The sequence below is a fragment of the Durio zibethinus genome, chromosome 2 (genome assembly GCF_047325235.1).
Source record: "Durio zibethinus cultivar Kanyao isolate XHJ-2024 chromosome 2, ASM4732523v1, whole genome shotgun sequence".
NCBI lineage: Eukaryota > Viridiplantae > Streptophyta > Magnoliopsida > Malvales > Malvaceae > Durio > Durio zibethinus.
In genome coordinates, this window is record NC_143163.1 from 34,661,667 (window position 1) to 34,801,206 (window position 139,540).

A 139,540-nucleotide genomic window follows, 5' to 3' on the forward strand; every position below is an offset into this window, starting at 1 on the left:
TAAAGAATAAAATAATTATATATAGGGCTAGTATTAATATTTATATTGTATTTATATTATTAATATAAAAAATAATTTTATAATAATTATTAAATAAAATATCATAATTAAATATTTAAAATAATTTTTATATGGTATTGAAAAGTTAATTATCATAACTAAAAGATTAAAAATCAAAATAATATTCATATGTTTATATTAAATTAAAATAAATATAAAAAATGTGTTAAACATGTTAAATTTATACTTTATGATAAGATTAAATTAAATGTGTTTTTTATGTTGTGTCACATGTTAAACGTGTATCTGTGTAACACATTTTATCTAAATATATTTTTCGTGTCTTATACATGTTTAAACATGTTAGCACATATAAAATACAAATTATATCATGTCAAAATTAATGTAAATGCAAAAAAATATGAATTATGTTTTTTTAAAACGCAAATATGATTTTTTTTACATTGTTTTTGTGTTGTATCTAAAATTGTCAAAGTTTAGTTAGTTTTCAAGTATACATTGGCATAAAAGTGTTATTATCTTTAAACCAAAAAACCAAAAACACATTTTTACCCATGCAAAACCAGAAAATATAAAAAAGATGAACTCAATTTTTTGGAGTTTTAAGAGAAAAAATAAGTTTGTATCATACATACATGACAATATTGATTTAAGTTTTATTTGCACATATAATTAAATAAATAGATCTATAAGTACATATATTTTAAATTAAATATTATTAAACAGCACACGAGATATGAATATACGTGATTAAAGTTTTTAGTAATTAAAAATAAAAAATTCACTTTCAAAAATGAAATCGAGCTTCTCAAAAATTGATATATGAAAAACTTGGTTTCACCTATTTTTGAAATGTGAAAAGAGAAAAAAAAAAGAAAAAATAAAAAACAATAGGTGAGGGTATATTTAATATAAATAAAATATTAAAATTTAAATTTATAGTATTTTTAATAAGTATGGTGTAAACAAAATTCCCTTTGACCAAATTATGAGATGCAATAAAGGCTTGAAAAAAACCCTTCATAAAGTTATTGGTCATATAAAGTACTTTATTATTATTACTAGAATTTAACCCCCATTACGTGAGTATTGATATTTTTGTTAATTTTTTACTTTTTCTATATTTATTATTATTTTAATCTAAAAATAATAAAAAATTTTAATACACAACGAAATATTATAAAATACTAAAAATTTAAAAATTGTAAATAGAATATTTAGTATATTATGATTATTATTTTATTATTGCATTTTCATGATATATTGGGAATATGTTGATTTTTTTTTAATTATTTGATCAATTATATGATATTTTCAATTTATCTTATATTATAAGTTTTTTAAAACAAAGAAAAATAAAATCGGTACAAAAATTATAATTTAAAGAAACAATTTTGATTTTTTATGTATTTTATATTTTTATTTGTTATTATATATTTTTAAGATTTTATTTATTATAAATAATAAATGAAAACTTTTTATGTTTTGATCGTTTCTTTCATTGGCAATCAATTAAGCAGTTTAGTTTAATTGTATTTATTATTATTATTGATAATGATGGAAAAATATTTATTTCGAAAATTTAAAGGAAAAATAAAAAGAAAATGAAAAAAAAAATCTCAATTATCTCTTTATCTTTTATTTTTCTTTTCCTTTTTTAATTTTTTAATTTTTTATGAAAAATATATTTCTAAAAAATTAAAATAGAAAGTTAAAGTTAAATTTCACATACACCTCTTTATGGTATTCGACTTTCTCAATTACATTCTCTGTAAAATTTTTTTCAGTTATGACTCTGTGATTGACTTTCGTAACCGAAAGGGAGCAACGATGTCAAATTTGATCCAAATTTATATAAAATTGCAAAATACCTTCAAGCTAAACCCTTTTCTTTCATTTTAATTTCAACTTTCCCTCTCTACGTTTTTTCCTCTCCCAAAATCCTCTAAAAACCCGACGCCGACCACCAACAATTCCAAAAGTTAGCTAGTTGCCACCACCTATACCGTGCCAACGCCGTCAATCTAGCCTTCCTTTTCCTTTCCTCTTTTTTTTTTTCTTTCTTGTCATCGTCCAGACAAACGAAACCCTTTTAAAAGATCCTTCTTCTTATCGTTTACAAGCAAAGCCCCTAGAGCCAGAAGCCATGGCTTCTTTAACTTCTCTTTTTGAAACTTCAACTTCTGTCTTCTCTTCTTTCTCCAATAACAATTCTTTCAACATTAAAAGAATTCCGTAATTCAAGTTCGGCTAACTAATTAATAAATTTAGTCTTCAAAATTTTCCTCTACATTATAAAGATCCCATTCCATCATGCTTATTTACATAACATATGATTTTTGTATTTGAGATTGTAAGATTGGATCCTGATTAGTTCAATTAAGAACTTGGTATCGGACCATATATTGGCGTTCGACCTTGCAAGAATAAAGCCCGGTGGGCTATGCTTTGAAGAAGAAATTTTAAGCTCGAACAGTGCTCAAACTAAGTCAAGATATTAAAATACTAATAAAAATGATTTTTATTTAATTTTAATTTTATAATTATTAAAAATATTAAAACAATAATGTTTTATTATTTTTTTAAAAAATTTTAAATATTTAAAAAAAAAGTTTGGATCGAATAAGATGGTCAAAAATTTTGAGAGACCAAATGGCCTGACCTTATCCGGCCATGAATAGGTTTGGTTGGCGTGATCTGTGTTATTTGTAAAATATATTTGTCTCTAAATATTTAAACGTAAATTTTTAAAAAAGAATTATAAATAAAAAAGTGAAATATATTCGGAATAGTTACTCAAAATAGAAATGAAAACGTTTCAGGTTTCAACTATTAGTATGTCTCACTGAAAATGATCGTAACTGAAAAACAAAAATTTAAAATAGTTTTTAAAAATTTAAGAGTATAACATTTCGAATTTAATTTTAAGTAGGGAAGGTTTCTAACTTCTATTGTGATTAATTTTTCAAAGATTTTACATTTTTAAGTAAAAAAAAAAAAAGAATTTTAAACTGTTGCAGCCTTGAATGGTTTTTACGCCTTTTTTTAAAAAATTCTTGTAACCCCCTGCGCCAATTGGAACTCCAAAAATCAAACCGGTCTTTCTTTCCCTTCTCTGGGCCTAGAGATCTCCTTTTCCTCTCTCTAGAAATTCGATTCTGATCCAAGCACAGCCGATTTTTATTTTCCTATAGGGTTTGAAAATCAATCAATCAATCCAAGAAGGATCCCAAAACATGGTAAAAAACCCTAACTTTCTAATTTTCCAAATTTGAGAATCGCTTTCTTCTTCTTCTTTTTATTTTTTGAATCAGTAGATATTAAACGTTTTTAATGTGCTATTGGATCTCAGTCGGCACTCTTCAATTTCCATTCTTTCTTAACGGTAGTGCTATTGGGAATCTGCACCTGCACTTACTTGAAGATGCAATTTCCAGCAATCCTTGAACAGAGAACTGGGTTTACTCTCTCTCTTTGCTTTATCATTTTATTAGTAAATAGTTCTCATTACTACATTTGTATTTGATTTAAGCTTACATTTTTTGTTTCTTTTTTTTTTTTTAAATGCAAATTAAACTTTATTTTCAATTGAATGCTAGATTGTGTGCCTTGGCAGAATGGTTGTATGATTCAAGTCGTGTCGTTAGTTTCGCGGTGTTCGTATAGTTTTTATAGCTTTGTAATTTGGAATAACTACCTTTGAACTGAAAATTTTTTAGACGGGGGTGTTGGGGCGGTTGCTATTATTACCAAGTTTTTATGAAACTAGATTTCTCCTATTATTTACGCCAATCATTGCACAAAAGAAACCAATCATTGCACAAAAGAAATTAAAATAGAAATGGAACGGAGGACAAATGACGCCTGCTAGGCTTTTCGGGTCTTTGCTTTCCCCGGTCTTTTAGCGTTCAAATTTACTTCTTTTTCTACTATTCTTTTACCATTAACCCTGTTTAAAATCTTTACTTCAACTGTGAAGTTGCTGCCATGCGATCTGGAGGTCACGGACTCACGGGTTTGAGTTGCGGAAACAGCCTTTTGTGAAAATGCAAGGCATGGCTGCATATGTTACATCCAGTGGGTCCGACCCTTCTCCTGACCCTGTGCATTGCAGGAGCTTTACGCACTGGGCTGCCCTTTGACTTCTGTCTTTTTGTTATGCAGTTTTGCAAATTAAATTGAATGTTCTGGGTGGAAGCAAATATAGTCACAATTATATTATTATCAGTTTTGTTACTGCTAAAACTAAAAGTATAGTTCTCAATTTTAAGGGAGGTATTTGTGTTTTTGTTATCTTCTGTTTCTCCTCGAATAACTTGAACTTCTTGTTTTCTCTTTCTCTTTGAAGAGGTTAGATTAATTCAAGATGCAAGACTCCATTTAACCATGGCCTTCTTTGTCTTTTCTCTTTGGTATCAAAATTAGTTATTTCATTGTTTCTATTTCGAGCGTTTATAGGTGTTACTTCAGCCTCACAGTTCATTCGTAGAAAGTGTTGAGAATGGAGCTAATTTGGTATAATATACTAATTTGACAGGTTCCGAGGTTTCTTTTGGAAGGCAGCCAGAATAGGTGGGTCTCATTTTCTGCTTGGTTTACTTCTTTCTGGTGTCATTGGAATATTCATGCCTATATTTCATCCCTTGTGAATCTTCTTTGGACATATAATTCATCCATTTCACTTTTTGGGGTTAGTGATTTGTAGTGCACTAATTTGTAACGAGTGGTGGAGTGGAACCTTGAGTGATTTGCTTTGTAGGGGAGTCAAGACAAAGATTAAAAGAATATAAATTTAAAGCTTATCATCTATTAAGCCTTCAAATTAATTGATAATTAATATAGTAGTTAATGGCATGAAAAAATGCAGGATGATAATTTTTTTGATAGCAAAACGAAGCTAGAAATGAGAATAAAAATGAAACAAAAAAAAATTATATCTATCTTATTTAAATAAAGGAACTGTAGGCACTGATGCATTATATTAGGTGGTAAATTGATGGGGAAAGATTGAAATGGGGCTGATGTACAATGGTAATGGTGTAGATTTAGATTTTAAATCTCATAAAGTTGCATGTTGGATTTGAATGGTGATGATATTTTGATTTAAGGGAAAGGGACAGAAATACTGATGAAGTTGAACAACAGGCATGGGGTTTTATGTCAGGTTATTTTCATGTAAGAGTAAGGATGAGGTTATTTTCATGTAAGAGTGAGGATGTTGATTCTCCATTATTTTTTAATCATTGGCGTATTTGGTGCTGCAGTAGGTAGAAGCAACTGAATCCTTTTCCATGTGTTAGTTGTATATATCGACTGATATGTCATTGGCTCCTAGGTTACAGCTTTATTTGTTGTGAATGAACAAGATTGTTAATTAATATTAGATTTTGTTTGTTGGAAATCCATAATGAGATATCTTGTATATTTGAAGCTCCACTGCTCTCTTGTTCTATTAGTGTAATAGCCTAATGGGTTTGCAGCCTGCATTTCATTTCATGAACATATATTATGTTAATGTAGATATTTATGTGAGCTAAAATTTTCATTTGTACCTCATAATTCTTTCCATAAAACAAATATATACTTTTCTTTTCCTGACTAGAAGTAGTAAAGTTGCTTGTCATGGATTCCTTTTTCATTTTAAAATTTGTGTCTTGGAGAAGCATTAGGAATCTATTTTGGATTCAATTAGTAAATCCAATGAACAAAATGATGTGGAACTTTAGTGGAATCATTTTGGAATGTAGACAAAGGGAAAAATTTTATCAAAATTAGCTTGTTGTTACCCTTTTATTAGCAGTTCACTGCAACCCGTGGGACTAACATGTATGTTTCTTGAATCAGGTGAACGTTTAAGTCCTTGGGTAGCAGTAGGATGCTTCACAATGGGTGTGTCAATCATATTTTTCTGAGGCTCGTACAGAAGTCAGATCCATGTTTTCCACGTGGGCAAGTGTCTCTTTTTCACATGTTTAAAGGATTCTTTTGATGAAAAGAGTTTTGAAAACACTGTTGCAAGAACAATATACAAACTTATTCGAAATGTATACGATCATTCTTTGGCTGCTTATTTGTCGATTATTTTTTAGTTTGTCTTCTCATCTACCACTACCAGTGTTGGACCTAAAGCTTATGCAGTTATGGTGGATGACTGTTGCAAAACTTGATTCCTTTCATTTATATTATCAAATCTCCTAGTCTTGCTTCTTCTCCCCAACTTTTATATTTGAAACTCATTTTGTTGCTCAGTGTGGTTTCCTTTTTTTTTTTTTTTATCCATTTAAATCTGATTTTGCATATAGGTAAGTGAGTCAGACTTAAGAAAGATCATGAAGGATTGGGGTGCGAGGGAGAGAGACATGATTATGGTTGGTACCATACATAGGCATCTTACATGCTTGATGCAAACCATGGATTATAGATGCAGATAAGAAGAGAAAGACAAACCGAACTGAAATTAGGGCAGTAGGTTACTTAAAGCTGGTAGGAATACATACAAGCAATGGCATAAACAGTGAGCTGGATTGGGGTGCGAGGGAGAGAGGCATGATCATGGTTGGTACCATACATGGGCCTCTTATGTGCTCGATGCAAACCATGGAATATAGATGCAGATAAGAAGAGAAAGACAAACTGAACTGAAATTAGGGCAGTAGGTTACTTAAAGCGGATAGGAATGCATACAAGCAATGGCATAAACAGTGAGCTTATCTTTGAATCTCCTCAAAATTACTACCTTTCCACCACTCCAATGACATAATGATGGGATAATCTTCTTGATAGGTTTCTTTCCAGTACTGCTTTCTTTGATGACTGTCACTGTTTCTTCATTGTTTTCTTCGACTTCACCCCAGTGAAGTGGATAGCTCCGCAAAAACACTCTTTTATTCTTGTAATCTTGGTAGCGAAAGCTCCTAGTTCTCATCCCATCTTCCTCTCCCTCTACTCCTTTGCATTCCATACCTAAGATATGCTTAATTTGTGCCCCAGCCTGAGAATTGTCAGGCAAGTTGGCTTATATATATAGTTGGGAGAACGAGAGGCCTGAGTGTGTGAGATAGCCGTATGGGAATTGGGTGGCTGACAGGATGACCAGGACATAAAAGTAAGAAGAGATAACCTGAAAATGATGGAAAACCTTACAGTATTTGGTTTTTCCAATGCTAAGTAGGAATATATCTTCTATTATAATTTTGTAATATGCTTTTGATTTTCTGCATGCTGCCTTGGTGGGGTTTCATTTCTTTATCTTTGTGAATTAGATATTCATCATTGGTGGATTTATTTCATGAGATGTTGGAGAAATTGTAGGCCTTGAAGATTTTTCATTCAGTTTGTAAGGAAAGAGCATGATGTAGAACTTGGCACTTAGTTCAGTTGATTCAACAGTCACTTTTAAAACATGATATTTAATAAGTCTATGATTTATATTTCAGCACTTTAACTCTTTCTTTTATATTTGAATTGCGACTTGCTTTATTTTAAAAAAAAAAGAGCGTAGTGTAGCAACAGATTTGTTACCTGTGAAATTGTTCTCTTATTGGGTCCTATAATTTATTGAGTTTTTCCCCTTTTAATACTTGGAATTGGGATCAGTAGCTAGAATGAAATGATCAGTCCTGAATATATTCTGTAGCGTTTCATTTTCAAGTTCCAACAATTTAGATAGTATTTTTTGATCATGGAAAGATTTTTCATGGCTTGTTAGATAGATATATATTTAAAGTTCAAACCAAATAAATATCCTCCTGGTTGGAGACTGATTTAACCCATGACTGAAGGATGTGGGGACGATGAGTTTGTGTCAAGATCACAAAGTCTACTACCTGTTTTGTTTTGTTTTGTTATACTATCACGTTCAATGTTCATCTACATATTATTTGGATTTTGTCAATAGGCCAACCTATGAATAACAAAACTTTTCCCCAGCAATGTAAGATAGAAGACAAAAAAGGTTCATAATTTGCCTTTAATGGACTGAAAATATCCAAAGCATCCTTAGGGTAAGCTTATATCTAATTCCCCGTACGTTCAACATTGAACTGGGAATGGGTTTTTACTAACAAGCTTCGTTTCATCGTAACTTCAACATTGAACAAAATAAAATTTTTCAGTTTTTGCGATCAAATAGTTAGGTAAAACCAATACAACATGCACAAAAAGTCAATCTTTATACAACTTGAAAAATTAAAACCTAAGTTCTTTTGTAAAATGAAATACAAACTAGTATATGTAGACTATAACTTTAACAAAAGTTAATTGCCGGCATTTAATTAAATGGCAATGTGCAATCATCTGAGGGAAGGACATTTTCTGGGAAGTATGGTTTTGAAAGAAGGATAACCAACAACCCTCACTTTGCAATGCAACACTTCACCAGAAAATCCCAACGATGTGACAAATGATTATTTTGTTGCTTCACTCTAACTTTGCTAACTACCGACCACTAACTTTTGTTGTTGTATTCAAAAGTTTTGGCATATCAAAATGTGGGATTTCTGAATGTTTTGGTAGGAGAAATTCTCTACAAACAAAGTATAAGACACATATTATATATATGTATATATATTATAATCAAAGTTGAATTTGATCCTTTATCTATTGGTTTTAATGTTCTTATTTCAAATTTAATGAATTTAATCTACAATTTTTATTTCAAATTGAAAAACGAATTATCACAATGATAAAATTTTATTTTTAACTTAGATGATGTAACATTTTAATGATGGATCAATATGTTAAAAATTAAGATGAATCATCTTTTTATAAGTTAGGAGGTCCATATTAAAACAAAAATTAATTTTCTTGTACTATTGTGTAACATGTGACAACATTGCAAGTTGATCTTTCATAATGTCATAAACAAAAATGTTAAGTGATCGGAATTTAATTATCTTAAAATTGATTTTTAATAAAAATTTAAGAATAAGTTCTTATAATATAATTAGAGTAGATGGACTAAAAATGCCAAATTAAAATAATAAAAAAAATTCACAATTCAACCAAAAAAAAAAAACAAAAAAAAATATTAATAACGGCAATTAGTCCAATGTCTTAATAGCCACCGATAATTCCGAGGGGGGAAAGCGAACGATCATCGTTGGTTTCATCATGGATGTTGATGTAAGAGAGAAGGTCAACAAAATGATGTTAAGATATTAATTGTGGCCTTCGCTCGATCCAAAAAAAAAAAATTTTTTGTCGCCTTTCTCTCAAAATGAAGAAAAATTATAAAAAATTTAGATTTGAGTTTTGATACTACCCTTTATTTTTTTCATACCAGAAACCAGAAATTAAAAAAAAAAAAACCTAAAAATAGAGATAGCTGATGAATACAGGTTAAATTCCTCTGATAAACACTATAAATCTCGTTAGTGCCGCGCTTGCCACACCTACGGCCACCGGGCAGTAGCGCTCAACTAGTCTTTGACACCGAACGGAAGGAACTAATCGCAAGAAACAAAACTTTGTGAAGAATACACGTGGGATATGGAATTTGGAAGTTGAGCTCAACCTTTTTTTTTTTTTTTGTCAAACATAAGGACTTAATATTTGCAGGACTAATGCAACCACTCAAAAGAGACAAGCAAGAAAACCATAATTAGTTTCATCACTGCCCCAAAGTCGCAATCATTTAATTTCTAGTGGACCTAAGCCTTCATCATTGTAGCAAAGATTAGGTCAGCTCACAAATAGTTTAGGCTAGTTGTAAACACTTGCTTTCCTCTCTCTTCCCTTCTTTTTTGATGGCATTCTCACACTTTGCGCTTTAACCAAATCACTGAATCCAGCAGAACTTGTAGTGTTAGAATGTGTATTTACTGCAATTAGGCTAATGAGTTTGGCATTTTTCGTTCTTTGTAACTACTTTTGTTGGAATAAAGCAATGTTAAACAATACTTCAATTTTGTTTCTAAAAACTATTCAAAGCAAAGCAAAGCAAAGATACTTAAAAGAACTGCAAATATTTTTTGTTGAGCGATAAAGTTTTTATAGGCTTTACTTAATATATTCTCCCATCTAATCGATTTAAACAAATTTATTTATGTTGGATTTAGTAAATTATACGAATTACTTTCATGCAATCTTCTAGTAACTTCAAATTTAGACCAAAAAAAAGAACACATGTTATCAACCCAAATATTCATTGATAAAAGAAATGTAATTTTTTTTTGTAAGAAAATAATAAACTAAAATAAATGACTGTAAGTTATGCATTTGAGATAATTTCAACAAATAATCACTAACAAGATTCGAATTTAAGATCTCCTCGTCGAACCTGAACTAATCATTTGTCGGTAAAGAAATGCAAATTTAATCTTTCGTTTCAGGCTTTCTATATTGGTATTTGGAAAGTGGACAAAGCAAGGAAGTTTAACAACTCCAAAAGAGGAACAATGGAGCAACTCAAAAAGCAGACTTTTGTTTCTTTTCCTGCTGCAGCCTTAAAGAAAATACTTCAAGTCTTGTAAGAAAGAAAGATGTCAATCAAACAAAGATAATACACGGTATACAGAATTAATGAAGAGATATTGAATATGGACCCACGCCTGCAAGCGCCATTACTTTGCTTTCAAGACCAATCAACTCCCCAGTCCTCTCCCAACATTTTGTTTGAGTGAATTTGAGCATAAAGCTAAAGCCCATGCTCCTGTTCCTTTCTCCCCAGTCAGTTTTCTTTTCTCCTTTTTTTCCCACCATTGAAGAAAACAGGCTAGTTAAAGTGCTGTCTCATGATTGAGTAGAACAAACTGTTATTGTCAAAAAGGCATGGGCAATTGTGTTACAGTTTACAGGAACAAGGATCCTGCAGCCATGAATCTTAGTGCCCAAATTCAGTCACCCACGAAGGAGAACTTTGTCAGAAGGGAACATTCAATTGCTGAACTCGGTTCCAGGTCTCAGCCGTCACCTATGGAACAAGAAAGTAGTTTTGGACACTTGAGTATGTTTCGAACCTGGCTTTCTTGATTTATTTATCATCTTTCTTTGTTCTTATTTTAGGCTTATCTTGGTGCTTATGATTGAGCTTTGGACAGTTTGATCTAAGATATCAGATTGGTTTTGACTTCTGAGGTTCTCTTTTTTCTTTTAAGTTTGTTCTTATGTGAATCAAAATAGTCAGAGCTTTACTGAATTATGCTCTTGGGTTTATGTTAATTTTATTTCAATAAAAAAGTTTGAAATTCTATTCGGTTCTTGCTCATTTCTTTTAACAAATTCCTTTGCTAAGCCTTGATCAAATTTTGGATTGGGGATGGCACTATTTCTATTGTGATGTTTCATCTGATCGTTTCTATGATCAAGTTCGAATTTTGAGACCAGCAAAAATAGTTGATTTACTGGCAGGCTCTCCCCTTATCATGACCTTATATGTTTCGATTGTCTGTTTTCTCTCAGGAAATTAGTAATTCTGTTACTGCGTTTGTGAGACAAGAAGTCTCATAACCTAGCTCATAATTTACAAATTTAATATGACCATTTATGTGGCAAACTATAGTTGCTGCAGAAAATTTCTTCTGTAGGTTGTTCTTTTCTTTGCCCACATAAATTCTGAACTGACTTCCAACTGCTTGAGTGATGGAGAAATAAAGGATTGATTTGAAGTTGAGAATTGGAACCAAATTAACTAGTCCTCACCTACTTGTCACTTATCCCTATGCTCTTCCCAAGTGTCTCCAGCTCAAAAATTTCTTGTTTACAAAGTTAGCCAAAAATATATATTTTCCCTTCTCTTTGTTCCTCCCAGAATACTGTCTGAATCAACAAGATTAACTGAAGTAACTAGACGCCATCTTTATTCACCAACTCTAATAATGTCAGCAACCATAGAATGTTCTGCAATATTTCAGTCATAAATGGCCCTTTTATTTCATATAATTTACATTTTTTTATTATAACTGGGATATCTAATATCCTCACCACAGGCAGATTTTTCCTGGAATGAACAGTTTGAGTTTTCTCATTTTAGATTGGTTTAGAAGCAATGAGGGTGAAACTAAAGTGTTATTATAGCAAAGATGGTATAAAAACGATACTAGTGTATTCTAGATGCCTGAGTGCTCTAAGATGGTTTGTTGTGACAGTTTTGCCATGTTGTCTCCAAACATTAACGCAGTGCCGTATGATTACTGACAGTTCATGTCATCTTTAGGAAACTAGAATGATTAGGAAAATTGGTTAGCAAATAGTTGGAAGGTTCGACGGAACGCATCATGCACCTCAGACGGCATGCAATGGCAAATTCTTTGCAGGATTCAAAATGGTGGATTGTTTGCCACATAACAGTTCAGAATTAGTGCTTTCGAAAAGTAATGTCCATGTAAATTTGAACGGGCTGTGACATTTTGCATATTCTTTACCCTTTCCCATTGACTGGAAATTCAATCATATTTTGAATTTCTAATTGAAGCGTGCTTATAATTTCTATCCAGGTAAAACAGAGGAGAATTTTTTCGATTCCCAGCCTTGGTTAGAATCTGACTGTGAAGATTTCTTCAGTGTCAATGATGGTGAGAAGATGTATATGTACTGGGAATTTGTATTGCTAAGTTTCTTAACTTCTGTCAGTGTTTTTGACGAGCTTGCTTTTATCCAGATTCTACCTCTTCTTGCGGAAACAGCCCTAACCACCAGAAAAGCTTCGGGGAAAGTTCTCTACGTGATAAAAATCATTCCATGGACCATGCACAGGTTGCACTACCTGAACATTCTCCAACTGATACAAAGAAGCAGCTAATTGAGTTATTCCGTGAGAGCTTCGATGATGATGCTGTAAATAATTATCCAAGTTTAAAAGAGCAGTTGGAAGAAAAACCTACAACTTTCAACCTTCCTCCAAAGTGTACAAATCCATATGAATCTATCCCCAACTCTGTTCGCAGCAGCGAAGCAACTCCACACAGGGGATACCTCCCTAGGAAAGAAAAATCAACCCAGTCTGCGCAGTGCTGCCTTCCAAGTTCGGTGCGCAACAGGCGCTTTGGTGAGAGAAAGAAAAGTCTAAGCCCTGCCAATACTGATGGATGGTAAGCCATATATTTATTCTGTACAAATCTCTTGAGAAGTTGTACTTTTTAAGATTAGCATGGTCAAATTAACAAGCTACAATCTCAAAACCCTTTTTTGCAACTTGTCTTTTATCAGCGGCACAATTGTAGAGTGATGCATAAACTGGGCATTTTGTCCTAATGTATTATTCAATTGCTTCTTTCTTATCTTCTTATAGTGTGATACTGCTTCTGTAAAATGAGAAATCAGTAAATTTCTATATTTTCATTTGCTTGAGAATGTTGCAGTTTTGAATAATTTGTCTTTCCTAATTATATGATCGGTGTTTTACTGTAGAATTTATTATGGGTTTTTTATATTGCAGAAAAGTCAATAATATTATAAATAATCTCTAAATTATAATAAAATATTATGTGATATTTAAATTTTTAAAAAAATTTAATATGATGCTTGAATTATAAATATATTAATAAATATGATTTTTAAAGATTATTTTTTCATAATTTATTTTTATTTAAAATTAATCACATTAAAAATGAATACTGCATTAATTAATACATTTATAATTTATTTATCATATTAAAATTTAAATATTACATTAAATATTTCATTATAATACATTAGCCATTCTTAATATTAACCCTCTGACCGGTAGATGAAAATTGCCTTCTTTCATTTCAACGCATGAAATCTACAATGGCCAATGAATTCGTTATGATCAAAAAGATAGTTTTAATTCTCATCTTGCAGTTTCTCCTTTTTAATTTTTGTTTCTTCTGCTTCCATATTTCTACTGTGAAATAATGAATAGAGCACTTAATAAAAAATAAAAACAAAAAAATATTTTCTCAAACCAAAAAGCTCGCCCCTTAAATGGTTATTAAAAAGATCCAACCACCATGGCAATAATCTCTGAAACCAATCAGGTACGGTGTCTGAAATGCCAACACTTGACATTGTTTTTGGACTAATCCTGTTCTGAGTCCGGAGCCATGCTGGAAAAGCAGGTCCCAATTGGCAGTCACTGATTGCTATATCCCACAGAACCAAGTGGGGAATCTACTCGTGTCTCAAGCTGAAAGCCAAAGATTTGTTCACGGATGACAAGGATAGATAGTATAAATTTGTTAAATTCTGCAGATGAATCTCAGTTATGACTCTTGCATAACGGAATTCCCGTATAGACCCTGTCTTAACAGCAATGTTAGTTGTCCAATACTTTCAGTGATGGTCCCTCTGATCGAAAGATAAGTACAGTACTTCTAACCGTGACAAATTTTCCATGGATTTTGCAAGCGGGCCTGATAAAATGCTGTGCGAGAGATCAACCTCTTCCAAATTTCTAACGGACTCTGTAATTTCACTTTCGACGGAATTAAATGATATATCTAAAATCCTTAATTTGCAAATATTTCCCTACAAACACTTTCGGAATTGGACCAGTTACCAACGACCAAGCTTAAGTTGCTCGAGGGTACTGATATTAAAGAGCCACTGCCTCATTGAAGAATTAAATCTTTATTGTATGAGAGGTCAAGAGCCTGAAGTGATGTGAAATAAAGAGATGGAGGAAGGTCATAAAGCTGACAGCCGGACAAATCCAACTGCAACAGTGATAGCTTGTAGCCAATTTGTCGTTGCCTTACTGTCGTCCACATATCTTAAACCGAGTTATTGCTTAGAAGACAGGCCAGAGCTCTGGCCAGTTTGGATCAGATACCCAAAGACGATATGAACGCACACCAAGATCCAGATAAACCAAGTCTGATCCCTTTGTAGTTTATATCTACCTATTTACACTTGGGTTGTGGACACCCTAACAAAAAGCCCAACTCACCCATCAGTCCGGGACCAAAAACTGCCTCAGTCTCGGTCGGTCCTTCCGCCTTCGCAATTCCACAGCCTTTGAATTTTCAGTTTTTTTTTTTTTTTTTAATTTCTTTTCAAAAGGGCTTCATAAAAGAGTGAAGACCTCCGCTCTACATCGCTCCATTTCTATTGGCCCCTAATTTGAGAATGACCGGAGGCGGTCGACGAAGCGCTCGAAGCAGAACCAAATCCTCCACCGATGTCAACGAGGAAGATGAGGCTCTCTACAAAATTAAACCAAACTCCAAACTCCGCAGAGTTAAAGCTAAAGATCACGACAACGCGCTTCGGATACTCAACGCTAATCTTAAAATCATGCTAGGTTTCGTCCTCGTAGCGGCCTTAATTATCTTCTTCTTAGTTAAGCATCTCATTAATCCAGCTGAAGAAGCTCGGAGGCCTAGAGTCGTCACTCCATTTCCCGCTCCCAAAATCACGGACTTACCACAGGTTCCCCAAAAGCAAATTACTATCCATTTCTTTCTTTCTGCTTAATCTATAGTTTTAAAATGCGAATATAAATGTAAACAGATAGGATTATTTGTTTTCTTTGCATGCGTATATATGTACGTATTTGGTAATGGAGGATTGGATTTGTGGCAGTTTCAAGGAGAGCATAAAGAGACCTTATACTGGGGAACTTATCGTCCTCATGTTTATTTTGGATTTCGTGCCAGGTTCTATCATATTTTGCATTCCGTAGAACTTGATATGCTTTCGCATTCGCTTTATAATTTTGAATAGAGGAGATAAAAATCATGTGAATAATTGTATGATGATTGCTTTTTCCCTAAAAATTATTGTAATTGGAGGGAGGATGTTGATTAGCAATTGTAACTGGCAGGACTCCTCGGTCTTTAATTGCTGGGTTAATGTGGATTGTTATAAAGGATGGGAGGTACTTTATGCGACATGTTTGCCAAGATTCTGATGAGCTGAGTACATATGGTTGGACAAGTCATAATGGACGCGATTTTGGGCATCAACTTCTGGTTGACCAGGATATGACTTTGGCCACAAGTTTCTTGAAATATAAGGAAGATGGCAGTGGCTATGGAGGAGACTGGGCTGTTCGAATTAATGTGCAAAGTCAGGGGTATGTTACTTTATTTCTTATTTCAGTTTTTGTCTTGTTAATTGCATATGTTACACCTGGTGCTTTCTTTAATTGCTTTTAGAAGATAGGTTTGCCAAAGAGAAACATTTTTTCTTAGTAAGAAAGCTGCAGGCAAACCATATTGAGTTATGAAGGACCTCTTGGGACTGCCTTGTGTGACTGGCTCTTTGTATGAGCTCACTTGATCATTCGAGCTCTTCTTGGTAAAGTAAGAACATAGGGTTTGTGTTTGTTATATTTGAATTTATTGTATTGTTATCAGTTGTCAAATCCTCATGCAAAAAAGTGCAATTTTATTCTTGGAGAAATTTTGGCTATTAGAAGTAAGATAAGAGCATCCAGAGGACAATGTTGAAGTTGATTTATAATAGTCCAAGAAAAGGATTAAATAACAGAAAAAAGCATTTGTAAATGTAAAATGATAATGAAGTCTGTGGCTTAAAAATTTTAGTTGTTTGCTGATTTCAAGTTTAGGTCTAGAATTCTTTAGTTAAATTAATACATCGAGGTATATATTGCCCATATAGCTTGCCTTACTCTTGTACTTTTGGATAATGAGATTTAAGTTCATTATTTGATGAGGTTAATGGAAGGCCGGATCAACTATAGCTAGGAGGAACATTGCTCCCTTTCTACATTCCTGCATGCACTCATAATTGCATGTTTATTTTCAAGCTAGAATGACAAGGTGTGCTAAAAACATCTACAGAATGTATTTACTTGCGGGCAGAGCACAATGTTCAATTTTGAGTGTGTTCTTGGCTCACTATTCAAATTTCTTATCTAGGTGGAAAAATGAGATGCAGAAAAATGTGCACCTTTTTTTCTATTTGGCTGATGAAGATGGAAATGCTCTAAGTTTAGGTAGCGATATCTTGGACATTCATGAGAATTCTCTCCTGGCATCAGGGTTGCGAACAGACATTGGAGGTTGGCAGCTACATCTAAAATCAAAGGTAAATGGCAATCTAATGGAAGAGTTAGAAATTACCTGTCTTACTTCTCTTGGAATGAAAATTTGATGCTAAAGAGGGAAAATTAGATCATATGTTAGGAAGCTCTCTTGGCCTACCTGCCATTCATGCTACTATTTACCAAAGCAACTTAGAATCATGTTGCTTTTGCTGGTTAGCATTTAAGGAAGTGACTGACCTAAATTGCTGACCAGTATAATTTGTCTTCTGTTGCTTCAAGATCATACTTCTCACCACTGCCTAATATTTACAGAATCATGTGTGAGTTTCTTAGTTATGTTACAAATTTGAGTACCCTGGATATAAACAAAAGAAGACCTGAATTATATTAGTTAACTAGCCTGTCTTCTCTGGCTGAATCCTGTAATATTTCATGAAATTGTTAATTGACTAACCTAAATTTCCTGTCTAAAACCTCTCACCAATTGCTTGCAAGGGTTCAATATCTGGATTTTGCTCGATAAAAATACTGGACTTCAATGAATTTTTGTTTTTCCATTCTTTTTTCTCTTGGAAGTTAATACTGATCTGGAGCGAACTTTCTTATGTTTTTCTTTTGCAGGCTGATTTGGAGGTACATTATTCTGGCTTCAGGACACCTCATATCCACAATTTGTCTGATCTTGTCCAGGAAAACCTTGCATCCCAAGTATGTTAAGTTTTCATATGCATCCTATATGTCTTCAGTTGGTAGAGACTTGGACAAAGTTTTTTTTTTTTTAGTTTTTAAAGGTTCTAATTCTTGACTTCTTTTGTTTCGTTTGCCTTTTACCAGTTGCTAAGATTTAGTCAGCTGCAGCTACCTGATATCTATCAAAGTTCTTCAAACATTTTAGTTTTTCAGGTAATCTTATGTAAACAGAATGGGTACAACATGTCTTGAAACATTTTGCATTCTTGAAGTTAACTTTGGTTTGTCTTTCTGGTATACCTCATCCTTTTTTTCAATTTTTATGCAGATTTCTGGGAGGATTCCTCTGGAAACAGATATTGTCTTTGTATCTGGAACTGGTATAAATTCAAGAGTAGAAGAACGCATAAACAATCTTGCAGGTATCTCACTGACCAATCGACTAAAAGAGAAACAAAGAGAATTTGATGCCAAATTTGAGAATTGCTTTCAGCTTGCTGACAAGGTATTGAGTTTTGTTAAGTAATTTCATTCTTCATGTTCTTTGGTTCTTCACATTTTATTACTTATTTTTTGATCTCTACATCATACTCTTTCCTAAATTGTCTTACTGCCACTTTGATATCCCTTCTAGTCACTTTAGGTCATGTAGGAGAAGAAATATAATTGTTTTTTTTTTTTTTTTCATGTATCGGGTTATCAATGTGGGGAGTTGTTTAGAATATTTGGCCTTGACCACAGCTGCTTTAAATTTAAGTTAATGAATCATCTATTACGTTGTTTTTTTGCATATGTTGTTGAATAAAGAGACTCATGGTCTCATGTTAGTCATTTCTGATGCTACATTCCCTCATGCTATCTAGAAATGAAATTGTTCTGCCTTATGTATCAATCATGATAGTTTACTTGGAAAATGGACTTCTTGCTAGTTCATAGCTTTTGGCCATTATTTTGAAACTCAACAGACCAAACTAAACTATCTTATCCTCTTTTTTTTTTTTTTTATTTTATAAGTTTGATTGACATGGTGTGATGATATATTGTTTTGGCTATTAAGAGTTCACCAATACTCTGATGTTTTACCATTGCACTTGCAGCTTGATTCTAAATCCATTACTGTGGGCAAGGCTGCTATTGGAAATATGTTGGGTGGCATTGGCTACTTCTATGGCCAATCAAAAATTTCGGTTCCCAGAAATTCTGATGTGAGTGACTTGCAATTATTTATTTATTTTTTTAATTGTAATCTAAGGTCTTTTTTGGAGACATTTTACTTTTGGCTTGACCATTCTAGTCGTTATATTTCTTTGCGGCATAATTCACGTTTTGCTTTGTCCTAACTCTCTCATTCATGCCTCAAGAACGTACTTTTGATTATTGGCTATTGTTCAGTTGACTTTTCAGTTCACATTAATAATTATGCAAGAGCAATATATTCAATAAGCATCAGGGTGTAGGATTACATTGATTTCTGATTTCTTATAGGCAGTCATATTATGTCTTTCTCTGCAATGTCCTTTAACTGTAAAATTAAATTTAGTCCTATATGATGGTATATCATTCAGTTCATCTTCCTTCCGGTCTCCACTGTTCTTATTATTTGAGTAATTGTAGGGGTTTTATTATCAAAGAGAAAGGAACAACAGAGATCAGGAAAATTTAGTGATCAGATACTTGGTTCTTGCTGTTTGTTAAGTTGGTCTATGTCTGTTTCTCTGTATGTGTTTATTTGTGTGCTATTTCTCCCTTTTTACTTTTTCATTTGTGCTTAACTCTATTTAAACAAAAAAGAAAGGAAAATTTCCTAGAGCTTGTATGCATAATAAGCAGTCAGTTGTTTATCTTGTTAGACAAAGTCAAACAGTGGGCTGTTTCTCTTTCAGGTTAAAAGTCATGATGATTTTCTTCTATATTGGCCAGCTGAGCTATACACAGCTGTTCCAAGTCGACCATTCTTTCCAAGGGGATTTCTCTGGGATGAAGGTTTTCATCAACTACTAATCTGGTTAGTTGCACCTTTTTCTAAGATAAATTTCTTTTGCCACTGTCCAAACTTTGTTTCTTCAGTACCACTCAATCTATAGTTGATTAGGATGTATCATGCTTATCATGCTTGGGGCATGTGCCTGCACATATGTCCACAAATGTTGAGCAGGCGTTGGGATCTTCATATAAGCTTGGATATTGTAGGACACTGGTTAGATTTGATGAATATTGATGGCTGGATTCCTCGTGAGCAAATTTTGGGTGCTGAAGCGCTAAGGTAACTTGCAGCAAATTCAAAGTTCCAAGTTATTTCTGGCCGTATAATTCTGAGGTGTTCTATGGTTTAATTGCAGTAAGGTTCCAGCGGAATTTGTTCTACAGCATTCAAGTAATGGAAACCCACCAACACTAATTTTGGTTTTACGTGGTAAGTTGTTTTCAAATTAAATTGTGCTATAATGCTGTTGTGAGGGTGATCTAAGTCCGAGTCATGTGACAAGGAAGTATTGCTTCAGTTTCATTGCCACAATGATGCAAGTATTTGAATAATTCATGAATTTAGTAGGATTTGGTCCTAGGCTCTCTTGCAATGGTATGCTTTTCAGCCTAGTGTATAACTTGATAGTAATCTACCAATACTGGTTTAAATGACTACAGATTATTATTCTTAAAGTAAATGGGAGGCGTTTTAGTCTAACTTCTTCTGTTTATTTTCTGACAGAGGAACAATTTTGAAGGTTAAACATATGACTCTCTTATTCCTGATAGAAAGACTGCACATTTCACATATGAATATGATAAAGATTGGATCAGATCTGTGGTAGCTTGAAAAGTTGAAGTCTACTGGTCTATGCTTTTGCTTTGGAAATTTGATTATCATGCTTGGACATAGGTTGACAAACTAAATTTAGATTAGGTTCCAGAGCTGGAAAACAACCATTTGGATAAAAGTGCTAGAAGATGAACATGGATAATAAACAATTTGGTTTCTGAAAAATGTATGTTTTCTGAAGAGTTGGAGATGCCTCCCCAAATAGCAGAAATATGATAGTATCTTATGATCATACATGTGCAGGCAAAGAGAAAAAGTGCATGGAGTGATGGACATGAAATCAGACTTCTATGTTGCTTGTGTTTTCTTATTTTTCAGTAATCATAATATTTTTTTTGATATGTTATGATTGCCAGATATTTAGTAATTTGAAATCTTATTTTGCTTTCTTTAGTCTGATATTCATTATTTTTCCTGGATTAAGATTCTCTACACATAATGTGAAATGTAGTATGAAATTGTCTCCTCCAGATCTTGTTAATGGTATAAAGAAGAACAAGTTCACAGCCATTGAAAGCAATGAGATCATTACCTTCCTACGGCAGGCTTTTGTTCGGCTCGAAGCATGGTTCCAATGGTTCAATACTACCCAGTCAGGTATATTACTAGTATTTTATTTTTAGGAGGGGCTTGGCAGAAAGAATATGATGATGGCAGTGGTAATCCTTCCACTTTTATTTATTTCTCTTTTTGGGGTGGGGGAAGGTTGGGTTTCTTGATAAATGTGGTTGAAGTGTAAGTGGCACTAGAATTAATTTTCTGTCTGATAAGTTTATTTATTTGCATCGACAATGGCCTTATGATATGATGTCAAATGTAAAGCAGGCAGAACCAGACCAAACTTTCTCAGATTCTAAGATTCATACTCACAGCATTTCTCCCGTGTTGTTATGTTTATAGTCATAACTTTGCTAAAGCAACAAGTTCAGGGCAGATGACAATATGGTTGAGGTTTAAGCAATGTTATTCAAAATGTAGCTCAAATTTATACAGATATAAATGACCAAAAATTCTTAATTTTTGTCTCATATTTGCCTGTAGAATGGTGATCGTAAAATATTAACATGTAAAAACAGCAAATGTGGCTGGGCATGAGGCTCTCTTGTGTTTGTTACACAAGTAACTTTTTGGAAGCACATTCATGGAACTGATTTTTTTTGTAGAAATTATTGTTAGATATTTATCAGTGTTTAATGCCTTTGCCATGGATTCTTGGAGTAGGCATTTTGAATTGTTGAGAACTTGAGACATTGAAATTTGGCTGTTTGTAATCCATCCCATCTTTAATTCTGCTGTTATTTTTACGATCACAGGGAAGGATATTGGTAGCTATTATTGGCATGGGAGAGACAATTCAACAATTCGTGAACTAAATCCAAAGGTTCTATTTTGCAGCATTTCATAAGACATTGAGAGTCCTAAGTAAACATAACTTTTTGCTTTTTTTTGAAGCTTTTAAATGTGTAAATGATTTATATTTTTTCTCAGAACATGCCATGGTAGCTATGTTTCTTGGAAAATACATGTTTTTCTAACGGGGCTTGGGCCTGGGGTCAAAGCAACATAATTTTATCCGGACAGGATGCCACACTTTTGCCCTGAACCATTTAAAAGTAAAAAATTTTTTTGATATTTTTGAATTTGGGGCTACTGATTGGATGTTTCAGGTACAGTCGGATTCTGACCTTGTCTAATGCCTAAGGGCTTTTTGAATCCATGGTTTTGGAGACAAGTTAGCTTATCCAAGCTTTTTGTGGAGCTTTGTTTAGAACAGATGGTTTACCTTTTTCATTTAAAATTATATAAGTTTGATTTATAAAAAACATAAAAATTAAAAACAAAAAAGAAAGAAAACATGTTTACGTAAACATTTGTTGTAAATGGAATGGATTCTGCTCTCTCCAGGCACTTTCCTCTGGGCTGGATGATTACCCTCGTGCATCACACCCAACTGAAGATGAGCGTCACTTGGATCTTAGATGTTGGATGCTTCTTGCAGCAGATTGCATGGATTCCATTGCAGGATTAATTGATAAGGAAAATAAACCTGGAAAGGTAGAAATACAGTAATGAGACAAAGCATCCTTAGAAGTATCAGAATTTAACTATTAATAATATATCTTGAATTTGAATTGGTGCAGGAGTATGGTTCTACAGCTAAGCTGCTTTCAGACTTTGATACTCTGAATAAGGTTTGTCTTGTCTGAGTTGGTTCTTATTACTTTTAGATGGTTGGTAATGCACAATTCTTTAAAGTTATAATATAAAACAATTCTCTATGGTATTGTTATTCTACAGTGATTTCCTTTTTTTCTTCCTCCCATCCCATCTGTCTCTGCAAAGAGCAAAGTATTAAAGTGTGTTAGAATATTTTTCAGTGTACATGAGACAGTCCTAATTGCTCTTAGAATTCAGCTTTTTCATTTCTCACTTGTCTTGTTGTCTTACCAGATGCACTTTGACCATGCTTCTGGAGCTTACTTTGACTTTGGAAATCATACAGAAAAGGTATGCTGCTTGCATTTTGCTCTTTTTAGATAAAGTATATTTATTTGGTAATTTATTCACAAATGAATCATTCGTGTTACATGTTTTCCATTTCATCTGGCATTATATGCCGATGAGACTCAGATTTTGTGCACATACTTTTTCTACTGTTAGTGATATATTTTTGTACTTTCTGTCCAGTGTGCTCATTAGTTGATAATTTGGACAAGTCTCACGTATTTAATGCACATTCTAAACTCTATCTTAAGCAAGCAATTGTCTTTTGGTCATTGAAATTTCCTGGTCTATTATGTGCCTGTTGTCATAAATGCAGTGTCAACTTTCTGATTCAGCATGCTAAAATGTCACAACATTGTAATGTGAAGATGGATTTTTTCTGTTAAAGTATGTTGCCATTCCATTTGCTTAGATCTCAGGTTGAGAACTTGAGTTACCTTTCTTTCTTTTTTTTTTCTTTTCCATTGAAATTAGCTCTCTGCTGATACTTATTATAGGTCCATTTAAGTTGGAAAGAAGTGATGGTAGGAAATAATCATGCAAATCGAGAGCTTGTTCGGGAGGTATTGGAAAGGCCAGAGCTGAAATTGGTTCCTCATGTTGGTTATGTCAGCCTTTTCCCATTTATAGCAAGAATTATTCCACCTGTAAGTTTCCTAGATGGTCTAGTGACCAAATTAATATATTATCAGTTCTCTGGTGCTTTTGCTATGTTGTCTTTGTAAATAAGTTTAAAGCTTCCTTTGTTTTGTCTTTTTTACTTTTCATTCATCATTTTATATTTCTTATGCTTTTCCTCTTTTTCATTTTTTTCATAGAATTAAGATATTATACTTTGTTTGCACAGGAATCATGGATTCTGGAAAAGCAGCTAGACCTAATTTCAAACCGGAGCATCTTATGGACTAATTATGGACTCCGTTCGCTTGCCAAAACCAGGTAATCCTGAATATATATATATATATATATATATATATTAGTTTTTCTGTTAGCTCTAATGCTAATAAGATTACATTATCTTCCTTGTTTTATTTGCTTCAATCAATGAGTGTCTTTCTTGCACATTTTCTTGCATGCAATAGCTCCTTGTACATGAAACGCAACACACAGCATGACCCACCTTATTGGAGAGGTCCAGTTTGGGTGAACATAAACTGCATGATTCTTTCTTCGCTCCGGCATTACTCCTTAGGTAAATGATCAAAAACAGGAAATTATTCAGAAAAAAAGAAAAAAAGGAAAGTTGATAATTTTCATTTTAACTTTGGATGCCTCTGTTCCTACTGATCTATTGAGAACTTGTATGCAGAGAATGGACCGTACAGAGACAAAGCCAGAGCCATTTATGATGAGTTGAGACACAATTTAATAAGGTACCCGTTCACATCCGTTCAGTGTCCACCTTATGTTTATTACTATGCCCAACCTCAAGCGTTTTTTAAGTTCAATTGAAATCCTTTTGGTACAATGTTGCAGAAATGTAGTTGAAAACTATCACCAGACCGGGTTCTTCTGGGAACAATATGATCAGAAGCAGGGAAAGGGAAAAGGTGCACGTGTATTTTCCGGTTGGACATCGCTTGTGCTATTAATCATGGCAGAAGTTTACACTGAAATGTAGGACATTTTGATGTAACTTTTTTTGGTGGAAAAAAATAGTGATTTCGAACTGCAGTAAAGTTCTATAGAAAACAGGTAAAAAGATATGCATATTTGCAGGTTTTCCTTGCATCTATGCCAGGCATAATGTGATAATGTGAATGCTTCTTAACTCCTTTTATTGTACGCGTGTATACTGTATACTTTTTTATTACAACTGGATTGGAAGTTAGGATCCTCAGCCTTGAAGTTAGCCCTAAATAATTAATTGGTTATACCGCATACCCTATAGCAGGGTTTACTTTTATCTTGTCATGAGAGCCCAAGTAAAACCGACAATTGTATGCTTTACTTCTGATTTTTAGTTATGCATTATGTTTTCTTTAATTCAATTTACTTCTTAGAAACTCATCGAATTCAATTTTATTTGAGTTAACGGAAAAATTTAACCAACTTGAACCAAGCCAAATCATTAGATCAATTCTAAAGTTTTTATATATATATATATATATACCTCTTAAGGCTATAATTATAGAGGCGTAAATGGGTCAGACCCGGATAGCTTAGGCTAAGTTTTATCATGCCTGCCCCTTAGTGACTGAATCTCTGACCTGTTTAGGCCCATTCATATAAATACAACTATTGGCTCGGCCTAGCTATAAACTTTGAAATCTTAACTCGAGTTCCGCCTGAAGAAGGTTGGACTACCATAGGCCAGACTACGACTGATAATGTAGTAGTAATACCCTTGACACTAATTGCTTGGAATCAAAAAGATGATTCAATAAGGGATATCTATCTTATTAAGCAACGACCTCGAAGAGTCTTCAGTCAGGGTATCCACTAATTTTCTAACCCCACCCGTGGAGTCCAGCTCCTTAATCCTCTTCAGGGGGGAGAACTATTTATATTTGGATAATTATCTAATTCTCTAATGACCAAAGAAATGATCATGGTACACTTGCATCACTGAACGTTGGTGAGAACCGTCTAAACAGCAACTTTAAATTCATATCCAATCCACCAACAAAATTTTTAAAAGGGAATTGCAAAGAATCACCAGAGTTGTCGGCCCTGTAGTTCACATCTTATGTCATATCTGTGTCTTCAGCCATTATTATCTCCATATCTCTGATATCCCGCTTCAGCACGTTGCCAAGCCTTGCAATAGCCTCTGTCTGCTGTTGTAATACCTGTTTCCCAGAAAAGATCATTCATATACAAGTTGCAGATTAAGTATTTATATAAAGGAATGCAATATGCAAAAACCTTGAACACAAACATCAGATTCTGTAAAAATTTACCTGAAGATGTATCATGGTTGTTAGCTAAATCTATATTATCATTGCAAAAGAAAATATTGATAGAAATGACAGGTAACTATTCTTTCAAATAAAATATCATAAGAATGCACTTGCAATAAATTTTTTTCAAGATGTGCAATACAAAAAGCTTTAAATTGCTCAGTCATACCTCCTGCATATCAGCAAGACTCTGCTCATGTATTTTAGCTGATCCTGGAAGATAAAGAGAACCTCCAGCACCAATAGCATTAGCTTGAACACGAGAAACAGTGAGTAGATTTTGAACCCTCCTAGAAAGTTCTGCTCCAGATCCTTTCAACTGTGGTTGCATCTGGTTGTCAGTACAATCTCTTGATGACAGTATAGCAAATGCAAAATAAAAGGATCAGAGGATAGGAACACTAGCCTGTCTAGTTATTGCAGCTAACTTCTCAGCCAATTCAACTTCCCCTCTCATTAAAGGCAAGTGACATCCCTTACCCTCTAATGCTTCCACTATTCTCATCATCTTTACACCACCATACAACAAGAAAAATCAACATAAGTACACCCAAAAGATACATATATTCTTGCAGAAACCATAAAAAATTCCCCTAATACATAACAGCTAACTCCATATCCAGCCTGACCACACACCTAAGGCAGTTGTAATTACTAGCATAGAATCAAGCAGATTATCTTTTCCTTTTCCTCTTTATTTATTTTGTTGAGTTTTGGGGGGCAAAGTATCAAGGAAAAAAAAAACAGGAAGAATGGATTTTCAGCTCAACAAAATTATGTTTCTGATCAATGCCTAGGTTCATGCCAATCATTTCTAATTGGTACTAAAAATTAATCAAAATTTGTCCAACCTTTAAGAGGCGCCTTTGGAGGCTTTGCTCCTTTTGTCTCATTCTCTGGATCCACGGAAGAGTGTCAGCTTGAAAATGCCTTTGGAGCTGCAAAAATAATAGAATGTGAAAAACATACGCCAGACAGTAACCAAAAGAGACCAATAAAGAATACAGTACCATTTTTACATTGCTCTGAGTCATTAGCAATCTTTCAGCATCTGAAAGGATGACTTCATCTTGTAGCTGCCAGCAACCCAGCATTACAAAGTCAAGAGTTCAGCCAATAGAGGCCACTCACAAAATAAAATGACTAAAAAGTGAAAACGCATGGTCACTGGAAGGACCAAGCCTTGAGGCACTTTTAAGTACGCATACGATTTCAAAAGTACACATCTAATGTGTACATTAGATTGCATTCATCACGTTTTCTTCCAAACACTTGCAACAAAACCAATAACACACTAACTACACCGTCTTGCCAAAATTAGTAAAAGCTCTCCCATTTCAATTTCCTTGCATGTAAATCTATATTTACTTTATCCTTATCCAGTATCTTTCAAGGTTCCATGCCGTTTCTAAAAGCCAGAGGTACTGAAAAACAAAATTCCATCGGTTTGGAAATGCAAAAGCACAATAATACATGAGATTCTTCCCTTCAATTAGTTAAATCAGGACAAGCCCTGCTGAAATTGGCTTCATTCAATTATCAGTATCAAAATCTTATACAAATGCACACAATTGCTATTAGGATCATTTCAAATGAAGATTTTCCAGACAATAACAAAACAAAGTAACAACACAATGTAGATAAACCCCTCTCCACATCTCAAATAAAAACAATAATTACCTTCAATCGCTGTGAAAGATCCTTAAAACCCTGAACAAGCTGAGGCCAGAGTCTTTCCCGATCAGCACTCTCCATACCCTCCAGTTTTGCCATAGCTTCCGCCCACATGATCTACAAATGCAAACTATCATCCAATCTTAGTAAAAGTGGGACTCAATAAACCAAACCAAAAAAGGAGAAAATTAGCGGTAAAAAGTGCAGAAGGAAATGCTAGTTAACTTACATCTGATACACCAGTTGGCTTTGCCCTGAATTGCGGGTCTCTTACACTAAACAACAAATGCTGCATAAGAATAAACTTAACCATCAATATATCATGCCAACCACCTAAAACCCTAACGCTTTATTTGGTTGCATGGAATGAAAATGAAAATCAACAAAAAAATGATTCGAAATATTACATTTCTCGCAGTTAAAAAACCACAGGAAAGAGAAAATGTAGCTTCGGGGTAACAAAATTACAACTGTTCTTCCTCTTGATTTGAATTAAAAACAATTAAAATCTGAATTAAGCATCGGAAGAAAACGAACCTTGAAAGCGTACTTAGGGTTCCCAGGCTCCTCCTTGTAAGCGTCCACAATTGCCTAATGATGAACCAGAACACTCAATAATCAAATAATTGAAAGAGACCTAGGCTTAGGTTTTAACAATTTTAAAAGAAAGAAATTTAATTACTTGGATATCACGATCGACAAGAGAAAAAGGGAGAGGAGCGACGGGAGCCATTTGAGTTGTCAATTGAGCATTGGGGAAAGTAGTGGATGACGGAGTCTGGAACCCGAACCCACTAGAAGGTGCCGCTGCGGCTGGCTGTTGTTGCTGAAATAACGGAGTCTGTTGCTGTTGAGTTTGAGAAGAGAATGGAGTGGAGAAAAGAGAGGAGCCGCCAAAGCCCGTGGCGAAAGACGGCGTCGACGGAGTGCCAAACGCAGGCGTCAAAGACGGAGTACCAAAGGCCGGAGTCGAAGATGGAGTTCCAAACGCCGGCGTCGAAGGATTGCCGAAGGCAGGAGTGGAAGGAGTGCCAAACGCTGGCGTCGAAGAAGGAGTGCCGAAGGCAGGAGTAGAAGAAGGAGTGCCAAACGCTGGCGTTGAAGAAGGAGTGCCGAAGGCAGAAGAGGAACCTTGAGCTCCGAACATTGTTGGATTCACTTGATTTTCGAATTTGTTGAAAGCTCAAATTGTGGGCGCCATTCGAGGGTGAGGTTCAATTTGCTGCTTCGATTTTCCACTTTCCAGTTTGAAACTTTTATTATTATATTATTATGGTTAAAATTACAATTAGAGGGTGTTTGGCTGACGACTGGGAATATCAATAGTGAAGGGTGCTGTTTGGATGCATGTGCCCTGCATGTCACGTTGGTAAAAGAAAAGGTAATCTTGAACTTATAAATTATGGAGCTTCTTTCATTTAATAGGTTGGTATGTTTTTTAGGTTGTAAATAACTAAATGTCGATTGTGACAAGTGATAAATGGTCAGACCGACTCTGCACTAATGCAAGATTTTATGAGATAAATTTAGATTAAAGTAAGTTTTTTCATTTTAATGAAATAGTTAATGCAACGAAAATATTATATAATTAGGTGATAAGAATATAATAAATCTCAGAATGGCTGATTTTTGGCTTATAAATTGTAAATTTTCCCTTATTTAATAAGCATATTTTTTAGCTAAAAATGTCAACCCAAGACATATAAATTATTTATTTTATTTTATTCTATAAAGTAAGTCAAAGCCAAACGTGCCTTTGAAATCGGTTTACCATTGAGGTGCAAACGAGTTTTTGGCTAAAGAGCTTGTTTTTGCAGTAACTTAAAATTACTTGTCTATTTTTATTATTTTTTGGACATTTCAATACATCAATAATATTTTTTTTACATTAATATTAAATAATTACATTTTTAAATTACATTTTTAAACACATTTTTTCAAATTAAGTTTTTCTTAAACCATACCAATAATATTAAATTAGGTTTAAGTGACATTTGGTGTGAGTAATCTTCTAAAAATAGAGTAATTTGAAAATTTTATGTGGTAATATATTAAATTATCAAAAGTGATTCTATCATTACTTGTAGAATGATTTAAATTCAATCTAAAAAGGCGAAAAGCTTAGATGAAAAAAAAATGATCTTTCAAATTATTTTAAAATAAATTTATTCTTGAAATTGTGTCTACCCAAATATATTCTATCTTAAATTTTAATTTTTATAAGTAACCTTCTATTTTTAATAATTTTATTAAGACAATTTATATAATCGTTACATGTAAATATGTTAATAACTTTGAATTATATTCATATTTAATATCTTACAAATTTCTGTAAAACAATAAATTCTTATTTTATAAATTATTTATTTAATAAAAATTAAAATTGTTGCTTTCTTTTAAGTACTTTTATTATTAATAGTAAAATTATTTTGAATGTTTTATTTTGACAGATTTTTCTTATATAATATCAAAAATAATAATTTAAAATTAACAATAATATTATAATGTTACATTAAATATAATAATTTAAATCATTAATAATCAAATCATCATGACCAGCTCAAAAGTAATGCCAATACGTATTCATTCCACTGGACGCTCAGTGGCGTTTAGTCAAAATTTTTTATACACCCAATAGTCGTTTTCCCCTAGCAGGAACCAGCCGAATCTGTATATTCCAATCCATGCCGCTGCTAGTGTAATTTTTATTTTAACAATACTCGAGCATATAAACTAAGGGCAGGACGGAAGTCTACAGATTAAAAGAGTATTATCAACCAGGAAAATAAAATTGTAAACAGAAATCAAATTAATTAGTTCAACATCAGCAAGATAATCTAACAGAAAGTTTTGGAACCTGACAATGACATGTTCATTGTTCCCGTACAAATAAATTGCCATAAAAAACTTAATACAGTCAAATGAACTTAATGAGAAGATTCTTTGCACATGGACAGAGGCATTCTGGACTTGATGGAGATTCTTAATTATCAGACAGTGATTCTTTCAAGCTTTGATTGTCACACTGCAAAGGCACAAACCAGAAGGCTTTATATCAGAAGTCTGCCATTCTAAACCAGGGGCTGCATTTGGATCATACAAAAGGGTATGGTAACCAGGGTCTCCCTCCACTGAGAATAGTAAAAGTTTTCCATCGAATATACCGAAACGAAACCCTATATTTGTGCTCCCTGTCAACGGAACAGAAACCATCTTCCAGGAATTGTCCTCCGGGTTGAAGATTGCCAGCTTCCGCTGGTTCTTCCACTCCATGCAGAAAAGCTTCTTCTCTAGCACAGCATGGGCAGTGACCATGACACAACCATTCTTCATCTCATACCAAGTGTGCTTCTCAGGGTTGTACACATCCACAAACCTTGAGTTTCCGATAGTGAAGCTTGACCTTCCACCCAAGACATAAAGTTTTCCATTCAATCCACATGCAAAACAACCCCCGCGTGGTCGGCGTAGACTTTCAATAAGGGTCCAGTTATCAGTGTCGGGGTCATACACCTCTGCAGTGGAGAGGCACTCACCTTCAATCCCATACCCTCCAACAACATAAACAACGCCATTTACCTCTGCGCAAGCAAAATCAGAGCGAGCAACATTCAGGTCTGCTAATTTGCTCCAACTGCAATCATGAAGATGTGTTAAAACCAACAAGAATGAAACATGTTGCAATTCTTTTCACGCCTGTTAGGCAGGGCGAAGTGGAAATGGGAGGGTGTTTCTAAGAGTAACATGGAATTGGGGACCATTCATATTGTCAGCCGTGGTCAATTCACACAGATGAAGACTTTCAAATAGTTATTGAATGTCCTAACCAGTAAATAATATAACAACTTCCCAACCAACAAGCAGTTACTTGTCTATTACTAATCACAAGTTAATCTGATGATGGCCAAAAAAATTACTAGTTAATTTGATAATTGTTCAAAATGGTAGGCTAAACTATTTGAGATTCATTAAAACCAATATAACAAGAGGGGCCATTCAAGAAACCTTAATTTAAATTGATAACCTACCTTTTCATACTTTGTACATCGATATTGAAACAGTTTTTACGCCAACTCTTTTAAGTTAATAACCTACCTTTTGGCTGAAAGAAATTAAAATATTAAAAAGGATTAAACCTCTTCACTGTATCCAAAATGGTTCAGTTTTTAAAACCAGTCATAGGGAGAATTTCAAGCCTCATATTAAATGTGCAAATCAAAAACAAACCTGTTGAGGCAAGAATCATATTGGTAAACATCTGCCGAGGCGGAGGCAGTCCTGTTGATCACCGAATAGCCTGCTATGACAAGAAGCTTTCCATTAAGGACAGCTACCCCAAACCCAACTTTTGCAGGTCCAGGCATTGGTGGAAGCAGCCGACGTTTCTGTCCCAAACAATCCAAAACCTCCCAGTGGCTTTCCTTCCCTTCAGAATCCATAATTAGAACATAAAGCCACTCTTCAAGCATTCCAGCTATTCTTCGCTCTGTTAAGAATTCTTTGCTTCGAATGAATGACCTCCACCTCTTGCATACACCACCCATGGCGGGGAAGCTGGAACGAGGAACAAGAGTAAGGCAATACTTGGCCACATCATCTGAAAGCCCTGGAAGCAGTGCGCTGTCTGATTCATCAGTGGCCTGAGATGATGAATGAGGATTGCCTTTTGAATGAATCAGTATATCTTGTTTAACCGGAGAGGTGAGACACATATTGGTTTCAGTGATTCTCTTCTTTCCTCTCACAAAAAAAGGCATTTTCCAGATGATTCTTGTATTCGGTACAACAAATATATCTCCCAAAGAACGCGTTAATATTTCTAAATGCTCATCAACTAATTAAAGAAACTCATGAAATCCATCACCTATAGGGATTTTACAGCACCAAGGCATAAGCGATGTTGCAGAACGGATCACTTGAGCTGTGAATGCTGAGGATACTCTATGCTTCGTCCAGTCTGATTCAGGTTCCATGCCAGAGGCCCTGCTCTTTGGGTAGTTACTTCCTGTTGCACTATGTAAAGTTCTCTGCACGCCTCTGTACCCGTTCCTTTGCCCACACATTACCCAAATATCTAAATACAAGAGTGCAAACTATACGAAATTAGCACAAAGATAGGAAACCAAGGAAAGAATTTTATCTATGCATCATAGTCAAAGAAGTCAGAAAAATCATGCCTGTGAAGGCCATAAAATTCAGCAAGTTTTAGCCCCCAGTTACTTCCATTTTTATTGAGCCAGTAATCACCTGAACATATAAAGTAAACTGAAAAAAAGTCAAGTTAAATTGTGCCAAACCCAATTCATACAGAATAAGAAGTTAATAACGTCAATCATGACAGCAACAAGAACATTTTCTCTACAAAATACACAACTTATTTTGACCAAACTTTTATAGCAGGTAGCAGCACCCACGTACTGCTTGGAAACATCCAATGCCAATCACAAGAACAAAATAAAAAAAAATTACTAATATTGGTAAAACAAACCCTCCTCTCTATGATCCCAAACTAAACTCCAACATGTTGCCATTTATTACCACAGATGAAAAAAGCATTAGTTTATTTGCAGTGGTAGATAGACGAATGAGAAGAACAACAACTCAAAGGCCTTATTATATTCAGTTAACGTCTAAGAGCCCAGATCTCGATTTCACCTACCCTACCCACCTACCAGACAGAATGTGAAAGCCAACCAAAACTTGAAGTAAAATATTGTCTATATATGTAGGATTACTGCCTTTTTCTCTTAAATTGAAAAAAAAAAAAAAATCAACCATAGCTAAAATCATAAAATGAGTTTTTAAGCAAAAAAATCATGGAGAGATCAAATATAATTTCCTCAATCATAATAAGCATATCACAGAAATATAAAAATTAAAGAAAAGGGCAGGTCAACAAATTAGAGCAGTCAAAGACGTGGGTAATCAATAAAAAGCTTGATTGAATCCTGGACTGGTACAAGCAAAAAATTAATGAAATCCAAATTCTCTGAAAAAGAAAGGTTAGGAAAAAAACAACAAATAGCAGAGTGCTCCTCAAAGCAAAATATTAAGACACATTAGATCTGATAATGAACACTAAAACAGCTTAGACAAATGAAAAAAAAAAGATAGATAGATCTGAGATAAAGAACAGAAGAAAAAAATAGTTTAGAAGATAATGTAAAGAAAGGGTTACCTGGAAAATAGGAAATAATGTGTTTGTGTTATAAGATAAGCAGAGAAGGAAGATTGGTGCGTGTTTTTTGATGCAGATGAGCAAGGGATGAAGTTATAAATATGTATAGGCATAAATATAGCAGCAAAGATCGAACTGACAGGGCGCTATCACGTCAGTAATGAGATTCCTACCCAACCCGAGGCGGAAAGACACAGCGTTGTTATTGTGTTCCCAAACCAAAGGAATTGCTATTGTTTGCTATTTATTTGTTCAAATTAGACTAATGGGAGAAGAGACTTTTTGGGTCTAATTATTGGGGGTTTGTAATTGTTCGACGCCGATTCTTTGTTGGTTTTATTATTATTATTTTTTGGCTGAAGGATCCCACTTCGGTTAGATTTTTCATTTTTTTATCAAAATTATTTATTTTAAGGAAGTGAAATTCGCATTTCTTTTGTTCAAATATTATTTGGATGATAGTAAAATTGATTGTGATGAAATTAAAAATAATAATAATAAATATTATAATTATGATTAAAATTTTTTAATAAAAATTTTTTATTAAAATTAATATTTAAAATTAATTAATGATGTAATAAATTTAATTATATCATATAAAAAATGTGATAAAATTCAAATGAGCACTTAGTAAGAAATAAACGTACTTATAATTAAATCACGTGCTGAAAATGTTTGGACTAAAAAGAACTTGAGTGAGAAAAGATTTACGCTGGATAACATTGACATGGTAAATTTTCTAGCATATTTCACTGACTGAAGTGATTACAAACGTTTCAAATAAATGAAATGCATATATTATAGAAAAATTTATTAAGATTTATTATGTTATATATTTATATTTTAAAAACATATTAAAATATATATTAAATTTTAAGATGAGAATGAATAAATTTTAAATTTTTTATGAGATAAAAAATGAAGATAGGTAATATAAAATCCCTCATATCTTATATATATATATATATATATATTTAGTAACTAAATTTTTTATTAAATAACATAAAATTTTATTTTAGATTAGATAAAATTAATATATTTTTATTTAAAAAATTGTATAAATGTGTAAGATAAAAAAATTATGTTTTTTATTATTATTTTTTAAAAATTATGGATATAAAGATTATAAATGCGTGTTAAATACTCACAAAATAAAGATAATGATATATTTAAAATATTTATTAATTATGAGTCTATAAATAAATATAATATAAAAATTTTAAAATAAGGATGAAGAATGCACAAGTGGTGTATATTTTATTTTTATTCTATATTTCTTTCATTTCTAGTAGAATCCATAGATGGTGTTTTCATGAATATAGGAGTTTGACAAGGACGAATGATTTTCCAAGGTTTCTGTTTTGGCTGCTGGCAGGGTTCACCATATACAATATCTGTGGTATCCCAAGATAAAACAATCAAAGTCGAAGAGATTCACTTGGAGTCGGCATTCCATTCATGCCATGGACTTTTCCAGCATCTTCACTCTCTGAATGGTTAACGATTAATCCTGAGACATGGGATGTTAAATTAAATTCCTTGGCATAGAGCTTTGGATGTGCACGTTCGTGGTCGCCCCTAGTCGACAACCTAAATCCACGACGCCTTCAACAGAGCAGTTTATTTACGTGTGTGGTGTATGGCATAAGCATTGACGTAATTTCCGTTAAAATGCGTGGGCTCGTTTTGTGAGAAGATAAAAAGGTTTGTTTATCTGTACGGAGAGGGTTGGTGCCTTGTTGGAATAGTTGGTCAAGGGTGGTGGAGTCGGGTCGAAGTTGACGGCAAATGGGCGACTTGGATCTTGGTGGGACCAAAGTGGGGCCAGTTTTTGGTTATCTTGGTATTTTGAAAAGGAAATAAAGAGAGGCGTTGTCGGGCATAGTGATGGAGGCCTGGCCAGCTCTAAAATCTATAATTGGTTCAGGAATCAGGATAGCTGTGCGAGGGAATGGTGCCTTCGTGCTGAGAACAATTATAGCGTTTCCACCCACATTTGCCCTGAAGTATCCAACTTCAAATTGAAAATAAAAAATGAAAAAAAAGGACAATATACAAAGTTTATGTGCCATTCTTTTCTTTATTCCAATTTTCATATAGAAATGTCATTGCCAAGTTGCTTCTTATTTCCGTTTAATGCATCACTTCACATGCTCTCCCAAAGTGCTAAATAATTACTCCTTTCCTCTCAAAATAATTATTTTTTATTATTTTTTAGTCAAAATTATTTTATTTTGATCTTATTTTTAAAATATAATTTTTAAAAATATATTTAAAAAAATTTGAAATTCCTAGTTTATAAATCTTATTTTTAAAATTTTATTATTTTATTAAAAATAATGATCAAATTGAATTAATTTAATAAAAACAATAATTATTTGATAGAGGGAATATCATTTTTATAGAACGCTGTCATTATCTGATTTTCTCGTTTATAGGTTAAAGCCTAAACAAGAAGAAATGGGTTCAAAGACCAGAATGCTAACTGAAAGCGAGCCAATCGGGAATTAAAAAGAGTAGGTTTGGTAAGCACGTGAATGATAACACTTCAGTTTAGACCACAATTAATTCAAATCATGAATAAAAAAAATTAAATATTTACTGAATTTTTACTTTTAATAATTAAAATATAATTTTTGATAACTTCAATCATTAAAAAAAATGCCTGATAAAACCTTGCAAACAAATAATTATTTTCTCCAATTTTTTCTTGGCAGGGGAGTTTGATCTTATCTTCTAGTAATATTTTTAATTTTGGGTCAAACAGGTGCCCCTGCCCCCGTTGAATATGGTTCACAAGTTTTTTTTTTATTTGACCTCATTGTCACATCCGACGCTGATCCATCACATCAAGGATCGGAAATTTCATTTTTATTATCTAAATATTTTAATGTTCGATAATTATTTTAAATTTCGAATAATTTTAAATTAAATTAAATTAAATCTCATAAAAAAATAAATTTTTTTTATTTATAAGATTTAAAACTCAAATTTTATTTTAAAAAATTTGAACCACTTACCACTCAAATTAATAACTCATGTTTATTCTATGATATATGGCCACTAAACAAAAACCAATTGCCTGCTTACCTTTTCAACCGTATAATTTTTGACCTTTTCAACAGTGTAACATTTTGAACCTCACGTCGCTATACGAAGTTTTTCCTAGAAAGTTTATATATATATATATATATATAGTCTAATTAAAAAAAAAAAGTGAGGGGAGACTATTTCATTTTAAGATTGGGATCTGAGATAGCTATGTTGTCCAAATTTCGATTCTTATACAAGTTTATTTATTTTCATTGGTGTAACTTGGTTTTTATTGCATGATTTAATAGTAAATTTAAATTATTCGCTTATTAAATCTATAATTAAATTTAATTAATTCATATAAATACATTTAAAAATAATGATAAATTTGAATTTTGAATTTAAATATTTATAATTTCTTTTTTTATTTTTAAATTACATTTTTTTATATAAAAAATAGATAATGATTCTTAAATTATAATAAAATATTTAATATGATATTTGAATTTTAAAAATTTATAATATAATTTTTGAATTATAAATTTATTAATTAATATGATATTTAGATAATTATTATTTGTACGTCATGTATCAATTTTAAATAGTTAGGATGAATGTCACATTTATTAATAAATTTATAATTTAAATATTATATTATATATTTATAAAATTCAAATGTCATATTAAATATTTTGATATAATTTAAACATCATTTATAACATTAATCCAAAAAAAAAAGTGGCTCGCTAGATTCTTATACTCCCTCTGCATTTATCTTAGGCAACCAATAAATACAAAATCAAATTAAATACATTGGACTTTGTAGACAACTTTATCCGTAAGAACAGAGTTAAGAGTCCTTGGCGCACCAAAGGATCATTAATTCTTAGTTGACCCCAAAAATATGTTCTAATCCAGTGATTATACGTCAAGCGAGGGTTGACGCCAACGGAAGTTAAGGATTGGTTGAATTGATAATGATTAATACTTCACTCATATAAAGTCTAAATTTGATTTCCGGGGCGAGTAATTTCTTTTTATGGTTTTTCGTAACTGCCTGAGATTTATTTTTTGTCGTGGTTGGAAACTTGGACTTCAGTTGGCCGTCACTTTAAAAGCCCAAACCACCTGTACATTCCATTGCTGTAAGATTACCATTGAAGTAGCAAGAAAAGTGTCCTATCAGTTATGTTGATTATCGCTAAAGGTTCATGGTCGCGGAAAAATGTGAATGTCCAACCGATTTGAACAAACATGCTGGGCAGCAGATTCTATTTCCAAGCGCATGCTCCAAAAAACCATTGCCCAACTTATCCTAATAAAAAAGAAGCTTTAAATCATCTTCATGTTTCTGCAGCCAGCAAAACAGAAGCTTTTTTGCTCAATACCATCTACAAAGACAACAGATATTCAAATTAATTGTCCTCAGCTGCCGCAAATGGGGTCCTAGGTTCTCCAAAGCCAACAAAATTTAAGAGCCACCACAATTAAATCAAGGAAATTTAAATCACAACCAAAGAATAAAAAGAAATTCCCATCTCCGCTTCCAGTATTTGATAGCAAAGCAATTATGTAATATATTAAAGGCGTCAAGAAGGAAGGGAAAGGGATGCATAAGAAGTACTCTCTTCAACTAATTGTTTTCATAGTTCAAAAAATTAGGAGAAATCAAGTAGATTACAGTATCCATTGATGCACATAAAGGAAGAAAACATCAATTCACCCCCTAGCGAACTCTAATGATGATAAAATCAAGTTAAAACGACCCTACTTCTTGATCGCTTTCTTCTTCGAACTCACAGCCACCTGTGGCTTGGGATACTTCTCAGCTTCACTGGGATCCAACCAATTGAGTGGGTGGCGGTTGAAGAAACGCCAATTTGGAACAGTAATCAATGTGGTGAGAGTCACACCACCGGCATATAGGAGAATCATCATTTGAAACGATCCCAAAACATAACCTGCAACAAATGCAATCATCGCAAACCCCAACAGCATTATCTGCATTATCTGCTCAGCTAACTTTTGCCCTTGCCAATCCATCTACAATTAATTCAACAACATAAGCCAAACTCTAAGTAACCACAAAAACAAGCCCTAAAGTAATTAAAGAAACTATAAGTAACTAGAAGTCCATGCACGCATCCATACTCAAGCTTTATCAGAAGTATGAATATCTCCTAGAAAAACTTCTAAAGCAATAGTCTGCTTATTTTATTTCCGATTCCGCTATTATTGCAGGTATCACCATATGCAAATTTTGCTATACACATGAAACCGGATCCCCAAATTGGTTCCTTCAAGTACATTCGATGTTAAACGCTAGAGATCATTGATTGTGATTTGGGAGCGGAGATCGCTAAATCAAAACCCTAGATGCTGTTTGGTTAGCGAGCAATCAAAAGAAAATAAAAACTTAAATCCATTGAGTGGGTTTTGTTCCTTATAATCTAAGATCATGAAAATCACTCGCGATCAGAAGACAGGAAATCGAAAATCAAAAAATGATGGCTAAACATCAGGGCTGTGTTTGGTTTCAGAGACAATAAACTTTAAATCACCCTCGCCTTCACAGTGCGAATGCCCATTCCCGTTCATTTTTTTCTCAAAATTCATAAATTTCGATCAGCAAGCAATTAAAACTAATCAAAAAATTGAAGAGAATAAAAAAAAAAGAAAGAAAAATAGGAAAGAAAAGTTAAATCAATTAGAAAACCCAAAATCGAAAATTGCTATTTGCTGTCCAATGAGAGAGTAAAAAAGGTAAAACTTACCTGACGGTGAAATAAGAGAGCGAAGAGAGGGAGAGGATGTCTGAAAGTGGAAGTCGATAACAAGAACGACGAGTACGAGAAACTGAAGAAAGTTAAGTACAGGTTTTAATACATTGAGAACTGACATTATTTCATGGCCACAGGATCCAAAGCAAGACCGGATACTATAGCCGTTGGATCAAATTATCACAACTAGATGCAACTTAAAGTATGTTAGTCCGTTGGAATTTATTGGAGGTTATCCGGAGGAACTTTTTTATGAATTTGTTAAGTTTGGAGTGTAAGAATTTATTTGGATTGGTTTATAGAGGTAATGTACTAGATGAAGTCAGGAATATCTTACTGCGAAATTAAAAAAAAAATTACATTTTTTTAATGAATTTATTATATTTTATAAATAAATTTATTTGAATTGATTCAAACAGAGAATGTACCAAGTGAAATTTAAGAATACTATACGGCTAAATTTTAAAAAAAAAAGCATTTTTTTTTATTTTAAAGCTGTTTATTTTTAAGTAGTAGCTGTTGATTGTAAATGCTTGTTTTGTTGCCTTTGTCATCAAAAGAAAAAACTTTTGCTCAAGGTGTTTCGCTTAATTTAGATAAAACATATATTTCACTTATGTTCTCTAATAATTTATTTCAATTTTACTTTAATTTTAATTTTTTATTGTTTCATTTGAATCCTTAATCTTTTTAAAATGACTTAATTTTTTAAAAATGACTTCATTTTAATTTGGCAATTGGTATTTTACGTGAATATTAATAAAATAACAAAGAAGCTAAATGGAATTATTTTAAAAGATCATAGATTTAAATGAAACAATTCATAAAACAAAATCTAAAATGAAATTATAATAAAAAATTAAAGATTTTAATGAAATTTATCCAAATAATGATCATATAAATATCAAAGGAGAATTTCATTTACACCTTATTTAATTTTATATACATCTTCCTTCTATATACATCTCAAATTTGAATTTTATTTTTTTATTTCTACTAAATACACCTCACCCTTTATTTTTTATTTTCTATTCTTATCTTTTGTCTATTTTTTTCTCTTTACTTTTAATCAAAACCTTAATCATACATTTATGAACTCATTTACTTGATTATGTATGCGAATAAAATTGAAACTAATGTTCTTAACATATACAGTATAAACCTGTTCTTTCTTTTGAATTTTTAAAAAGCTAAAAACATTATTTTATATCGTGCATGCTTGGGAACTTGCCTCTTTCATTTGCACATATGATTAAAGCAGAATTGCCACATCAATAACTCTTATGTGTGCATGTATGCTAGTACGAGTTTGAACACTTTATAAAATATCGTTACTGACAATATTATCAGTAGATTGATAAATCTAATAATATTTAATTTTTTGACTGCTAGTCTTTATTGTCCAATTTGTCAGTCTATTAATAATATTTTTGTAATAGTCCAAAGATTAAAGATTTTGATTTTTTCGTTATTAAAAAATTTATAATTAAATATATATTTAAAAATTTTATGTATTTTTAGAAATGGATTTTTGAGAATATAGGATGACTTTCAGAAATTCACTTCCGAGAAAATAATATAATTCTTCAAAATAGATTATTTGAGAAGTGTGTTTTATTTTTGATAATTTATTTTTGAAATTATATTATTTTCTTAAAAATGAATTTATGAAAATATACTATAATTATAAAAAATTCATTTATGAGAAATACAAGGTAATTTTTAAGTATATATGCTATTAAAGATATTTTTATCATTTACTAAATATTAAAATTGATATTTGGCATCTGAATATTTTTGAAAAAAAAAATAGAGATGTATATAAAAAATTTGATAATGCATTTAGAACACCCAAATTCCAAGTTGTCTACCTACTTTGTTCACATTGACAGATTTATTCTTTTCATTAATAGTTTTTTAAGCCTTTTCTTCTTTCGAGAAAAATTTTTGGAATTAGAAAATTACAACTTAAAACCTTCATTTTAGAGATGAAATTAAAATATAAACCATAACCATAGATTATTAGTATTAATATTAACTTTTAAAAAGAACAAGAAGTTATAACCAAAATCATACTGAAAAAAAAAAAATCCGGAAATATTTAACATTTTCCAATGGTCCGTCTTTGAGAGCTTGAAGAGCCTTTGGAAAGTAAAAATTGGCACTCGAGAAGTATAAAAGACAAAATAGTTTCAAAAGTCTAACATCAAAACTCACAAAAAAAAAAAAAAAAGAAATAATTTTCCATTTATCCAAACATAGTTGCCAACCGCCAAGTCTCAAAGAGATTCACTGAATTGCCAACAAATAGGATTTATTCTTTTTAAACAAGATAACTTCGAATTCATTTGACAAGGCGGTGGAATTCTCTCCCACCAAATGAACCATTCGGATAACACTTTTGAACTAAGACTAGATTAAACAAAAACCTCCAAGATAAAGCTAAGATATCATTTGACTAAACACGGTTTGAATACAAAAGAAGCCATCCAATACATCACAGCAACTCATTCTATTTTGAAAAATATCAAAACTTCCTCGAAAGTAAGAAATCAAAGGCCAGAAAAAAAAAAAAAAAAAAAAAAAAAAAAAAAAAAAAAAAAAAAAAAAAAACTCCTTCACTGACTAGAATTTTCAAACTTTCACTCAAGAGGAAGCACCGCTGCGCTGAGCTTCGTACTTCTTGGACTTGCTAGCTGCCAATTGAGTTTCAGGCTGAAAGTAAAGGATGATTTTATCAATTTAAATACAAAAAACAGCACAATTTTCATTTATTAGGGAAATTTAAGTTTAATTAAATTACCTCTTTCTTGACAGGCTCTTCCTTCTCGGACAAAATTAACTCAATGTGGCATGGAGAAGACATGTAAGCTGGCAAGAAGAACAGAGAAGTATTAACATAGGAGAACCAAATAGACTCTATACAGCAACAAAGTGCATAGTTCTACTACATACGGTTGATTCTTCCATGGGCGCGGTAAGTGCGACGCCTCTGTTTCTGAGCCTGGTTTACCTGGATGTGAGAAATATAGAGCGCATCGACATCCAAACCCTTAACCTGAGAAATTTTCAAATTGTTAGGAAACAGAAGAAATAGAGCTAACAAAAACTAAAAACCAGAGTAGGCATACCTCAGCATTACTCTCAGCATTCTTCAGTAAATCTAGAATGAACTTGGCAGATTTTACAGGCCAGCGACCTTGTCCATTAGAATGCCTATTCTTTGCCTGAGCTGTACGTCCAACACCACCACAAAAGCGTCGGAAGGGTATGGCCTGCTTGTGGGCCATAACATCCTCCAAATACCTCTTAGCCTTAACCAATGGTAACTTTCTGATGGCAAAAGCTGTCTCCCTTGTGTTCTATAGAACAATAACCACGTATGAGATTCATTGATGATCACCAGCAAACCAGAAAGCACAAATGGGCAAGAAAAACCAAAAAAGGTGGGGAATATATCATGAAACTATGAAAGTAACCAACCAACATCAAAACATGCCAAAAAACGATTGAATAAAATCATCCTCATACCATAACTAATCCAAAAACTAAATTCTTTCCAATGGATTTCAAAATGTGGCATCATTAACTGAACCTTCAGTCACCAAGAAAATCCAGAGGTTCACCCAATAACAATGCAAGTAATTTTCCTGAAGTTTACGAGAGCCTCGTTCACAAAAGGCAACAAGACCCTGCTTTTTTCATCAGGTTTAAGAATCCAAATACTAGACCAAAAAAGATCTATATTAAAATAAACAACACATCCTAACAAGGTTAGTAAAATTACTTAAAAGTCCTCCATCAAGCAAAAATGAACATAGAAAAAATAAACTGAGAAGTTTTACGGCAGCCTTCAATTATTTAATCCAATTGTTAACAATGATGACATTACAAGTATACACGCTTTCAAGAAACCACTATACAATGCTAATCTACATCTAATCTTAACAATCATTTATTAGTGTCACATGATTTACTGGATCTCAACAACAATCCAATCAATACAGATAACTCTATATCAAGAAGTAAATCGAATTATATCAAGTTATGATGATAATACCTTAAAATGAACCCTGAGATCAGAGCCCCTTGCCTTGCAGGCTGCACAGAATCAACACCAAACATCATCAATTTCCAACCAAAAACTTGGGATTCGTTAAAAAAAGGAAAAGGCTAAAAAAAGGAACAAATGGGTGCTTACACTTGGTGGGATTATCGGGCTCCTTCGAATACTTCACCTGAAAAAATATTCAAAACAAAAACGAGTTTAGTTTTATATAATATCATTCAAAACAAAATCGAGTTTAGTGTTCTTCAAAAGAAAGAGGAGAGGCTTTAAAATATCAATAGAGGAAGCAATTGAAAGAAAATGAGTACCATGGCAGCTGATCTGGATGCAGCTTCTGCTGCCTAAGGTTCTTTTTTTTTTTTTTTTGGGGTCTGCCTAGCAGATGAAGTACGAGAGCGGCGAAGAGAGTTGAGCAATCTAACACTACATACTTAATCCTGGCTCTAGGGTTTTTAAGTGCCAACCTTTTTACATTTCAGGGTTTGGTTTTGGGCTTTACCATGGTTTTGGGCTATGAATTGAAAAAGAATGGTTTGGTGCTACGATCCAACCCAAACTTGGGACCATTTCCTTGGATTTGGGGCTCCGGACATTAGATTCTTCATGATTCACGGCGAATCTAACTGCGGATTCTTTTCACATGTTTTTGCGATCCATGCGTATGGTGAAAAAGAAAATGTATTTCTATCTTTTACAAGAATGGTGAAGATGGTTTCTTGATCGACCCAATATGTTATTCAACAATGGAGGCAATTGCCCAAGCAAAAGAGTAACAGTAGTATTAGTGAATTAAAATAATATTTACACAAAAAGAAAATATAGGCATCCATGGAAAGTTTAAAGATAAGGAAAATAGGGAAAACAAAACCTAAAATATCTTTTAATTAGAATCTGTTTCTCAACAAAATCGATTAACTAAAAGATTAACTGATTTCCGAAAACAAAAAAAAAACATAAAAAAATCTTAATGTGAGACAAATACAAACTAATGATACAAAAGCCGATTGTTGTTTGACCTCTCCCTGGCATTGCATGCCATGTCTGCACCTCCACCATCTTCATACTCGAAATCCCCATTCTTCTAACTTACTTTAACTGTACTTGATCTGTGACAAACTAACTCATTATACTTCTGATCTAATTCCTTGTTGGAACTTGGACTTTTACAAGTGCAAAACACAACTTTGATTTAGCTCTAAAAGACCAGAGCTGCACAATGTCGTCTATCTTGAGTCGGTTGTCCTTCACAACAGAGTTCCACGTGCTCGTCATGACATAACTTGAACTTTTTCCCGTATATTTCCACTTTTTTAAAGTCACACTAATTTCCTCCATTGATGGTTCTAACAAGCATACTTTCATGCCTTTTTCATCATCCAAATCTTCAGCCTCTGTTTTGTTGAGAAACTCATGAGTTTTGAGTTGTGAAAAAGGCATGGAGAATCGACTGGCTTGAGGGTTCACGTCAGAGTAAAAAAGTGGCTTTTGTATCACTAGAATCCAACCCGAACCACCCTTTTTTTCAACTATATGTTGTTTGAAGTTCTCAGGCAGGTCTGGTGGTGGGATTGAGCGAACAGGTTTCTCTTTCTTGCTTCTCTTCAATTTCTGCTTCAGTTCCTCCCATTCTTCATCATCTTCTTCCTTGAGTTTGCGTTTATTTTTCAGCCCAACATTCTTGTCCAAGCTCTCGCACAGGGTTTGGGTTGGAGGTTCCGGCGCATTGTACAGAAAATACTTCAAGTACCCAAAATCATGTCTTTTCTTTACTTCTCCGTATCTGAGTTTGAAGTTTGGTTTCTGCATTTTCTCTAGGCCAACTTTGGCTGCCTCTAGCAAGTAATCAAAAGCAGTCCAATTGGGATCAAGCTTTGTCTCTTTGAAGTCTTCGAGGCAGAGGAGTTCCATCTTTTTGGCAATGATCAGAACAGTATTTGCTTTCTAGTAAGGAGTAGACAGAATGCTGATGAAAGTTGTTGCGTTGAAATAAAAGAATATACGAAGCTCTACTATTAATGCAGCAAACAGGCCGAGTGGTTTCTTCGATAAACAGGGAATTAGGGGTAATCCAAATTTATCCAAGTAGAATTTAACCTTTCTTGCAATACAAGTCACAAAGAGAAAATTTAGTATAGATTTCCTAATAATCAAAATAACCGTTGCAGAAGTTGTTAAAATAAAAAAAAGAAATTAGCACATTAATTCAATTGACTGACCCAATTATTTTAACTCGTTCAAAAGAAAAAAGCCAATCAGGAAAATTAATTTACAATGTCATATTTTCGAATAATAATTGATTTTAAGATAATTATTATATTAAATTTGAGAATGGCACGTAAATAAATTTCAATTACTTTTGATTTATTCTAGATAAAGATATTTCAGATTTTATAGGGATATATAAGATAATTAAGATAAAGTATATATAGAGTATTAGTAAAAAAAAGAAAAGGGATTTGATTCAAAAATTTTATTTTTCTCCTATTCATATATGATAGATCCGCAAATAGATTTTCATCCCTTGTATGCTATTTTATGTATTTCGTATTAAAAAAAAATTGGGAATAAAAAATCTATATCAAAGAAGGGTTTAACTTTTTAGTATCTGTTCTTATTTGAATTGATACGTATATATAATATAACTTTTTTTTTATTTTTATATAATTATAAATCATCAATGAAGAATTAGTACTGAAGTCAGTTTTAAAATTAAAAAATCTTGAGTTTAAACCCAATTGTAATCCAAAAAACTAAAAAAAATATAAATCAATACTTTTTTTATATGCTACTATTTAATATAAACTAGAAAATCCCCCCTCCGTTGGAACTCACTAAGGACTTAGCTTTAATATTATATCTTTAAATAGATTTGAATTTATAAAAAAAAAAAAAAAAAGAGCTTTTTATACAAGCTTGAATGTTATTTATTTCCTTGCCTAGTTTCAGTGAGGGAACAGTTATATATGGCAATGGCATCATGAGGCTGATGTATTGTTACATTATACAGTTTAATTACTACATTCGAATGAAAATGAAATAGAAAAGTACTGAAGAACATATGACTTTAAGACTGAGGTGTTGAGTTATTTTTATGAACTGAAACTAGTGAAAGCATGACTTCGAGCGAGTATAAACACCAAAAGATATAAAAGGACAAAAAACTACAATAAGCAGTCACATCTGCCCAAGCTGGGAAAAGCCCTTTCAACCTCTTTGCTTTGCTTCATCCACCAAATTTTGGTCGAAAACCAGCATCCACCCTTAAGTCTCCAGAATTGCTAGCCTGCAATCACCAAGTAAGAATTTTGGCGTGGATCATATACATACATGAAATAGAATTGTACCTTCAACCAGAAAGTCCAATTTTCATGACTGGCTCTCGTAAGTCTGCAAACGTACGAAGGTGGTGTACCACCTTCAGCGGTTTCAAGGACTGCAAAATTTATCATTACATGAATCATGGCAACCAGACGATAAACTTCAACGCAAAAGTGAAATAAAAAGGAAAGCATTTTACTTACCTGGTAGCTTTATTGTCAGCAAATGACCAACGGCCAGTAATGTTAAAGGACTGCATATGCAACTCAAAATTCCTATTCCATTTTTTTTCCATTTCAGCTTCGTTAAAATAAATTCAACTCTCCCCGGAGTTCAACTTCACTTTAAGTAACCCTCAACCGATCAGAAATTGAATTTGAGAAATAATAGCAATGAGAATAAACTTGTAATAATAATTTAAAGCTAGTCAACAAAAATAAGTATAAGAAATGATCAAAATCCTCATCGATGATAAAGAAGTAATTTTTGACGCACTTGTCGACCGTCCATTTCATGTGCTAAGACTCGAACATGCTCGATAGCTCTAGCCTCAGGAAGCGACAGAGAGGAGCTTCCATCGCCAACGGCTCGATGAACTTCTTACGGAGTGAACCAGAAACAACATGAGACCGTACAAGATCGCCAAGCAAAAAAAGAATTTGAATCCGGAAACATCTCTGGCGTCGAACCTTAACGCCATTATCTAACAAATAAATCTGAAATCATGTAATCTAAGTTTTGAGATAGTGAGGACCCCAACTATGGCTCATAAATATAGTAAAATAATGAAACAGAGAGTCAAAATTAGGAATGTGTTGCAGAAGCTGCAGGGTTTTTCTTTTTTCAGTGGAGTTGGGACTAAGAACAGTTTACAACTGGGCAAAAAAAAAAGAAAAAAGCCAGGGAACTCCCTCCAGCGAACGTTGTTTTTGTTTGTGTTTTCGGTTCTGTTTTGTTATGTGCTTTGTGTTTTAGTTTATAGTTTAAGTGTTGAACCATTGATGGAAGTGGGGTGTTGGGTTGGGTTCGTTGGCAGTTGGCTTTTGTATTTCTTCCATTGGGCTGGATTTGTATTTGGAAAATAAAATTCAGTTTTACAACTCTTAGGCTTTTTTATTCCTAACTGCCACCAAAAAACAGTGGATGATTTTGTTATAAAAAAAAGTTAAGATTGCAATAGAAATTATAAAATCTATGGCAGCGTTTGATTTTATAAAATAGAATTATTTTATGTTTTATTTTTTTAAAAATAAAAATTATGAAAAAAAAATATTTGATAATTGAAAATGAAATAAATTTTTAAAAAATAAATTAAACTATGGAAACAAAAAATACATATTTTTAATTGTAAAAACCAAATATTTATTACTTTTTTTACAAATTGTTATATTTGAGAATTTTTAATTATTAATTAATAAATGTATATTATATTTATGATTAGATATCATTAATAATAATATCATAAAATATTTTATTTATTTATTTTTAAAAAATAATTTTTAATTTTATATATTCAATACATTTTGTAAAAACAAAAAATTAAAATTATTTTCTAAAAAATAAATAAAAATAAAAAATATTTTCCAAACCAGCCTAAATTTCCACCACACGTCATTTTAACCTCCAAAGAAATTTAAATAAAATCCTTTTGTTCTAAGCATAATTTCCATCTATTTCGAGCATAAGTTTAGTGTTTCCTAATAACTTATAACGTATAAAGTATATACTGTTTTTTTTTATTTTTGGTTTTGTTTTGGTTCGAGTATGGATTAAGGTAATTCTTTCTGTTTTGGGAAACTAACAGAAAAGACAATCAACAAAAACATCATCAGACATCAAAGCACAGTTCAAAAACAGTAAGTAAAGCAAAAGGAGATCTCTCTCTCTTTCTCTCGATCAAACAATAAGAAAAATGACTACAATGGCTGCTCATCTGGTTGCCGCCTCTGCTGCCTAAGGTTCTTTTTTTTTTTTTTGCGGGCCTGCCAAGCAGATGAAGTAAAAGAGCGGCCAATAGAGTCGAACAATCCAACACCATATACTGATTTCTGGCTCTAGGAGTTTTAACTGGCATCCTTCTCCATATAAGGGTTTGGTTTTGGGCTATGAGGAGAAAAAGAATGGTTTGGTGCTATGATCCAACCCAAACTTAGGACCGTTTCCCATTATTTTGGGCTCCGGACTTTAGATTCTTCACGATTCACGGCGAATCTAACCGCGGATTCGTTTTACATGTTCTTGCGATCCATGTGTATGTGCAAAAGAAAATATACTTGGATCTTTTGCAAGAATGGTGAAGATGGTTTCTGCATCGACCCCATATGTTCTTCAACAATGGAGGCAATTGCCCAAGCAAAAGAGTAACAGTAGTATTAGCGGATTAAAATATTGTTTACACAAAAGGAAAATATAGGCATCCACGGAAAGTTTAAAGATAGGGAAAATAGGGAAAACAAAACCTAAAATATCTTTTAATTAGAATCTGTTTCTCAACAAAATCGATTAACCAAAAGATTAACTGATTTCCGAAAACCAAAAAAAAAAAAAACATAAAAAATCTTAATGTGAGACAAATACAAACTATTGATACAAAAGCCGATTGTTGTTTGACCTCTCCCTGGCATTGCATGCCATGTCTGCACCTCCACCATCTTCATACTCGAAATCCCTATTCTTCTAACTTACTTTTAACTGTACTTGATCTGTGACTAACTAACTCATTATACTTCTGATCTAATTCCTTGTTGGAACTTGGACTTTTACAAGTGCAAAACATAACTTTGAGTTAGCTCTAAAAGACCAGAGCTGCACAATGTCATCTATCTTGAGTCGGTTGTCCTTCACAACGGAGTTCCACGTGCTCGTCATGACATAACTTGAACTTTTTCCCGTATATTTCCACTTTTTTAAAGTCACACTAATTTCCTCCATTGATGGTTCTAACAAGCATACTTTCATGCCTTTTTCATCATCCAAATCTTCAGCCTCTGTTTTGTTGAGAAACTCATGAGTTTTGAGTTGTGAAAAAGGCATGGAGAATCGACTGGCTTGAGGGTTCACGTCAGAGTAAAAAAGTGGCTTTTGTATCACTAGAATCCAACCCGAACCACCCTTTTTTTCAACTATATGTTGTTTGAAGTTCTCAGGCAGGTCTGGTGGTGGGATTGAGCGAACAGGTTTCTCTTTCTTGCTTCTCTTCAATTTCTGCTTCAGTTCCTCCCATTCTTCATCATCTTCTTCCTTGAGTTTGCGTTTATTTTTCAGCCCAACATTCTTGTCCAAGCTCTCCCACAGTGTTTGGGTTGGAGGTTCCGGCGCATTGTACAGAAAATACTTCAAGTACCCAAAATCATGTCTTTTCTTTTCTTCTCCGTATCTGAGTTTGAAGTTTGGTTTCTGCATTTTCTCTAGGCCAACTTTGGCTGCCTCTAGCAAGTAATCAAAAGCAGTCCAATTGGGATCAAGCTTTGTCTCTTCGAAGTCTTCGAGGCAGAGGAGTTCCATCTTTTTGGCAATGATCAGAACAGTATTTGCTTTCTAGTAAGGAGTAGACAGAATGCTGATGAAAGTTGTTGTGTTGAAATAAAAGAATATATGAAGCTCTACTACTAATGCAGTAAACAGGCTGAGTGGTTTCTTTGATAAACAGGGAATTAGGGGTAATCCAAATTGATCTAAGTAGAATTTAACCTTTCGTGCAATACAAGTCACAAAGAAAAAATTTAGTATAGATTTCCTAATATTCAAAATAACCGTTGCAGAAGTTGTTAAAATTAAAAAAAAAAATTAGCACATTAATCCAATTGACTGACCCAATTATCTTAACTCGTTCAAAAGAAAAAAGCCAATCAGAAAAATTAACTCACAATGTCAAATTCCCGAATAATAATTGATTTTAAGATAATTATTATATTAAATTTGAGAATGTCACATAAATAAATTTCAATTACTTTTGATTTATTCTAGATAAAGATATTTCGGACTTTACGGGGATATGTAAGGTAATTAAGATAAAGTATATATAGAGTATTAGTAAAAAAAAGAAAAGGGATTTGATTCAAAAATTTTATTTTTCTCCTATTCATGTATGATAGATCCGTAGGTAGATTTTCATCCCTTGTATGCTATTTTACGTATTTTGTATTAAAAAAAAATTGAGAATAAAAAATTTATATCAAAAAAGGGTCTAACTCTTTAGTATCTATTCTTATTTGATTTGATACGTATATATAATGTAACTCTTTTTCCTCTTCTATATAATTACAAATCATCAATGAAAAACTAGTATTGAAGTTAGTTTTAAAATTAAAAAATTTTGAGTTTAAACCCCAATTGTAATCCAAAAAACTAAAAAAAAATATAAATCAATACTTTTTTTATATGCTACTATTTAATATAAACTAGAAAATCCCCCAATCCGTTGGAACTCACTAAGGACTTAGCTTTAATATTATATCTTTAAATAGATTTGAATTTATAAATAAAAAAAAAGAGCTTTTTATACAAGCTTGAATGTTATTTATTTCCTTGCCTAGTTTCAGTGAGGGAACAGTTATATATGGCAATGGCATCATGAGGCTGATGTATTGTTACATTATACAGTTTAATTACTACATTCAAAAGAAAATGAAATAGAAAAGTACTGAAGAACATATGACTTTAAGACTGAGGAGTTGAGTTATTTTTATGAACTGAAACTTGTGAAAGAATGACTTCGAGCGAGTATAAACACTAAAAGATATAAAAGGACAAAAAACTAGAATAAGCAGTCACATCTGCCCAAGCTGGGAAAAGCCCTTGCAACCTCTTTGCTTTGCTTCATCTACCAAATTTTGGTCGAAAACCAGCATCCACCCTTAAGTCTCCAGAATTGCTAGCCTGCAATCACCAAGTAAGAATTTTGGCGTGGATCATATACATACATGAAATAGAATTGTACCTTCAACCAGAAGGTCCAATTTTCATGACTGGCTCTCGTAAGTCTGCAAACGTACGAAGGTGGTTTACCACCTTCAGCGGTTTCCAGGACTGCAAAATTTATCATTACATGAATCATGGCAGCCAGAAGATAAACTTCAACGCAAAAGTGAAATAAAAAGGAAAGCATTTTACTTACCTGGTAGCTTTATTGTCAGCAAATGACCAACGGCCAGTAATGTTAAAGGACTGCATATGCAACTCAAAATTCCTATTCCATTTTTTTTTCCATTTCAGCTTCGTTAAAATAAATTCAACTCTCCCCGGATTTCAACTTCACTTTAAGTAACCTTCAACCGATCAGAATTTGAATTTGAGAAATAATAGCAATGAGAATAAACTTGTAATAATAATTTAAAGCTAGTCAACAAAAACAAGTAGAAGAAATGATCAAAATCTCATCGATGATAAAGAAGTAATTTTTGACGCACTTGTCGACCGTCCATTTCATGTGATAAGACTCGAACATGCTCGATAGCTCTAGCCTCAGGAAGCGACAAAGAGGAGCTTCCATCGCCAACGGCTCGATGAACTTCTTACAGAGTGAACCAGAAACAACATGAGACCGTACAAGATCGCCAAGCAAAAAAAGAATTTGAATCCGGAAACATCTCTGGCGTCGAACCTTAACGCCATTATCTAACAAATAAATCTGAAATCATGTAATCTAAGTTTTGAGATAGTGAGACCCCCAACCATGGCTCATAAATATAGTAAAATAATGAAACAGAGAGTCAAAATTAGGAATGTGTTGCAGAAGCTGCAGGGTTTTTTTTTTTTTTTTTTTTTTCTTTTTTCAGTGGAGTTGGAACTAAGAACAGTTTACAACTGGGAAAAAAAAAAAGAAAAAAGCCAGGGAACTCCCTCCAGCGAACGTTGTTTTTGTTTGTGTTTTCCGTTCTGTTTTGTTTTGTGCTTTGTGTTGGAAGTGGGGTGTTGGGTTGGGTTCGTTGGTGGTGGGCTTTTATATTTCTTCCATTGGACTGGATTTGTATTTGGAAAATAAAATTCAGTTTTACAACTCTTAAGCTTTTTTATTCCTAAATACCACAAAAAAAAAGTGGATGATTTTATTATATAAAAAAAGTTAAGATTGCAATAGAAATTATAAAATGCGTTTGATTTTATAAAATAGAATTATTTTATGTTTTATTTTTTTTAAAATAAAAATTATGAAAAAAAATATATTTGATAATTGAAAATGAAATAAATTTAAAAAAAATAAATTAAACTATGGAAACAAAAAAAAACATATTTTTAATTGTAAAAACCAAATATTTATATTACTTTTTTTATATTTTACAAATTGTTATATTTGAATTTTTTTAATTATTAATTAATAAATATATATTATATTTATGATTAGATATCATTAATAATAATGTCATTAAATATTTTATTTATTTATTTTTAAAAAATAATTTTTAATTTTATATATTCAATACATTTTGTAAAAACTAAAAATTAAAATTATTTTCTAAAAAATAAATAAAAATAAAAAATATTTTCCCAAACCAGCCTAAATTTCCACCGCACGTCATTTTAACCTCCAAAGAAATTTAAATAAAATCCTTTTATTCTAAGCATAATTCCCATCTATTTCGAGCATAAGTTTTGTGTTTCCTAATAACTTATAAGGTATAAAGTATATACTGTTTTTTTTTTTTTTGCCTTTGTTTTGGTTCGAGTATGGATTAAGGTAATTCTTTCTGTCTTCGGAAACTAACAGAAAGGACAATCAACAAAAACATCATCAGACATCAAAGCACAGCTCAAAAACGGTAATTAAAGCAAAAGGAGATCTCTCTTTCTTTCTCTCGATCAAACAATAAGAAAAATGACTACAATGGCTGCTCATCTGGTTGCCGCCTCCGCTGCCTAAGGTTCTTTTTTTTTTTGCGGGCCTGCCAAGCAGATGAAGTAAAAGAGCGGCGAATAGAGTCGAACAATCCAACACCATATACTGATTCCTGGCTCTAGGAGTTTTAACTGGCATCCTTCTGCATATAAGGGTTTTGTTTTGGGCTATGAGGAGAAAAAGAATGGTTTGGTGCTATGATCCAACCCAAACTTAGGACCGTTTCCCATTATTTTGGGCTCCGGACTTTAGATTCTTCACGATTCACGGCGAATCTAACCGCGGATTCGTTTTACATGTTCTTGCGATCCATGTGTATGTGCAAAAGAAAATATACTTGGATCTTTTGCAAGAAAGGTGAAGATGGTTTCTGCATCGACCCCATATGTTCTTCAACAATGGAGGCAATTGCCCAAGCAAAAGAGTAACAGTAGTATTAGCGGATTAAAATATTGTTTACACAAAAGGAAAATATAGGCATCCATGGAAAGTTTAAAGATAGGGAAAATAGGGAAAACAAAACCTAAAATATCTTTTAATTAGAATCTGTTTCTCAACAAAATCGATTAACCAAAAGATTAACTGATTTCCGAAAACCAAAAAAAAAAAAAACATAAAAAATCTTAATGTGAGACAAATACAAACTATTGATACAAAAGCCGATTGTTGTTTGACCTCTCCCTGGCATTGCATGCCATGTCTGCACCTCCACCATCTTCATACTCGAAATCCCTATTCTTCTAACTTACTTTAACTGTACTTGATCTGTGACTAACTAACTCATTATACTTCTGATCTAATTCCTTGTTGGAACTTGGACTTTTACAAGTGCAAAATACAACTTTGAGTTAGCTCTAAAAGACCAGAGCTGCACAATGTCATCTATCTTGAGTCGGTTGTTCTTCACAACAGAGTTCCACGTGCTCGTCATGACATAACTTGAACTTTTCCCCGTATATTTCCACTTTTTTAAAGTCACAGTAATTTCCTGAATTGATGGTTCTAACAAGCTTACTTTCATGGCTTTTTCATCATCCAAATCTTCAGCCTCTGTTTTGTTGAGAAACTCATTAGTTTTTAGTTGTGAAAAAGGCATGGAGAATCGACTGGCTTGAGGGTTCACGTCAGAGTAAAAAAGTGGCTTTTGTATCACTAGAATCCAACCCGAACCACCCTTTTTTTCAACTATATGTTGTTTGAAGTTCTCAGGCAGGTCTGGTGGTGGGATTGAGCGAACAGGTTTCTCTTTCTTGCTTCTCTTCAATTTCTGCTTCAGTTCCTCCCATTCTTCATCATCTTCTTCTTTGAGTTTGCGTTTACTTTTCAGCCCAACATTCTTGTTCAAGCTCTCCCACAGGGTTTGGGTTGGAGGTTCCGGCGCATTGTACAGAAAATACTTCAAGTACCCAAAATCATGCCTTTTCTTTTCTTCTCCGTATCTGAGTTTGAAGTTTGGTTTCTGCATTTTCTCTAGGCCAACTTTGGCTGCCTCTAGCAAGTAATCAAAAGCAGTCCAATTGGGATCAAGCTTTGTCTCTTTGAAGTCTTCGAGGCAGAGGAGTTCCATCTTTTTGGCAATGATCAGAACAGTATTTGCTTTCTAGTAAGGAGTAGACAGAATGCTGATGAAAGTTGTTGTGTTGAAATAAAAGAATATATGAAGCTCTACTACTAATGCAGTAAACAGGCTGAGTGGTTTCTTTGATAAACAGGGAATTAGGGGTAATCCAAATTGATCTAAGTAGAATTTAACCTTTCTTGCAATACAAGTCACAAAGAAAAAATTTAGTATAGATTTCCTAATATTCAAAATAACCGTTGCAGAAGTTGTTAAAATTAAAAAAAAAAAATTAGCACATTAATCCAATTGACTAACCCAATTATCTTAACTCGTTCAAAAGAAAAAAGCCAATCAGGAAAATTAACTTACAATGTCAAATTCCTGAATAATAATTGATTTTAAGATAATTATTATATTAAATTTGAGAATGTCACATAAATAAATTTCAATTACTTTTGATTTATTCTAGATAAAGATACTTCGGACTTTATGGGGATATGTAAGGTAATTAAGATAAAGCATATATAGAGTATTAGTAAAAAAAAGAAAAGGGATTTGATTCAAAAATTTTATTTTTCTCCAATTCATGTATGATAGATCCGTAGGTAGATTTTCATTCTTTGTACGCTATTTTACGTATTTCGTATTAAGAATAAAAAATTTATATCAAAAAAGGGTCTAACTCTTTAGTATCTATTCTTATTTGATTTGATACGTATATATAATGTAACTCTTTTTCCTCTTCTATATAATTACAAATCATCAATGAAAAACTAGTATTGAAGTTAGTTTTAAAATTAAAAAATTTTGAGTTTAAACCCCAATTGTAATCCAAAAAACTAAAAAAAATATAAATCAATACTTTTTTTATATGCTACTATTTAATATAAACTAGAAAATCCCCCCTCCGTTGGAACTCACTAAGGACTTAGCTTTAATAGTATACCTTTAAATAGATTTGAATTTATAAATAAATAAAAAAAAGAGCTTTTTATACAAGCTTGAATGTTATTTATTTCCTTGCCTAGTTTCAGTGAGGGAACAGTTATATATGGCAATGGCATCATGAGGTTGATGTATTGTTACATTATACAGTTTAATTACTACATTCAAATGAAAATGAAATAGAAAAGTACTGAAGAACACATGACTTTTAAGACTGAGGAGTTGAGTTATTTTTATGAACTGAAACTAGTGAAAGAATGACTTCGAGCGAGTATAAACACTAAAAGATATAAAAGGACAAAAAACTAGAATAAGCAGTCACATCTGCCCAAGCTGGGAAAAGCCCTTTCAACCTCTTCGCTTTGCTTCATCTACCAAATTTTGGTCGAAAACCAGCATCCACCCTTAAGTCTCCAGAATTGCTAGCCTGCAATCACCAAGTAAGAATTTTGGCGTGGATCATATGCATACATGAAATAGAATTGTACCTTCAACCAGAAACTCCAATTTTCATGACTGGCTCTCGTAAGTCTGCAAACGTACGAAGGTGGTTTACCACCTTCAGCGGTTTCCAGGACTGCAAAATTTATCATTACATGAATCATGGCAGCCAGAAGATAAACTTCAACGCAAAAGTGAAATAAAAAGGAAAGCATTTTACTTACCTGGTAGCTTTATTGTCAGCAAATGACCAACGGCCAGTAATTTTAAGGACTGCATATGCTACCCAAAATTCCTATTCCATTTTTTTTCCATTTCAGCTTCGTTAAAATAAATTCAACTCTCCCCAGAATTCAACTTCACTTTAAGTAACCTTCAACCGATCAGAAATTGAATTTGAGAAATAATAGTAATCAGAATAAACTTGTAATAATAATTTAAAGCTAGTCAACAAAAATAAGTAGGAGAAATGATCAAAATCCTCATCGATGATAAAGAAGTAATTTTTGACGCACTTGTCGACTGTCCATTTCATGTGATAAGACTCGAACATGCTCGATAGCTCTAGCCTCAGGAAGCGACAGAGAGGAGCTTCCATCCCCAACGGCTCGATGAACTTCTTACGGAGTGAACCAGAAACAACATGAGACCGTACAAGATCTCCAAGGAAAACAAGAATTTGAGTCCGGAAACATCTCTGGCGTCGAACCTTAACGCCATTATCTAACAAATAAATCTGAAATCATGTAATCTAAGTTTTGAGATAGTGAGAACCCCAACCATGGCTCATAAATATAGTAAAATAATGAAACAAAGAGTCAAAATTAGGAATGTGTTGCAGAAGCTGCAGGGTTTTCCTTTCTTTTTTCTTTTTTTTTTCTTTTTTCAGTGGAGTTGGAACTAAGAACAGTTTACAACTGGGGAAAAAAAAAGCCAGGGAGCTCCCTCCAGCGAACGTTGTTTTTGTTTGTGTTTTCGGTTCTGTTTTGTTATGTGCTTTGTGTTTTAGTTTACAGTTTAAGTGTTGAACCAATGATGGAAGAGGGGTGTTGGGTTGGGTTCGTTGGTGGTGGGCTTTTATTTTTCTTCCATTGGGCTGGATTTGTTTTTGGAAAATAAAATTCAGTTTTACAACTCTAAGGCTTTTTTATTCCTAAATACCACAAAAGAAAAAGTGGATGATTTTATTATAAAAAAAAAGTTAAGATTGCAATAGAAATTATAAAATCTATAGCAGCGTTTGATTTTATAAAATAGAATTATTTTATGTTTTATTTTTTAAAAAATAAAAATTATGAAAAAAATATATTTGATAATTGAAAATGAAATAAATTTTAAAAAAATAAATTAAACTATGGAGACAAAAAATACATATTTTTAATTGTAAAAACCAAATATTTATATTACTTTTTTTTATATTTTACAAATGGTTATATTTGAAGTTTTTTAATTATCAATTAATAAATATATATTATATTTATGATTATATATCATTAATAATAATATCATTAAATATTTTATTTATTTTTTTAAAAATAAATTTTAATTTTATTTATTAAATAAATTTTGTAAAAAAAAAATTATTTTCTAAAAAATAAATAAAAATAAAAAATATTTTCCGAAACGAGCCTAAATTTCCACAACACGTCATTTAAACCTCCAAAGAAATTTAAATAAAATCCTTTTATTCTAAGCATAATTTCCATCTATTTCGAGCATAAGTTTAGTGTTTCCAAATAACTTAAAAGGTATAAAGTATATACTGTTGTTTTTTTTTTTTTTTGCTTCCAGTATGGATTAAGGTAATTCTTTCTGGCTTGGGAAATTAACAGAAAGGACAATCAACAAAAAGATCATCAGACATCAAAGCACAGTTCAAAAACAGTAAGTAAAGCAAAAGGAGATCTCTCTCTCTTTCTCTCGATCAAACAATATGAAAACTGACTACGATGGCGGCTAATCTGGTTGCCGCTTCTGCTACCTAAGGTTCCTTTTTTTTTTTTGCGGGCCTGCCAAGCGGATGAAGTAAAAGAGCGGCGAGTAGAGTTGAACAATCCAACATCATATACTAATTCCTGGCTCTAGGAGTTTTAACTGGCATCGTTCTACTTGTTAGCGTTTGGTTTTGGGCTATGAGTAGAAAAATAATGGTTTGGTGCTATGATCCAACCCAAACTTAGGACCATTTCCCATTATTTTGGGCTCCGGACTTTAGATTCTTCACGATTCACGGCGAATCTAACTGCGGATTCTTTTTACATGTTCTTGCGATCCATGTGTATGTGCAAAAGAAAATATATTCGGATCTTTTACAAGAACGGTGAACATGGTTTCTGGATCGACCCCATATGTTCTTCAACAATGGAGGCAATTGCCCAAGCAAAAGAGTAACAGTAGAATTAGTGGATTAAAATAATATTTACACAAACAGAAAATATAGGCATCCATGGAAAGTTTAAAGATAGGGAAAATAGGGAAAACAAAACCTAAAATATCTTTTAATTAGAATCTGTTTCTCAACAAAATCGATTAACCAAAAGATTAACTGATTTCCGAAAACCAAAAAAAAAAACATAAAAAATCTTAATGTGAGACAAATACAAACTAATGATACAAAAGCCGATTGTTGTTTGACCTCTCCCTGGCATTACATGCCATGTCTGCACCTCCACCATCTTCATACTCGAAATCCCCATTCTTCTAACTTACTTTAGCTGTACTTGATCTGTGACTAACTAACTCATTATTCTTCTGATCTAATTCCTTGTTGGAACTTGGACTTTTACGAGTGCAAAACACAACTTTGATTTAGCTCTAAAAGACCAGAGCTGCACAATGTCATCTATCTTGAGTCGGTTGTTCTTCACAACGGAGTTCCACGTGCTCGTCATGACATAACTTGAACTTTTCCCCGTATATTTCCACTTTTTTAAAGTCACAGTAATTTCCTCCATTGATGGTTCTAACAAGCTTACTTTCATGGCTTTTTCATCATCCAAATCTTCAGCCTCTGTTTTGTTGAGAAACTCATGATTTTTGAGTTGTGAAAAAGGCATGGAGAATCGACTGGCTTGAGGGTTCACGTCAGAGTAAAAAATTGGCTTTTGTATCACTAGAATCCAACCCGAACCACCCTTTTTTTCAACTATATGTTGTTTGAAGTTCTCAGGCAGGTCTGGTGGTGGGATTGAGCGGACAGGTTTCTCTTTCTTGCTTCTCTTCAATTTCAGCTTCAGTTCCTCCCATTCTTCATCATCTTCTTCTTTGAGTTTGCGTTTACTTTTCAGCCCAACATTCTTGTTCAAGCTCTCCCACAGGGTTTGGGTTGGAGGTTCCGGCGCATTGTACAGAAAATACTTCAAGTACCCAAAATCATGCCTTTTCTTTTCTTCTCCGTATCTGAGTTTGAAGTTTGGTTTCTGCATTTTCTCTAGGCCAACTTTGGCTGCCTCTAGCAAGTAATCAAAAGCAGTCCAACTGGGATCAAGCTTTGTCTCTTTGAAGTCTTCGAGGCAGAGGAGTTCCATCTTTTTGGCAATGATCAGAACAGTATTTGCTTTCTAGTAAGGAGTAGACAGAATGCTGATGAAAGCTGTTGAGTTGAAATAAAATAATATATGGAGCTCTACTACTGATGCAGTGAACAGGCTGAGTAGTTTTTTTGATAAACAGGGAATTAGGGTAATCCAAATTGATCTAAGTAGAATTTAACCTTTCTTGCAAGACAAGTCACAGATAAATTCACTACACTTTTTTAATGTTCAAAATAACCATTACAGTAGCTGTTAAAATAAAAAATAAAAAAAATTTAGCACATTAACCCAATTGTCCTAACCCGTTTAAAAGAAAAAAATCAATCAGGAAAATTAACCTACAATGCTACATTTTTGAATGCCAACTGATTTTAAGATAATTATTATATTAAATTTGAGAATGGCACATAAGTAAATTTTAATTACTATTGATTTGATTTAAATAAACATATTCCTTACTTTGTAGGGATATGTAAGGCAATTAAGATAAAGTATACATAGAGTATTAGTAAATATATATAGAATAACTATTTTTCTTCTTCGTATCTGAGTTTGAAGTTTGGTTTCTGCATTTTCTCTAGGCCAACTTTGGCTGTCTCTAGCAAGTAATAAAAAGGAGTCCAATTGGGATCAAGCTTTGTCTCTTTGAAGTCTTCAAGGCTTAGCAGTTCCATCTTTTTGGCAAAGTTCAGAACAATATTTGCTTTCTAATATGGAGTAGACAGACTACTGATGAAAGTTGTTGAGTTAAAGTAAAAGAATATATGCAGCTCTGTTTAGATAGACTACTGATGCAGTAAACAGGCTGAGTAGTTTCGTGATAAACAGGGAATTAGGGGTTATCCAAATTGATCTAAATAGAATTTAACCTTTCTTTCAAGACAAGTCACAGAGAGAAGATTCGGTATAGATTTTCTAATGTTCAAAATAACCGTTACGGAATCTGTTAAAAAGAAAAAAAAAAAAAGATTTAGCACATTAACCTCATCGACCGCCCCAATTGTCCTAAACCCGAATTGTAATCCAAAAAACTAAAAAAAAAAAAACCATATAAATAAAAGCTTTTTTCATTTGCTACTTTTTAATATAAACAAGAAAATCCCCCCTACATTGGAACTTACTAGTACTTAGCTTTAATATTATTTCTTTAAATAGATTTGAATTTATAGAAAAAAATGAGCTTCTTATACAAACCTGAATGTTATTTGTTGTCTTGCCTAGTTTCAACGAGGAAATAGTTTTGGCAATGGCATCATGCGGCTGATGTATTGTTATATTATACAGTTTAATTACTACATTCGAACGAAAGTGGAATCAACAAGTGAAGAACATATGAATTTGAAACTGAGGAGTTGAGTTTTTTTTATGAACTGAAACTAGCGAAAGAATGACTTCGAGTGAGTATAAATACTAAAAGATATAAAAGGACAAAAAACTAGAATAAGCAGTCACACCTGCCCAAGCTGGGAAAAACCACCCTTTCAACTTCTTTGCTTTCCTTCATATACCAAAATTTGGTCAAGCACCAACATCCACGCTTAAATCTCCAGAATTGCTAGCCTGCAATCCCCAAGTAAGAAGTTTGGCGTGGATCATATAAATACACGAAATAGAATTGTACCTCCAACCGGGAGGTCCAATTTTCTTGACTGGCTCTTGCAAGTCTGCAAATATACCAAGGTGGACCAGCTTCAGTGGTTACCGGCAATGCAAAATTTATCATTGCAATGAATCATGACAACCAGAGGATATACTTCAATGCAAAAGTGAAATAGAAAGGAAAACATTTTACTTACCTGGTAGCTTATTGTCATTAAATGACCAACTGGATAAAGGGCCAGTAAAGTTAAGGACTGCATCATCATGCAACCCAAAAGTCGTATTCCATTTTTTTTCCATTTCAGCTTCGGTAAAATAAATTCAACTCACCCCCCGGAGTTCAACTTCACTTTAAGTAACCTTCAAGGCTTCAACCGATCAGAATTTGAATTTAAGAAGTAATAGTAATGAGAATAAGTTGTAAACTAGTAATAATAATTTAAAGCTAGTCTACACAAACAAAAATAAGTAGAAGAAATGATCGAAATCCTCATCGACGATGAAGAGGTAATTTTTGACGCACTTGTCGACCGTCGATTTCATGTGATAAGACTTGGACATGCTCGATAGATCTGGCCTAAGGAAGCGACCGAGAGGTGCTTCCATCCCCAACGGGTCGACGAACTTCGTGCGGAGTGAACCAGGAACAACATGATACCGTACATGATCGCCAAGGAAAACAAGAATTTGAATCCGGAAACATCTCTGGCGTCGAACCTTAACTCCATTATCTAACAAATAAATCCGAAACCTTGTAATCCAAGTTTAGAGATAGAGAGACCCCCAACCATGGCTCTTATAAATATAGTAAAATAGTGAAACAGATAGTCAAACTTAGGAATGTATTGGAGAAGCTGCAGGGTTTTCCTTTTTTTTTTTTATTCTTTCCAGTGGAGTTGGAGCCAAGAACAGTTTACAGCTGGGAAAAAAAGCCAGGGAACCCCCTCCAGCGAAAGTTGTTTTTGTTTGTAATTGTATTCTCATTTCTGTTTTGTTCTGTAATTTGTGTTTTAGTTTATAGTTGAAGTGTTGAACCGTTGATTGAAGCGGGGTGTTGGGTCGGGTTCGTTGGTGGTGGGATTTTATAGTGATTGTATAACGGGTCGAGATTAAGTTTAGAATTTGTGCGATTTTAAGATCTAGGCATCTATTCATTCGATGTTTCAGATCAATATAATTATCACGATTCATATTTTTGTGAAGTATTATCCGTTCTAATATTTAATTTTACGATTTTATCCTACAAAAAGTATCTTACAAAGAAGAGATGGTGTGAACTCTTATATACGTCAGTGATCTTTTTATTATGTTCGATGTGAGATTTAGAACTCCTCTTTAGGTCCGTGACATTCTCCGAACCCGCATGACTCCTGGATTCGAACATTCACTCATCCGACATCTCATATCAACATTTCTGTCACGGTTTATATTCTTATGAGGTATTATCCGTTCTGACTTCATGATCTCACGATTTTATCTTACAAAAAATATCTCGAGGTAATGTGAAACTTTTTATACTCCAATAATCTTTTTATTATGTTTGATGTGAAATTCAAGACTCATACTTAAATTTGTGATATTTGTATTTGGTTGAATTTATATTTAGAAAATAAAATTTAATTTTACAACTCTTCGGCTCGTTTATTCTGAAGTACGCAGAAAAACATGGATGATTTATATAAAAAAAAAAAAAGAAAAAAAAAGAAAAGAAGAAGAAGAAGAAGATAAATTTGGGATTCGAGTTCTTTATTTAAAATAATTTTATTGTCATTTATGGCACTCTAGCCTCTAGCTTGACAGTATAAAGAAGAAGGTGAGAAAAAAAAATCAAGGAAAAACTAAATTTAATTTATTGATATTATCATGTTTAAAATTTAAATATTAATATTTATAATATATTTTTTATTTACAAGTTATGATTTTTTTTAATATAGTCATTGTTCTTTAGTGTATGCTTTAAAACTAAAGGCTAATATATTAATTAAATTATATATTTATATTGCTTACTCAAACATTTCTTGTGTTGCTAACTAGAATTTATAAAAAAGTTAAGATAATTTAACTGTCAATACTTAGTGCCACCGCAGCCATGCACGGCCATTTTTATTAACGTTAAATATTAAAATATTGGAGCTGCTTCTTTTCCAATCACGCCATACAAAAATGGCCCATCTAGTTCGTTCAACACTGCATCGTATAGCACTATCATGTTCTTGTTCATTCCGAAAAGCGTCACTTTCCTAACCTGATTCTCGAGTGAGTAATGCTATTTACACATTCACTTTTTCTCTTTTTATTATTATTAACACACATTTTTTGCTTCTCTTCAAATTCTAAATAAAAATATTAATTTACTAAAAAATCTAAACACCCCACACCCCTCTTTTTTTATTCATTAAAAATTTTAAACCTTTAAAAATTAAGTACTAAATCAAACCTCAACCACTCATTTGATGTTAGATAGTTTAAAATTATAAATATTTTTTTTAAAATTTTTTCATTTGATTTTGTATTTAATTTTAAAAAAATTAAAATTTTAAATTTAATGGTACAATTTGAGGAAATGATTAGAACATTTCAAAAATAAATTTTTAAAAATTATTGAAAGTTTTTAAAAATAGATATTTGAAAAATTTTTTAATATAACAAAAATTTGTTGCAATTTTCAAATAATTATAATGTTTTAAAGAAATGAATTTTTGGTAGAATTAAAAAAATTTTTAAAATAAATTTTCAATATATTAAAAGAATTTTCAAAAATTTATTTCGATAACTTATTAAAAAATGATATAAAAATAAAAAATAATTAACTAATAAATATTTAAATAACTTTTTTTATCGGTTAATTTTTTAAAATAAATTAAAAAAATTTTACGTGCAAATAGTCCCCTTTCGAGTTTCTTTTGTCTAGTAGATTTTGGAAAGTAGTACGAATTTTCTATTTTCCCAATTGGAAATAATCATGATTCATGAACCTTGTAACTGTTTTGCAACAGATAAATCATGCCACGTCCATGATTTTGATGTCCCACCTTTTAACGGTATATTTCCACTACACATGTCATTTTAACCCTCCGAAAAACTGTAAATAAAATCCATTTATTTATTTGCTAGAACTTATAAGGAATAAAGTATACGGTGTTGATTTTTTTTTTTTTTTTGGGGTTTTGTTTTGCTTGAAGTATGGATTAAGGTAAATGCTTTGTGTCTTCGGAAACTAACCGAAAGGACAATAAGGAAAAACATCATCAGACATCAAAGAACAGTTAAAAAAACAGTAAGCAAAACAAAGGGCGATCTCTTTGTCTTTCTCTCGATCGAAACTCACCTTTCAGAACAATGTACGGGAAAGCTGCAATTGGTTTAACGTTCGTGATTCTCTTCCTGATTTCGTGTTCAATCTATGTCGGAACCGTTGATCTCAGATCATACTTCTTCCCCTTACTTCAGTCATCCCCGGTTCCACGCTCCCTCTGTGCAAACGGCCGTCCTTTTCGGGTTTACATGTACGATCTTCCTAGGAAATTCCACGTCGGCATGATGGATCGTCGGGGCTCCGAGGAAGCGGCTCCCGTTACCATGGAGAATTTGCCTCCGTGGCCCCCAAATGGAGGGATAAGAAGGCAACACAGCGTGGAGTATTGGCTGATGGCCTCGCTTCTTTATCACGGCGACGGCGAAGAAGAAAGGGAGGCGGTTAGGGTTTCGGATCCCGAAACTGCGGACGCGTTTTTTGTGCCATTTTTTTCCTCGTTGAGTTTTAATACGCACGGCCATAGCATGACTGATCCTGAGACGGAGGTCGATCGCCAACTACAGGTACTGAAAATGTTAATTGCTCACTTTAAAGTTTAACCTGTTTAATTTCTATCAATTATGGTTTAACGCGTTGTTTCGCGGTTTACTAAGCTAGGAAAGGGAGCAATTAGATTGGGGAGTTGGGTTTTAGTTGTTTTGATCCTAAAACTAAATAGAATAAAGCTCAATTGGTTACTATTTTTTTTCTTCTTTAAGTTTCAATTTGAAGCACTTCCTTTACTGATATTGAATTCCAGAAAAATTGGAGAGTTTGGCTTTCTGGGAAATGAGATTAGATGTGGATAGCATTGGAAATTATAAAAGTAAGATCATGTTAATAAGTTTGGCTTTTGACTTGTTGAAGAATTAGCCAATGGTTTAGACACTAGCACTGTGGAAAGATGAAAGGTTGGATTTTTTGGAATTTATTAATGAAATATTGCTTTCAAACATGTAAACACATTATAACTTGAGTGAATCTTTTGATCACGATGCATTCGATCCTTAGCCAATGGTTCCATTATCCATGGTAATGATTACTAGAGAAAGGAGGACCTATACTTGCTTCTTGCTATTACTTGAAAGTCTGTAAAATAAATGCTAATTGTTATTTCCTCAATCTTTTTTTTTTTAAAGTAAGATTTATATGTTGTCTTTTACTATCTGCGATCAGCCAGTGGACAACAAGTAGTACCTTGCACAGGTTTCTGGAAATAAATCATCATGCTTGCCCCATTAGGATTCTGTTATACTAAAGTACTAATCTGTGAAGCATGATTTGAGAAAACTTTATTCCCCACTGCTGCGGATGAGTTTCTCTGGGTTGTAATTAATGCTTTGTGTTTTACCAGCACCGTGCACTGCTACCATTATCTGATATTTCAGTTTTCCTATGTGAATTGCTTCTCGTTTCAGGTTGAGTTACTTGAATTCTTGCAAAAATCCAAGTACTATCAAAGATCTGGAGGCAGAGACCATGTAATTCCTATGACACATCCAAATGCTTTCAGATTTCTTCGACAGCAGTTGAATGCATCTATTCTTATTGTTGTAGATTTTGGCCGCTATCCTAGAAACATGTCAAGTTTAAGCAAAGATGTGGTTTCTCCATATGTACATGTTGTGGATTCCTTCACAGATGATGACCCTTTGGACCCATATGAATCTCGAACCACACTTCTTTTTTTCAGGGGAAATACTGTCAGGAAAGATGTATGATTGCTTTTAAGACACAAATATTCCCTTCAAACCTCTGTTGAATCTGAGTAATATTACTCAACTCAAGACCATTTTCTGTTGCAGCAAGGCAAAATTCGAGTCAAACTGGCAAAGTTGTTGGCTGGTAGTGGTGATGATATTCATTACGAAAAGAGCATAGCAACTTCAACAAATATTAAAATGGTATGCTGCTTACCTAGGCCCTTGGATGTTACAATTTTCAATACAATTAAATCACAAAGTGGTAATCTTTCTTTCCAACTCTACATTTTTCTGGCAGTCAGAAAAGGACTTGCTTGTCAATACATGTTATGGTGGCTTTCTACAACCATGAGTACCAATTTTAGTTACCTTGCCTTCTATTCATACTTTCCCTTTGGATGTTTCAGACAATATTTTTGTGATGAAACTCTATTAAACAGAAGCTATTTTTCACTTTATTATGGTTACTAATCCTTTTAAACTTCTTAAAAATCTAAAACAAAGTAATCTCGTTTTCAAGCTGTAGGTAAACTTTGGAGTCAGTTTGCATTTTTCTAATAAAATTTTATGCTATACCTATACTGTCTATCTTATTTCTTTCACCTTCTTGTGTGTTAGTCTACTGAGGGGATGCGCTCGTCAAAGTTCTGTCTGCATCCTGCGGGGGATACACCTTCGTCTTGCCGACTATTTGATGCTATTGTGAGCCATTGTGTTCCTGTAATTGTCAGTGACAGAATTGAGCTTCCCTACGAGGATGAAATTGACTACATGGAATTCTCAATTTTCTTCTCTATGAAGGAGGCATTAGAACCTGGCTATTTGGTCAGTCAGTTGCGTCAATTTCCAAAGGATAGATGGGTTGAAAAATGGAAGCGGCTTAAGAATATTGCCCATCATTACGAATTCCAGTACCCTCCAAAGAAGGAAGATGCTGTCAATATGTTGTGGAGACAGGTAAAGCACAAGCTTCCGGGGGTTCAACTAGCTTTACATAGAAGTAGAAGGTTGAAAGTTCCAGATTGGTGGCGGCGGAGGAGATGATTTCAGAACCTTGTTTTATGACACTGAACATCACAATCCTTTTTTTTTTTTTTTCATTTATGGAGACCTCATTGCGGGAACAAGCAAAAGGTGCGCAGAAGTCACAAGCTAACATCATGGGCCAGCTTTACCGTCCTGATGAGTTACCGTGTGTGGTTTCAATTTTTTCCCTCCATATTTTCCAGCATTATAGTAAACGAGGTAGTCTATTAAGATTTATCCTCATTTTTTTGTCTGGCAACAGCTAATAATGTTTTTCATCATTTGGTAGTGCGGAAGTTATAGATATTGTAAAGACATAGGATTTACAATCTAGAAACATGTGAAAGGTTTTCCTGAATAGTTCTAATTTTTGCATTCAGATATTCTGTAAGGTCATTCAGTGAAGTTATCAAGCTAATTCATGTACCAGAGAAAACTTGAAACTTTTTTAACTGTGAAAAATGGTGGAATTTTTTTTTTTTTTTACAAAAAGAACTGCAGTATGAAGATAAAGAGATAAAATTACAGACGTTAAAATTTAAAATTTAAAATTATTAGATATCATCTTTTTATAATGATTGTAACAATTAATTGAGTTATATTTTAATATCACCGAAATAAACTTTTTTTTTTCCTTTAGCAAAATGCAAAAGATGTCATTATTTTCAGTTTTTTAGTGTCACTGAGACTGAGAGTTGAGACTTTAAGAAAGATTAGCATCGATTCCGCCTGGATGCAATTTCAGTAACTGGGGCTGGTGAAATATTGTTGTCACGTTGAAATTCTTGAAATCTATTTTCAACTGCTCCAATTGAGATCTTCAGTCACCCAAACGGAAGATCTCAGTTAGAAGCATTCTTGGGCTTAGCTATTTTATAAACAAAATTTCTAGAACGTTGTTTCCCCGTACGCCGTTCGGTTCATTTGATTGGATTTCAACCGTGGAAAAACTTTGGGAATGTTACCAATCCACATGTTGCTGACCATAATTAAATAGACTTCGAGTGACTTTTTAGAGCTGGTAAAGACAGCGTGAACGCATTGCTGACTTCAAGAGTTTTTTTTTTTTTTAATTATCAAGATTTAAAATTTTGTAATGTCCCTAGACCTTAAATTTTGGTCATTAAGTAGTGGTCCCCCTTTCTTTATAATGTCCCTAGACCTTAAATTTTGGTCAGGAGTTGGTGGCCTGCTACATTAATGTACATGAGAGCAAGCATCACTCTGTTGAGATTTGAATACTCCATTGGTATAGGGTGATTTGGCTTAGGTCAAAACAAATCACCTTAATTATAAAAGTGAGAATTTTTTTATCATTTTGTTAAAAGACTCTTTATTAATATAATAAATCACCCTAAGCTATGAATTTTTTTATCATGCTGCTAAAGGATAAATTAATTTTTATCCTTTAGTTTAAAACAAATGACCCTAAGCTATTTTTCTGTTATCTTCCTAGTAACACAGCGAAAAATTTATTCTTTTGAAAATAAAATATAAAAAACAAAATTATTTGAAAATTAGAATGAAATGGAATATTTGAAACTAAAATATATCAAATCAGATTTCTAAGAAATCTTTACAGGCTTGTCAGCTTTTTACATTAGCGCATGATTTGAAGACGACCTCTCTAGCAAATATCCATAATTGTAAGTCAATTGAGTAAGAATTAAAATTCTTTTGGATTTTTGAAGGTAAAACCAAGTTCTATTGATCTAAGAAAGAAAAGAAAAACTCATCAAACACAAATACCCGAAATGAAACTCCCAAATCTTCAACTCAACACACTTTTAAGTTGCCATTGCACATGGGTTTACTAGCAAACAACAACATATAGATTACAACTTAACAACAATGGTTGCTATGCAATTTTCTTATATTACATATTACAGAAAACTTCAAGTAACATTACATCAAACACCTCATGGGCTTGCACTAGTTGATTCTAATGCATTTATTAAGCACTCTTTAAATTTTAGGGCACAGTTCAATGGATTAAATCTTACGCTGAAATTTACAAACCGAGACAAAAATTTGAGGCTTCCCACCGAAAAGAAGGGCATACTTTAATAAAATGTCTTAAATGTCATCATTCAAAGCTGTTGGATTGGTTGTACCAAAAAACAATGTAGATGTAGTAATAGTCTGACATGCTTTAAAGATTCTAAAAACAAAAAAGAGGAGCATGCAGCTGTCGTGTAGAAAAAGAATCGATTCTCTAATTTCAAAGTTTCCATCAAAAGAAAATAACAATAATTGAGTCGGAAATGGTTTGCCTATAAAAGGATAAATAGAGGGTGAGAAATGTCTATCACAATCAGTGATATATAGAGTGAGTGAAAGTTGTCCTTTGGGGCTGGCTGTCGGAAGAGTTGCCAAAGCTATAAAGTTCTTAGATAACAAGCAAAGCAAAGGTAATAACTATATTCTTCTCTCTTTTTTTTTTTTTTTTACTCATTTATTTTGTAATATTTTGTCAAAATTATTGTTTTATTGGCTTGAATGTTAGTAATTTCCATTTGTGATGAAACTTTGATTGTTGGATTGGCAAATGTGTCTAAGCCGTGGATCTCATCCCTTCAGTTTAGCTTTCAAAATGGAGAGAATCTGTCGAGGATCAGATTTCTTAGCTTCAATCTGTGGAAGAAATTATTTTTTGCCACATCAACTAAAGGTGGAAGACAACTCAAAATTCCACTCTGACTCTAAATATGAAAAAGACAAAATCAAAGTTTTTTTTTTTAAAAAAATTTTAAATTAAATTAAATTTATTTATATAATCATTCATAAAATAAAAAAAAAGATATTCAACAGATCTTTAATTTTTTTTTTCTAATCTTGATTTCCTTTGTATAAAAAAAGTCTATATATATTTTTTTCAAAACCGAGCTAATGTAAAAATTTTATTACCCCAAATCTTAATTCCAAATCAAAGGTGTATAGTAAGACATGCACGCACCCTACAACCAACTTTTTTTTCTGATTTGTAGTACAAAAATGTGTATTAAAACTCATGATATACACCTCTACTATCAATTTGTACCTTAATTATCTTTATGATTCGAAGTAAGTTTATGTGGCTATCCTTTTCTTTCTTTGCATTTTTCCCCTCTACCATCCATTTTGGTTAAAATTTTCCTTACATCTTAGACTGGAAAAACACTGAAAATGACAGATAAATTGTATGCTATATGCTGATTTGATGACCTTGAGGTTGCAAAACTGTTTTCAGAAATCATTATTTCATATCACAAGGAACTATATTTCCACATTATTGGTATGTATATGTATTTCTTAATCCTTTCAAATTAGAAAGGTATAAAGAACTTTTATTTAAGAGTTCGTTTTGATATATTGACAGTAAACTTCTTTAACCCCACAAGTAAAATTAAAAATCAACAGATCCCATTTTTAAAATTTTTTTGCATGACAAAAATAAATTAGGCCAAATTCTCACATACGAGGGCGACAGCTGTAGTAGGTGGATGAAAGCAAAAGCAATAGAGCAAGTATGGGACCATCTTAATTTCCATGTTCTTTCAAGAACATGGAGTTATCAATACCCACCAAACAAACGTGGGGTACCTTGCATCTATGGTCTAAAATGGCTACTGTTTTGGAAATGTATAGCTGGCGTGACCAATGTGCACTGGAGATTCTGCTACTAGTTTTTTTCCCTTTCGTTTTATGCTAATAGTGATTTGTGGACCATATTTCATTGATTACTACAAGACACTCATATAGGAAAGCGAAATGCTAACTAAAATGAAATCATCACCTACAAATTATTTGATGGATGTGCAATTCAGTATATAGATAAAGGAAGAGCCAGTGAAGCCATATTGCAAAAGTTTTAAACCATGGCAGATTGGACCAAGAAGACCATCCTTAGAAACGATGCCCTTCTGCAGGTATTTCATATATATGACAAGTCATCTGCTTTTTTTTTTTTTTTTTTTGGGATACTTACCATATCTTTAATTTTAAACTGAACTGCTTGCTCTGTTTTTTATTTTTTATTTTTGGAGGTGCGAACAAAAAGATTAATGTATTTATTGTATTGCAGTATATCTTCCAAACAAGTGCCTATCCCAAAGAGCACGAGCAATTGAAGGAATTAAGAGAGGCCAGTGCCATGAAGTATAAAGATTTGTAAGTTGTTGATATTTTTTCCGGTGGTTTATCTATAGTAATCTTGTCAACTGTTATCAAAATTTATGGAGTCTTTCAATTGAAAAAGTTGCATAAAAAGAAATGGGGAAAAATGTTTTCTTTCTTAATTTGGTACCAATTACATATTCTTTAAATAGAAAAATGTGATATGAACTTGGTTTACCATACAGGAGTGTCATGATTGTGCCTGTTGATGAAGCACAGTTCTTATCTATGCTTCTAAAGATAATGAATGCCAAGAAGACCATGGAAATTGGAGTTTTTACTGGCTATTCCCTTCTTACTACGGCCCTTGCATTGCCTGACGATGGCAAGGTATGATTTTAATATGTTGCTGATCTTAGTGATCGCCCTGTTTTTTTTTTTTTTTGGCTTATTTTCGTTAATTTATCAGTAAAATGATCTTGTAGCTAGCTGATTTAATTTCCAAATGCAAATTGAAATTAAAAAAAAAAAAAAAAACCCTTTTGGCAGGTAATGGCAATTGATCCTGACAAAGAAGCTTACGAAACTGGATTACCATTTATCAAGAAAGCCGGAATGCAGCATAAGATTGAATTCATTCCATCTGATGCCTTTTTAGTTTTAAATGATCTTATAAAAAATGTGAGTATATATATTTCATGCTTGATATATTAAGAACTTAGACTCCACTTAGGAGCGTGGTGGGAGCATCCATCGCGTCGAAAGATGAAGCGTTTTATGGCTCCCTAATGGAACTTAATCTTTCACTCTACCGCACCATGTTAGTTAATTACTATCTATCTTGATATGATTGGAACTTTGCAGGGGGAAGAAGGGAGCTTCGATTTCATATTTGTGGATGCATATAAAAGTGATTATCTTAAATTTCATGAGCTGACGCTGAAATTGGTGAAGATCGGAGGAATTATAGCTTATGACAACACTTTATGGTATGGTTCGGTTGCACAATTAGAGAAAGAAGTGGTGGACGACCGTATTAAGATGTTAAGAAATTTTATCATCGAATTTAATAGCTTTATTGCAGCTGATCCTCGAGTTGAGTCATCGCTCCTTTCCATTGGCGATGGCCTCACTCTATGCAGGCGTCTCTATTAGTCAATATGGGACTCGTCCATGCTGGTGAAGTAGTTTGAAACACAATAAAGTAATTATTTGTATCTTGTTGTTTTAATTAGTTTGAATAATTTTTATGTTACAAAAAAAAAAAAAATGCAGAGATTGGAAAAGATTACTAAATATTTGAATTTTAATTTCAGATATATTGATTATTATCTTTTAAAAATAATTATATGAAATAATTAATTTAAATCTTGGCTAATTTAAATATTAGCAAAGCATTTTGAATTTGGGCATTTTAATGTCAATTTGCATTTGATGGCATGTGTTTGTTTACGGGGAAAAACTGCACACCCATTGGTAAATTGTAACCGGAATTTTAGATGGAAAATAGGCGCAGCTGGCAATTAGAGGTTTTTTAGGTTTATTTTGTGGCTTAAAATTGTTGACGTGGCACGTCAATTTTGCCATATGAATATTCCTTTCAACAATATATTTTTAGAGTTAATATTATGAATTATTGTTAAATAATATTAAAATATTTAATATGATATTTAAATCATTAATTTATTATTTAATTTTATATTTGAAAACATTTTTATTCATCATATATTATTATTTAAAATTAATTACATTAAAAATAAATATTTTATTTATTAACAATTTTATAATTTAAATATTATATTAATTTTTTTTAAATTTTAAATATTATAATAAATATTTTACTATAATTTGTAAGCTATTCATAACATTAACTTTTTACTTAAAAAGTCTTATCACTTTTTTTAATTAAAAATATTAATTATATTACTTAAATTACTTAAAATATTTAGGTAGTGACACAAAGCACTTTACCAAATCTCAACAATGACAAAAAAAAAAGTATAATTTTATCTAATTATCGTTAAAAAACTTTATTGTCAAATTACTATCTATATAATAAGCATATTATATTACCCAAAATCGGATTCTCTCATTGGATATGTCTTTGTGTTGTTACATTAGTATTTAGATTAGATAATTTGTATATTTGTATTATATAAATTATTAATAATTTATATATTTATATTATATTTTATTCAAAAATTATATGTTATAATTTATGTTAATACAAAAAATATATATTTTGTTTTATCAAAATCATATACGATTTTATTAAAATTTTAAATCGTGTCATTTTCATATTTTTTATATTATTTTTTAATCATATTTTTATATTATATTTTATATTATCAAGTGATAATATTCCTTTTGACTACTTTTATTAACTAAAAATGTATAAGCAGATAAATTAAATCACTTTTTCAGAGATTGACACAAATTAAGAAACTAGGACATACTTTTGTTTATCAAATACAAATAGAAAATTTTACTATCCAAGAAGATCTGATCCGAGATTCTAAACCAAAAGGAAAAGGTTTGAAAAATCTGACAAAATAAATTGTTGACTTTGAGTTACAGACGGAAATAGTTTGAAGAAAAATAAAGTAAAGTTGCACATTAAACCTTGAAAGACAACATAATTTGCTTAAAGATGAGAAACAAGAAACAACCTCTAGAAGAATAAGGTTCCACTTATAAACCGAAAATCATGTCAATACTCTAAAAAAAAAAAACCGTTTAGATTTGCAATTGAGAAAGGATTCTCAAAAGCATTATATCAAACGGTTGGTCTGCAAACTCCTACTAAAATCATTAACATCAAAGTTACCCTAAATATTCCAACCTATATCTTATAACTCAAAAACAAAACCAAACATTCCACTTTCTTAATTAAAATGTAAAGAGATATAGTTAAAGATAAGCGAAAAACAAATAATTTTACCAAATTGACATCTCAGATTAAATCAATTGTAATTACGGTGAATCTCTTCGGTCTAATGATAAGAGGAGGCACGAATTTTTTTAATGCGGTTTAAAACCATGTTACTGTATTTCTCTATTATCTTAAGAGCAAAAAATTAAATATCATCCAAAGTTAGCTAAAAGAAATAAACAGAAGTATAAAGACCGTGAGCTATGAGAAGACGTCATGCAAAAGAAGAATAAAGGAATGGATGGCCTTACAATAATCGGTAGCAGGTTCAAGCTTTTAAAGTGAGGATGACGTGACTCTCTAAATTTATGAGAATTGAAAGGTGGTTGAGGAAAACGACTGCCTTTGTATTCCCCAAACCGTATTTCAGAAAGTAGACACAATTGTTGCCAGCATAAATCAGCAAAAACAAGTAAATACTAAGAAGTTCAAATTACAAGTACATGGATCAAAGAAAGAAAATAAAAGATCAACTATAACTGCTCTATCGCAGAAAAATAAAAGGGATAATTACACTTTTAGTCCTAAATATTTAGGAGTTTTTTAATTTTAAACGTTATCAAATCTTATATTGTTGGGACATTTTCAAACAGATTTGATCAAGGAAACCTGACATGGCATTTAACGTGGATATGTTGTGCTATTGAGATATGCCTCAAGGTTCCTCTTCCTGTGTTTTCTCTTTTGAGTTTCCTTTTGTTGATTTTCGTGGGTTGGGGCACCATTTCTGACATAGGACTATCCAGCCAGAGCAAAGCATAAAACATGCTAGTACTAAACCTTTAATCTGTAATGGGGAATATTTGGCATTGCCTCTTTTGATTTTCCTTTTTACTAGTTGCTGGTAATAGGCAATTCCTTCAGTCATGCGAGCAGAGAAAGTAGTTGAGGCGGAGGGCGTTTGGTGGCGCAGCGTGGGTGACATCCATGATTCGTGTTGGCCTGTTGCGCTGCCTTTAAGGTTCAAAAAAGTCTCCTCCAAAGCTTCTTTCTTTTGATTTGTCTCCACTCAATCTCGCCATATAAAAGCCACATGGCAGTCATACCAAATCTCAAATTCAGAGCACCCCTAGATAAAGATATTACACAGTCAAGTGAACTTAGCCACCTTGCTTAACTTCCAAATACATAAAGCTTAGCTTTTGTTGTCACAGTTCTTTTTTTATTGAAAATTTCATGATTAAGACCCCTCCTGACTCGCGTTTTTTCGGCTCGTAAGAACATCCCCCTTCGGCCTTCAGTGATAAACACAGATGTGTTTGAACCAATCTCGTGAAGGAGAGTGTCCTCGGGTGAAACATCAAATTTTAGATACTATTTGATTTAATTGTTCAAAAAGTTTCGCCTACTTTACTCGGTCGACGGTCGTCACTCGGGATTGTGTTCTGAAGACGGCCTGCTTTATGGAATCTAATAAACCGCTTTGGATTTCTTGCCTTGACCAAGGAGATTCATACATTCTCTACTTGCTATAAAAGTAATCCCCTGCCTTGATTTTATTATAGACGTCCTTAATATAATAAAAAATATTAAAGATTTAATTTGAGCATAAATATTGTAAATGCTTTACAGTTGTTTGGAGTTTTTTTTTTTTTTTAATTCCTTTTCCTTATTTCTTTCGCTGCATCTCAGTCGGTTTCTCTTTTTCTCATCGATCATCTGCAATCTGATTGAAAATTGAAAAGGTATTCTTCTCGAATACCATTTTTTGTTTATTTTTTAATGTTCATATTTTGACAGGACATTACTGTAGAGGTTTTTTTTTTTTGGGGGGGGGGGGGAAATTACAGAACTAAAAAAATCATCAAATATATGTCTAAGAGAAAATATTCTTCATGCTGTCTAATACAAGGATTAAAGGAAGAATAAAAAGAACAAAGTTCACAAGAAAACTAATTACTCCAAGTTTAAAATTGAAGGCCATGCTCCCTAGCAGAAGCAGCAAGGGCTTCTATGCGTCCATGATACGGATATCCACCTCTGTCAAAGGCCACCTTTGTGATCCCTTTTTCCCAACAGGATTTTGCAATGAATTCGCCAACCCTCTTTGCCACTTCCTGAAGCCAGAAGATTGAAATATTAAGCAATTTTATCAAATTGAGGCAAAAAAAAAAAAAGGAGAGGAAGTGGAACAAACCATGAGAAAGGCATCAAAATCTAAGCAGAAGTGGGAGATTGAAATTGGGCAAATAAGAGGTCAAGGTCCACTAGGAACAGCATGAACGTAGGTGAAAAGTAAATTTACCAATGGATACAAATAGAAACAGAGGAATATTGAAAAATCAACTAACCACACAGCTTGCCTACAAATCTCATATTAATGCGAGGAGGTGGAAAGGAGAAACACATGCACCTACCGCCTTATAGACCCAAGTGAGATTCACAAGTGCATGGCGAGGCAATTTTAGGAGAAAGTGGCAAATTAAGCATGATTCAAGACAACTCCCGAAAGGGCCTAAATGTGGAACAATACTCGCCAGGAGAAGTCGAGCCTTTTTTGGTATTTCTTATGATCAAGTGGAAATAAGAAACACACACCAACAAAACATCAAAACGTGTATAACAGTTTACAAAAGCACCTGGATTCATTAAGTAAAAGAAGAACAAGGGTAATAAAAAACAGTTATAGTTATCATTCAGAATCAGACCAATGAACCAAAAAATGGATTCAATTCAGTTGACTGAACTCACAATGGTGGGACCAGATGAGTAGCGGAACTCCTCAGAAATTGGTTTCTGCATTGTTGAAGCAGAAGCAAGTGTGTGCAGCTTTGAGTCATCAATGACTTGGACATAGAGATGCTTGTTGGAGCGAAAGACACACAGTCTTGGTCTATCTGGTGTCCCTTCAACCTACAAAAGTAAGAAATCCTTGTGATAAAATAGGGTATGCTAAAATGAGGGTAAAAGCCAGTAGATTTCATTCTGAGACATTAACATCATGTTCATATATCCACCCTTTTAACAGATAAAAATTACTCTCATCTCCATCTTTTCTTCACATAAGAAGAGATTTGAATTTGGTCCTAAAGCATGTAAAAGGCATTTGAATTTTCTTAAAGAGAGAATTGGAAGTAGCTTTAAAGAGATAATCATAGGTAGTAACCTTCTTCCTAATGCGAGAATGGCGGGCATGACGGTCTTGTGTTCTGGTGTGAGCTTTGGCTTGAACATTGAAGAGGAGAGTGGGTAACGATGGGTGTGGACATTTTTCATACGGCAGCCTCATGGGAATTCCCAAAAATGAAGTCTGATTATGATTGACAACACCAGGAAACTGTAATCTCATAGTCATGGTCATAGTCGTTGCCATACCCATCCCAGATTCCTGTCTATCTGCATTTCAATTTGAAACAAAAATCAGCAGATTATTTTTCTGAAACATGAACATAACCAAAAACAAACAAACCCATTATTATTACAAGGTTTGATTCAATTTTTTTTTCTGCTAGATTCTATCTGATAAAAATATTGCACGACACCTGCAGTGGCTGTCTATTATGCATCTACAGTAATTCAAAAAATGCAATTTTCAGCCTGTTAATCATTCCCAAAATGAGCACATATTGTGTTTAATGGCCCCATTATTGCTATGAATTATGAACAGTAGGATAATAACGGTTCTACGTCATACCCAATGCTCACTATAATAAACAACATAAAGCATCAAAGACAAAATGAAAACAATTACTAAGATCTAATACTTGAAATATTGTTTACCTACTTTGAAGGAGAATACTATCCAGTAAAATTTAAATAAAAAAAGAAAATCAAAGGCACAGGTTACTATTGCCCCATTACAACAGCTGATGTGCTGGAGCTCTTGGTGTGTGTCATTGAAGACTAATTGCAAACAATTTAAAGTCAGCCTTAAGTCAATCAAAAAAATTCAAAGCAATTCAACTCAGATATTCTCGGAGAAAGAATTAAGAATGCTTAACACTAAAAAATTCCAGCATTTTCCTACATTTTCTCACCAACCAAACAGAACATTCAAAATCTGAGACTAGAAGGATCCTAAGAACCGAAAATCACATATCAAGGAATCAAAACGTATAATTCCACCACAAACCATAAAAAAACACAGAACTTCCCAAACAGTCAATCAAAAAATTCCCTTTCAATTGTCCAACGTTTTCTCGCCAACCAAACAAAAAGACTCAAATCGAAACCTCAACTCAATCTAGAACTAAAACTAAAATAAAAATAAAAACTCCAAAAAAAATTCCTCAAAAAATTTTTTTAAAAAAAGAAGAAAAATGAATTATAGCAACAAAACTGAACGCACTTTAAAACGCACCGAGAAAGTGAACCGGATGGATTTCTGGAGAGTTTCGACTGGAGAAAGAGAGAAGATAAAATGGAACCGTACAAATTGTAGAGAAGAGTGAAGAAAACCTTAGAGGGAAAAACGAAGCGAAGAGAAGAGAAGAGAAGATTGAAGCAAAGATGACGAAATTGAAGCTCTATTGGTCAGCTTTTGCCTAGCTTTTATATTTATACAACAATGAAATCATTAAAAAAAATGAAGACTTTGGTTTTTTTTCTTCCGAAATTTATCCTCTAATTTTTGTTATTACATTGAACAAATTAAAACAAACAAAAGTTGGGGATAGCTTTTATTATTATTATTATTATTATTATTATTATTATAAAACTGATTTATGCCATACCTTTGAATTGGAATGAGTTGTGTTGTGACTGTAAGAGGAGTGTGGAACTTGGACAGAAGGATAGAAGGATAAGCCTTTAACTATTGGGGAAGGAAAGGCGCTTAAAGTCATTGTACTCTTTTGCTGCGATCAGCTCACTACGTCGTCACCGAATAAGAGAATTTACTTGTTAGTATTTGGGAAGAAGTAAAAAGGTTTTATTATCAAATCATTTTTAATTATAAAAAGAATTTGTAATTTTTTTTTACATTTTAATATATGTTAATATTAGTATATGTGATCTATAGGTAAAACATTAGATATTATAACCTTGATTATAAATGCAAATGGTGAAATACAAATCTTTACTTCAAACTTCAAACTATAATTTCAAAATTTCCAGATTTACATTTTCAAAAAATTTCAAAAATTTTTAAATTTATAAATTTAAAAACTTTTAAAAACTCCAAATCTAATATCTAACTTACAAATTTAAAAACTTTTAAAAACATATTTCCATAAATCACCATTTTACAAAAAAACAAACACATATTACAAACATAAACCCATTCAATCATTCAAACATCAACTGCTTTTCATTCTATACAAGTAAGGGTCCAAAACTTAAATCAACACTTACAAACACCCAACCCAAATGTCAAACAATCATCCTTATGGGATTCTTTTATTATATAGTTATTTTATGATTTTAATATCAAAAAATAAAAAAATCATAAAAATAATTTTAAAATATAAAAAATAAGAAGTTTAAATGTTCAAAAAACAATAAGACATAATTTGAGGATATTTAAAAAAAAAAAGGGACAGAGGAAGTATCATTTATCATGACTGTCACTTTTTTTTAATTTTTTTTAAAGACATAAAAGAAAAAAATATTTTCAAAATAGAAAATAAAAAATTTAAAAGAAATATATATATATAATTATAATAGTAATTGAAAGTGAAAATTCTGAAAAATAAAAAATATCGAAACAACCAAATAAATAAACAATTATTTTTAGCCTGTACAACCATCCACAAAAAGAAAAAAAATATATTTTTTGTTTTTTTTTATCTAAATCAAATCAAAAAATGAAAAAAAATAAGATACAAAGATCACAACCCAAAGAAAACAATAAAAAGAAAGAAAAAATAAATAAAGATATCTTATGTTACGGATTTGACTGTTTTGAATCGGTGAAATGATAATATAATATAAGACAAAAGAAAGAAGTTTTCGATGATTTTTTAAGAAAGATTATTAAAAAATATATATTTACCAAACACAACTTTAATATCTAAAAACTAGTCAGAAATAAAGAGTCTATTTTTATGGACCGTAAAATTGATTTCTGAAATTGAAAATAATAGACTATAAATCGATAAAAAGAAGTGTGTTTGACTATAAATATAATTATAATGAAAAAAATTGAATATGACAGACTATTGTTTAAATAAAAATATTTATTATTATAATTGAATTTTTTTTTTCAATTTTTTTATAAAAACAGGCAACTGACTTCTAGAGATCATGAAACCACTGAATCCTTCCCCTTACAATTAGAGACAATAACTTGAAACTGTATCGCGAGATGCTATCTAAACGCATCTTGTGCAACAATTGAGACCCCCTTTTAGTCTGAATTCTATAGCATTTCGGAATCCAAAAATGGACTAAGCTTACTGAACTTCCAAAGACATAAAGGTTAGCTTTTTATTATTTATTTGTCGAAGTTTACATTTTGAAGTTAATCTTAAAATTGATAAATTAACACATTAAAAGCTAAAATAAAACCCAAAAATGGCTTACACATGAAAAAGTTGGTTCTTCATCTTAATTTGAGTTGTAAGTTAAAATCAGTTGAGTAAAAGGAAAAACTGGTTTACCAATTAGAAAGTGAAGACAAAGGCAAAAAGCCTATTACCCCCAGCCAAGCAGAAGAAAGAATCAGGGGTAGTTTTGACTTTTGATATTTAGCCCATTATCTCTCTCACTCGCATCAGAAGTATGGGGCCAGGAGAACCGGGACCCTTCCCTTTTCTCTTGTCTCTTCCTCGTTGCTTTCTCTGTTTTATGCTGTCAAAATATCATCTGAGAGTGGTATAATTAGCAGGAATCGCGTTAATAGTATTGAGAGGTGATTAAAAGGCGTTTTCTGAGATTAGAAATATGAGTAGTGTAGTTAGGACTCAAGGAAGCTGCGTGGCGATCAGCTCTCTCTCTCCTTCCTCTTCCATCAACCGTTGCCCCCACGCCTCTGCTGCTTCAGGTATATTAGTCTCTCTCTCTTTGTAATTCGATGCTCATTTTTTAATTGAAAAAAATATATATTTCAGCGGTTCTTACTTCTTAATCCCTTTCTGCAAAGGTGTAGATTATAGAATTGTTGGTTTCATTTTTTGTAGGATTTATGTTTCTGAGGTAGAACTGAAATTTAAAAAGAAAAAAGAAAAAATGATAATGAAGAATATTTTTTCAATAGAGAAGATAAGCACTATCTCAACGAATCTGGTGTTTCGATGGTGGACATGGATTCTGTGATTTCATTCAATTCAAGTCCACACAGACATAAAAAAAAAAAAAACTTTTCTGATTATTCTCCATTTGGCGTGAGAGAAATGGGATCAATTTCAGCAATGATTTTAGAGAATTTGAGTTTAACCATTAGAATCTTCACTCATGGATCTCTCTTGACTCATTATGCCGGATTTGAAGCAATTTAGGGTTTCTGTTAGCGGTCCAACCATCTTAACTTAGTTCCATCATTATCCGTCATTTCAACGTGACCCCTACAATGAACGGTCCATGATTAGACTAGACTTCTCCTCATCAAACACATTAAAATGTCACCCCCACTTGAATAAACCCCCTCTCCTACGGAAATCATAAATCTGATGATTAGTTTTGACGAATCCAAGAATACTTCATGCTGGATTTTTTTTTTCTTTTGTAACAAAATTTTAGATTTTGTGTACTCACAAGATAGGCCACTTTTCATGTACCTGATTTTGGTACGACGCTGACCGTCTGATGTGAAGTTTGGTTCAATCTTTGCAACTACGATAAAGAAGTCTTATCTTTAATAATCCTCTTTTTTCTGTTCTAATGTTTGCTTAGAATTTACTCTATTCACTTTCCGTTGAAGATTCCCTCACGCGTGCTCGTAGAGCGTGTGCTGAGATTCCGACCACTTTGGATCAAGTGCTCACATGAGAGACGATACGTGTTCCATGTGGTCGGGGAAGCGGTCCCACAGTGACAGTCATACGAGTGTCTAAATTCTAGACCAACCCCTACCCCATTGTTTTAGCTTTTCATTCTTTGAGTTTGTCGGGTGATGGCGACAGTACAATAGGCTTAAATCAACCAACTTTCTACACTGCCACACGCAAAAATATTAAATGTTGGGCTTTGTCATATCGATTACAAGTTTAGGAGCGCGTGCACGAGAACCTCGTCTCTTGGGTGAGGGTGACCCTGTCCGTTAATGGGAGTAGCCACTAGGCCAGTCATCTGGTGGTGGTCCCTACCATTTTTGTATAAGAGTGCCACTGGGAAAGAAGAAATGACTGCTCTATGCACTAATGATTTGTTTCATTAAAATCCAAAATTCACGGACCAATTCTTCTCGCTGAATGCAGCAAAATTAACTACGGAAAAACCAAGTTTCTGGACCACCTGAATTTTATTTTTTATTTTTAAGTATTACGAGTTTTTAGAGTTGAAAGCCTTTTGAGAGAATTTTTATTATAATTATTGTAGTATAATTAATTAATTATAATTTCAAATTATGTGAGATTCATTTCATTTATAACTGATGAATTTTTATATAAAATTTTTATTATAATTAAATAGTTGAAATATTATAATAAAAAAATTATAGGTGATATGCTCTCTTACCTTTGAGATCAACAGATATGAAATGGTTTGGCGTAGCTCAGTAGCTCTTGGGCCAGGTTGCTAAGCATAAAAAATAGTCTAGCTTCTGCTTGTTTTATGGTAGTTCTTTGTTTTTTTTTTTTGTTATTTCATTTTTGGTTTGAAGCTGTGACTGTTAAATAAAATTCGGATGGAAAATGTAAAAAGAAAGAGCTCCAATGGTTGTATGCAGATGCTGCAACGTCTGGGACGCCTGCTTGGATCGGCAAGGGCCTTACTTGTGTTTGTTTCAAGCGAAAGGGAGCTTATGAACGGATCTGCATTAACTTGACACCCCAACAGGCAAGTACATGATGTTCATTTCCATTATTATTGGACCGAAAGAACACAACATTAAAAGTTACGTCTTTACTCACGTTAATCGAGAACAAAAAATGTTTCTCAGAGTCGAGTTAGTTGCCACTTTGTCTTGAGTTTGCCTTGGTAGGTTCAATACCATAGCACTTGCCACATTGCAGGTTTAAACCGTTTTTATGCATTATATTAATTAAGCTACTATTCCGTTTTTGTGATTTCTCTTCTGAAATTTCTTGACATTTTGTCATATAATTATTTAACTTATTCTTGTAAACTCCCCCTAAGTAATAGTTTTGCTAGCAAATTTGCAGGAAGAAAGATTGAAGAGGTTGAAGCACCGGACGAAGGTTTACTTTGATGCTTCCAGGCCTGATCACCAGGTTTGCTTTTTACATTTCTTTTCTTTTTTCATAAATTTGACATGTTTACATTGTAGAGGTGCTTTACACTATTTCATTGTCTATTGAGGACACTAACTTGAACTGGAGGGCCCTATGTTCTCCTGAGAACAACCAAATCTCCATACACATTAGGATCAGTTCTATGTGCATTTTTTGTTGAAATATTTTCTGACAGCCCACTTACTGAAAATTTTCATGAGAATAGGAAGCCCTTAGAGCACTATGGTCTGCTACATACCCTGGAAAGGAGCTTCATGGCTTGATATCTGATCAGTGGAAAGAAATGGGATGGCAGGGAAGGGATCCATCTACTGATTTCAGGTTGGCTTTACTTTACAGCTTTTGTTTGGTATATCCTTTCTTTTGTTCTGTGTCTCTGACTTTTTCTTCCTGGTCAACAGAGGTGCTGGATTCATTTCTTTGGAGAACCTGTTATTCTTTGCCAAGACATTCTCGGTAAGTATACGAATCTAAGTTTTCTAAACAGCTAGCCAAAAACTGTCAAGACTGGAGAGCATTGTTGGATTAAGTGACAGTTCTTTTTTCCATGTCATTTGTGCTTACCTCTGTTTATTGTATCGGATAATACAAATATCACTTTCTGAGAGGATCAAGTGTATAATTTTAGTAGCCACGGCTGCCACGTGAAGTACCATCACTATAATGCATTTTTCAATCTGAGACTTGTCACTTGTTATTGCAGACATCATTTCAACGTTTATTAAAAAAGCAGGGAGGAAAGCGAGCTGCATGGGAGTATCCATTTGCCGTTGCTGGTGTAAATATCACATTCATGATCATACAAATGCTTGACCTTGATGCGAGTGAGTGGAAAATGGACACCTTAACTATGTTATTTCAACTTCTGAATATCCTATCGAGTAATTTGACTTTGAAGTAAAGTATTTTAGTATGATTTCTCATTCATTAGTCTGACTATGTTGCTAATGCTAACTTACTTTTGCCTGGAATTAGTTCATTTATCGTGAGGCTGTAAAAGCTAATATAAACTTATTCATTTGCAGCAAAACCTAGGACATTTATCAGATCAGTTTTCTTGCAGATGTTATCAGGTAATAGCCTGCAACTAATCCTAGTAAAAAAAAAAAAAGCAAATGGCTCAGAATCTAATATACAAATGTAATACTTAGCAATTCTGGTTGAATACAAACTAATACATGCATCCACTAATTGACTGGATCATTTCTCTCTGATTCCCTTTTCTCCAATGACTGTTCAGAAAATGAATGGGCCTTTGACTTGCTTTACTGCATGGCTTTCGTTGTTATGGACAAGCAATGGCTGGAGAGAAATGCCACTTATATGGAGTTCAATGTGAGAAGCCTAATATCCTTTCAAGTTCTTGCTTATAATATTGCACCTATTAAAATTGAATTTTCCCAATAGGTGCATGCTTGCATAGACAATAGTTTTTTTGGTTGGTTGTAAAACCTTATCTGCATGTGTTTCTTCAGGATATTTTAAAATCAACCAGGGCTCAGCTGGAGGGAGAACTTTTAATGGATGATGTGCTACGGATTGAAGACATGCCTTCTTATAGCCTTCTCTGTTAGCGATAACCAAACTGTAATCAAGCAGAAGTCCCCAAATACTACTAGTTCAGTCCCATTGTATATTTATTTTTAACGTTAAAAAAGTTGTACAATCCCCTCTTCTGTCCCTCTTTTTCTGGTAAATGAATCCGTAATATGCTCATCTTTTTTATTCTCGTTACTTCTCCTTTGATGGATTCACCAACACTCTGAACCCCAACAGTTGAAAATTTGTAATCGAAATTGTTTGGTTTTGAGTTTGAGAGGTTCCATTACAGAAACTCAAAAGGTAGATATTATTTGATTCTAATATATGCAAAGCGTAACGCTGCATTTAATGGGAGACTAAGATTTGCATTTTTTTCTTTTTTCACAAAAAATACTTTTAAATGGGAAAAAAACATTTGTTCAATTTGAATTAGAAATTTTATTTATAATTTTACCCATAAATCTTTTTTTTTATTATTATTTTTCAGCTTTCATACTAAATACATTGAAAAAAATATGTAACTTTCCATTTTTTCCTTTCTTCACTCTTTTCTCCTTCCTCCACTTTCTTGCGTTTCTACCAAGTATAGTGTGAGCGTAATTTAGATCAGAGAATAAATTTTATAATAGGAAATGGGGAATAATATTTTAGTGATCAGGATCTCTGCTCCCCGGCAACAAAGTCCCACAAAGCACTAACAATTTGGTAAGTACCAACAATTAGATTTATGAACTTACGAGAAAATGGCCTTAGTTCATTGAATTCCAAACAGTGGTTGGTACTAAATTGAGGAAAATGTCAAATTTGAAAATTTTCATGATGTGAGAAACTTAAGCTGTCAAATGGATGGCTAACATTTTGATTCTTGGGTCTTGAGATTTCCTGCAGTGGATTTTGTTGGCTTATAGCCTCTCGTATTAGGAGAGTATAATTAAACATATAGATTATTATTCCATTGTATAATTTTAAAATTTTTAATTATACAATCAAATTTATAGGATTGACATGTCTGTTTATAAGGTTGGAAGATTTAATAAACAAGCATAGCTCAATCTTGTAAGGTTACAAAAATTAATAGATAAAAACCAACAATTATATAATTGTCAGTAGAAAATTAAATTTTAATTTTAATGATCAGAATTCATTCATTGACAACCATAAATAACAATATATATATTTACAATTTTAGAATATTCTTAAAAGAACTAAAAAATTGTCTCTTTTATGCCAACTGATTATGGTCCCTAGTCTTAAGTTAGAAGCCTTTTGTCTGCATACTGAGGCGGCAAAGCAACTCCATAGATGATAGGTCTCACTTGCCCTTTTTCTAGACAGGTACTTGCAACTATAAAGTAATAGAGCTTGTTTTTAAGTCTTGGCACTCTTGGCATCAAATCCTCAAAATCGCCACACCTAAATCCATCCTTGAATGAGGGGCTAATGAAAAGGAAAAGACACCTTAACTCCAATTACGTCTTATTAAAAAAGGTAAATGAGGTGGAATGTGTTGGGTTGAAAATGATTCACTAACCGCTCCCAAGTCGCATGAATATTATATTATCTTACCTAACCAAAATGGAATCTCATCAAAGTTAATGCAAATTGGAAATCTTTGACCTTCACAATTGTGTAATACTCCATATTATTACTGGCTAAACATGGTGGAGGGCAGACCACTTCTCAAGACTGAACCATTGCACAAGATGGTTCAGATTCTCCAAGCCAGTGTAATGGAGGCCTGATCCCTCAGTCTGATCATTTGCATTGTGCAGTTCAATCACGTTACAAAAGCATAACTGTTCTTGAGTCTGACATTCTAACATGGGATTGCAAAACTATTCCGTTCGGGTACAGATTGCTTCGGAATCAAGTTCCTGTTAAATCTAATCTAAGACTTTACCTAAGTTGAATGTTCATGTAATACATAAAATATAATGCTTGATTAGTAATACATACATGGATAAGAAACGTCATTTTATTCTATTAAAGAAGGAAACTTGGCTTAACTTATTAAAATGGGGAGAGTCATATTGTGCTTTTTCATACTTATATTCAAAATAAAAAGGAGAGGGAAAGGCTGGACCTGGAAAATCCACAAAACTGGATGACCCTTGAACCTAAAGCTTCAGGAGCACCTACCTCTTTAAGTCTTATCTTTTAAGCAAAAACTCACACCCAAAAGCTCACAGCCCATTATTCTTTCTCTGAACATGGTTTGGTTGCTTATCAAAGAACTCTAACCAGCAGCTTCCACCTTCTTGTAGTCCAAGTGTCCTAGCCAAAGCGTCCAGCTTCTAGCAGTTTCAAGTGTCCCAGCAGAAGCTGTCATTGACGCACAGATCATCAGATGGGATCATTCCAAGCGCCTCCTGCAATGAGAAGCTCCGCATTGTTAGAAACTTCATGTGGATATTTACTTCAAGAATTGCAGGCAAGAGTTTTTTCACTTTTTTCCCCTTTTCATATCTTACATGCGCTTTGGTTGTAATCTGCTCTACACTTACTGATATTTGTAATGGAATAGATGATATGGGATGAAGTTGGAGAAGATCAGTTAGAAAGAGAAAAGGTTCTACTCGAATTAGAACATGAGTGTCTGGAGGTCTATAGGAGAAAAGTTGACCGTGCAAATATATCAAGAGCTCGCCTGCATCAGGAATTGGCAGAATCTGAAGCTGAATTTACTCACCTTCTTTTGTCCCTTGGTGAACGATCTCTTCCCGGACGGGTACCTTATTTAGCAATCTCTGCCCTGTTTGAAGCTAGCGTTCATTTCATTAATTTATTGCTGGGTTTCATAACCTCCTTCTACTTATTGTCTGCGCAGCCTGAGAAAATGACAGGAACACTGAAGCAACAACTTGATTCAATTACTCCAGCATTGCGGGATATGCGGTTGAGGAAAGAAGAGAGAGTGAACCAGTTCCAAGCTGTACAAGGCCAAATTCAGAAAATATCTGCCGAAATTGCTGGTCAGTCCGAGTATGACGACTCAGTAACAAATGTCACCGTGAACGAGAACGATCTTTCTTTGAAGAAACTTGAGGAATATCAGAATGAGCTACAACGACTCCACAATGAGAAGGTACAATAATTGCCTCGAAATTTTATTAAGGAATCTGTACAGAGGAATCATCCTGAATTCCTAAGTAACATCTTATACTCTGTTTTCCTGTTTCATTCTTCTGAAGAACAACAGACTCCAGCAAGTGGAAAAATATATAGCGGCTGTTCACAATTTGTCTGCAACCTTGGGGATGGAATCCTCCATGATTATTACGAAGGTTCACCCAAGCTTGAATGAGTTGTGTGGGATTTCAAAAAACATAAGTGATGGTATTTTGGCCAAACTCAACAGTACCGTGGAGTCTCTGCAAGAAGAAAAACAAAAGCGTCTTGAGAAGGTAAAATGCCATGCCGGCATTCTTGTGAACAGATCTTGTCAGAGGAGCTGGCACTATGATGTAGGCCTGTAGCAAAAAGTAAATAGTTCTTAATTGTTATCTTATCACATAAATGACAACATAAACATAAATCACGGTAAAAACAGAAGCCTTTGATTACTGGAGTGATTAACCTTTACTTCTTCAATTAGCCAAGAATTACATAAGATTCCTCCGCGATCACTTGTTCTTCCTTTTCCTTGATAGTCATGAGAAAATCTTTGGCTCAATTTCTGTCAACTTTGCAGCTTCACCAACTTGGTAAAGCATTGAAAAACTTGTGGAGCCTAATGGATACACCCTATGGAGATCGCTATTTGTTTTCCCACATTATTGATCTATTATCAGTCTCATCAGGAGAAGTATCTGATCCTGGAAGCCTTACCCTGGAGATAATCCAACAGGTTGGTTTATAAGATCATCATCACTTCAAACTATCAAAACAACTATATATTAAAAGTTTTTCTTAATGTTTCAAGGCTGAAGCAGAAGTCAAGAGATTGGATCATTTAAAGGCAAGCAAAATGAAAGAGCTATTTCTCAAGAAACAAAATGAGCTTGAAGAGATATGCAATAAATCACACATGGAGATTCCTTCAAGATCAGAGATGGAAAATATACTAAACCTCATAAACTCAGGTGGGATTAACCAGATAACATCTATTTTCAAGATAATTTCTTTTGTACTTGTTTAAGTCTAAAGTAATCCATGATCTAACTATATCCCACAAAAGGGGAGATTGACCATGCCGATCTCCTCATGAGCATGGATGAACAGATATCAAGAGCAAAGGAAGAAGCCTCCAGCAGAAAATCAATAATGGAGAAGGTGGAAAAATGGATACTAGCACGTGATGAGGAGCGCTGGCTGGAAGAATATAGCATGGTTAATGACCTCACAACAATTTATCTGCATAATTAGTTAGTTATCTCTCTCGCTGAACCTGTTTAACGTTTCCTATTTCATAAATATTTTCAGGATGACAAAAGATATTCAGTCAGGAGAGGTGCTCATAGGAACCTGAGACGTGCAGAAAGGGCCCGAGTAACAGTCAACAAAATCCCAGGTAAAATAGAAAAGTTCCTCCATACTAGAAAAACTCATTCCCTATCCATCAAAAAGAAAAGAACAAGAAAAAAAAAAAAAAAAACCTTATTCCTATAGAAGCTGAAACTCATTAAAGCCCTTGTCGCGTTGACCTACTTTTGTCAAACCGGAGAAATTTCTACAAGGTGCATAAGCATAACTAATAGTACACTGAATTCATTAACTAATAGTACACTGAATTCATTAACTAGCCTGAAGCAAAACAGTTATAAAAATGTGCCAGTTAAATCACTGAAGCATGTTTTTTTCAAGTGTCAAACCAGTGAGCCTTATTGTGAGCACGAATGGATATATGTATGTATGTATGTATTTATTTATTTATTAATTTATTTTTGAACATATGAATTTTCACAAAATGATTTCATGCAGCATTGGTGGATTCACTCATAGCAAAAACTAAGAGTTGGGAAGAAGAAAGAAAGAAAGTTTTCTTGTATGATGAGGTAAGATCATATATTCCTCTGATAACAAAATTGACAAACATTCGCTTCTTTGATTGTGTGATGATAAGATGTATGTACTGAAAATGGAAAAAGAAGCACCATCCTTCACCTAAAGTTAAAACACAGGCCAGTAGTTTGAAAACGGTATGATCAATATAAAAAATCCAACGTAATCAGAAAAACATTAGCAACTAAATTCAGCAGAAGTTGTTCGGTTTTAATGTTCTGGACTTCAGATCTAACATTACTCCTAATTAGTTATTTCTGAACTACCACATGCTTTTACCTCCTGGATCAATTCAAATAAGTATTTCAATTCAACTTAAGACACACCCTCCCTCTAAATGACTTTACAAGCCACTCAAACATTGAAGCAATTGATTCCTCCAAAGAAGCGTTTTTTTTCTTCTTTAGATCATTAAACCAACTCCCAGAAATACTAAACCATTTCGTTCTTATTTAATGTCGAAAAGCTTCATCTGCAAGTTTAACACTAACTTTAATTCGTTATAGGTCCAGGTTGCCTCACATCAAGATAGGGATCTCGAGATCTATGTAGAGCTGATATAATTATACACCTGAAACTATTTCTTGTTCCAAATTTTAAATCTTATGCAATAATTTCGAACTGGAGGTTCTTTTTTGAGTATGATTATATAGCATTAGCCAGATATGGTCCACAAAAACCTTACTAAAATAGATCATAAGATGTTAGCAAACCAAAGAAAGTTTACAGGTAAATCATTATGGAGAGCATCAAGACATGGAACTCTGAACTCTTGAACTGATTACTTGGAACCCTAGGTTTAAAAACTCTCTATGCACTAAATTGAAATTATGGTTTTGATATAATATCTCAAGCACGACTAATCAACTAAACAAGCTGCTATGTTGGAAATGACATCTATGGTTATCTAGGTACTTCTTTTGGCAATGTTGGAAGAGTACAACCTGTTTAGGCAAGAAAGAGAAGAAGAAAAGCAAAGGCAACGGGTCAGTATAATTCCACATTCAACCAAACTAGAATACCCATACCTAATTTTGAATGAGGTAAAACATTTTTCAGGATATGAAGAAGGTCCAGAGCCAGGCAGTCGTTGAGCAAGAAAACTTCATTGCATCCAGGCCAACCACCAGCAATCGGCGCCTTTCAAACAAGAGTTTAAATGGAGGTTTTGGCAATTCAACCCCTTCAAACCGAAGGCTTTCTCTGAGTATTCAACAGTTAGGGTCAAACAGCATAAACTCAGCAACTCAAAGTAAATCCTTGATAAAAGAAGGAAAGAAGGTGCAAGGAAAAAGGATATTTCCTCTACCCAACTCCGCATCTCAACTAAGAGATGAAACAGCTTCAGTGGTATCAACATTTTCCGGGCCCTTGTCGCCTTGAAATTATGAAATCCAATTCTGATTCAATTCACTGGAAAAAGCTAATTGTAAGTTTGAAGAAGGAAAAAAAACAGATACGTTTGCAGAAAATAAATTCAGTTTGTTAAGTCAGTTTGAGAGGAAAAAAAACTGTTTTATCTGTTATCCTTGTGTTTATAATGAAAACTACAAAATGAAAACCACAATACTCTGTTGATTTCATTGATGTAATCAAGAATATATATACAAATGACAAAGAATGATTTACAATACTTGAACAGAAAAATAGAAAGTAACTTAAAAGGAAAGAACTAACCAAGAATAGAAACTATTGCCTAGCGGTCAATCGAAAAACTAGGAGAGTTAAGTGGATGTGATTTTGCCGGTATTATTATTGCATATAAACATGGAAGGTCTTTGATTTGATGAGCTGCAGTATTGCAAAGCACTGAGGAGATTGAGATGTAATATTGCAACTGCATTGAGGAGCTAAATTAGCTCTAGTAATATGCAATCTTTAACAGCCCCCCTCAAGCTGGTGAGGAAGGGACTCGAACTCCCAGCTTGCTGAGCAGACGCTGGAAGTCTTCTGCACTTAACCCTTTTGTGAGGATGTCAGCCAACTGCCATTGAGTTGGTACGTACTTGGAACTGAAGAGCTAACGATGAAGGTGATCTCGAATGAAATGGCAGTCGATTTCAATGTGCTTGGTTCTTTTATGAAACACAGGGTTGGTAGCAATATGAATTGCAGCCTTGTTATCACAGTACAAGTCAATTGTATTATTTAAGGGAGAAAATAGTTCTTTCATCAGCCAAATCATTTCAGCCACTATAGCAGCCATTGCTCGATATTCAGCTTCTGCACTGGATCTGGAGACAACATTTTGTTTCTTTGACTTCCAGCTGATAGGAGATTCACCTCAGAAAATAATAAAATCAGTGATTGATCGAAGTGTGGTTGAGCATGTAGCCCAATCTGAATCACAAAAAGCTTTTAAATATAAAGTGTTATGACTGGGATAGAAAACACCTTGTGAAGGAGTTCCTTTGATATATCGAACAAGTCTTTTTTGCCCTGTTCCAATGGGGGACTCGTGGAGTTTGCATGAACTAAAGAGGTGAACTCCATATGCTATGTCGGGTCATGTGAGAGTGACATATATGAGTCAACCAATGAGGCGTCTATAAGCTTCCGTATCTTCAAAAAGTTTTCCTGCCTTCGCTGACAGATGATGTTGCTCCGAGATTGGTGTCCTAGCTTAAGTGGCTTGCTATAGTCCTGCTATAGTCCCATTTCTTGAACTATGTCTTTGGCGTACTTATGTTGGTTAAGAAAAATTCCATCGCTGGTTTGTTGAATTTCTAGTCCTAAGAAGTACTTCGAGGAGCCGAGGTCTTTGATTTGAAAACAACCATTAAGTATTCTTTAAATTCTCTGTTTTTTGTTTTATTGTCATAATATAATATATATATACGCAGACCTATTATTAGACATAATAAAAAAGTTATCACTAATTTTTTTTATTTATATGCAATTGATTACGCAATTGTATCTGTTTTGTTTTTGAAAAAAATTTCAAATTTTACTCAGATATCTTTTAAAAGATAAATTCAATATTTACGAAATTAAAACTAGGTTCGAGAGTATGATTATATGTGAAAAAAGTTATGACGCTCTCACAACGCCTATCAAAACATAATATCAGCTTGATTTTATGTTATCTATTAAATTTTTAAAAAAAAAATATTATCAGATAGTTAATATTTTATAATTATTCTTAATTGACTTTAATACTTTTAGTAAAAAATTAAAAAAATTTTTACTTTAAAATTATACAAAAAAACTATTATTTCTCTTGTAAAGACACTATTGTCAAATCATTTAATATTTATTTTATTTTTTACGAAATTATTTAAAAAAATTTAATTTAAAAAAATTGATATTTCAACTTTTTTCTCAAATTTCTAAAAATTTTCATTTGAAAATATATTAATATTCAACTCTTTCCTTCAACATTTTTTAAAATATTTTTTTATTTTAGAAAAATTAATAATTCAATTTTTCCTTAAAACATTTTTTTGAAATATTTTTTATTTAAGAAAAAATTTTCCTCAAAATATTTTTTAAATATTTTTTTATTTAAGAAAAATTAATACTTCAATTTTTTCTAAAAATATTTTTCTGAAATATTATTTTATTTAAAAAAATTAATATTCCAAAATTCATCATTTTTTGAAATAATTTTTTTATATATATTTTAAAATTCACTCAAAAGAAATAATAAATAAATAAGCAAAATAACAAAAGAAAAAAAAATACCAAAAACAAATTGCACCTCGGCTAAAAAAATTAGCTTAGATTGTCGGCTATAGACTCAGGATCGGCTTAGAAGCTCTTCGGCTCTAGACTCAAGATCGGCATAGAAGCTCTGTGACTTGGCTTCGGCTTAGAAATGGCTACATAGCTCAGGTCAGGTTTGTGAAGAGGGTCGCGATCGAGTCCGGTCTTTAAGTGGGCCGGCGCGCGATCTTTTAAAGGATCCGGTTCTTCTTTTATTCCCCAACGACGTCGTATTCAGTCACTATAAATTGTGTTTTTTTAAACCTTTTCTTTCATTTTCATTTTTTCTCTCTCTAAGAAACTAAAATTTTTCTGCTCTCTCTAGGTTCCAGATGAAGAAGCTCAGCTCTTCAAGCCTTCCCCAAAAACTAGCACCGGAGCTTCAACCGCGCCGCCATCTGTCGTCACTGTAAGTCGTCCACCGGCGACAGAAAACTACAAAATTTCCAGAATCAATCCTTTCAGCCTCATCTTTTGGTTTATAAGATTAGTTTCCTTCGAAAACGTCCAAAGCGGCCTAGATCTGCAGTTGAAGCCATGGCCTTTTCTCCCTCTTCTCCGCCGCTCTGATGGCCGCCGTCTCCAAGTATGTTCTCTTCCTTGCCTTTGTGTATCTTTTCAGTATATTTGGAGACTCGAAACTTCCTGGAGGAAACCCAAACTGAAAGCCAAGAGGAGGAAAAAAAATCTTTGTTTCTTCGTTTCTAGTTTTTTGTTAGTTTGCTTCCTTTTTTGGCTTATTGACAGGGGATGATTGATGGAGAGTTGAGGATGGTGGCAGGATCGGTTCTTGGCTTTTGGTTGTTTTAAGTGTGTGGTTTCATGAGTTCGTGAGAATTTGTTTGCCTTCTGCTTTGTCTTGAGTTGATTGTTGGCGTGGATAGGGAAACTATCAACGGTTGTGGCTGGGAATTGGATGCCAGACTGCTCTTTTTTGTTTGGTGATTGGTGGGACTGGGTAACTGGGAATGGTTTGACTAGAAATGGGGAATAGCTTAAGGGACGGCTCAGTGTGGCTATAGATTGCTAAATTGTTGGGTTCAAGAGACAGTAAGCTTAGCTAAGAAATGGTTGCTATCGGTTTGGGTTGACAATAGGAATGGAGGCAAACTCGTGCTGGTTTGAGGATGCTGGTGAACTTAAGACTTGCTCACTGGTTGTTGAATCTTGCTTACTTGTTTTCTGTTTCTCACTACTGTGTTTCTCTTATTTACTGTAATTTTCCTCTTTATTGGGTTGAATTTGGGTTTTTGTGGTTGTGAAATTGGATGGTTTCAGGCGACAGTGAGCTACTAGTTGTCTGGATTGGGTCTATGTTTTTGAATTTGCTTGGTTTGTGTTGGTTTTGGGTGTGATGAGGTATAGTAAATAGGTGGCAGTGTGGAAATGGAATGTGTGAAGAAAGGTATTAGGTCCTTGATATGGCAATAGGCTGTGAATTTTTGTTGGTCGAATTGATATTTCTGTTTTTCCTCTTCCTTTTTGTGTTCTGAATAACAGTTTAAATAAAGATAATGAAGATAGGATTTCAATTCAAAAATTAAGCATCATATCCCCTTCAATTTGAATTTTAATTTCAAGGAGCAATTGAATTTCAAAAATTTAATCCACCAAATCTTATCACTTATTTTATCTCTCTTTTTTTATCTTTTATTTTTCATTTCTAGAATAATAATAATAAAAGAAAAAATAAATAAATCAAGAAATGGGCTATTGATCAATAAAAACAAATGGCTTGCTTTGGGTTCAAAACTCATATCATAAAGCCAAACCAAATGGGTTAAGTTCAAAGCTCAATTCAAACAAACTCGAGATTCAAGAATAACCCAAGACGAAATGGAGTGTCTACATTTATCTTCTACAAAAATTAGATCATCACATACACGAGTATGATAATAAAAGAACCTTTACCTGTTAAGATGAACAAGGAGTGATCAACTTGGCTTTAGTGAAAACCATAGGCAATGGGAGCAGATGAGAGTTTAGCAAACCACTGACGAGGGGCTTACTTAAGTCCATGTAGTGACTTATTTAGTCTGCACACCAAATTTGGATTGTTAGAAGAATATCCTGGTAGGGGTTGCATGAAGACTTCTTTTTCAAGATCTCCATGTAGGAAGGCATTGTTGATGTCAAGTTGATCTAACTCCCATCCTTTCATTGATGCTACTGCAAGTAGGCATCGAACTGTTGTTAGTTTTGCTACTAGGGCAAAGGTCTCATTGTAGTTAATGCCTTCCACTTGTTTGTATCCCTTAGCTACTAGGCGGGCTTTATATCGTTTTATAAATCCATCGGCCTTATACTTGATTCGGAGCTGATAGCCATTTTTCCTTTAGGCAAGGTTGTGAATGTCCAAGTATTGTTGCTTGAGAGTGCTTCAAGTTCCTTGTCAATTGTGTCCTTCCATTTCAGATTGACCACAGCTTCTGATTAAGTCCTTGGTTCTTTGCTGTTGTGATCGATGTTTGTTACCTGTTCTACATAATCTATAGATGTAATGTTAGTTTGTAATGAAATTGGAACTTCTAAATTTTTACCCGCTAAGGAAGTGGTTGGAGTGGTGTCTTTGGATGACTCTTTCTTTGATAAGAAATTGCAAACATAGTCTGCCAATCTTCTTGGGGGTCTTCAGTCTCTTAGGGGTCTGGTTACTTGCTCCATGTTTTGGTCATTGATAAGTTGTTCATGTTCTTCTTAGTTTGAGAGCTCATTGGAGTTTTGGTTTGTTGGTTCTATCATGTCTTGCTACTATGTGTTGTCCATGTAAGAAAAAGTAGGTGTAATATAGAGGGACAGATATTATTGATTGACTTTTTTTCAATGGGAGAATAAGTATGTGCATTTTCAACAATGTAAGGAAAATTTTCTTCATAGAATACAACATCACGTGAGTCAAAAAGTCTTTTCGTTTCAAGATCTATCACTTTGTATCCTTTATTTTCGGATGAATACCCAAGAAAAACAGAGTAGTGCTCTAGAAACAAATTTGTCTAAGGGTTTTGGGTTGTTATATGCATAGCAGAGACTACTGAATAGCCTTAAATGATTGTAGTTTGGTTTTTGTTTAAAAAGCAACTCATTGGGTGATTTCTCTTCTAGTTTTAAATTAGGAAGAATATTTATCAAGTATGTGGCAGTTAAAACACATTCACCCCAGAATTTTAAAGGAAGATTTACTTGGAAATGAAGAGCTCTTGCAACTTCTAGGAGATGTTTATGTTTTCTTTCAACCACTCCATTTTGTTGGGGTGAGTGTAAGAGGTTTGGTGTAAAATACCATTTTAAAGAAGGAATTTCTTTAGTTTGCTATCCACAAGCTCAAGTGCATTATCAAATCTTATGGTTTTAATAGTTTCTTTGAACTGGTTTTGAATCATTCTAAAGAAAAGTTCAAAGATTTCAGCAACATCATTTTTCTGTTTTGTTAAGTAAACCCATGTACTTCGTAAAAAATCATCCACTAGTGTAAGAAAGTAACTTGCTCCATTACAAGACTTAGTTAAGTAAGGACCCCAAATGTCTAAATGAATCAACTCAAAAATATTTTAGGTTTTATTCATACTACATGGAAAAGGATGTGTGGTCTGTTTTGCATGATGACAAGTATCATATGGCTCAATATTTTTTGTTTTTATCTCAGGAAAAATCTATCCAAGCTTAGACATTGGTAGGTGTCCCGACCTTTTATGGAGTACCTCTCCCCAAATCTTGGTGAAGCTGGCATTGACTTATGCTGTGCCTTCTTCATCAAAGTAGTAGAGGCCATTTCTTTTACTACCCACTCCAATCACTTTCTTGGCATTCAGGTCCTGCAAAACACAAGAATTTGGTGAGAAAGTGATAGAACAATTTCCATCTTTTATTAGTTTGCTTATAGAAATAAGGTTTCAAGAGAATAAAGGCCCAAGACATCTTTAAAAGTTAAAGCCTAAGCCTATATCGATTTTTCTAGAAATCCTAACAGTTTCTGAAACACCATTTGGGAGGGACAATTTGATAGATTTTTGTAGCCTTTGTTAATTTTTCAATAGGTTAGCTTCTCGAAATTATATGATCTGAGGCTCCATTATCTAAGATCCATTTTACCTTTCCTTTACAAACTTAATTTACATTACCAATTTGGTTTATTGCTGCTGTTTTCTGAGCACCAAAGAGAGCAGGTAGTTGTTCATATTGCTCTTTGCTCATGCCAGTTGTGTTTAGCACTATTTGAGATAAGCCTGAATAGATTTCTTTCTTAGTTGTAGCCACATTTGCAGTGATGGCAGGCCTTCCTTTCTTGAACTTCCAATTTGGAGGATAACCAACTAATTAAAGCATTTATCCTTTGTGTGTCCTATTTTGTTACAATGATCACGCTTGGGTTTCTTGCTTTAATCTTTGGCTTCAAGCCTTTGATTGTACTAGATTGAACCTTAAAAACTGTTGGCTCATTGCTTGGCCTTAGGTTGGCACTTTGATGTGTTTCTTCATAGCGTAGCAGAGAGTAAGCTTTGTTGAGAGTAGGCAATGGTTCCATGCACAGAATGCTTGATCTTACCACTAAATAGGAATCATTTAGTCCCATTATAAACTGGTGAAGTTTTTCCTGCTCTCTTTCTGCAGCTATTACTCCACATGTGCATCCATTGCAGCCATTTGTGATATTGAGTATAGACTCCAAGTTGATCCCACAAAACTTTAAGTTTGGTATAATAGGCTAGCACTGTAATGTCCCCTTGCTGAGTATTAGTGATTTCGTTCTTGATCTCATGGATCCGAGCACCACTTCCTTGAGAGAATCTATCCCCAAGCTCATTCCAAATTCCACAAGCTGTATCATGGTAAGGCACACTATTATGAAGTTCTTCATTAAAAGAATTTAACTGCCAAGACATTACCATTGCGTTGCAGGTTTCCCAATCTTCTTCAAATGGATTTCCTGATACTAGTTTTGGTATTTTTCCATTGACAAACCCTATCTTGTGTTTAGAACTAAGGGCATTGAGAATAGTTCATCTCAAAGTAGGATAATTTGTCCCTTTCAGTAGGTGAGTTACGAGATGATCGCCTGGCTTTTCAGAATTGTTCAGCTGGTAGTGCAATGGCTTCTCTTTGGAGGTCATTGCAGAGGCTACCTCATTTGCTAAGCTTTTAGTAGTTGATGATTCGACTGCCATTTCAAGTCTCTTCGTTCTAGTCTTTCAAGTGTTGATGTTTCTTGTTCAACCTTGAATCTTTAAACCTAAAGTTTGCTTGAAACTGTCTCTAATACCATGTAACAGTTTGAGCTTTGTAGGCTGTGTTGATTTCATTGATGTAATCAAGAATATATATACAAATGACAAAGAAAGATTTACAAGACTTGAACAGAAAAATAGAAAGTAACTTTAAAAGGAAATAATTAACCAAGAATCAGAAATTAGTGCCTAACAATCAATAGAAAAACTGGGAGAGATGAGTGGATGTGATTTTGCTGGTACCATTGCATATAAACATGGAAGGTCTTTGGTTTGATGAGCTGCAGTATTGCAAAACACTGAGGAGATTGAGCTATAATATTGCAATGGCATTGAGTATGTTAAGGAGCTAAATTAGCTCCTGTAATTTGTAATCTTCAACATTAATAATTGCCATTGCAATGAAAAATAAGATGGAAAATATTTCGATTTCTTGATATTTTGGTGCTAATAATCAAATAACAAATAACAAATCTAAGGAATTTTGTCAAAAAGCAAACTAACATTTAATTAAATTTTGATAATAAATAAAAAGAGCTATGCCTCATTTATCTGAATCGGAGCTTCATTTCCTGGCTTACGATACAAGTGGTCCATGCAGCGAGCTCCAGCCGAGAAGGGTTTATCACCAACGAGCCGGGAACGATCTTGACCAGTTATTGAGTAACCGATGGCGTAGACTCGGCTGGAATGGGGAGTGAGTCGAGAAGGACATCCTCGTTGGCCTATGCCTTTTAATGGCAGTTCTTAGGTGATTGAGATTCACCATCTTTTTCTCTCATTGGCGACTTCGATCGATCTCCCGGCAAAGAATCGGAGGAAAAGATCAATGGAATAGGAGACGAGGATTAAGGCCTCCGAGTTTACCTTGTTGATTTTTTTTCAAGTTTCACGATCTTTCTGACCTTTCCCATCGAGGAATTGCAATCGAATTGGATCGACGGCCTCATATTCTACCATTGACGATATGTAATGTAAGGAATTTGGAACGAATAATAATAATAATAATAGATTTTTGTAGGGTTTTGAATTGGCGGGAACTCTATGGTTTTCCTTTTTTTAAAAGGGTAAAAGTAGTCCCGTTTGATGAACTAACGATTATGTTATGTCTTTTTGAGCAATTGTAGAGGGTGCTTTCGTCCAATAAAACTTTACCCGCCAAATCTCGTGCTATTTTTTAGCCTCAAAGTGAAATAAATATTTTTGGATTTTTCTTTCTAATATGTTCAAAAACCAAAAGGAAAATTATTTATGGAATTTTTAAATTTCATAAAGAATAAAAGACATAAAAAATTAATGAATTAAATCAATAAATTGATCAAAATATAATTAGATAAATTTAATATAAAATTTAAAGAAACAATTTTTAAATACGATATTTCAAAATTTTAAAATCTTTTTATTATTAAAATATAATATATTTTGTTAAAATATTTATAAAAATTAATTATTTTTAAAAACAACTAATTATTAAATGAAAAACCACGAGAACTATCTAATACCACATATATAATCTAAAAAATTTTCCACATGTATATAGAACAATTATCAAACACCAAAGCTAATAAGGTTTGCTTGCCTTTCCCACTGGTAATTTGCATTTGGTTTACAGTGAATGTTTTACATACATTTTCACTTTAACCCTTCTTTGTTTCAAATTGATTAGTTAGGTTTTTTTTTTTTTTTTCATAAGATGACGTTTGGGTAAAAAAATATGGGGTGAAATTTATATCGTTTTGGTAGGAATTATTTTGAAAAGATTAATGTTATATATAGATCTTGAATTATAATAAAATATTTAATGTGATATTTAAATTTAAAATTTTTTTAATAATATATGAACTATAAATTAATTAATTAATATAATATTCAATCCTAACATAGTTAATTTCAAATGATGATATTTAAAGGACAAATAATCCTTCAAATATCATATTAATTAATAAATTCATAATTTAAATATTATATTAAAAATTTTTTAAATTCAAATAATAAATTAAATATTTTATTATAATTCAAAACTATTTATGACTAGGGGTGTAAGTGAAAAGAATTTTCGATGAACCGTTAGTAAATATGTTCAGTTCTTGTTCGTTTATGTTCGTTTACTAAGTTTAACAAACGATCTTAAACATAATTTGTACGGTCGTTTGTTAAAAGAATTGAATATAAATAGTTATCTGTTCATTCATTTATATTCATGAACAAACTTGTTTACGATTCATTTAAAATTCGTTCGTTTGTTATTTGTTTATTGTTCGTTTATAATAATACTAATAAAAATATATTTTTATCCTTTATCCTAATCCTATTTTAATATTCATTTATATTTGTTTATATTCGTTTATATTTGTTTAAGGTTTGTTTGTTTAAATTATTTGGTTATGATTTATTTATTATTCATGAATGTGTTTATTTATATATATTTGTGAATATATTCGTAAACATATTCGTTTAATGTTCACGAATGAGCTAATTTAACTTAATTGAATGAATACAAACCAAACATGAACAACATATTATTTAAACAAACGAACAAAGAATAATTTTCTTAACGAATACAAATCGAACACAAATACATTTAAAAATAAATAAACAAACACAAACATATGTTCATTCGTTCATATTTGATTCATTTACAGCCTTATTTGTGACATGATAGATGTCCTTGTAAAACATGAAAAAGATGTCCTTGTAAAACATGAAAAAGAAATCTAATGAAAATTTTAAAGAATATGCCCAAAGATGGCGAGATGTTGCCACCCAAGTTCAACCTCCTCTCATCGAGAAAGAAACAATTATTATGTTCATCAATACTCTTTAGGCATCATACTATGACGGCTTATTGGTCATACTATGAAAAACTTTACTGATATGGTGATTACATGAGAGATAATAGAAAATGCCATTAAAAATGAAAAATTGATAGAGGTGATGTTTTTGGATCAAAAAAATGAGGACCATCCAAGAAAAAAAAAGTAAAAGTATAAGCTATCACAACTGAAAAACCAAAACCAAGACCTTTTATCCCATACTATTCATATCTTGTATACCAATCTTTTTACCCAACCATTTCTAACATTTCTCAAAACCCATACCATTACCAACCAATGCAAACCCATAGACCTATTTTTCAAGCCAATGTTTGCCCCCGAGCACCTTCACCACAACCTTTCTCTCAGGCAAATTTCACAGACTTTAATTGAAAGGAACCTCGAAATAATCGAAAGCAACAATGATTTGATCCAATTCCTATAACATACACAGAATTGTTTTCTCAGTTATTCTAAAAACACTTGGTGGCTTGACAGCCCATAGAGCCCTTGAAACCTCCATATCCGAAGTGGTATGATCCTGAAGCTTCATGTGACTATCATTATTGAATTCAGAGCCATTCTTTGGAAAATTATACAACTTTCAAATGTAGGGTGCAAAGCTTGACTGATAACGAAATTTTAAATTTCATAACTAAGGTCGAACCAAGTGTAGAGGCCAATCCATTACCTAATTATGGTAAAGGATCAATAAATGCTTTAAATAGTAAAATAACTCAGAATATTAAAAGATAAGTAAGTGAGATCAAAACCCCTATGGATGAATTATTTGCTACCCTTGTGAAAGCAAATATGATTCATCCAATACTTGAAAACTCAGATGATGAAAAATTTTCATATAATTCATATCACACTTGTGAATTCCATATGGGGATAGTTGGTTATTCGCTTCAAGATTGTAAAGCATTTCGACAGCAGTTGCAAAGAATGATAGATTTTTTCTTGGTTGAATTTTATGAAAAACATAAAAAAAGTTCAGTGAATGTTGTGACAAAATACTCGTCTAAAAGTAAGACTCATCAAATGAATTTTAAGCCTGTTATCATCTTTTATGAGAAAAAACCAAGTGCTAAGGTTAATAAGCCAGTTCATATTAATTTTGAGCTTGTCACAATCTTTTATGATAAAAAATTGAGTGTTAAAATTGACGAACCAGTTTGTACAACTATGCCAAAAGCGACAATTTAGGTCCCTAACCCATTCCCGTACAAATCGGATAAGGCAATCCCTTGGAAATATGATTGTAATATCATATCACAAGGTTTGGATAATGTTTCTCTTCCATATGGCTCATGTAATACAAGCATAGCAAATATAACTGGCATAGCAGGCATAACTCGAAGTGGGCAATGTTATACCCCAGAAGCATTTGAGAGAGCATGAAAAGAAAAAGCAAATAAAAGAGAAAAGAGCTTAGAAAAAAAATATAAATCACCCAATGATCAAAAGACTCACCCAGCCCTAGTCTTAGATCGAGAATGTAAAAATTTAATTACAGAAAAAGAGGCTTGTGAGTTTTTGAAGCTTATTAAGCACAGTGAATATAGTGTAGTGGAGTAATTAAATCGCTTATCAGCTCAAATTTCTATGCTCTCATTATTGTTAAATTTTGAACCTCATAGAAATGTTTTGCTTAAAGTACTCAACGAGGCTTATGTAGCTCATAATATATCTATAAAAAAACTTGATCGCATAATGAGAAATATCACAGTGAGAAATTATATATCATTTAGTGATTATGAGATTCTACATAGTGGTAGAGGTGATGCTAAGGCCTTACATATCTCTACAAGATATAAGGATCAAACACTGGTAAATGTGCTTATTGATAATAAATCTTCTTTGAATGTCATACCTATGACTACACTATCTAGATTGCCAGTTGACATGTCTTACATAAAGATAAGTTATTTGATAGTGAGGGCTTTTGATGAAACTCGTCATTAAGTGATGGTAATATTGAGCTACCAATCTAAATTAGACCATGTACTTTTGATATAGTCTTTCAAGTCATGGATATCGCTCCTTCCTATAGTTATCTTTTGAGAAGACCATGGCAGGAGTTATTCCTTCCACTCTACATCAGAAAGTAAAATTCATAATTGATGAAAAGATGGTCATTGTTGTTGGTGAAAAAGACCTATTGGTGACTAAACCCTCTACCACATTATATGTTGAAGTAACTGAGAAAGCTCTAGAATGTTCTTTCAGATCTTTTAAATTCGTTAATGCAACCTATGTGGGTGAAGGATCAAAAGTACCTATTCCATGTCTATCCAAAGCTTTCAAGATGACACTTAAAGAAGTGATACGAAAAAGACAATAAGTGTGGACTGACTTGCAAGGGATACAACGACCATGGATAATGCCTAAGAAAAATGATGGGTTTGGGCTGGGGTACAAGCTAACTCGAAAAGAAGGAATGAAGTTCATAGAAGAAAAAAGAGAAAAAAAGTTGGCTCATTTTTTGAGGTAAAAAATAGAAATTGAGAGCCTATCTTTTCTTTCCATTTACGAGACTTTCATTTCAACTGGTTATATCTATCCAGATGTAGTAGGCAACATAAAAAAAGAGTCCACACCATCATTGAAAGATATTTTCGTTGAATTTTTTATACAAATGGTGGGTAAAAAAAAGAAAAATGAAGATCCAAGCTGTCCATAAGTTTATCTTACTCTTTTTGGTGCAAAATTGAAAAATTGGCATGTTAAAGAGTACCTGTTGTTTTTAAATTTTCTCCAAAGTAATATGTTGAACCTAATCTAAATGCTTTTGTTAAAAGCATTAAATATCTTATGTGTGTTTGTTTTCTCATTTTCAATTGAATAAATGACAAGTGTAGCATATTTATCTTTTTTTTTTTGCCTCTTTCATTTTAATTCCTTGTATTACTATGCATCCTTCTACATTTCATCCATTTCACTTATTTTCAAGTATCTGAATAATAAATATGAAGATCATCATGACAATATTCCAAGATTTGATTTTAAAAATTTTGTTTATATTGATGAACTCGATGATGAAAAAAATGTGGAATACCTTGCAATATCCCCAGAATTATTGAGATTAGTGAAACAAGAAAGAAGCAAATCATGCCTCATCAATGAGCCATTGAAGTTGTTAATTTAAGGGATGAAGAAACCAAAAAGAAAGTTAAGATTGGTATTTCGATGTCATCACCAATAAAGCAGGAGTTGATAAAGTTATTATATGAATATGTAGATGTATTTGCTTGGTCATATCAAGATATGCCAAGGTTGGATACTAAAATTGTAGTGCATAAGCTACCGCTGAAGCCTGAGTGCAAATCAATTAAACTGAAGCTGAGAATAATGAAACCTAAAATATTATTGAAATTAAAAGAAGAAGTGAAAAAGTAATTTGATGCAAGATTCTTAGAAGTGATCAAATATCTCCAATGGATGGCGAATATAATCTCAATACCCAAGAAAGATGGCAAAGTAAGAATGTGTATTGATTATCAAGATTTGAATAGAGCAAGTTTAAAAGATAATTTTTCATTACCTCATATTGACACTTTAGTAGACAATACCACTAAGCATTCTCTATTTTCATTCATGGATGGATTTTCAAGCTATAATAAAACTCAGATGGCATAAGAAGATATGGAAAAGACTACTTTTGTAACAGTATAGGGAACATTTTGCTATAAAGTCATACCCTTCGATTTGAAAAATGTTAGGGCAACTTATCAAAGAGCCATGGTAACTCTATTTCATGATATGATGCATAAAAAAATAGAGGTGTATGTGGATGACATGATTATCAAATCTCGTGAAAAAAAAATCATGTGACTAATCTCAGAAAGCTATTTGAGGATTAAAAAAGTTTTAGCTCAAGCTTAATTCAACTAAATGCACTTTTGGTGTAACCTCAAGAAAATTACTAGGATTTATTATTAGTAAAAGAGGAATAGAGATGGATTCAGATAACATACGTGCCATCCAAGAGCTACCACCTCCGTGCACACAAAAATAAGTAAGGGTATTTTTAGGTAGATTGAATTATATTGCTTGTTTCATTTCTCAACTTACAGTCAAATGTGATCCCATATTTAAGATTCTTCAAAAACACGAGTCAAGAGAATAGGATGAAGATTGTCAAATAGTGTTTGAAAAAGTTAAAGAATACTTGTCAAACTCACCAGTATTACTGTCATTTGTCCTTGAAAGACCTCTTATCATGTATTTAACGATGTATGAAAAATCAATGGGATGTGTTTTGGGGTAACATGATGAAACAAGAAGGAAAGAATAAGCCATTTATTACCTGAGCAAAAAGTTTACTAATTATGAGTCAAAGTATTCATCGTTGGAAAAGATGTGTTGTGCATTAGCTTGGATAGTCCATCGACTCAGACAATATACGTTGTATCATACCACTTGGCTTATTACAAAATTAGACCCAATCAAGTACATCTTTGAAAAACCTTTATTATCGAAAAGAATAGCAAGATGATAAGTGTTACTTTCTGAATATGACATTGTATATGTGTCTCAAAAGGAAATCAAAAGAAGTGTTATTGTTGAATTTCTTACAGAACGCGCTCATAAAGATTATGTGCCTGTGACATTTAATTTTTCAAATAAAGACTTAATGTCTGTACTGCACAAAGATAAATAAGAACATAATGAAGATATATGGAAGATGTATTTTGATGGTGCATCAAATGCTTTAAGGCATGGTATTGGAGTAGTTTTGATATCTCTAGAAGGAGATTACTACTCAATCACTGTAAAACTAATTTTGATTGCATCAATAATGTGACAGAATATAAAGGATGTGTTCTGGGTCTTCAAGCTACTCTTGAAAGAAAGGCCCATGCTTTAAAAGTTTATAGAAACTCTGTCTTAGTCATATACCAATTGCGAGGAGAATGGGAAACTAAAGACTCAAAATTGATTTTATACCAAAATTACATATCAAAATTAATCAAAAAATTTGAGAATATTTAGTTTCATCCTTTACCTCGAAAAAAGAATTAGATAGCTGATGCATTAGCTACATTAGCAGTAATGTTCAAATTAAATGAAAATACTAAAATTTAACCCATCAAATTGAGCTTGTGAGAGAAACCAGCTCACTATTCAAATGTTAAGGAAGGAGTTGATGGAAAACCATGGTATTTTAACATATTACAATATGTTAAATATCAACAGTACCCATAGTATATATTAAAGAATGATAAGAGAACGTTGAGAAGGTTGGCAATAGGTTTTTTTCTAGATGGAAAAATTTTATATAAAAGAAGTCGAGATCAAATACTATTGAGATGAGTGAATGCTGCTGAAACCAAAAAGTTACTAAAAGAAATTCATGGAGGTGTTTATGAAACTCATGTAAATGATCACATGATGACTAAGCATATAATGAGAGAAATATACTATTGGTTGATAATGGAAAAATATTACATTGACTATGCTAGAAAATGCTATACATGTCAAATTTATGCAGACAAGATTAAAGTTTCTCCAACGTCTTTGCATGTTATGTCAACACTTTAGCCTTTCTCTATGTGAGAAATGGATGTGATAAGGCCTATTACACCAGAAGCCTCAAATGAACATCGATTCATTTTAGTGGTAATTGATTATTTCACAAAGTGGGTAGAGGCAGTTTCATATGCCAATGTCACAAGAATGGTAGTTTATAAATTCATCAAAAAAAAGATCATATGTCGATATGACCTTTCAGAAACGATCATTTCGGATAATGCTCTTAATTTGAATAATAAAATGATGACTAAAGTCTATGCTCAGTTTAAAATCAAACACCATAAATCAGTGCCTTATCGTCCAAAGATGAATGAGGCAGTTGAAGCGACTAATAAAAATATAAGGAGAATTATTGAAAAGATGACAGATGTGTATAAAGATTGGCATGAAAAGCTACCATTTGCATTACATGCTTATCAAACTTCAATTCATACATTTACAGGACCTACACCATTTTCATTGGTATATAGGATGGAGACGGTGTTACCCATTAAAGTTAAAATTCTTTTTTTACGCGTTCTCATAAAAGTTAAGTTAGAAAAAGTTGAGTGGGTTTGCGCTTAATATGAACAATTAAATCTCATTGAAGAAAAGAGATTAGTTGCATTTTGCCATGGCCAACTGTATCAAAGAAGAATGATGCGAGCTTGTGACAAAAAAGTTCACCCATGATAATTTCGAAAGGGAGAATTAGTATTGAAAAAGATTCTTTCTAACCAACATGATCCTCGAGAAAAATAGACTCTTAATTAGGAAAGGCCATATGTGGTAAAAAAAAAGCTTTTTTTGATGGGGCATTAATCTTGGCAAGAATGAATGGAGATGATCTGCCAAATCCAATCAATGTCGATGAAATAAAGAAGTATTATGCTTAAAAAAATAAAAATAAACAAAAATAAATTGAAAAGATATCTGAGTTGAAAACTTGAAATGACAGCTTAAATAAAAATAAAAAGAGGGATAATGAATGGAGTGGGTCAATCCTTAATATGTGCTAGAAGATCTCATTGGTTTTAGGCTTGCTTGGTTTGTTACATTTTCAAAAAAGTCAAGGGCACCAATCAAAAGCTTTCATAAAAGAATCCATGATGAATTAGTTCATGATGATCTGAATATTTGTTATATGATTACTTGTTGTCCTTGTTCTATCCTTTTTTATACACATGAAACATTTTTCTCTTTTACCAAAATAAAATACCACTTTGTTTATCATTCATTTTGTCCCTCTCATTAAAAAGAAAAATGTGCAATGTGTTATAATTGTTTGAAATTCAAAAGATGATGAAATAATAACAATGACCATAAAAGACACACACATTATTTTGAAGGAGATTTAAAATGATAAGCAAAATAGTAAGGAACAAAAGTTAATGAGAAAAGTGTCCTATAGGTCATAAAGTGGTTGACATGGAATATGGGATATGAAGGGAAATCTTTTTTTATCTGAGCTTAATCAATTGTCGGAATGCTTGGGATTCAAGAAAATAAGAAAAGAAACAAACTTTGAGAAATTTTAAGGATTAAAGAAAAATGACAACAAAAAAAAAAGATGGTCTTTTCTTTTGCATAATAAGTGCATTTGTATCATGATCATCATTTATTGCATGGCATTGTAAAAACATGAAAATGTCATTCACGCATTCATGTGACACAACAGATGTATGGGTCTAGGACAATCCAAAACCAACAAAAGAAAAGTAAAAGCAGGAAAGATATAAATCCTCTGTTTAGAAAAACCTTTCAAATACCATTGCCAGATCTTTAATTTAAAGTTTGTTGCCTTTGGTTAAATGAGCCATTTAAAGTTCATTATCTTTGGTTAAAGGAGCTTTTTAACATTTAAAGTTTGTTGCCTTTGGTTAAAAGAGCTTTTAACATTTAAAGTTTGTTGCCTCTGGTCAGAGGACTTTATCAAAATTAGGCATGATTTGTAAGATCGAGTGGCATAATCTATAAGTCCTCTCAGATCTTTAATTTAAAGTTTGTTGCCTTTGGTTAAATGAGCCATTTAAAGTTCGTTGCCTCTGATCATAAGAGCCTTTTAACATTTAAAATTTGTTGCCTTTGGTTAAAAGAGCTTTGAAATTTAAAGTTTGTTATTTTTGGTTAAAGGAGCTTTTAACATTTAAAGTTTGTTACCTTTGGTTAAAGGAGCTTTGAAATTTAAAGTTTGTTGCCTTTAGTTAAAAGAGCTTTTCAATTTATAGTTTGTTGTCTTTGATGAGAAGAGCCTTTTAACATTTAAAGTTTGTTGCCTTTGGTTAAAAAAGCTTGTTGAATTTAAAGTGCGTTGCCTTTGGTTAAAAGAGCTTTTGGATTTAAAGTTTGTTACATTTGATTAAAGGAGCTTTTGGATTTAAAATTCGTTGCCTCTAGTAAGAGGAGTCTTTTAAATTTAAAGTTTGTTACCTCTAATGAAAGGAACCTTTTAACATTTAAAGTTTGTTGCCTTTAGTTAAATGAGCTTTTTGAATTTAAAGTTTTATAGCCTCTGTTTAGAAGAGCCTTTCAAATTTTCTTTAAAAAAAAAAAACTTTATGTTTAATGTTTCATTTTTTGTATGTGTTTATCTAAACAAAATTGGTGTCTTTTTGTATTTGCTTTATTCCTAATTCTAAAAAATAAGCAAAGAGGAGCAGTTGTGGCACCATTTTTGTTCTTTTTTTATTATTATTATATAATTTTATTTATTTATTTATTTATTATTATTATTATATTATTATTATTAATCTTTAAAACAAAAGGAAAAAAAAGTCAAAAAAATCTTTGATTTCAACTCAAGCAGTCGAAATCAAGCTGCTAGAGTGATTTGAATTTTTTCCTGACACTGCCTAACAAGGTAACATGAAATTCGGTGACCAAAAGTCACCGGATAAACACCTAAATTTTTCACAAAAGGATCTTTGAGATTTTAAATCTCAGAAGATTTAAGATTTTGAATCTCAGAAGCTCTATAAATAGAGCTAATCTCTACAAAAAAAAAGACTAAAAAAAGAAGGACAATAAGAGGGAACACACATAATCAAAAAAAAAAAAACAATAACAAACACACAAAAAAAATTTTTTTTGAGAATGAAATTCTCGATCTAGAAAATTGTAGATTTTTTTTTTAAAAAAATATGGGCTTAGAAATGTGTTTAAAAAGTGAAAAGGACACTGGAGAATTTTTTAAAATTTTTTTGGGTCGTCAAAAACTAGAAATGTTTAAATATTTTGACCACCAAAATCTAGGGATATTTGAATTTTTCGGCACCGTTGAAGTTTTCTGCCATCAATGCGTGGCGGAAACCGACAAAAAACAGGACTCTATAGCGGTCGGCATAGGGGTTGGGTTTTTTAGAGAGATGAGCTCTGGGTAGAGAGAGAAAAAAGAAAAAAAAATAAAAAAAACCAGAAACAGGCCTTTTATAGGCCCTTCAAAATGACTTCGTTTTGGATGTCTTGACCGAACCGGACTCGTGCAAGATCCTCTCGCTGACCCGACTCGTTTCGTAAGTTTTTTCTTTTTATTTTTCGTTTTAATTTTAATTTTAATTTTTTGTGTTATTTTTTGATCTTATTTTTTATGATGTTATTATTATTATTATTATTATTGTTATTTTATATTATTACTGGTAATAATTTTTTAAAAATAAATAAATAAATAGAATAAAAAATGAAACTGAAATAAAATAAAGACCTAAAAAAATATAATATGCAAAAAAAAGTAATAATAATAACTATTTAAAAGTTCTATTACAAGCAAAAATATTATTTAAATTTCACCAAAGTGTTGGGATTATTTAAAAAATTATTTTTACTAAATAAATTATAAATTATAAAAAAAAAAAAAACTAAATTGTTTAAATGAATCTTTTAAATGCAATTTTTAGAGAAAGTTAAAAGAGTTTAATTTTCTTTAATCATTGCAAGTAAAAATATTTTTTTTTTAGATTTTACCATGGAGTTGGGATAATCCAAAATTATTTTTGCTAGAGTAAAGATTGATTTAAACAATATAAAACAATAATAATAAAATAATAATAATTGATATTTTGACTATTTAAAAATATAAAAAATTGAAAGAGTTTGATTTTCTTCAATAAAAACAAGAGATTAATATTTAGATTTCACCGGTAAGTCGGGATAATCTAAATTTTTTTTATAAAAAAAATAATAATTAAAAAAATAAATAATACAAATTTTTAAAATAACTGTAATATTTAGGTTTCACCAAAGAGTCGAGATAATATTAAAATTTATTCAAAATTTTAAGAACTCACCAAAGAGTCAGGATGTTTTTAAAATTTTTTTTAAAATAAATAATTAAAATATCTTATGACGAAGTTTCGAGAATTTTGTGAATGATCAATTTTCTCGAAATATTTTCTAAATATTGATTTTATATAAATTCCACCAAAGCATTAGAGAATTTATAAAATACGAAATAATAATAATAATGTTAATTTCGAAATAGAGAAAAATGTTTTAAAATAAATTTTAGAAAATTAAATTTAAATAAAAAATGATCACATTATCAAAATTATAGGATTACGGATATTTAAATGGTACCGTTCTTTGAACGGATGACTTGAGGGTACTAATACTTTCCTCACTCGTAACCGTACTCTCAAACATAGTCTTAATTTCGCAGACCTAAACTTCTTTTAGCAAGTTTTAATTAATTTTAAGATGTTTACTAAAAGATAATATTTTGGATGGCCAATCACACCTTATAAAAAGATTGATGGCGACTCTGAAAATTTTCACCAAGTCTAGCGATCGAGTCCCCCCGAACGAAAAATCATTATGACACACTTTCTTTATGCTTCATTCTTTTTGTCCTTATGATCCAAGAACAATGAATATGCTTCATTATGCGGTTCAGGAGCATTGAAAGGGTTTATATGTGAACCACATCCATTGAAACCCAAATTACATATCAAATGGAATCGGATTTGGTTTGATTTTTTTGATATTGTAGAATATTATGAATTTTTAAAATTTGATTCAAATCTGAATCAAACTTTTACATGATCTAAATTGAACCGAATTTTATTGATTCAGTTCAATTTATCAATTTTTAAAATTTAATTTTTTATTTTTATTTATTTAAAGTTTGTTGCCTCTGATGAGAAAAGCCTTTTAACATTTAAGGTTTGTTACCTTTGGTTAAAGGAGCTTTTTGAATTTAAAGTTCATTGCCTTTGATTAAAAGAGCTTTTGGATTTAAAGTTTGTTGCCTTTGATTAAAGGAGCTTTTGGATTTAAAGTTCGTTGCCTCTGGTAAGAGAAGCCTTTTAAATTTAAAGTTTGTTGCCTCTGATGAAAGGAACCTTTTAACATTTAAAGTTTGTTGCCTTTGGTTAAAGGAGCTTTTTGAATTTAAAGTTTTATAACCTCTGTTTAGAAGAGCCTTTCAAATTTTCTTTCAAAAAAAAAACTTTATGTTCAATGTTTCATTTTTTGTATGTGTTTATTTGAACAAAATTGGTGTCTTTTTGTCTTTGCTTTATTCCTAATTCTAAGATATAATAAGCAAAGAGGGGCAGGTGTAGGCACCAATTTTGTTCTTCTTTTTTTTTATTATATAATTTTTTTTATTTATTTTTTATTAATATTATATTATTATTATTATTATTATTATTAATCTTTAAAACAAAAGGAAAAAAAGTAAAAAAAAAAAGTCTTTGATTTCAACTCAGGCAGCCGAAATCAAGCTGCTATAGTGGTTTGAATTTTTTCCTGACACTGCCTAACATGGCAACATAAAATCCGGTGACCAAAAGTCACCGGATAGACATCCAAATTTTTCACAAAAGGATCTCAGAAGATCTGAGATTTTGAATCTCAGAAGCTTTATAGATAGAGCTAATCTCTACAAATAAAAAAAAAAAGAACAATAAGAGGGAACACACACAATCCAAAAAAAAAATAGCAAACACACAAAAAAAAATTTTGAGAATGAAATTTTCGATCTAGGAAGTTGTAGATTTTTTTTAAAAAAAATATAGGCTTGAAAAGGTGTTTAGAAAGCGAAAAGGACACTAGAGAATTTTTTAAAATCTTTTTGGATTTTTTTTGGGTCGTCAAAAACTAGAAATGTTTAAATTTTTCGACAACCGTTGAATTTTTCAACCACCGAAATCTAGGGATCTTTGAATTTTTCGACACCGTTGAAGTTTTCTGCCATCGGTGCATGACGGCAACCGACGAAAAACTGGGCTCCACGACGGTCGGCATAGGGTTTGGGTTTTCTAGAGAGAGGAGCTCTGGGTAGAGAGAGAAAGGGGAAAAGAGAAAATAAAGAAAAAAACCATAAACGGGCCTTTTATAGGCCCTTCAAAATGACTTCATTTTGGACGTCTGGATCGAACCCAAACCGCGCAGAATCCTCTCGTCGACCCGACTCGTTTCGCAAGTTTTTCCTTTTTTTTTTCTTTTTTTTTTGTTTTAATTTTAATTTTTTGTGTTACTTTTTTTATCTTATTTTTTTATAATGTTATTATTATTATTATTATTATTATTATTATTATTATTATTATTATTATTGTTATTTTATATTATTACTGGTAATAATTTTTTAAAAACAAATAATAAATAGAATAAAAAATGAAACTGAAATAAAATAAAGACCTAAAAAATATATAATATGCAAAAAAAAGTAATAATAATAACTATTTAAAGGAAATAAATTCTATTACAAGCAAAAATATTATTTAAATTTCAACAAAGTGTTGGGATTATTTAAAAAATTATTTTTGCTAAATAAATAATAAAAAAAAAAAACTAAATTGTTTAAACGAATCTTTTAAATGCAATTTTTAGAGAAAGTTAAAAGAGTTTAATTTTCTTTAATTATTGCAAGCAAAAATAATTTTTTTTTTTTGGATTTCACCATGGAGTTGGGATAATCCAAAATTATTTTTGCTAGAGTAAAAATTGATTTAAACAATATAAAACAATAATAATAAAATAATAATAATTGATATTTTGACTATTTAAAAATATAAAAAATTGAAAGAGTTCGATTTTCTTCAATAAAAACAAGAGATTAATATTTAGATTTCACCGATAAGTCGGGATAATCTAAATTTTTTTTATAAAAAAAATAATAATTAAAGAATAAATAATACAAATTTTTAAAATAACCGTAATATTTAGATTTCACCGAAGAGTCGGGATAATATTAAAATTTATTCAAAATTTTGGAAACTCACCAAAGAGTTAGGATGTTCTTAAAATCTTTTTTAAAATGAATAATTAAAATATCTTATGACGAAATTTCGAGAATTTTGTGAATGATCAATTTTCTTGAAATATTTTCTAAATATTGATTTTCTATAAATTTCACCAAAGCGTTAGAGAATTTATAAAATACGAAATAATAATAATAATGTTAATTTCGAAACAGAGAAAAATGTTTTAAAATAAATTTTAAGAAATTAAATTTAAATAAAAAATGATCATGTTATCAAAATTATAGGATTACGCATGTTTAAATGGTACCATTCTTCGAACAGGCGACGTGAGGATGCTAATACTTTCCTCACTCGTAACTTCCTTTAGCAAGTTTTAATTAATTTTAAAATTTTTACTAAAAGATAATATTTTGGATGACCAATCACACTTTATAAAAAAATTGATGGCGACTCTGAAAATTTTTATCAAATCTAGCGATCGAGTCCCCCCGAACGAGAAATCATTACAACACACTTTCTTTATGCTTCATTCTTTTTGTCCTTATGATCCAAGAACAATGAATGTGCTTTGTTATGACTTTAGAAGCATTGAAAGGGTTTATATATGAACCACATCCATTGAAACCCATAATAACGTATCAAATGGAATCGGATTTGGTTTGATTTTTTTGATATTGTATAATATTATAAATTTTTAAATTTTAATTCAAATCTAAATGAAACTTTTACATTATCTAAATTAAATCGAATTTTATTGATTCAGTTCAATTTATTAAATTTTTTTATCCAAAATTCGATTCAAATCTAATATATATATTTAATATTCGAATTTGATCCGAATAAAAAAAATTAATATAAATCAAACCAAATTCTACGATTTTGAAACAAGTTTTCAATTTTTTTAATTTTTTTTCTCACTCCCGTTGAGCAATGTGAATCAACTCGGTAATCATTCTGGCAGATTATAGGCTTTCTATGACGTGTAGGTTACGATCTGCAGCTGTTTCTAGTTTAATTTTAGCAGTGATTTTGTCGTTTTGTACGAATGGGTATAATTGGCCGGCCACTTCAGATGTTGGTTTGGCCACTAACAGGTTCTAAATTTCTGACCAGTGAGGCAATCCAAATTTTGGAGTTGGTTGCGAATTTGTGTTCTTAGTATGTGCAACTTGGGTCTAATTAAAGAAGTTTTCAGTTGTATATAGAGTTATCTTGCTAAATTTTGCCCCACCACTTTCTCCTTTCGGAATGATTCCATTGGTGTGGTAACCCGCCAATTGTGTTGTACACCTTGCTATTAGTGGAAAGAAATCTTGCTAGGCAAATTGGTGGTAATGGCTTCATGTGTGGAAGTTGGGAGGTGCCACGATAGATAATAATATTAAAGTAATAAAAAGCTAACCAAGCATTCCACTTCGGTTAGCTTTTTGGGCTCACGGATGCTCCCAGAACGTTGCGCTATAGAATAGTTTTTTTTCTATTCAAGTAATGTAGGAGTGAGTATGTTGTGTTATATCCTTAATTTGCAACCAATCATTTGGCAAAGCAGCATATTCCTAGAACACTACTTAATATGATAAAGAGAGGATCTTGGTAGTTGGTATTGATTCCTGGATTAAATATTTCAAAATCCAATGACATACCCATTTATTGAAACGTCTTTACAGGCCCCATTAGTAATGAAGAGTGCAACATGGAAACTATTGAATATAGACACATTACTTTAATTTAATGTTGCTTTGGGCTGTGATTCTTCATTTTATATTTATGGTTTAAAATTTATTTGAGAAGTAGTGGGATGTTTGCTGATTAAAGAAGTTGATTCATGATCTTATGGGGTGCACTGGCGGCAAAGATGTCTTGGATGGGCATGCAGGTGCAGTTTGGGTAGGGCCAGGGCTAATTAAATTCCATTCCATTCGAGTCTGTAAAGGTGATCATACTGAACCTTTGGATTTTAGATGGAATAACTAGAACTGGCCCTATGAATATTGAAACGTCGAGCGTTAACTTGCCCTAGGAGAATCTAAGTTGTAGTGCTTAGGGGACAACCTTAAAATAAGAATGTTTGTTGGATTGATGCTTAAAAAAATTGGCTGGCAAAGCTAGAGATTTGGGTGTTCTAACGTGATGAACTGCCATGTAACAAACAAATTTGATGAATTATTTTTTTGTTCAACCTTCAAATGCCTTCTTGTTCAAGTTCCCTCTTTTGTTTGTTCATATGGTAGCTCACACACTTTTAGACTTCTAAATGGCACTCTCATCTTATCAACCGTCCATGTAAGACCTATTCAATGGACGGTTGATGGTCTTAGTTTTGTTTACATTGTCTGATTGCAATGTCCAAAATGGAACTCACATTCATTTAAAAACAAACAAAAGGAGCATGTCGCCACGGACCTGGGCCATGAGTAAAGTTTCCTTCGGGTGGGCTCCTCACTGTCCCGACTAGGTTCTGACATCCCAGGGGAGCCCTTATGAGTTATATGACCCCCACAGCGATCATTAAGAGCTAGACTGCGTTGATCGTTTGGGGAAAAAAAAGTAGGCAAAAACAGGAATATCTAAAACCCAACCGCAGCAAACGGGGGATCTCATTTCCTCAGTTTTATAAGATTCTTTAGGGAGATATAACATGGAAATAAAGTTGTCAAATTGAAAGAAAGGCGACGCGTCGGTTGCAGGGTAAAGGCTGATATATAAAAGATTATTAGGTCCCGTGCATGATCTGACTTACGAGTGCTGCTACCACCATTATTGGGAAGCTGGGGAGCCTCGTCAGCCAACCACGACATCTTTCTTTTCAATAGACAAATTGGCCTATCTGGAGTAGTATTAAAATACCCAATTTGTATATTGTAAAGAAAGATATTGTGGCTTGATGACGAGTCTGGAAGGGTGAATTGTCATAACGTCTAGATCCGGGGATCTATCGTTAGATATTGACTTAAGGGAGTCGTCACAAATCTTTTTTTATCTAGGTGCGATTGGCCACCTAAAGAATCTGTCCTTTCAGGGAACACCTAAGCTTAAGGGTCCTTAAAAGAATAGATTCAGGTCTGCTAACCAGAACAGAATTCGAGAGTTCGGTTACGTGTGAGGAAGGTTATAGCACCCTCACAACGCTCATCAAAAGATGGTACCAGCTTAAATTTGTGTTATCCAATGAGCCTTAAAATTTTACCAAATAATTAATTATTGAAAATTTTTCTCAATTGACTCTAATACTTTTAGCAGAAAATTGAGAAAATTCCCTCACCTCAAGAGTATGCAAGAAAAACTACTGTTTCACTTGCAGAGGCTCCGTCGTCGGATTAATTAAAGAAAAATCAAAATCAAAATAGAAAGGAAGGAGAGGATGATTGTTCTTGTGTAGGAAAATTTGATACTTTCAACTTTTTCCCAAAAATATTTTTTTGAAAATTTACTTTTAAGGAAAATTGATACTTTCAACTTTTCCCTAAAAATATTTTTTGAAATTTATTTTTAAGAAAAATTGATACTTTCAACTTTTCCCCAAAAATATTTTTTGGAAATTTATTTCTAAGGAAAATTGATACTTTCAACTTTTTCCTCAAAAATATTTTTTTTTTGAAACTTTGATTAGGAAATTGATACTTCAAACTTTTCCAAAAAAATCTTTTTTTTTGAAAATTTATTTTAAGGAAAATTGATACTTTCAACTTTTCCCCAAAAATATTTTTTGGAAATTTATTTCTAAGAAAAATTGATACTTTCAACTTTTCCTAAAAAATCTTTTTTTTTTTTTGAAAATTTATTTTTAAGGAAAATTGATACTTTCAACTTTTCCCCAAAAATATTTTTTGGAAGTTTATTTCTAAGGAAAATTGATACTTTCAACTTTTCCTCAAAAATTTTTTTTTTTGAAACTTTGATTTCCAAGGAAAATTGATACTTTCAACTTTTCCTCAAAAACTTTTTTTTTTTTTTTGAAAATTTATTTTTAAAGAAAATTGATACTTTCAACTTTTTCTCAAAAATATTTTTTGGAAATTTATTTCTAAGGAAAATTGATACTTTCAACTTTTTCTCAAAAATATTTTTTTTTGAAACTTTGATTTTCAAGGAAAATTGATACTTTCAACTTTTCCCTAAAAATATTTTTTTTTGGAATTTTTTATTTTTATTTAAAGAAAATAGAATAATAAAAAAGATAAATAAAAATAAAAATAAATAAAGAAAAGTAAAACAAAAATAAAAATAAAATAAAGATAAAAAGAATATTAAATAAACCTAATCTAATAAATAAATTAATTAATTAATTAAAAAAAAAAACCTGGAGTGGCTCGGCTATCGGCTCGGCTCGGCTCGGCTCGGCTCAAGGCAGGGAAACGACTCGGGGGGAGCGGCTTGGCAGCTTGGCTCGGCTCGGCTCGGAGGGGGGCTGGCATGCGCGGGTCAAGAAACGGGTCGACGCTCGGGTAGGGTCGGATTTTCGGCAAAACTCGCGGATCCTCTGATTAACTTAAAGCCAAAACGACGTCGTTTTGGGAGGGTATAAAAGGCAGTCCCCTTCGTTTTTCGACAGAACACCCCTCCCTTCTCTCTCTCTTCTTCCCTTTTTCTCTTCCTTCTCTCTAAAGGCTGAAGAACTCCGTTGGGGATTTCGTCGGATTCTGGAAATTATCACCGGAATCTAGAAAATTTCATCGGAAGTTCGCCGAAAGTTGCCGAAAGTTACCGAAAGATCATCGGTTTCTGGGATTCTTCACCGGAAACTGGGCAGGTCGTCGAAAACTTCAAATTTGGCTGGAATTATTACCGAAAAATTCAACCCTTACCGAAAAATTCGTTGGAATCTAAAAATTTTTCAAAAATTTCTAGAAAATTTTTTCGCCAAAAATTTCTAAAAATTTTTTCTCACTCCCAGAACACTCCTAAACTTTTCTTAGCTTCGTATACGCCTCCTTTTCTCTCAAATCAGTAGCTTTGCTTACTGTTTTCTGTTGTTCTTCATCTGTTCCAGGAGGGTGCCTTTTATAGGGGTTGATCAGGAGTTCCTGATCAATCCCAATTCCTCCTTGGACGGGGATTCAATCTTTGAATCCAATTTGACTCTTTTGATTGAATCCCCACTCCTAGTAGGATTCTTCAACATTTAATCTTAGCCATCAAAAAAGAAAAAAAATAATAATACTATCAGATAATCGAACAAAATCATATGGATGAATAAAATAAAATTAACAGATAATTAAAATATAAAATAAGATAAATCCAAAAATATTTACCAGAAAAAAATGATAATGATAATAATAATATAATAATAATGATAACATAATAATAACAAATATAACTATATAAATAAAACACATATAAATATTAACAAAAAAATAAATAAATAAATATATATTAATACACAATAATAATAATAATAATAATAATAATAAATAATAAAATACATAAAATACAAAAGAAAGAAAAAAATAATAAAAATAACACCAGATAGAAATTGAATTGGGTTTACCCTTTTGGGCCAGGCCCAATTGATCTGGGCCTGGACCCAATTGGGTGTCTACAGCTGCCCCTCTTTGCATATTTTTTGTGAAACAAAAATTACGCAAAGACGTAGACACCCAATCAAGACTCAACTCAACATTGTCATTTTTTTTGTTTTTTTGTGTTTTTTGTTTTTTTGTTTTGTTTTTTGTTTTTTGTTTTTTTTTTTTTTTACCAAAGCTCCTCTAAACAAAGGCTCAACGACTTTGAGAAACATAAATTGCTCCTCTAAACAGAGGTACCACGACTTTGAAAAGTAAATTGCTCCTCTAAACAGAGGCACCACGACTTTGAAAGTAAATTGCTCCTCTAAACAGAGGTACCACGACTTTGGGAAAGTAAATTGCTCCTCTAAATAGAGGCACCACGACTTTGAAAAGTAAATTGCTCTTCTAAACAGAGGCACCACGACTTTGGAAAGTAAATTGCTCCTTGACAATCATGTCCAAAGGAGTTGAAAGTTGTGTTTGAAGGAATTTCAGGAGATTATGCCCAAAGGTCTTATAAATCAACCCTGATACCAAAAGACATCCTATTTCAAGGATTAGGAACTTACCTGACAAGCTTTTTCTTTCTCAATTTTTGAAAGTGTCTTCACATCTATCTTCTCTATGTGAGATCTTGGAACACCCCTGCTTCTTGGATTTATACACTATACTTTTTTGAAAGTAGTGTATGCTATGCAAATGCATATGAATTTCAATGCATGCTATGCAAATGTTGGCCAATTAATTCCTGTTCAATGTATGGTACTCAAGTTTCTCAAGCTCTTTTTCTTTTCTTGGGTGTCAAGCCCTTTGATTCCTCAAGGATCCAATGGCACTGTTCTTCTAAGATCGAATCAGTGTAGCTCTTAATTATTTCTTTCATTCATATTCTTCCTGTAACAAAAATCTCTTCCCAAATTCAATGTCCTAATCAGGAGCTGAACATCTCGATTCTGCCTTTATCACTCTTGATTTATTTAATGTAATGTAAAAATCTTTTTATATCATTATTCATTCATCAATCATTATTTCAAACTCAAAAAGTGAGAATGCATTTGCACATTCTTTCCATGATGGGGTATTAAGAAGAAAGAGATATGAATGGTAGGGAAACAGTCAAAAAAAAGGCACAAAAAATGAAATAAAATGTTTCTTTATTAGCAAATGTTGGTAAACTTTGGCCAAGAAAGAATTACAGGGATAGGTATGGGGACAAAGCCTAAAATGAACAATCAGATAATCATGATAACACCTCTCAAAGTCTTTTTTTTTTTGAAAACCCAACCCTCTGATGTATTCAACAACTTGGAACTCTTTCGAATTTGCTGGTCTCCATATCAGCGGACTTTCAGATTCGATGTTGTATTCTCCTTATCTAAGTCGTCTTTTCAGGTTTTCAACTTAGACAAACCCCCTATGACTCAAACCGCCCTTTTGGGGTTTTCACCTTGAGTCTTCCTTTTTCACTTTTTCTTTTTCTATTTTTTCTATTTTTTCTATTTTTTTTCTTTTTTTTCATTTTTTTCATTTTTTCATTTTTTTCCTTTTTTTTTTATTTTTTTCATTTTTTTTCAAGCATAGTATTTTTTCACAACATCAAAATTTATAAGATGGGGTAAATAATTTCCATCCATTTCAGTTAGTATCAGTGCTCCACCCGAAAAAGCCTGTTTCACCACATACAGTCCTTCTCAATTCGGAGTCCATTTTTCTCTACTATCGTGCTGGATTGGGAGAATTTTTTTCAAAACCAACTCTCCTTGTTGAAAGCAACGGGGCCGAATCTTCTTATCATGAGCCCTCATCATTCTTCTTTGATATAGCTGACCATGGCACAATGCAGTCAATCTCTTTTCTTCTATGAAATTTAACTGCTCATAACGTTCTCGAATCCATTCAGCTTCTTCCAACTCGACTTTTTTTAAGACTCTCAGAGAGGGGATATCTACTTCCACTAGTAGTACAGCTTTCATCCCATAAACCAAAAAAAATAGAGTTGCCCCAGTAGAGGTACGAACTGACGTTCGATATGCATGCAATGCAAATGGCAACTTTTCATGCCAATCTTTGTAAGTCTCGATCATCTTCTCCAAAATCCTCTTTATGTTCTTGTTGGCCGCCTCAACTGCCCTATTCATTTTCGGACGGTATGGTACCGAATTATGATGCTTGATCTTGTATTGAACACATATTTCTTACATCATCTTACTGTTGAAATTTTTGGCATTGTCTGAAATGATTCTTTCTGAAAGTCTATATCTACAGATGATCTCTTTCTTTATGAACTCGTAAACCACGGAGCTTGTCACATTTGCATATGAAGCTGTTTCTACCCATTTTGTGAAGTAATCTATCATCACAAAAATAAATATGTGCCTGTTAGAAGCCTTTTGGGTGATTGGACCAATGACATCCATGCCTCACATTGAAAATGGCCATGGTGGTGCCATAACATGTAAAGCAGACGGCGGAGTATGAATCTTATCAGCATATATCTGGCATTTATGGCATTTAAGACCATAGTCAATACAATCATTCTCCATCATCAACCAGTAATATCCCGCTCTCATAATCTGTCTTGCCATCATATGTCCACTAGTATATGCCCCACATATTCTATCATGCACCTCTTCAATGATTTTTTTCGCTTCAGTCTCATTTACACATCTCAATAGTACTTGATCCTTGCTTCTTTTGTAAAGGATATCCCCATCCAGGAAAAAGCTCATAACCAATCTTCGAATGACCCTTTTATCATTTTTTGTTGCATGAACTGGATACTGCTGATCATTGACATACTGTAAGATGTCATAATACCAGGGTTTTCCATCTTCTTCCCCATCTACATTAGAACAATACGCTAGTATATCCTTAACATCTAACTTGATGGACTGAATGTCGGTGTCATTATTAATTCGAATCATTGTAGCCAGAGTAGCCAATGCATCAGCAATCACATTCTCTTCCCGAGGTAAGTGATCAAACTGGACATCTTCAAATTGTTTTGTCAACTCTAGAATATACTTATGATATGAAACGAGTTTTGAGTCTCTCGTCTCTCATTCTCTTTTCAACTGATATATGATTAGAGCTGAGTCTCCAAACACTTTTAGTACTTTCACTCTTCTGTCTATAGCAGCTTGCAGGCCCATGACACATGCCTCATACTCAGTGATGTTATTTGTGTAATTAAAATTTAACCTCGCTGTTACAGGGTAGTACTGTTCTTTTGGAGAAATCAAAATTACCCCAATTCCATGCCCCAAGGCATTGGCAGCTCCATCAAAGTACATTCTCCAACATTTTTCTCCATGCCCCCTTTCTTCCAGTTGGGAAATAGTCATCAAGTCTTCATAAAAAAATTCTAGTTTCATCGGCTCATACTCTTCAGCAGCACGATCTGCAAGAAATTCTGCTATAGCGCCCCCTTTTATTGCTTTTTGGCTCACGTATACAATATCGTATTCCGAGAGCATTACTTGCCATCTAGCAATTTTTTTAGATAAAGAAAGCTTCTCGAAGATATACTTAATGGGATACAGTTTCTCTATGAGCCACGTAGTATGATAGAGCATGTACTGTCTGAGTCTTTTGGTAGTCCACGCTAATGCACAACACATTTTCTCCAATGAAGAATACTTGGATTCATACTCCGTAAACTTTTTACTCAGATAGTAAATAGCTCTCTTCTTTCGACTAGCCTCGTTTTGCTGCCCCAGCACAATCCCATCGAATTTTCACATACAGTTAAGTATAAGATTAAAGGTTTCCCTGGAACATGTGGCACCAATACTGGAGGGTTTGATAAATATTGCGTAATTTTATCAAACGCTTCTTGACATTCTTCATTCTATTTTCCAGGATTATCTTTACGGAGAAGCTTAAAGATGAGATCACATTTGTAAGTAAACTGAGAGATGAACCGAGAAATGTAGTTCAATCTCCCCAGAAAACCTCAAACTTCTTTTGGTGTGCTGAGAGGTGACAAATTCTGGATGGCCCGTATCTTATCGGGATCGACTTCAATTCCTCTTTCACTAACCACAAAGCCTAGCAACTTCCCTGACTTTACCCCAAAGGTGCACTTGGCTGGGTTTAACTTGAGCTGAAATTTTTTCAACCTCTCAAATAACTTTCTGAGGCTGGTGACATGATCTTCATCCCCACAAGACTTTGCAATCATATCATCTACATACACCTCAATCTCTTTATGCATCATGTCATGGAAGAGTGTTACCATGGCTCTTTGATAGGTTGCCCCAGTATTCTTTAACTCAAAAGGTATGACTTTGTAACAGAAGGTTCCCCACATGGTCACAAAAATAGTTTTTTCCATATCATCTGTAGCCATCTTTATATGATTATACCCGAAAAAACTATCCATAAAAGAGAAAATCGAATGCTTAGCCGTGTTATATACCAATGTGTCGATATGAGGTAAAGAAAAGTTATCATTTGGGCTAGCCTCATTCAAATCCCGATAGTCCACACACATTCGTACTTTTCTATCTTTTTTAAGAACTGGGACTACATTGGCTACCCATTCTGAATACTTAGCCACTTGTAGAAAACCTGCATCGAATTATTTTTTCACCTCTTCTTTAATCTTTAGTAGCATTTCAGGCTTCATCCGTCTCAGTTTCTGTTGAACTGGCTTACATTCTGGCTTTAGGGGCAATCTGTGTTCCACTATCTCTGTGCTCAACCCTGGCATATCCTGATAAGACCAAGCAAATATATCTATAAATTCTTGAAGTAGGTCTGCCAATCGTTGCCTATCTCCCGATGAAAGTGAAATACCTATTCTGACCTCTTTCTTATTTTCTTCATCTCCCAGATTCACTAAGTCCACTACCTCTTGATGAGGCTCAATTGGCTTATTTTCTTGCTCAATCATCCTCATTAGGTCCAGAGGCATAACATATTCTTCAAAATTCTCTTCATTGTCAAGTTCATCAGTATTAATCGAATTCTCAAAGCTAACCTCTTGATTGTTATCATGATTATCTCCATATTCATTTAAAGACCTGAAATTGAATGAAATAGGATATGTTAGCAAGATGTGCTTAGAAAGATGGAAATAATGAAGGCATAAGAAGAAATGAATGAAAATGCATCATTTCTATTTTTTATTAAAAATAATAAATGATGAATGGCCCAAACAAAAAAAGATCACCCCATAGCCTTGGGCAAAAGCTATTGAGATGTTACAATTACATTGTGTCAAAATCAAAAGTCAAAGGCATTTTGATGGCACTCCAATTGTTCAACTCATAATCTGGCGGACAAAGGCGAACCCACTCCTCTTGATTAACCCTCACTTCATCTTCAACAGCATTAATGGCTAACTGGGTAAAATCATCTTCCACACTTTTCCTTGCATCTGGGTTCATGAATCCTCCAGGTCTGAAGGTTTCATATAAATGTGGGATAAACATCAGTCTTGGTGTCTTTCTTGATGGCCTCCTTTTGACTTTCTACTCTGCCATCTCATAACCTAGGCCTACCCTGTCGCTATTATCCGTTATTGTCGGAGGTTCTTTAATTCCTTGTAAATTTTTGCCTAGCCCAAGTCCTGGATACCAGCCTTTGTTGATGATTTGGCTCACCACTATCTTTGAAAAAGACTGACTTTGAAATCTTTCACCTATAATATTGACCAATTCAAAAGATCGATAGGAGCATTTCAATGCTTCTTCAGCAGCCTCTACATATGGAGTGTTCAATGGTTGAGTCACCAGCATGTCTTCCTTTCCAACTACTACTATCAATTGACCTTCTACATTGAACTTGATCTTTTGATGTAAAGTAGAGGGCACAGCTCCTGCCATGTGAATCCATGGTCTTTCTAATAAACAGCTGTAGGACGAAGAGATGTCCATCACTTGAAATTTTACATTGAAGATGCATGGCCCAATTTGTAAGGTCATCTTAATATCTCTCAAGACTTCTTTTTTGGTCCCGTTAAAGGCTCTCACAATTATTTGACTATCCCGCATATGAGAATAATCGATGGGTAGCCTTGCCAAAGTTGACATAAACATGACATTGATGGTAGAACCATTATCGATAAGGACTTTAGCTATGATATGGCTCTTGCACTTGACTGTGATATGCAGAGCCTTAGCATTTCTCTTTCCCTCCAAAGAAATCTCATCATCACTGAATGAAATGTGATTTGGCATGACTAAGTTTTCAGCCAGGTGATTCACATATTCGACAAACACGTTATGTGCCACGTATGCCTGATTTAACACTTTCAGCAAGATATTTTGGTGTGGCTCTGAGTTCAGCAACAGTGATAACAATGAGATTCGAGCTGACATTTTGTTCAACTGTTCCATAACTGAATACTCACTATGTTTTACCAGCTTCAAGAATTCATAAACCTCCATTTTTGATACTGGCTTTGGTTGATCTTCTTCAGGCTCTATCTCTGGATTATTCCGTCTTTCTCCTTCTTTAGCCTTCTCCCTTCAGCCTTCTCTAGCATTTCTGAGGTGTAACATCTCCCACTTCGAGTAATACCTCTTACATCAGTAATATTGGAAGCATCGGCTTTGAAGACCTCTTTTTTTTGCCCCTGCACTACAGTGTCACATCCATATCTCCAGGGCACAGCTTTATCATCTTTGTATGGAAAAGGAGTCGGGACTTTAAAAGTTATCGGCCTAGGGAGGAGCTTGTCTATGATTGATTTTGGTTTGTTTCCACACCGAATTGTCACTGGTTTGGGAAACAACTTTTCAGGCCTATCAGTCATGTACACCTCAGCATTCTTCAAGCTTTTTTTTTCTTCGTAGACCTTCATCTGATGTGAATCCAAGAGTTTTTACACCTCTCGATGAAACTACTTACAGGTCTCAATAGAGTGGCCTCTTACCCCACTATGATACTTACAACTAGTACCAGCTATATATGTTCCATGATAGCTGTGTGGACTTACCAGTTGTATCATGTCTGTTTTTCGTAAGACATCAAACAATTGATCGAGAGGTGTCTTAATATCTACCACTTCTTTCTTCACATGGTGCTCTTGTTCTTCACCTATAGCATTCATATTATGATTTGGCAAAAGATTGCCACTAATATTTGGTGCAGTCATCCCTCTAGTGTCAAAGCAAATCATCCCATCCTTGATCAACCGTTGCACTTTGTATTTCAGGGTAGTGTAATTTTTGATGGAGTGACCAGCAATCCCATAATGGTAGTCACAGTGGGCGGTGGGATCATACCACTTGGAGTAAGGTGGCTTGAGGGATTCCAATTTACTTGGAGTAATCAAATGATTGTTGTAGAGCTCCTTGTATAATTTCGTATAGGTCATAGGAATAGGGTCAAAAAGAGGTTTCTCACGAATGGTTCGTTGCTCCTACGAGCCATCAATGGGGTTAGTTGAGCGATTTTGGGGTCTTGGGGTAGGTTGAATGTTAGAACTGTACATGGTATTTTGGGGTCTATTAAAGCTTTGATATGTTTGAGGGTGTGGTGGTTGTGTAAATGGTTGGTATGGGTGAAAGGAAGCATTATTTACAGCAGGGTGATATGATAGATATTCGGGTGGGGGGTAGAGTGAATAACCTCTAGGTTGCTATCTATCAAAGCTCACAGCCTGAGCTTTAATTTTTTTTCTTCGGGACTCTTTTGCTAGATGCTTCGTTTCCTTCTAGCTTGCCATTCTTGATGGCACTTTCAATGATTTCTCTCGAAATTACCATATCGGTAAAATTCTTTGTTGCATTCTCTATCATCTTTTCATAATAAGAAGGTTTTAAAGTGCTAACAAATAGCACTATAGTTTTTTTCTCGATTAGAGGAGGCTGTACCTAAGAAGTAATATCTCTCCACCTCTGGGCATACTCTTTAAAAGATTCGTTTATCTTTTTTTCCAGATTCTGCAAAGATAAACGATCTAGGGCCAAATCGATGATATGTCGGTATTGACTGATAAAGTCATGTGCCATATCGCTCCAAGAGCGAATATGAGTCCTGTCTAGCTGAACATACCATCTGGCCGCAGAGCCAGTAAGACTGTCTTGGAAAACATGCATCAAGAGTTTCTCATCCTGTGCATGAGCTGCCATCTTCCTGTAATACATGGTGATGTAGGTTTTGGGGCACTTTGTACCATCATATTTTTTAAATTTTGGTACCTTGAACTTATGGGGGATAACCACATCAGGAACTAGGCAGAGCCCAGCAGCATCAACTGACCCATAGAAGCTAAATCCTTCCACAGCCCTTAACCTTTGCTCTAGCATGCTAATCTTGGAACTTTCATCAGCTTCCACCCTTATCTTTTCCTTCTTCTTTTCTTTTAAATCATCTAGATCAGGAATTGGTTCTGCTGCCTTTTCAGTGAAGACAGGATTTATATAGCTATTATACTGCTCTGGGTTGAAAGCTGATGGCATTCCAGGATATGTTGGATATGTGAAGTGTTGTGGTGGGACCTCTTGAGCAGACTGAGCTTGAGGTGGGCCAAAACCTGGAGGGTACAAGGGGTCAGCTATTTCTTGTAATGGGGAATTTACTGGCTTGTACTTCCTTCAACTCCTTTTCCTTTATTCATGTTATTAAGAGCCTCCAGAACCTTGCTCAGCTCACTTTCAATCTTCTCTTGTGCTTTTTCTAATTTTTCAAATCTATGGGAACTTTCTTCCTCCATTTGCCTTGCTCTGAATCTTGTGTTGTATGGATGAGCAGGGTTTTCGTAGATGGAGCTATCCTGGAACCTTGAGTACCATATCTTAGAACTAGTAAATTGGCATGATCATCACATGGTTATTTTGTTAAGTGTAATGAATGAGAATCCAATGAATGAAAAATGCATGTATGCAAAGAACATTTACCTTAAAACGATATTCAACTAAAAAATTTCAATTATTCCAAAAAACTTTGATCTACATTGAGTTTATCATCCTAGCATTATAGCCATAAAATTGTTTGATCTGTTTATACTGGGCCTTGGCTTTTTCTATGAAGTTCAAGAGACGCTGTCCATGTTCTCCTACTGGGACCACCACTTGTCTTAATGCCTCTGCCTCTTCCACTATCTCTCTTACCTTACACACCCCTTTATGAATTTGGCTTGTTAAGTGCTCAATGTATTTCTGCCTTCCTAGGTTCTCTCTTTTACCACACCAGACTTGGTATGATAATTCTCTATGTTCTCTAACCAATGCAGCGATGTGGTCTTCTTGTTCTTCCAACATTTGACTTAGCCTGCTCAAATAACTGTTTAGCATGTTAATCTCTGCCTGTGCTTCAGTACTTTCTTTTTCCAACTCGGCATACTCTTGTTTCAGTCTTGTATTTTCCTCAGTCAGCTCGGCAATGGTTATCTCTTTGGCTCTTTCTCTCACACATAGCCTCTTATGCTCCTGGTGTAACTTTGCTAGATCTTCAGTAACTGTATCTCATTCTCTAGCAATCTTATGAACTTTAACTTCATAATTTTTAGCTCTACCTTTCCACTGGGCTTTTTCTTCTTGAAGTTCTTGAATCTCTTTCTTTAACTTAATCTTTTCAAATTCAAATTCTTTTGTTGCCAGCTCTAACTCTGATGGTATCTCTTCAAGCTTTTCTTCTGTCGGTGGTTGAGAGACTTCATAAGTGAATATCATTTCTTGTCTTCTCTTTGTTCTCCAAACCAAGTAACCTGGAGTGACTTTTTCAGTGAATGGTCTAGGACTCACTCTTTGGGGATTTTTCCATACTTTGATCATCCCATTCATCCTCTGAAATGTTTTAGGCTCACTGTAAGAAAAATCTAACTGATGAAGCCCATAAGTCATAGGAATAAACTGTTTTCCCCCCAATTGTCTCCTCACTAAGAGCGGTGCATAATTCGTCACTCCCCATAAACCCAGAAGTGGAACCACTGTACTATCTCTACATTGGTATAACATAGGCTCTCAATTCATCCATGGGGCTAACCATCTCACCCTGGCACCTTTCAACTTTTGTAAGAAAGTTATCCATTCTTGTTTAGACTTCTGCTTTGACCACCCACTTTCGTAGAACTCTTTGATCGAAAAGCGATTACGGATATAAATCTTCGAGAAAGTACCATTTTCTTGTTTAAAATGGCTTTTCATCCACACGTACAATAGTTTATGCATCTTATGAAGCACCCTCCATTCCGATGATAATAACTTAAAGATCTCATAGTCTCTGCTAATATTACCGTTGAAAGATTACAGCCATTGATCACACTTTCAAAGAAATCAACCACCGCTATCTCAATATGTCCCAAAACCTTTGGAAAGATTACCAGTCCATATATAGCCAAGGCAAATATGTCTAACCCCCGTTCTTCATTGATGTGTTGCATCAAAAACTCATGAAAGAACTTCCAAGGTAGGCAAACCTGTTCTTGTTTCTTCTTTGTATGAGAATCCACAACTTTCTTGTCTATCCCCATGAATTGAGCCAGACTTTTACGAAACCCTGACTTATGCTTTTTGACATATATCTTGTCAGGAGTCTTGAGATGCAAACCTACTAAGATCGAATATTCTTCGATGGTGAGAGTCATATCAACTTCATTATAGATGAAACACTTGTATGCAGGATCCCAGAATTATGTTACAGCTCTAATTAGTTGATCATCAACAGCCACTGCTAGAATGTGTGCTATATGCACATGTTTCTGACAAAATTGCTCTTATTTTGACGAACTCATCTTCTTCTAGATATCCATCAAATCTTCTAAATTGTTCTATTTGAGGAGGATAGATGTTTCTTGAGACAGAGTAAACTCATACCCAATTGGCAAGCAATCTCTCATCTTCAGTTGAGTCTTTTCTGACAGGGCCCTTACTTCATTAGGTGTCCCACAAGGTGCTAATACTGATGAAGAGCAAACTAAGCGTTCATTGGTGTCCATGAAAAAAATTTGTTGAAGACCATTTTTCAGGCAAATGTTCTTTATGCAACTTTATGATATGCGCATGAACCAATGCAAAAGAAAAAAAGGTTAGTATACCCAAAAAAAGAATAAATAACTAAATAAATTTAAACATCACACAAAGTAAAAGGGATGAATCCTACGCTTTTGGTTAATTCTATCAGGGAAGAGTGATGGCTCTATCTATGGGTTAGGCACTCTTAAGGTTCACTATATGTGGTTTTAAGGGTCAAAGTCTAAAGGTCCTCAAATTGTTCCTTACATCCTTGTCCATCACAGACTAGTAAGGCACCCTAATCCTCACCCATTACAGGCTACAAGCGAAAAAGGTTCAATTTGAGCGGGAGTATTTCGCTAGCCACTGCGGAGGCATTAGACCTCACGAAAGCAATAGGTACTTTACTCCCTCCTAGAGGGACGGAGCTCGGGTATAGAGCTCATGTTATGCACATGCACATGAATGACATAATTAACAAAGTGAATAAACATGAATGAATAATAACACATATATACAAAAAGGTTCAATTTTATTAGGCTTTTGGATAACACAAATTATTTGCTGGCCTGACTCTCAAAGTCTCCAATGGAGTCGCCAAGCTGTCATAACATCTAGATCCGGGGATCTATCACTAGACATTGACTTAAGGGAGTCGCCACCAATCTTTTTTTATCTAGGTGCGATTGGCCACCTAAAGAATCTGTCCTTTCAGGAAACACCTAAGCTTAAGGGTCCCTAAAAGAATAGGTTTAGGTCTACTAACCAGAACAGAGTTTGAGAGTTCGGTTACGTGTGAGGAAGGTTATAGCACCCTCACAACGCCCATCAAAAGATGGTACCAACTTAAATTTGTGTTATCCAATGAGCCTTAAAATTTTACCAAGTAATTAATTATTGGAAATTTTTCTCAATTGACTCTAATACTTTTAGCAAAAAATTGAGAAAATTCCCTCACCTCAAGAGTATGCAAGAAAAACTATTGTTTCACTTGCAGAGGCTCCGTCGTCGGATTAATTAAAGAAAAATCAAAATCAAAATCAAAATCAAAATCAAAATAGAAAGGAAGGAGAGGATGATTGTTCTTGTGTAGGAAAAATTGATAATTTCAACTTTTCCCAAAAAATATTTTTTTGAAAATTTACTTTTAAGGAAAATTGATACTTTCAACTTTTCCCTAAAAATATTTTTTGAAATTTATTTTTAAGGAAAAGTGATACTTTCAACTTTTCCCCAAAAATATTTTTTGGAAATTTATTTCTAAGGAAAATTGATACTTTCAACTTTTCCTTAAAAATATATATTTTTTGAAACTTTGATTAGGAAAATTGATACTTCCAACTTTTCCTAAAAAATCTTTTTTTTTTTGAAAATTTATTTTTAAGGAAAATTGATACTTTCAACTTTTCCCCAAAAATATTTTTTGGAAATTTATTTCTAAGGAAAATTGATACTTTCAACTTTTCCTCAAAAATATTTTTTTTTGAAACTTTAATTTCTAAGGAAAATTGATACTTTCAACTTTTCCTAAAAAATCTTTTTTTTTTTTTTGAAAATTTATTTTTAAGGAAAATTGATACTTTCAACTTTTCCCTAAAAATATTTTTTGGAAGTTTATTTCTAAGGAAAATTGATACTTTCAACTTTTCCTCAAAAATATTTTTTTTGAAACTTTGATTTCCAAGGAAAATTGATACTTTCAACTTTTTCCCAAAAATATTTTTTGGAAATTTATTTCTAAGGAAAATTGATACTTTCAACTTTTCCTCAAAAATATTTTTTTTTTGAAACTTTGATTTCCAAGGAAAATTGATACTTTCAACTTTTCCTCAAAAACCCTTTTTGAAATTTATTTTTAAAGAAAATTGATACTTTCAACTTTTCCTTAAAAATATTTTTTTTTGGAATTTTTTATTTTTATTTAAAGAAAATAGAATAATAAAAAAGATAAATAAAAATAAAAATAAATAAAAAAAAGTAAAACAAAATTAAAAATAAAATAAAGATAAAAAAAATATTAAATAAACCTAATCTAATAAATAAATAAATAAATTAAAAAAAAAAAAAAAAACCTGGAGCGGCTTGGCTATCAGCTCAGCTCGGCTCGGCTCAAGGCAGGGAAACGGCTCAAGGGGTGCGGCTTGGCAGCTTGGCTCGGCTCGAAGGGGGGCTGGCACGCGCGGGTCAAGAAGCGGGTCGACGTTCGGGTCGGGTCGAGTTTTCGGTAAAACGCGCAGATCCTCTGATTAACTTAAAGCCAAAACGACGTCGTTTTGAGAGGGTATAAAAGACAGTCCCCTTCATTTTTCGGCAGAACACCCCTCCCCTCTCTCTCTCTTCTTCCCTTTTTCTCTCCCTTCTCTCTAAGGGCTGAAGAACTCCGGTGGATATTTCGTCAGATTTTGAAAATTGTCGCCGAAATCTGGAAAATTTCATCGGAAGTTCGTCGGAAGTTGCCGAAAGATCACCGGTTTCTGGGATTCTTCGTCGGAAACTGGGCAGGTCACCGAAAACTTCAAATTTGGCCAGAATTATTGTCGAAAAATTCAACCCTTGTCGAAAAATTCACCGGAATCTGAAAATTTCCCAGAAATTTTCAAAAAATTTTTTTGCCAAAAATTTCTAAAAATTTTTTCTCATTCCCAAAACACTCCTAAACTTTTCTTAGCTTCCTATACGCCTCCTTTTCTCTCAAATCAGTAGCTTTACTTACTGTTTTCTGTGTGTTCTTCATCTGTTCCAGGAGGGTGCCTTTTATAAGGGTTGATCAGGAGTTCCTGATCAATCCCAATTCCTCCTTAGACGGAGATTCAATCTTTGAATCCAATTGGACTCTTTTGATTGAATCTCCACTCCTAGTAGGATTCTTCAACATTTAATCTTAGCCATCAAAAAAGAAAAAAAAAATAATAATACTATCAGATAATCGAACAAAATCAGATGGATGAATAAAATAAAATTAACAGATAATTAAAATATAAAATAAGATAAATCCAAAAATATTTACCAAAAAAAAAATGATAATGATAATAATAATGATAACATAATAATAACAAATATAACTATATAAATAAAATACATATAAATATTAACAAAAAAAATAAATATATTTATTAATACACAATAATAATAATAATAAATAATAAAATACAAAAAAATAATAATAATAAAAATAATATCAGATAGAAATTGAATTGGACTTACCCTTTTGAGCCAAACTCAATTGATCTGAGCTTGGACCCAATTGGATGTCTACATGAACCAACAAGAAATCTTGTTCTAGACAAATATCCCCGACGTTCGTAGTACCACTAAATATAATTAAAGACGCTAGGAATTTCTGTATCCCCTTCATGAAGGGCAGAGAAATGGAGCCAAATAGTGTTTTCCCCTTCAGCTTTTAGGTTGGGAGGGTACCTTTTGTTCCTTTTGAACATGATGCTGAACTATTCCACAAAAAATAATCTTCTTTCATCTGAATCTCGTGAATCTTATGTTTTTTCATTTCAAAAATTCCAATTTAAAATTTACAATTTTTAATTCTAAGGTATAATTACTAAAGTATTCAATAGGGATTCATTTGAAAGTGACAATGATGGTGAATTTTAATATATGTGGAGGTTTTTGTCGTTGTATAAATATTTTTTATTTTTTATTATATTTTGATTATCTGATTAATATTTTAATTATTTAATTAATATTTTAAAAAAAAGAAATTAGATGATAAATAAATTATTTAGTCTCTAGATCATAACAAAATATAATCGTACCTCACAACTTAAAATAGATGATTGTAAATCGTATATTTAAAATGATCCAATAAATTATCATTGATAAAATTCGAATTTAAAATTTTTCGTTAAAAAAAAAATAAATTTAATCAATTGAACCAATCACTTATTAATATTTAATTAATATTAATTGATTACCAAGTTAACTCGATCATCTTAATTACTTCAACACTTAATCATATCAAATAAATCAATTAATCATATCAAAATAAATTAACTAATCACAATAGTATTTATTCGTTATAAAAGTAAAGTCGAACACAAATATCTCATTTCAAACCCCATCGTATTACTTCCACCTGTGTCTACTTGTTTTCTTACTTCTCTTATCTAACTTTCTTCATCTATTATTCTTTATTGATTTTGGTGTCGGAGTATATTTTGAAATCCAACTTTGATGTTCTTTCTATTACAAATCACTTCAACTTTCAAATCAATCATTAAACAAGCTTCAACAAAGCATCCAGCCAACATATCCAAAAATTCATCAACATTTTTCCTTCTCAATGTTTGGACATAAGCCCTCCACGAGATATTCTAAAATTTAAAAGTGCAAGTATGTTTTTGACCATTAGATTATGAATTATTTATTATTATTGGTATTATTGTGGTCCACCTTCTGCCCATAGCTTTTAGTAATATGTTAGAGTAATTGATGATTTGTGTAGGTATATTTAAATGATGGTGGGATTGGATTTTAACGAGATTAAAAATAACGATATAATAAAATTAATTATTATAATGATAAATTTAAATATTATAATAATAATATTTAAATTATTAATAAAAATATATATTTGAATGTAAATATAAAAATAACGTTAAGATTGTAGTATATTTTAATTTTTTATTAAAGTAATCGACTGTACTTAAAATTCAATGATTCAATGAGCCTTTTTCCTCCGGTTGAAAAATGAACGAACACCTAAGTGTCAATGAAGTACACCCCAAACCCCATAATGTGGTTAGCGACCAAAATGGCCTTGGATTCCACGGCACGCGTCCAAAAAAGCCCTTGGTTATTTGAGGTAAAAAAATGGGTTCTGTTCTATTTAAGCAAGAATCCATTCCCAATGCTTTAGTGTTTTACTATCCCACACTTTGTCAGGTGTACTGACAAAAGCTTAAGCCTTAAGGACGTTGGTCTTTAAGCTAGCCTCATCATTGTTCTTCTCGCAATTATCTGTACTTGTTCCGTATAGAAATGGCTTCAGTCCAGTTCCTGGATTTTGCCTGCAGCTCGTTCTTGCCATGTGAGATGCATGGCCCTCTTCCAGTCACCTGACTTCACACCAGCCGTTGAATAAGCCCTTTTAAACTACAAATGGACCAGCTTCTGTCCCTCTCATGTCATTTATTTGATCTCTATTCTCCAATATCAATGGCATCCATACTTAAATAACCAAAGATTAATATAATAGATTTTCACATTAAAATCTAATTGATATGAGGACTTGGAGTTTCTTAGCTGTAAATCACAGCATGCAGACTGCTATGTTTTGAAAAGCAAAACAGTAGTACAGGTGAACCATTTAAAATTTCTGCTTTATTTTCAAGTGGAATCCAAAGGTCTAAATGGAGGACTTTATGAAACAGGTTTTTGACGAAGAAAATCTAAGCCTATTAAAAAAAGAAAGGTATTAAACCAACAAATGAAACTTATGAGCTCGTGATAATGAGCGCAGAGTAGTACTGCTCTTATCATTTATTCATTTAATCAGGGTTAGCAAACCTAACTACACACCCTCAGGCCTCAGCCATAATCGCTTTTTCACGTGCTATATATACAATCCATCCGAAATACAATCCTCTCACGATAAACGTCCATCTCTAGACAATTCCTTTAGCTTTTTCTGATCTATAATCGATCTTTCTTCCACTTTTGCAAAATGAAGTTTTTGATGCTAACAATTAACCTCTCTCTGTTGCTCTTTTGCTATGTTGTCACAACACACCAAACCCCATGGCCTCTCACTCTACTTATGTTCTCGTTCTTATCTGTTTCACCTTTCTTCCTTAACTACTGGCTAGTCCCTGGAGGCTTTGCATGGAGAAACCACCATGTCTACTCTCCACAGCTTCGTGGTCCAGTCGGTTGGCCACTGCTTGGAACCTTGCCTCTAATGGGTTCACATGCTCATCGTAAGTTAGCCAACATGGCTGCTTCACTAGGTGCATCTAGGCTCATGGCATTTAGTATTGGAACAACGCGAGTGATCATCAGTAGTCACCCTGACACAGCCAGGGAAATCCTTTCCGGGTCCTCATTTTCAGACCGCCCAATCAAGGAGTCAGCTCGTTTGCTGATGTTCGAACGTGCCATTGGGTTTGCACCCTCTGATAAATACTGGCACCACCTTCGCAGGATTGCTGCGAACCATATGTTCTCCCCTAGGAGGATTTCTTGTCTAGAGTCCCTGCGCCAACAAGTGGCTGATGAAATGGTGGTGGAAGTAAGGAAGGGAATGGAAGAGAACGGGTTGGTAGAGTTGAGGGAGATATTACAAAAGGGTTCTTTGAGTAATATATTACAGAGTGTGTTTGGGAGTTCTGGATGTTTTGAGAGGAAGGAGCTAGGGTTAATGGTGAAAGAAGGGTATGAATTAATAAGTTTATTCAACTGGGAGGACTATTTCCCTCTAAGGTTTTTGGACTTTCACGGTATGAAAAGAAGGTGTCATAAGTTGTCAGGCAAAGTAAGAAGTGTTGTGGGTCGAATTGTGAAAGAAAGAAAAAAGGGTGGAGATCTGGTCAATGGTGGAAATGACTTTCTTACTGCTTTGTTAGCTTTGCCTAAAGAGGATCAATTGAGTGATTCGGACATGGTTGCTGTATTGTGGGTAAGGACTCTTTCCCTCTGAGATATCATATAATTTTTAATTATCATTTATCAGAATCTTCCGGCATGTCTACTTGTCTGGCATTGCTTTTCATTTGGCTTGATAACAATCCAGACAAGTTACATTTCATCTCTCTTTTTTTTTTTTTTTGACTGACTTAATTGTTTTTTACTCAAACAGTCAATTTTTCCTTTGACAAAAGTGAGTGACTAAAAAGGGCTCGAGATTCGGATGTAGAAGCGTTATGACATCGCTCCGATTCCTCCCGCAATAGTGTTTCACTGTTCCTTGGATGCCTACATAGGTTCCATATTGAGACTTATATATGGCTAGATACTTTTTTTTTGGTATCACTTTAAGCTATTTGTATTTATATTTTTTTAATCATTTGACAAGATTATAATTAATAAGGTTGGTTATCCAATAGTTACAGCAAAACAGTACTTGCCTACAAATCCTAGCCAATTCCATTCCTCAAACATAAATTAATGGGTTTGGCTTTCGACGTTCTTGGTTGTCCTTTTTTCGTGGCCCTTTTATCTATTAAGGGGAATCTTTTTTATAAGCTACGATTTGGATTTTGTGGTAGATTTTCTGGATATTACTACTCAAAAGACACCAACTTTATTGTATTTGTTCAGGAAATGATATTTCGGGGTACCGACACAGTTGCTATACTCCTGGAATGGATCATGGCTAGGATGGTTTTGCACCAAGACATCCAAGCTAAAGTCCAGCAAGAGATTGACGCTTGCATCGGCAACCGCTGCGGCCATGTTCAATACTTTGATATCCCAAATCTCCCCTACCTCCAAGCAGTAGTGAAAGAGGTTCTCAGGATGCACCCTCCGGGCCCACTGCTCTCATGGGCCCGCCTAGCCACCCATGATGTCGATGTGGGGAAGTGCTTCATTCCAGCTGGCACAACCGCAATGGTCAACATGTGGGCCATAACTCATGACCCATCTATTTGGAAGGATCCATGGAGGTTCAGGCCTGAAAGGTTTGTCGAAGAGGAAGATGTTTCCATCATGGGCTCGGATCTGAGGCTTGCGCCTTTTGGATCAGGTCGAAGGGTCTGCCCTGGTAAGGCACTAGCGTTAGCCACCGTGCAATTGTGGCTTGCACGGTTGCTCCACTCTTTCAGGTGGCTCCCGGGGGCGCAAAACGTCGATCTGTTGGAGACTCTGAGACTTTCTCTTGAAATGAAAAAACCATTAGTATGTCAAGTGATTCCCCGAACAGCACAACATGTTCCATGAAGCAAGAAAAACAGCACTAATGAGTATAATGCATCGCGAAATTAAACTAAAATGATGCAACAAAAGGGTGTGATT

The 139,540-nt window shown here is 33.1% G+C and overlaps 15 protein-coding genes, 1 long non-coding RNA gene, 1 other non-coding gene and 2 pseudogenes across 24 annotated transcripts in view; 9 read left to right on the top strand and 10 right to left on the bottom strand.

Moving 5' to 3' along the window:
- Positions 1-3,039: 3,039 nt before the first annotated feature.
- Positions 3,040-6,238, top strand: LOC111317987 (uncharacterized). The gene is made up of 4 exons (XM_022920570.2): positions 3,040-3,260; positions 3,374-3,480; positions 4,559-4,593; positions 5,866-6,238. Exons 1-4 carry the CDS (start codon positions 3,258-3,260, stop codon positions 5,931-5,933), a joined length of 213 nt encoding a protein of 70 aa, XP_022776305.1. The 5' UTR covers positions 3,040-3,257; the 3' UTR covers positions 5,934-6,238.
- Positions 6,239-10,637: 4,399 nt separating this feature from the next.
- On the top strand, positions 10,638-13,303 carry LOC111317990 (uncharacterized protein At3g27210-like). The gene is made up of 3 exons (XM_022920578.2): positions 10,638-10,966; positions 12,456-12,533; positions 12,620-13,303. Exons 1-3 carry the CDS (start codon positions 10,792-10,794, stop codon positions 13,051-13,053), a joined length of 687 nt encoding a protein of 228 aa, XP_022776313.2. The 5' UTR covers positions 10,638-10,791; the 3' UTR covers positions 13,054-13,303.
- A 1,715-nt stretch (positions 13,304-15,018) lies between these two features.
- Positions 15,019-24,786, top strand: LOC111317988 (mannosyl-oligosaccharide glucosidase GCS1-like). Of its 3 annotated transcripts, XR_016332942.1 has the most exons (22): positions 15,019-15,351; positions 15,505-15,578; positions 15,746-15,997; positions 16,806-16,974; positions 17,555-17,641; positions 17,768-17,836; positions 17,952-18,128; positions 18,721-18,828; positions 19,507-19,628; positions 19,716-19,886; positions 19,963-20,036; positions 20,913-21,038; positions 21,755-21,822; positions 22,347-22,496; positions 22,583-22,633; positions 22,893-22,949; positions 23,263-23,333; positions 23,444-23,593; positions 23,794-23,885; positions 24,029-24,138; positions 24,256-24,319; positions 24,423-24,786. XR_016332942.1 is itself a non-coding variant. In XM_089753255.1 (21 exons), exons 1-21 carry the CDS (start codon positions 15,049-15,051, stop codon positions 24,565-24,567), a joined length of 2,619 nt encoding a protein of 872 aa, XP_089609381.1. In that variant the 5' UTR covers positions 15,019-15,048; the 3' UTR covers positions 24,568-24,786. The 3 variants fall into 3 exon arrangements, 2 of the variants coding, with proteins under 2 accessions (XP_089609381.1, XP_022776307.2); XM_089753255.1 differs by lacking the exon at positions 23,263-23,333; XM_022920572.2 differs by lacking the exon at positions 23,263-23,333 and having other exon boundaries at positions 19,779-19,886.
- LOC111317989 (nuclear pore complex protein NUP54-like) lies at positions 22,202-28,804 on the bottom strand. Its single transcript, XM_022920576.2, has 10 exons — positions 28,206-28,804; positions 28,061-28,114; positions 27,753-27,812; positions 27,530-27,640; positions 26,860-26,925; positions 26,701-26,787; positions 26,256-26,357; positions 26,019-26,168; positions 25,606-25,738; positions 22,202-22,488 (listed from the first exon to the last, which is right to left on the bottom strand). The coding sequence occupies exons 1-9, from the start codon at positions 28,668-28,670 to the stop codon at positions 25,634-25,636; spliced, it is 1,200 nt and encodes a 399-aa protein (XP_022776311.2). The 5' UTR covers positions 28,671-28,804; the 3' UTR covers positions 22,202-22,488; positions 25,606-25,633.
- Positions 28,805-30,314: 1,510 nt separating this feature from the next.
- LOC111317991 (F-box/kelch-repeat protein At1g67480-like) lies at positions 30,315-32,597 on the bottom strand. The gene is made up of 2 exons (XM_022920579.2): positions 31,751-32,597; positions 30,315-31,157 (listed from the first exon to the last, which is right to left on the bottom strand). Exons 1-2 carry the CDS (start codon positions 32,278-32,280, stop codon positions 30,530-30,532), a joined length of 1,158 nt encoding a protein of 385 aa, XP_022776314.2. The 5' UTR covers positions 32,281-32,597; the 3' UTR covers positions 30,315-30,529.
- Positions 32,598-38,344: 5,747 nt separating this feature from the next.
- On the bottom strand, positions 38,345-39,709 carry LOC111317481 (signal peptidase complex subunit 1-like). 2 transcript variants are annotated; one of them, XM_089753256.1, is made up of 2 exons: positions 39,509-39,709; positions 38,345-38,695 (listed from the first exon to the last, which is right to left on the bottom strand). In XM_089753256.1, exons 1-2 carry the CDS (start codon positions 39,633-39,635, stop codon positions 38,502-38,504), a joined length of 321 nt encoding a protein of 106 aa, XP_089609382.1. In that variant the 5' UTR covers positions 39,636-39,709; the 3' UTR covers positions 38,345-38,501. The 2 variants fall into 2 exon arrangements, with proteins under 2 accessions (XP_089609382.1, XP_022775647.1); XM_022919912.2 differs by having other exon boundaries at positions 38,345-38,777; positions 39,509-39,668.
- Positions 39,710-41,931: 2,222 nt separating this feature from the next.
- On the bottom strand, positions 41,932-44,018 carry LOC111317482 (large ribosomal subunit protein uL22y-like). 2 transcript variants are annotated; one of them, XR_016333022.1, is made up of 8 exons: positions 43,892-44,018; positions 43,716-43,752; positions 43,575-43,615; positions 42,646-42,876; positions 42,470-42,572; positions 42,318-42,385; positions 42,109-42,229; positions 41,932-42,077 (listed from the first exon to the last, which is right to left on the bottom strand). XR_016333022.1 is itself a non-coding variant. In XM_089753257.1 (8 exons), the coding sequence occupies exons 1-7, from the start codon at positions 43,892-43,894 to the stop codon at positions 42,161-42,163; spliced, it is 552 nt and encodes a 183-aa protein (XP_089609383.1). In that variant the 5' UTR covers positions 43,895-44,018; the 3' UTR covers positions 41,932-42,077; positions 42,114-42,160. The 2 variants fall into 2 exon arrangements, 1 of the variants encoding a protein (XP_089609383.1); XM_089753257.1 differs by having other exon boundaries at positions 42,114-42,229.
- Positions 43,087-43,216, bottom strand: LOC149520153 (small nucleolar RNA snoR74). Its single transcript, XR_016335534.1, has one exon. It is a non-coding gene; the product is annotated as a small nucleolar RNA snoR74 (small nucleolar RNA).
- A 466-nt stretch (positions 44,019-44,484) lies between the features above and the next one.
- Positions 44,485-45,586, bottom strand: LOC111317691 (B3 domain-containing protein At2g31420-like). The gene has a single exon (XM_022920122.2). It carries the CDS (start codon positions 45,489-45,491, stop codon positions 44,721-44,723), a length of 771 nt encoding a protein of 256 aa, XP_022775857.2. The 5' UTR covers positions 45,492-45,586; the 3' UTR covers positions 44,485-44,720.
- A 3,786-nt stretch (positions 45,587-49,372) lies between these two features.
- LOC149520154 (B3 domain-containing protein At1g05920-like) lies at positions 49,373-50,405 on the bottom strand. The gene is made up of 3 exons (XM_089753793.1): positions 49,702-50,405; positions 49,587-49,657; positions 49,373-49,383 (listed from the first exon to the last, which is right to left on the bottom strand). The coding sequence occupies exons 1-3, from the start codon at positions 50,403-50,405 to the stop codon at positions 49,373-49,375; spliced, it is 786 nt and encodes a 261-aa protein (XP_089609919.1).
- Positions 50,406-64,954: 14,549 nt separating this feature from the next.
- On the top strand, positions 64,955-68,197 carry LOC111317992 (putative arabinosyltransferase ARAD1). The gene is made up of 4 exons (XM_022920580.2): positions 64,955-65,634; positions 66,529-66,825; positions 66,916-67,014; positions 67,432-68,197. The coding sequence occupies exons 1-4, from the start codon at positions 65,155-65,157 to the stop codon at positions 67,855-67,857; spliced, it is 1,302 nt and encodes a 433-aa protein (XP_022776315.1). The 5' UTR covers positions 64,955-65,154; the 3' UTR covers positions 67,858-68,197.
- A 1,926-nt stretch (positions 68,198-70,123) lies between these two features.
- Positions 70,124-73,302, top strand: LOC111317993 (flavonoid 3',5'-methyltransferase-like). Of its 3 annotated transcripts, none has more exons than XM_022920582.2 (6): positions 70,124-70,250; positions 71,646-71,747; positions 71,903-71,988; positions 72,180-72,324; positions 72,484-72,615; positions 72,799-73,302. In XM_022920582.2, the coding sequence occupies exons 2-6, from the start codon at positions 71,697-71,699 to the stop codon at positions 73,087-73,089; spliced, it is 705 nt and encodes a 234-aa protein (XP_022776317.2). In that variant the 5' UTR covers positions 70,124-70,250; positions 71,646-71,696; the 3' UTR covers positions 73,090-73,302. The 3 variants fall into 3 exon arrangements, with proteins under 3 accessions (XP_022776317.2, XP_022776318.2, XP_089609429.1); XM_022920583.2 differs by having other exon boundaries at positions 70,234-70,250; positions 71,653-71,747; XM_089753303.1 differs by lacking the exons at positions 70,124-70,250; positions 72,484-72,615 and having other exon boundaries at positions 71,532-71,747.
- A 3,348-nt stretch (positions 73,303-76,650) lies between these two features.
- On the bottom strand, positions 76,651-79,666 carry LOC111317483 (large ribosomal subunit protein uL18c-like). 2 transcript variants are annotated; one of them, XM_089753307.1, is made up of 4 exons: positions 79,540-79,666; positions 77,973-78,202; positions 77,558-77,719; positions 76,651-76,923 (listed from the first exon to the last, which is right to left on the bottom strand). In XM_089753307.1, the coding sequence occupies exons 2-4, from the start codon at positions 78,183-78,185 to the stop codon at positions 76,774-76,776; spliced, it is 525 nt and encodes a 174-aa protein (XP_089609433.1). In that variant the 5' UTR covers positions 78,186-78,202; positions 79,540-79,666; the 3' UTR covers positions 76,651-76,773. The 2 variants fall into 2 exon arrangements, with proteins under 2 accessions (XP_089609433.1, XP_022775650.2); XM_022919915.2 differs by lacking the exon at positions 79,540-79,666 and adding an exon at positions 79,167-79,325.
- A 1,836-nt stretch (positions 79,667-81,502) lies between these two features.
- Positions 81,503-85,972, top strand: LOC111317485 (uncharacterized). The gene is made up of 9 exons (XM_089753314.1): positions 81,503-81,788; positions 83,631-83,744; positions 84,071-84,135; positions 84,362-84,477; positions 84,558-84,612; positions 84,860-84,980; positions 85,182-85,229; positions 85,397-85,491; positions 85,632-85,972. The coding sequence occupies exons 1-9, from the start codon at positions 81,689-81,691 to the stop codon at positions 85,728-85,730; spliced, it is 813 nt and encodes a 270-aa protein (XP_089609440.1). The 5' UTR covers positions 81,503-81,688; the 3' UTR covers positions 85,731-85,972.
- A 2,017-nt stretch (positions 85,973-87,989) lies between these two features.
- LOC111317486 (65-kDa microtubule-associated protein 8-like) lies at positions 87,990-92,282 on the top strand. Its single transcript, XM_022919917.2, has 11 exons — positions 87,990-88,129; positions 88,223-88,426; positions 88,526-88,783; positions 88,890-89,102; positions 89,390-89,545; positions 89,621-89,780; positions 89,876-90,027; positions 90,121-90,208; positions 90,619-90,692; positions 91,611-91,685; positions 91,759-92,282. The coding sequence occupies exons 1-11, from the start codon at positions 88,046-88,048 to the stop codon at positions 92,080-92,082; spliced, it is 1,788 nt and encodes a 595-aa protein (XP_022775652.2). The 5' UTR covers positions 87,990-88,045; the 3' UTR covers positions 92,083-92,282.
- Positions 92,283-94,675: 2,393 nt separating this feature from the next.
- LOC149520155 (uncharacterized) lies at positions 94,676-95,948 on the top strand. Its single transcript, XR_016333043.1, has 2 exons — positions 94,676-94,990; positions 95,152-95,948. It is a non-coding gene; the product is annotated as an uncharacterized LOC149520155 (long non-coding RNA).
- A 323-nt stretch (positions 95,949-96,271) lies between these two features.
- Positions 96,272-99,566, bottom strand: LOC149520156 (uncharacterized; annotated as a pseudogene).
- LOC149520157 (uncharacterized) lies at positions 99,495-100,755 on the bottom strand (annotated as a pseudogene).
- A 36,184-nt stretch (positions 100,756-136,939) lies between these two features.
- Positions 136,940-139,540, top strand: part of LOC111317692 (cytochrome P450 78A5-like) — a 2,828-nt gene continuing 227 nt past the window's right edge. The window contains exons 1-2 of the mRNA XM_022920123.2: positions 136,940-138,203; positions 138,845-139,540. The exon at positions 138,845-139,540 is cut by the window's right edge and continues 227 nt beyond it. Coding sequence (XP_022775858.1) covers positions 137,253-138,203; positions 138,845-139,465 — 1,572 coding nt within the window. The 5' untranslated portion in view covers positions 136,940-137,252 and the 3' untranslated portion in view covers positions 139,466-139,540. The remainder of the gene's footprint in view (positions 138,204-138,844) is intronic.

What these genes read in the sequence shown, in the direction of transcription:
- LOC111317486 (XM_022919917.2), top strand. Translation starts at nt 88,046, where the DNA reads ATGGGATCATTCCAAGCGCCTCCTGCAATGAGAAGCTCCGCATTGTTA. An exon ending in AACAAAAGCGTCTTGAGAAG is followed by an intron (nt 89,103 to 89,389) that starts GTAAAATGCCAT and finishes TCAACTTTGCAG; the next exon opens with CTTCACCAACTTGGTAAAGC. An exon ending in CCCTGGAGATAATCCAACAG is followed by an intron (nt 89,546 to 89,620) that starts GTTGGTTTATAA and finishes TAATGTTTCAAG; the next exon opens with GCTGAAGCAGAAGTCAAGAG.
- LOC111317991 (XM_022920579.2), bottom strand. Translation starts at nt 32,280, where the DNA reads ATGCCTTTTTTTGTGAGAGGAAAGAAGAGAATCACTGAAACCAATATG. An exon ending in TATGATTCTTGCCTCAACAG is followed by an intron (nt 31,158 to 31,750) that starts GTTTGTTTTTGA and finishes TCATGATTGCAG; the next exon opens with TTGGAGCAAATTAGCAGACC.
- LOC111317691 (XM_022920122.2), bottom strand. Translation starts at nt 45,491, where the DNA reads ATGGAACTCCTCTGCCTCGAAGACTTCAAAGAGACAAAGCTTGATCCC.
- LOC149520154 (XM_089753793.1), bottom strand. Translation starts at nt 50,405, where the DNA reads ATGGAACTCCTCTGCCTCGAAGACTTCGAAGAGACAAAGCTTGATCCC. An exon ending in GATGACATTGTGCAGCTCTG is followed by an intron (nt 49,658 to 49,701) that starts GTCTTTTAGAGC and finishes CACTTGTAAAAG; the next exon opens with TCCAAGTTCCAACAAGGAAT.
- LOC111317483 (XM_089753307.1), bottom strand. Translation starts at nt 78,185, where the DNA reads ATGGGTATGGCAACGACTATGACCATGACTATGAGATTACAGTTTCCT. An exon ending in ATTCTCGCATTAGGAAGAAG is followed by an intron (nt 77,720 to 77,972) that starts GTTACTACCTAT and finishes TTACTTTTGTAG; the next exon opens with GTTGAAGGGACACCAGATAG. An exon ending in ACTCATCTGGTCCCACCATT is followed by an intron (nt 76,924 to 77,557) that starts GTGAGTTCAGTC and finishes TTCTGGCTTCAG; the next exon opens with GAAGTGGCAAAGAGGGTTGG.
- LOC111317485 (XM_089753314.1), top strand. Translation starts at nt 81,689, where the DNA reads ATGAGTAGTGTAGTTAGGACTCAAGGAAGCTGCGTGGCGATCAGCTCT. An exon ending in CCACGCCTCTGCTGCTTCAG is followed by an intron (nt 81,789 to 83,630) that starts GTATATTAGTCT and finishes GGTTGTATGCAG; the next exon opens with ATGCTGCAACGTCTGGGACG. An exon ending in CCACTTATATGGAGTTCAAT is followed by an intron (nt 85,492 to 85,631) that starts GTGAGAAGCCTA and finishes GTGTTTCTTCAG; the next exon opens with GATATTTTAAAATCAACCAG.
- LOC111317990 (XM_022920578.2), top strand. Translation starts at nt 10,792, where the DNA reads ATGGGCAATTGTGTTACAGTTTACAGGAACAAGGATCCTGCAGCCATG. An exon ending in AAGTAGTTTTGGACACTTGA is followed by an intron (nt 10,967 to 12,455) that starts GTATGTTTCGAA and finishes ATTTCTATCCAG; the next exon opens with GTAAAACAGAGGAGAATTTT. An exon ending in TTTCTTCAGTGTCAATGATG is followed by an intron (nt 12,534 to 12,619) that starts GTGAGAAGATGT and finishes GCTTTTATCCAG; the next exon opens with ATTCTACCTCTTCTTGCGGA.
- LOC111317481 (XM_089753256.1), bottom strand. Translation starts at nt 39,635, where the DNA reads ATGTCAGTTCTCAATGTATTAAAACCTGTACTTAACTTTCTTCAGTTT. An exon ending in CTCTCTTATTTCACCGTCAG is followed by an intron (nt 38,696 to 39,508) that starts GTAAGTTTTACC and finishes CATTTGTTGCAG; the next exon opens with GTTATGTTTTGGGATCGTTT.
- LOC111317992 (XM_022920580.2), top strand. Translation starts at nt 65,155, where the DNA reads ATGTACGGGAAAGCTGCAATTGGTTTAACGTTCGTGATTCTCTTCCTG. An exon ending in GAAATACTGTCAGGAAAGAT is followed by an intron (nt 66,826 to 66,915) that starts GTATGATTGCTT and finishes TTTCTGTTGCAG; the next exon opens with CAAGGCAAAATTCGAGTCAA. An exon ending in CTTCAACAAATATTAAAATG is followed by an intron (nt 67,015 to 67,431) that starts GTATGCTGCTTA and finishes CTTGTGTGTTAG; the next exon opens with TCTACTGAGGGGATGCGCTC.
- LOC111317988 (XM_089753255.1), top strand. Translation starts at nt 15,049, where the DNA reads ATGACCGGAGGCGGTCGACGAAGCGCTCGAAGCAGAACCAAATCCTCC. An exon ending in TTTCATCAACTACTAATCTG is followed by an intron (nt 19,629 to 19,715) that starts GTTAGTTGCACC and finishes ATAGTTGATTAG; the next exon opens with GATGTATCATGCTTATCATG. An exon ending in ACTAATTTTGGTTTTACGTG is followed by an intron (nt 20,037 to 20,912) that starts GTAAGTTGTTTT and finishes TGTCTCCTCCAG; the next exon opens with ATCTTGTTAATGGTATAAAG.
- LOC111317482 (XM_089753257.1), bottom strand. An exon ending in ATCTCAGGGTTCATTTTAAG is followed by an intron (nt 42,877 to 43,574) that starts GTATTATCATCA and finishes ATTGTTCTATAG; the next exon opens with AACACAAGGGAGACAGCTTT. An exon ending in ATGCTGAGAGTAATGCTGAG is followed by an intron (nt 42,573 to 42,645) that starts GTATGCCTACTC and finishes AAAATTTCTCAG; the next exon opens with GTTAAGGGTTTGGATGTCGA.
- LOC111317989 (XM_022920576.2), bottom strand. Translation starts at nt 28,670, where the DNA reads ATGTTCGGAGCTCAAGGTTCCTCTTCTGCCTTCGGCACTCCTTCTTCA. An exon ending in TTGTCGATCGTGATATCCAA is followed by an intron (nt 28,115 to 28,205) that starts GTAATTAAATTT and finishes GTTCATCATTAG; the next exon opens with GCAATTGTGGACGCTTACAA. An exon ending in ATCTTTCACAGCGATTGAAG is followed by an intron (nt 26,926 to 27,529) that starts GTAATTATTGTT and finishes GGTTGCTGGCAG; the next exon opens with CTACAAGATGAAGTCATCCT.
- LOC111317993 (XM_022920582.2), top strand. Translation starts at nt 71,697, where the DNA reads ATGGCAGATTGGACCAAGAAGACCATCCTTAGAAACGATGCCCTTCTG. An exon ending in GAAACGATGCCCTTCTGCAG is followed by an intron (nt 71,748 to 71,902) that starts GTATTTCATATA and finishes ATTGTATTGCAG; the next exon opens with TATATCTTCCAAACAAGTGC. An exon ending in GCCATGAAGTATAAAGATTT is followed by an intron (nt 71,989 to 72,179) that starts GTAAGTTGTTGA and finishes TTTACCATACAG; the next exon opens with GAGTGTCATGATTGTGCCTG.
- LOC111317987 (XM_022920570.2), top strand. An exon ending in ATCCTTGAACAGAGAACTGG is followed by an intron (nt 3,481 to 4,558) that starts GTTTACTCTCTC and finishes CTAATTTGACAG; the next exon opens with GTTCCGAGGTTTCTTTTGGA. An exon ending in TTGGAAGGCAGCCAGAATAG is followed by an intron (nt 4,594 to 5,865) that starts GTGGGTCTCATT and finishes TTCTTGAATCAG; the next exon opens with GTGAACGTTTAAGTCCTTGG.